Source organism: Anomaloglossus baeobatrachus, chromosome 4 (genome assembly GCF_048569485.1).
Source record: "Anomaloglossus baeobatrachus isolate aAnoBae1 chromosome 4, aAnoBae1.hap1, whole genome shotgun sequence".
Classification (NCBI taxonomy): Eukaryota; Metazoa; Chordata; class Amphibia; order Anura; family Aromobatidae; genus Anomaloglossus; species Anomaloglossus baeobatrachus.
Genome location: NC_134356.1, coordinates 575810982 through 575955160, shown reverse-complemented (window position 1 = coordinate 575955160; position 144179 = coordinate 575810982).

Sequence of the window (144179 nt, the reverse complement as noted above, 5' to 3'; positions counted from 1 at the left end):
GCTGCTCTTGCACGGGGAGTGGGTCAGCATGTATCTGGCCCCGGATTTGTTGGCTCACCAGCCGGTGTACAGTCTCCATCTTCTGTCGGTGAGCATTTAGCCAGGAGGGGTAGTTATGGCAGACATCATCTCCAGGGCGGAATAGGTTCAGGTCATGGACCCCTTTTCCGGGGCGGCCAAAGAGAAGGGTGTGTGGGGTGTAGCCAGTCACAGAGTGGACCTGGTTGTTGTAGGCCCATACTAGATCAGGAAGGAATTGGGGCCATTGGTCTTTCTTATCATCGGCCAAGGTGCGGATCAGCTGGAGTAGGGTCCGGTTGAAGCGTTCACATGCACCGTTCCCTTGTGGGTGGTAAGGAGTGGTCCTCGACTTCTGGATCCCATACATCCGATGCAGCTCTTCGATGACTCGGCCTTCGAAACAAGCCCCCTGGTCGGAGTGCAACCTCTCCGGGCACCCGTAGACGTGGATGAACTGTCGACAGATGGCCCGAGCAGCCGATTCAGCCGTCTGGTCTTTGGTAGCGACAGCGACAGCGAATTTTGTGAAGTGATCCACCATGACTAGACAGTACTGATAGCCACTGCTCGCCGTCCCAATCAGCAGATAGTCCACCATCAACAGCTCAAGGGGCCGGGATGTTTTAATTGTCTGAACAGGTGCACGCTGCTCAGGGGACTTGTGTAGTTCGCAGGTGCGACAGGTCTGGCAGACGTCTTCAACCAGCTTGCGGAGCCCCGGACAATAGATGGACTGTTGAATCCACCGAAAGGTCTTGTCTATTCCGAAGTGTCCATTCCTTTTGTGGGCTTGGGCCACCATCTCACGGGCCAATTGATCAGGCACCACAACTTGTGTGCATTCCTCCAGCATGTGCGACAAGAGAACCTTCCGGTATAGCACTCCTTCTCTCAGAATCAGCCGGTCCCACTGACTGAGCAGGGTCAAGGTCCCGGTAGACAGTCGTGCCCGTATATCGGCGGGAGGCTTCTGCTGCCGCTTCACCCATTGTTTGAGTAGAGCCCATTCAGGGTTCTGGTCCTGGATCCTGCACCACTCCTGGGGTGGCAAGGCGACTCCCACTGGAGTTCCAGCTTCGCCCACAACGAACTGGCGGTAATCCACCATCTGTTGGGCGAGCTTTGCAAAGTCAGGCGTCTCGTCCCCTTCTAATTCTTCATCCCGGTCTCGGTTGAGTAAGGGGTATGACACTCTAGACAGGCTGTCCGCATTTTGATTCTCAGCTCCAGCCCTATATTTGATCTTGTAATTGAACTTGGAGAGCCGAGCCATCCAACGCTGCTCCATGACTCCGAGCTTCGCATTTTCTAAGTGGGCCAACGGGTTGTTATCGGTCAGGACTAGTACTTCGGTCCCCGTGAGGTACCCTGCAAATTTCTCCGCCATAGCCCACGTTAGGGCCAACAGCTCCAGCCGAAACGAGCTATAATTGGTGGGGTTCTTCTCGCCCTCATGTAGGGACCGACTGGCATAGGCTATGACCCGTTCCTTGCCTTCTTGTACCTGTGAAAGTACTGCCCCTAGACCCTGTAGACTGGCATCGGTGTGTAGTTGAAAGGGCAGGTTGTAGTCCGCATATGCCAGGATGGGGGGAGACGTTAAGACACCCTTTAGGGCTTGGAAGGACTCTTCCTGGCTGGGTCCCCAGCTGATGGGTCGACCTCTGGGGCTGTTGGTGGTCCCTCGAAGCAGGTCATGCAAGGGTGCAGCAAGTCGGGCGAAGTTTTTGACGAACCGGCGGTAGTAGCCGGCCAACCCCAGGAAAGCCCTGACCTCCTTGACGTTTGTGGGCTGCGGCCAATCCCGTACGGCGGCTATCTTCTCTGAAGATGGCTGGACACCTTCGGCTGAGATCCGGTGGCCCAGGTAATTGATCTCGGGCTGCAGAAGACGGCACTTGCTGGGTTTCAACTTCAGGCCATGTTCTCTCAACCTACTGAACACACGGCCCAGCTGCTGCAGGTGTTCTTCAAATGTGGCCGAATAGACTACAATGTCGTCCAGGTAGATGAGGGTGAAGTCGAAGTTGAAGTCTCCCAAGCAGCGCTCCATCAGCCGCTGGAAAGTCCCCGGCGCGTTGTTCAGACCAAAGGGCATCCGGTCGAACTCGTACAGGCCCATGGGTAAGATGAAAGCAGTCTTCTCTCTATCTTTCTCATGCATAGGTACCTGCCAATATCCGCTGGCCAGATCCAACGAAGAGAAGTATTTGGCTTTCTTCAGGGCTGTCAGGGATTCTTCGATCCTTGGCAAAGGGTACGAGTCCCGGATGGTGCAAGCATTCAAACGGCGGTAGTCCACACAGAATCTCAGGGATCCGTCCTTCTTCTTGACTAACACTACCGGTGCCGCCCAGGGGCTCTGGCTTTCTCGTACCACTCCCGCGTGTAACATGGAATTCAGGAGATTTTTCACTTCTTGGTATTGCTGGGGAGGAATTTGGCGGTACCTTTCACGGATAGGAGCAGTGTCACCGGTGGGGATTTCGTGCTTGATACTGGTGGTGCACCCAAAGTCGGTGTCATGCCGGGCAAAGGACGCCTGATGCTCTTGAAGTAGCTCTTCCACCTGGGACACCTCCCGTTTGGAGTATTGGGATACGTCCAACTGACACTTCTCTCGTAGTTCTCGCCCCGCGTTGGTGTCACCCGCGACAGCGGCCATGGCAGAGACCGTCACTGTCCAATCTCCCTCTGTAGACGGTACAAACTGGAGGGGGCTCATAGGGTTCACCTCTTCGGTTAGAGCGTAGACTCGGGCGAGCTGTGTCCCGGCTTCTAGGTCAACGCTCACGTTAGCCGTGTTGCCCAGCCTGACAGGAATTCTTCCCTTTCTCACTACTGCTAGAGTTCGAGCGACTAGTGGATTCAGCTTCCCTTCCTTCGGGGAGCGCGGCTCAATCAGCACCTCCACGCCTTCAAGCTGTCTCATGGTGCTAAGGGGTAGTGAGATAACTGTCTCTTTCCCAGCTGGTAAGGTGATCCTAGTATGGCGGGGTACGGTGACCGTGGCCAGCGGCAGTTGTTCTTCTGTCATTCGCTGGAGGTTGCAGGTCCGGACCACTTGCTGAAAGGCACGGCGGGTGGCCCTATGTGCGGTCACTTCTTGCCAGTACTTGGGCCCCTTCTTGGTAAACAACACCAGACTCAGGTCTTTCAAGATGTTCATCCCAATAATCATGGGCGTTTCTGATCCAAAGCCTTCCCTGACCACGATTATCCCTCTCTTCCCGAGATCTTGGCCACAGATTTCGGTGTTCATCCAGGCAACTCCCGTCACCGGAATGGGTAGATTATTGGCTGCTTTGATCTTGATGGCGGTATCAGGGTCATAGGCAACCCGCGGCTTTAGACATTCTTCGTAGAACTGCTCGGAGATGGTGGATACCTGAGACCCAGTATCCATTAACCCTTGTACGGCGATCCCTTCCAGTAATACTTCCAGGGTGGGGCTATTTGATGCAAGTTTGTTCCGTGGCTGGCTCTGTTTTCCTATACCCCTCTCTTTGGCATCCCCTGCCGAGTGAGCCTCTTTGGCAGGGGCGTCTAGTTTAAAGGCGGCCACTGTTGTGGGACATGACTTGCTGGTTCTGGTAGATCGGACTGTGGAGGAGCTTGAAAGTTCTGGGGGCAACGGTTGGCTCTATGGCGGGGATCACCGCATGTCCAGCATCTTCCCATCGGCCGGCTGGGTTGTTGTCTCGCTTGCCGGCCCGCCTGTTGGTCTAAGGTGAGCTGTAACACCTGTTTCTGCAACTCTGCCACCATCTGTTTCAGTTCTTCCATGTTGCTGTTCGGAGTCCCGATACCAGATATGGACCTGCAAGCCGCGGTATATGTCTGTGTCTCCACGACAGGTCCCCTTGAACGTTCTATAGCTTCTTGTTTGGCCTCAGCGAACGTAAAGGCCGGATTTATCCGGAGTAGATCTTGCAACGAGCGGTTAAGGTACGGGTCTCTCAATCCGGTCACGAACTGATCTCTCAACACCAGGTCACGGGTACCCGTACTAGCTATCTGTTCTTCGTTTCTAGAGGCTTGTTCCAGTAGCACTTGAAGGGCATTGGCATATTGAGGAATGTCCTCCGACTCGAGTTGAGTACGCCGGAAGAACATATAGCGCAATGTTCCCGCATATGTGGTCGGCCCATAGGTGTTCTCCAGCACCCGCACCAAGTCATCCAACGTACGCTGGCCCCTAACCGTCTCCAGCCTGACTGTCGTCCACGCTTCCCCTTCTAATGTTAGCATGGCCATTTCTGCTAAGCTCTTAGGATCAGTGTTATACATTTCCCCCACTATCTTAAGTTGTTCAGTCCATTCAGTTACAGGATAGTTCCGTCCGTCAAACTTCCTCACCTGATTGACAATAGACGGCGGGGGAGCCGTCCGGTTATAAGTTACTACCGGGGGATGATTTTGTTGGTCACACATCCTGCCGACTACGCCACATGAAGCGACCGGTGGTAGGGCCGCGGGTGTGTGTGTATGCTCTATTCCAACAAAATCCCCATACTCAGATTTTACCGGTAGTAACATTTCTTTACTAGGAAACATATTTAAAATACAATCAACCGAACTATCTGCGCACATGAGTATAGTGGAGTCCCTGGATTTTCACTCCTTCCGGGTACGCAGCAAGAAGAAAGGAAAAACAACAACAAAGAAATGGCGGCAACTTTCCCTAACTTTCCCTACAATCACGTACCAGTCTATCCCGGAAGAAGATGCCGCTCCCACGTCGCAGGCCTGGAGTCTCACGATGAGGGGTCCCGGTGCAGCACTGAAGGGATGCAGCTCCTCGGTCTTTTCCTTTGATCTTCCCCCGCTGGTAACGGATTCTAATCAGTCTTTTAGTCCCGGGGCACGCCGAGCAGAAGAAGGGAGGTCACAGCCCCTGCACTTACACTCTGGTTGCGATGCTCTGCAGTCCGGTTAGATCCTTGGTGAAAACAAAGTCCTGCAGACCGGGAATGGCAGAAACCACTTCCACAGGGTGATTTCTCCAAGTCTCCTGTGGCAAAAGAGCCCTCTGTTCAGGGAGACCACACGCAGCTCTCCTCTGGCTGAGCTCTGGAGCTGAACAACCTTCCCGCACTTTTTTTTCTTCCTGGTTTTCACACACCAGCTGCAGTAGGGGATTTCCCAGCTCTGTGTTTGTGATTGTACAGTCTGACACTGCCCCCTTGTGGGCAATTGCTGAAACAGTATTCAAATCCATTTCTACATTAATGATGCAGTCTGAATTGTTGATCCCATTACACTATCATAGCACAAAGCAAGATGGCAATGGAGGCTGGAATAGAGGACTTTCCTTTCATTGATGACTAAAGGCCCCGTCACACATAGAGATAAATCTGTGGCAGATCTATGGTTGCAGTGAAATTGTGGACAATCAGTGCCAGGTTTGTGGCTGTATACAAATGGAACAATATGTCCATGATTTCACTGCAACCACAGATCTGCCAAAGATTTATCTGTGTGTGTGACGGGGCATTTAGTCCTTACTTCTTGAATGCAATGATAGCTGGATATTGGCCTAGAGGCCTTCACGAGAGTATATTCCACTGGTCAAATACCTAGGATTATGGTATCGGGTGGCATAATGTACTGTAGCTCGACCCATCTAGCTCAGCGTTACATTTGATTTGATTTTGTCATAGAACCCGTGATGCGGCCATTTCTTCAAAGTGTCCCTGGAGACATTATTAAACATGACAACGCCAGACTACATGTTCCTGGAGCTTCTGTGAGCAGCCTGTGTGACCTAAACATGCTCCCGTGATGGCAGCATACCAGTTCTTGTCTCCATTGCACACATCTAGGATGTCATTGGTTGATGATGTTGATGATTTGCCCACGTGCATTCAGTACAGCAGAAAATTCTTCAGATGACCAATGATTGCAGCTGAGGCTAGAAGTGCTGGCATTTTTGCATGAGGCTCAGACTCCGTACTTATTAAATCGAAATGTTTAAAAAAATTCTGTTTCCATATTTTCACCTTTGCCGTTCACTAACATCTCTATCATGTGATGTCCATAACGCCAGAGGCTTTTAATCTTGGTGTTGTAATTTCAATGGTGTAGAGTGTAGTAAAGTTTAGAGCTGTTTATATAGTGCCTACTATGGACTCCACACCATAAATTATATACATAGGCTCTGCTTCACATTGTATAATATATATATATATACAGCTCCACATTATATAGCATATCATGGTATATTATATGACGCTATGTATACATTATATAAAGTGTGGGTGTACCGCCCCGGGCTCAGCGGCAGCCGAGCCGCTCGGATCTGGACTCGCCGGGTGGTGGCTCGAGCGTCTCCGGACCCAGGGGCCCCGTGGTCCACTTCGATCTGAAAGGGTGGGGGCTGGCGCTTTAGGGGGACCTAGGTGTACGGCCGGAGCCGTGTTTGAGTTCGTGACGCCACCCGCGGGTTGTGCTGAAGGTGGACACCACCGCTGCGTTTACTGGGCACCCAGGGGAGATGTTGCGCAGCAAGATGTTAACCCCTCCGTGGGTAGGGATGATGGCCCCGGGACCCATTGGGTGTTGTGTGGTTGGGTGGTGCAGGGAGGTGCGCGGCCAGAGGGCACTGTTGTACTCACGATTAGTAACACACACAAGTCTCTGGTAAACCAAGTTGATGGTGGTCATGCCCGCAGCCGGCTGCGTCGGGTCCCCCCACCCAGTTGGCGGTCTCTGCCTTTTTCCTGCACCGTGTTGTGTATCTGTGGACTGCCTGCGCTTCAGCGACGGGAATCCACTCCCCGGCTTTGTGAATGTCGGGAGAGCCCTTTTGCCCGCAGACGCTGGCCCGTGGGATCTCTCTGCCTGTGTGGTGGCTTTCTATCCCCCTCGTTGGGCTGTTGTCTTCAGTCAGGACTTTGGGTGGGAAAGGACCTATAGTCCAGACCGCAATCAGTTAATTAATGCAGTCCAGTGGCTTCTGGACCTCGTTTCAGGAACTGAGTACCCCCTTTGTGCTCCGGTTTCCGAGTCGGTTCCCCGGGTCGGTACCGGCGGGCCAGTACCCTGTCCCGGTCCACCACGGTTCTACCAAGCCGTCTTCCCGGCTCCTGCAGGCTGAGGCCACTGCTTGCCTCCTAGCCAAAGGTGCCCAGGCTCCAACCCTGGCACCTGTCAGACTGCCGCAGACCTGGGCACAGGCCTGCTTCCACTCACTTCACCTCCACTAACTGACTCCTCCAAAGTTCATCTGATGTTTTCCCGCCTCAGGCTCTCTGAACTCCTCGGTGGGCGTTGCAAACCGCCTGGCTCCGCCCCCTGGTGTGAACATCAAGCCCTGAGAGGGGTGACTAGGGTTTTACTGGTTGGCTGGTGACACCTTATTAGGGGACAGGTGTTGTGCGGGGCGCTATCTGTGACTACATGGCTAGTCCAGGGCGTCACACTCCCCCTTGGTTAACTACAGACCGTCCGCGGGCTGTCCGACCACCACCGTTTATTTTTCTGAACTGCAAAAGATAAAAGAGGACATGTATACAAGTATACCAACATATTTACAATTACGAAAGCTTTTGTTTCATCCCTTGACGGGAGGCATTATACTTGAACGTTGCAAATAAAACATTTTTAATAACCAGAAACGGGATGGGACCGGGTCATTTGCCCACCCAAGCAAACCTAGCCCTGATGCTGCCTCTAAGAACTAGGTCAGCACCCCTTTTCCCCAGTCCAGGAAACGGGTTTAGGTCCGGGTATTGCCCATACGGACCAGGTAATAAGTTCCTTACCCGGCAGTCTCTCAGAGGCCCCATGTCCAGGGGACCCCTGGCCCGGAGGGTAGTCACCGGTTTCATTGGTGACGAGACTCCAGCCTTCTCTGCCCAGGCCTTTCCCCCAACCAGCCTCTCCGGAGACTATGGGACCTGGAAGGGTGGTCCAGGATTATTTACAACACTTAACTTTACTGCCGACACAGCCTCCTCCAGCTACTTTCCCTCAGTCCACCACAAGGCAGCACAGGTCCCCAATGCTAAATTCACTCACGGTGACACTGTCCAAAAAGACCCCGTCTTCCACTGCCTGCAGTGCGGGTATGGTAGAACGGGCCCTGTAAACGAAACTGCCATTGCTCCTCTTAACTTCCTTGCCATCCTCCACCAGGGGCTCTGACCCCTGATGGCACCCTCCGCAGCTCCGACCGCTGTGGCGTTCAACAAGTCGGACTTGGTCCTCCTCCTTCCACCCTTTATGCAGGATGGCGCCTCCCGGAACTTGGAGATGTTCAACAAAGGCAGGAGTCATTATATTGGGAGCGGGCTCTTTAAAACCTTTCAACTTGCAACTTTGAACTTCGGGAGTTAACTCATTTTTTTTAGCTACCACTCCAGAGGACCGTACAGTTATGGCCAAAAGTTTTGAGAATGACACCAAAATTATATTTTCACATGATCTGTTGCCCTCTGGTTTTTAATTGTGTTTGTCTGATGTTTACATCACATACAGAAATATAATTGCAATCATATTATGAGTACCAAAAGGTTATATTGACAGTTAGAATGAGTTAATGCAGCAAGTCAATATTTGCAGTGTTGACCCTTCTTCTTCAGGACCTCTGCAATTCTCCCTGGGATGCTCTCAATCAACTTCTGGATCAAATCCTGACTGATAGCTGTCCATTCTTGCATAAGCAATGCTTGCATTTTGCCAGAATTTGTTGGTTTTTGTTTGTCCACCCGTCTCTTGATGATTGCCCACAAGTTCTCAATGGGATGGTGCTCCATCATGCTGGAAAAGGCATTGTTGGACGCCAAACTGCTCTTGGACAGTTGGGAAAAGTTGCTCTTGGAGGACATTCTGGTACCATTCTTTATTCATGGCTGTGTTTTTAGGCAAGACTGTGAGTGAGCCGATTCCCTGGCTGAGAAGCAACCCCACGCATGAATCGTTTCAGGATGCTTAACAGTTGGCATGAGACAAGACTGGTGGTAGCGCTCACCTCTTCTTCTCCTAATAAGCCGTTTTCCAGATGTCCCAAACAATCGAAAAGGGGATTCATCTGAGAAAATGACTTTACCCCAGTCCTCAGCAGTCCACTCCATGTACCTTTTGCAGAATATCAGTCGGTCCCTGATGTTTTTTCTGGAGAGAAGTGGCTTCTTTGCTGCCCTCCTTGAAACCAGGCCTTGCTCAAAGCAGTTATCGCCTCACAGTGCGTGCAGAAGCACTGACACCAGCCTGCTGCCATTGCTGAGCTAGCTCGGCACTGCTGGTAGTCCGATCTCGCAGCTGAAACAGTTTTAAGATACGGTCCTGGCGTTTGCTGGTCCTTCTTGGGCGTCCTGGAGCCTTTTTGGCAACAATGGAAGCTCTCTGCTTGAAGTTCTTGATGATGCGATAGATTGTTGACTGAGCTGCAATCTTTGTAGCTGCGATACTCTTCCCTGTTAGACCATTTTTGTGCAGAGCAATGATGGCTGGACGTGTTTCTTTAGAGATAACCATGGTTAACTGAAGAGAAACAATGATTCCAAGCACCAGCCTCCTTTTAAAGTGTCCAGTGGTGTCATTCTTACTTAATCATGACTGATTGATCGCCAGCCCTGTCCTCATCAACACCCACACCTGTGTTAATGGAACAATCACTAAAACAATGTTAGCTGCTCCTTTTAAGGCAGGAATGCGATGATGTTGAAATGTGTTTTGGGGGTTAAAGTTCATTTTCTTAGCCAATATTGACTTTGCAAGTAATTGCTGTTAAGCTGATCACTCTTTATGACATTCTGGAGTATATGCAAATTGCCATTAGAAAAACTTAAGCAGTAGACTTTGTAAAAATTAATATTTGTAGCATTCTCAAAACTTTTGGCCATGACTGTACTGTGCTATCCTCGGCCGGGTTATCGGGCTCCCCTTCTAGGTGCAATAGGTCCCTGGGCTATGGACCTCCATTGGGAACGGCGGCAGGAGCAGCGTAGATGGCACCTCTTTTTCCATGAGCTGCGCTACAGCGGGCTCACTTGTTGCGGTGCTGGCGGGTTCCAGCTCCCAGCTGAAGAGGGATGACATGGGAGTCTGCGTGGCTTTGTCATGACGCGGCACGGATGATGCGACCCTCTGTGCCCAGGCCCACACCACAGCGACTATCCTCCGGACCTCCGCCTTCCAGTCGAGCACCTGCTGCAAGCTTTGCGCTCTTACCCAGACGCAGAATCGGCCCAGCTCCCGCTCCAACCAGGCAGCTGTTCCCGCGGGGAGCTCGTTCAGGTCGCGGTCCTCCGCGTCAAAAGCTACTCACCCTGGAAACCTGTGGTGGGTCCGTGACCAGGTTAAGGTCCCGGGTGTTTTCTTTAGATGACTCTGGACAGCATAGGAGGTGCAACTATGTACAATACACAAGTTTGTGTTAGTCATGCCAGTCCTGTGACCAAGGTCCATATTTACTTATATATAAAACTTTAACTAAGTCCATGTACTGGTTGTACACATTTTAACAATCTTCTTGCAATTCTGGTAACTTTCACTCTTTTCATTAAAACTGGTTGATTAGACACTTATTTACTAACAGTTTCTATATGAAAAATAACAAACTGTGGAAAACAATAAACGAAAGCACCGATACCTAACAATTCTATGGCATCACAAAAGTACTAGTATTATAACATTTTTCAACACTCTTCTCTGTAAAAACCCTGAGCAACCTGGTAGCTGTTGCATCTTACGCCGACACCCACCGAGGCCTCTTGGTGCCGTCTACCAGTACTGCACCGCACAAGGCCCTGATGGCCTTTTCCCTCGAACAAAAATTGGGAGAAAGGTTCAACAAGGAAGGCGCAACCTATTTAAAACTTTTAAATTTGCAGGTTTCGATCTCCTTCTAATGCTGGTTACCTCCTGTGCACACTCTTGCAAAGTGCCCTGGCAAACCACAGCGACGGCAGATAGGCACCACTTCCATTGCATCTACTGAGATCTCCTCATCCGAAGTACTCTGCTTCCATTTCAATGATCTCTAATGCCAGCTGTGCCCGTGACAACAGGATCATCCTGCGGCCGTTTCCTCCATAACGGGATACCCACGCAGCTTCTGGGGTACTGTAACTCGAATTGCCTTCTTCCATCACCTCCAGTTCCGAGTCCATGGTAACCGGGTCAATCTGGTCGGATGCTTCAGACTGGTCATCTCCTTCAAAAGTTGCTAGCTCCGCTGCCGATGGTGCAGGCAGCGCCTCAGGGTCAGTTGCAGCGGAGGGTGAAGGTGACAGTGACTCCGTGCTGGCCTGGAGCGGGAGCGGCTCGGATCCCACAGGTGCATCGGCCGGATTTGAGAAATCATCTGAGACTGGGTAACCGCTTACCCGCTCCTCCGGTGGAACTTCGGTTTTACTGGTTTGCACTGCCGCAGCCATCCTCCGCGTCTCAATCCGCAAAGTTGCTCTGGAAGCCTCTTTTGGACAGTCGCGCCTCTCCGCCATCTTGCCTCTACGTCTTCCAGGAACGTTGTTGCAGAGTCCTGGTGTCCCTGCTCCACTTCCGCTGGTATTACATTCTGGCACGCCCCCTTTGTCTTTTCTCAGCACTCTTTTGCGCGCTGTGGCCCTCTGAGAACTTTCGGTTCTGGCCTCACATGCAAGACGAAGGGCGGGGCTTAGGATTTACGCGCTTTCTTGGAAAATACAGCGTTTTAGTGCGAAAAGATGGCGGACAATGGCGGAATTGGCGGGAAAAGGACTCTTGACTCACGGTTTTCGGCTTTCAAGGCGCACGTCACCCAGGTAAGTGGGTCCTGCTCATATCCTGTTCATAACGCCAAGTTTTTCGAGGTGTACCGCTCCCGTGTCAGCGGCCGAGCCACTCGGATCCGGAACCACGGTGGCTCGAGGGGTCACTCGAGTTTGGAAAGGGGGGTATGTACAGGGGAGTTAGAAATTTGTGACGCCACCCACGGTGCGTGGTAAGATGGAGTACAACCACTGCTGTTGGTGGGGGAGCCCAGTTGTGGTGGTATGGCAGCAAGGTGTTTAACCCCTCCGAGGGTAGGGGGGTTGTGCCCCGGGGCCCAGTGGTTGTGCAGTGGGGTGCTGTTGGGAAAAAGAAGGGTCTCTGTGTACTCACTCAGTCCAATAATACACCGACAGCTTGTAAACTAGAGTTCTGAGCACCGCTGTAGCAAGGAGGGAGCATGCTTGGATCCATGCCCTTGGTGTTGCTTGTTAGCCTGTGGCCTTTTCTGTGGCACCTTCACTTGTTGGACCCTATAGTCTGGAACTAATCGGGTCCAGCTCACGGAGTGAGCTTGCTCTCAGGGTTCATGCTTGGGATTTGGTGGACTGTACTTTGGGAAAAGTCCTATCCCCTCGTTGCGCTAGTACCCCGATTTTGGAGCGGGTGAGGGAGGAATCTTGAAGACTTCACCCTCGTCAGGTAAATTACCAGGATGCTTGAAGCTACTTCCCGGCCTAGGGTCCATGTACCCCGTCGTGCTCTGGCCCCTGCCCGGAGATGGCTCAAGGCCGCTGGCTGCCCTCCTCGGCAAGTCCGTGCCCCTTGACATGGTACCCTGCGACCGGGGTTCCAGCTCCTCCTTTAAATTGTAAAGTAATGCCAGCTCCTACCAGGCCCAGACCAACGTCTGCCACCTAGGATCCAACTAGGAGCCCAGCTCCTCACCCTTCACTCTCCACTAGACAACTCCACTCCTCTCACTTTTTCACTTTCCCCTACCAACCCCCCAAGTAAGCGGCCCTATTCCCTTCAGGACCCCCAATGGTGTGACTGGTGGGTATGGTGTAAAGCGTTTGTAGGGTTTTGACTGGCTCTGATCTTAGAAACACCAAAGGACAAGGATCCTTAACCAAGGAGGATTAGATACAGTGCAGAGGGCATATTGCCCAATACCCTGTGACGACCTGATAGGCCAGGGCGTCACAAAGGCACACATACTTCACAGGCATTGTTACAGAGTTCAACATGGCTCTTTCCATCACGGCTGTGCACAGAGTCCCACCGGCTACCATGGAGCATGAGAATATCTTCACTTCACTGTTGTCTGAAAAACTCTCTTACTCTGTATTACTTGGACATCTCAGGGGTTGTGCTTTATGATTGGGTGTGGTTTATCAACCTGCATGGTAAATGTCAGTAAAAAAAATGGACTGTCCATGACTTTGGATCCAGATATCCAGGAAAAATTGAATAGTAGGTTGGCAACCCTGGGAGGGAGAAGCTAGAGGCAAAGCTCCTTCTTCACCATCTAATCTCGTTTTTGCATAGAATCTCGTAAACACCAAGTGCATCTCCTATTTCAGTAATATAAAAATTTGTATTCACTGTAGACAGATTTTACCTGTAAATTGAGAATTTTGAGAATAAAAGATCAGTCCAAGAGGAGAAAGAAGCAAGTTTGTCTGATAAGATATATTACAAAGATGCTTATTTTCATGTGTACTATTGATTTATGCACTGGTAGACACAAAGATAAGAGGACCCTGTAAAAGGACAATTTATAGGCCCTTTGCAGTCCAATACAGTAAAGGCTACTTTACACACTGCGATATCGGTCCCGATATCGCTAGTGTGGGTACCCGCCCCCATCTGTTGCGCGACACGGGCAAATCGCTGCCCGTGTCGCACAACAGCCGTCACACATACATACCTGTCCGGCGACGTCGCTGTGACGGGCGAACCGCCTCCTTTCTAAGGGGGCGGTCCGTGCGGCGTCACAGCGACGTCACTGAACCGCCGCCCAATAGCAGCGGAGGGGCGGAGCTGAGCGGGACGTAACATCCCGCCCACCTCCTTCCTTCCTCATAGCGGCCGGGAGGCAGGTAAGGGGAGCTTCCTCGTTCCTGCGGCGTCACACGCAGCGATGTGTGCTGCCGCAGGAACGAGGAACAACCTCGTTACTGCTGCAGTAACGAGATTTAAGAATGGACCCCCATGTCGCCAATGAGCGATTTTGCACGTTTTTGCAACGATGCAAAATCGCTTATCGGTGTCACACGCAACGGCATCGCTAATGCGGCCGGATGTGCGTCACGAATTCCGTGACCCCAACGACTCCGCATTAGCGATGTCGCAGCGTGTAAAGCCCGCTTAACTCATCATAATCTGCGCACTTGACTTGGAGGTAGAAAAGAGCTCTTTACATTCTGAGCCCCTGTGCAGCTGCACAGGTTGCACCAATGATGTGTCTGCCCCTGGAATTATGTAATAGAAATTAAAACAACAGTTACGTTTTATAGGGGGCTTCATTTTTAGGAGGTGGGTTCCAAACTGTGTGAAGTACTTAAAATAATAAATTCTGCAGGTTCTTACTCCTACTAGGTCCATTGCTGGCTCCTACAACGTCTCCAGTCCTGATGTTTTGACTAACAGCTGCAACATCATACCAACAGCGCCTGTCACCATTCTAGCCAGTCAGTAATCTCAGTGCTTCTGTACTGAGTTTTACGGCATGCAAGGCTGAGCTCATTGACTGGCTAGAGTGATGAAGCATGCTATTCCCAGGAGCCTTCATGATATTCCATGAGCGTTAGCAAGTATACATTTTATTGACACAATCTATGTGTGCATCACTATGTACTGTGGGTACGGAAAGTATTCAGACCCCTTTAAATTTTTCACTCTGTTTCATTGCAGCCATTTGATAGACTCAAAAAAGTTTATTTTTTTCTCATTATTGTACACTCTGCATCCCATCGTGACTGAAAAAAACCAGAAATGTAGAAATTTTTGCAAATTTATTAAACAAGAAAAACTGAAATATCACATGGTCTTAAGTATTCAGACCCTTTGCTCAGTATTGAGTAGAAGCGCCCTTTTGAGATAGCACAGCCATGAGTCTTCTTGGGAATGATGCAACAAGTTTTCCACACCTGGATTTGGAGTTCCTCTGCCATTCTTCCTTGCAGATCCTCTCCAGTTCCTTCAAATTGGATGGTGAATATTGGTTGACAGCCATTTTCAGGTCTCTCCAGAGATGCTCAATTGGGTTTAGGTCAGGGCTCTGGCTGGGCCAATCAAGAATGGTCTCAGAGTTGTTCTGCAGCCACTCCTTTGTTATTTTAGCTGTGTGCTTACGGTAATTGTCTTCTTGGAAGATGAACCTTCAGCCAAGTCTGAGGTCCAGAACACTCTAGAAGAGGTTTTCTTCCAGGATTTCTCTGTACTTGGCCGCATTCATCTTTCCTTCAATTACAACCAGTCGTCCTGTCTCTGCAGCTGAAAAACACCCCCATAGCATGATGTTGCCACCACCATGTTTCACTGTTGGGATTGTATTGGGCAGGTGATGAGCAGTGCCTGGTTTCTCCACACATACCGCTTAGAATTATCACCAAAAAGTTCTATCTTCCTCTCATCAGACCAGAGAATCTTATTTCTAATAGTCTGGGAGTCCTTCATGTATTTTTTTGCAAACTCTATGCGGGCTTTCATATGTCTTGCACTTCTGTCGGGCCACTCTGCCATAAAGGCCCAACTGGTGGAGGGCTCAGTTATGGTTGACTTTGTCAAACTTTTTCCCATCTCCCTACTGCATCTCTGGAGCTCAGCCACAGTGATCTTGGGGTTCTTCTTTACCTCTCTCACCAAGGCTCTTCTCCCACAATTGCTCAGTTGGGCTGGATGGCCAGGTCTAGGAAGAATTCTGGTGGTCCCAAACTTTTTTCATTTAAGGATCAGGGAGGAGACTGTGCTCTTAGGAACTTTGAGTACTGCAGAAATTCTTTTGTAACCTTGGCCAGATCTGTGCCTTGTTACAATTCTGTCTCTGAGCTCCTTGGGCAGTTTCTTTGACCTTATGATTCTCATTTGGTCTGACATAAACTGTGAGCTGTGAGGTCTTCTATAGACAGGTGTGTGCCTTTCCAAATGAAGTCCTATCAGTTTAATTAAACACAACTGGACTCCAATGAAGGAGTAGAACCATCTCAAGGAGGATGACAAGGAAATGGACAGCATGTGATTAAATATAAGTGTCTGAGCAAAGGGTCTGAATATGTTTGACCATGTGAGATTTCAGTTTTTCTTGTTTAAAAATGTGCAAAAATTTCCACATTTCTGGGGGGTTTTTTCTGTGAAGATGGGGTGCAGAGTGTACATTACTAAGAAAAAAATTGAACTTTTTTGAATTTACCAAATAGCTGCAATGAAACAAAGAGTAAAAAAAATTAAAGGGGTCTGGATACTTTCCATACCCACTGTATGTTTAATTATGTCGCGGGCGGGGAGGGCGCTGCGCTCACCATGCTCGGGTCCGGTGCTGCTGCTGCTGCTCGGTGGCTCGAGCGGTGGGCCGGATCCGGGGACTCGAGCGGCGCTCCTCGCCCGTGAGTGAAAGGGGGTGTTTTGTTGGTGTTTGGGATGTCAGTTTGTGACGCCAGTGTGTGTGTGGTGAGGTTGGGGCACCACCGCTGCTCTGTACGGGGATCCCGGGAGCGATGACGGGGAGCAGCTGGGATATTTCTCTCCCCTCCGTGGGTAGGGGGATTTTGGTAGTCCCGGGGCCCGGAGTTGTTGTCTGTTTGGTGGATTGCGGGGTCTGGCCAGGTGCAGGGTCGCGGGACAGCGCAGTGCCAGACGGCACGGTGGTACTTACTCAGCCAGTAACGCACACAGAGTCTCTGGTAAAACAAACGACTGGATGGACGAGTCCCACAGACGGCTGCGACGGTCACTCCCGGTAGGTTGGCGGTAACTGTCTATCCCTGCACTGGTGTTATGTTCTCGGCCCCGATGGTTTCCCACCGGTAACCCGCTCCCCAGCGGAATGTTGGCTAAGGGAGCCCCTTTTTGCCCGCAGGCTCTGGCCCTGGGAGCTCTAGCTCTGGCGGTAGCTTTATCTCCCTCACGGTTTGGACGGTTGCTTTCAGTCGGGTCTTTACTGCTGGGAAACCCCGGAGGTTCCCGTCGCTGACAGATTTGACCGGTTTAACGGCGACTCCTAGCCTGGTCGGGGTCCGTAGGCCCTGACGGATGGTGCTGGCTTCTCTTCGCTCCCCGATCCGGTACCGGCGGGCCACCGCCCGTCCCCGGTCCTTACGGTTGTGCGTCAATCGGCCTCTCCTGCAGACGGTCACCACCATATGCCAACCTTGCTGTTTCTGTGCCCGGGCCACGTACCCGGACATGGCCAGTCAGTTCCTCCACTACCACTTTCCTAACTCACACTTCAAGCTCCAAACTCAACTCAACTCTCTTCCTTTTCCCATCTCCAGGACTGTGAACTCCTCGGTGGGAGGAGCCAACCGCCTGGCTCCGCCCCACCTGGTGTGGACATCAGCCCCTGGACGGAGGCAACAAGGATTTGTGTCTGACTTAGATGTTACTAACCGGGGTGTGGGGTGTGTTGTTGCAGTACCTGTGACGTCCTGGCTTGTCCAGGGCGCCACAATTACACTCCTCAATATTGAAATTACAACACTAAGAAAGAGAAGTCATGGAGTTATAGAAATCACAAGATGAATAAAGACACATTTTTCAAAACATCTCAATTTATTCAGTATAAAGTATGAGCACCACGCACAAAAATCCCCACACTTACACACCTTGGCTTCTATCAATGAGGTTTTTAATGGTTGAGGAATGATCTGCCAAGCTGAATGCACTTGGGAAAATCGTCAAGATCCATTGCTGGCAGCTCCCTTAAAAATTGGCAACTAATAAAGTCCCAGTTGTGCTCGAATCCTGAAACGCTGCAGGCCATGGTAGCATGATTAGAATGTGGTTTTGTCTTGTTGAAAAACGACTCCTGTAACACTTTCACATTCCCTCATGAAGGCTTCTTTACATCGTTGCCCTCATGTTCTCCAGACCCAACTCAGGGTAATATTATTCATTACACTATATACTATATATATAATTATATGTTTGCACACTATGTATATTTGCTACAGTTGTGTGACTGATGTACATTTTGCCGCATGAAAGTTAGTATTTAGTGATGCCATCATGACTGGCGTTAACAAGAAATACATTTCTTGGTCAAGAACTGTGGCTATGGAATTTCTGTTGTGAAAAATTAATTTACATGTAAAAGTAAATAATATAACCACCTTTAATCCCTTTCTGGTATCCACCATACATGTACAATGCAGTCGGGATCAGGTGTACAGAATAGGCTCAGAGGCTCAGCCGCCCCTTTCCAGCAGATGGAGGCAGTGTTATATAGCCATACTCTGCCTCTGAGGGCTGATATACACAACTGCACTTTGGTCCGAGTGCTATCCGATAAACAAACATGTCGCACTCAGACCAATGTTATTTAATGGGGCAATGCAGATTTTTTTCAGTGGCCGATTTGGTGTTTGAAAAAAAAATGCAGTATGCACGAATTTCCTCGGAGAATCAGATAGCACTCTCCCACTCAAGTCTAAAGGCCACTTTACACGCAGTGACATCGCTAGAGATGTTGCTGCTGATCGCACCCGCCCCCGTTGTTTGTGCGTCACGGGCAAATCGCTGCCCGTGGCGCACAATATTGCTAGGCACACGGACTTACCTTCCCTGCAATGTCGCTTTGGCCAGTGAACAGCCTCTTTTCTAAGGGGGCAGTTCGTGCGGCGTCACAGCGACGTCACACGGCAGCGTCCAATAGAAGCGGAGGGGCGGAGAGCAGCCGCATGAAAGACACAACCACCTCGTTGCCGGAGGACGCAGGTACGGTGCTGTTCGTCATTCCTGGGATGTCACACGTATCGATGTGTGCTGCCTCAGAAACGACGAACAACCTGCGTCCAAAAGCAGCAACGATATTTGGGATGAGAATGACGTGTCAACGATCAACGATTAGGTGAGAATTTTTGATCATTAGCGGTCGCTCGTACATGTCACACAAAATGACGTTGCTAACGAGGCCGGATGTGCGTCACAAATTCTGTGGCCCCAACGTAATCTCATTAGCAATGTCGTTGCGTGTAAAGCGGCCTTAACTGAGCGCAAACTGATTTTCACAGACTGACAAAATGGAGAAGGTGGAAAACCTTTTTTTTTATTCACATCCAATCAAAATTGATGCCACTCTGATCAGACTCTGATTGGAATAATTGTACTGTTTTCCTCGGATGTGGAGAAAATGGTCCTGTGAACCTACACTCATAGCGGAGTATGGAGCTAAGCACCGACCATTGCTGTTAATCTCTTAAATACTGCTGTCAATTAGTAGAATTAAGAGCGTGCAAATTGGGGGAAAACCAGTCAATACGCCTATCAGTCGCTTGCAAATGGGTTGACATGACAGCCGAGAGTCTGCTGAGGAAACCAATGACTTCCATGACGGTGCTCCACTGACATCCCTGTGGCTGGATTCATAGGAGATAGTGATTTCTATCATATACTGCAAAACTCTTGAATAGCAGTATATAGTACTGACAGTCATGTGTTCAGGTCCTCTAAGGCAACTACAAGCTAAAATGAACATTAAAAAAGGTAAAAAAATTAAAAAAAATAAAAAACATACAAATTTGAATCAACCCCATCTTTCTGTTTAAATATACAGTGAGGAAAATACATATTTGACACACTGCCGATTATGCAAGTTTCCCCACCTACAAAGAATGAAGGGTCTGTAATCTTTATCGTAGGTACATTTCAACTGTGACAGACAGAATAATAAAAACAAAAAAAAAAAACAGAAAATCACATTGTATGAATTTTAAATAATAAATTTACATTTTATTGCATGAAATAAGTATTTGCTCAAATACCAACCAGCAAAAATTCTGACTCTCACAGACCTGTTATATTTTCTTTAACACCTTCACGACCTAGGATGTACCGGTACGTCCTAAATCAAGTCAGGGTAATCACCGCTGGCTGCTGTGGTGAGCCGGCGGTGATCACTGCACATGTCTGCTATTTTGAACAGCAGACATGTGCTGCTAACAGGCGCGGATGTATCTGCAATCCACCCGCACCTGTTAACCCCTTAGATCGCGGTGTCAAAATGTGACAGTGCAATTTAAACGACCACAACGGAGAACAGTACTTGCCCCGTCACCATTGCAGGCCCTCATGATGCGATCACAGGGAGTCGATGGTTGCCATGGTAGCGATGAGTCATGTGATCACTCCTGTCGTTATAATGACGTAGTTCCTTTTAGATCAAACAGAGCAGCGGCTCTAACAGGAATGCAGCATTTCTGATGATCAGAGCTGTGCAGCACTGATTAGGAGAAATGAATCAACGATCAGACTGCTGATCCTTAAAGCCTCCTAGGCAGACTAGTAAAATAAAAAAAAAAGTTTTAACATTTTTTTTAAAAAAAATAAAAAAAACTAAAAGTTCAAATCAACCCCCCAATTGCCCCATTGAAAATTAAACAATAAAAAATTAAAAATATACTCATATTTGGTGTCCATGTTCAGAAATGCCTGATCTACCATAATATAAAATCAATTAACCTGATCAGTAAACGGCGTAGCGTCAAAAAAAATTCCAAACGCCAAAATTAGGTTTTTGGTTATCACAAATTTGCGCAAAATGCAATAACAGGCGATGAAAACATAGCATCTCACAAAAGTGGTACCATTAAAAACATCAGCTCAATACACACAAAATAAGCCATCACTGAGCCCCATATCCTGAAAAATGAGAACACTATGGGTCGTGGAAAATGGCGCAAAAAGTAGGCCACTTTTTTGGATAAACTTGTGAATTTGTTTAAGCTCTGAGATAAAAGTGAACCTATACATGTTTGGCAAAAACCAGGAGAAAAAAACGAGTATGGTGCAAGTAAAATAGTATTTAATATTTGATCTGGCATAAGAACAAATTTGCAAAGCAGTCCATGGACATAGATGGAAAAAGATGTACAATAATGAAGTAACCAATTCAAGACAATGCAATAATGTATACAAGATTGGGTATAGACAGAAAAGGGGGCACTAGTTGTAATCAAAACATTATTATGAATGATGTAAAGGGTACCGCATTTTTTAAGAAATAAAGTGCAGCAAGCGATAATGATAAAAACTAAGCCCTAAAAAAATTATGAAATATTGCACTTCACCCTAGTAACATAATAAAGCAGCGTATGTAAATATCATAAGTCCATTTGATCTATAACAGTAATCATATGCACAGCATGTGACAGTAAAGTAATATTAGAATGAATATAGATAGATCATGTAGAAAACAGCTGCTGCAATGTATTTAATACAGATGGACGGCGCATACTGGTTATGTAACGTAACCGGCAGAGATAAAGATCACCGCAAGTACTATTGCACAGTTATATGGCACAGCACCCTAAATCATGCACATAGCAGAAATTCCCCAAAACAAATCCTCACACCCATGAGTACAAAGTCCAATGGACCCAGCAGAGAGGTCCCCCAATACCTGGACCCCGACGTACATTTCACGATCTTAGAGTGTCATCGTTTCATCAGGGGGGAGATATAGAACTGCATTGCGTTTAAACATGGCCCCATCCATCCGATGTCATAATAACAGTATATACCCTTGTCCAAATGACATGGTAATAAAAAAAATTAAAGAACAAGCATCAAAGAAACGCTAGCAGATCATACTCCCTATTGAGACCACGAGGAGTTAATGCTGTAAGTTCATGTATCCAAAAAGCTTCTCTCTTTTTCAATAAACGAATATGGTCGCCACCCCTACAGGGAATATGAATGGATTCAATGACTTGGAATTTAACTTGGGCCACTGAATGGCCCGCCTGATGGAAATGCTGTGGTATAGGTAATGGTAAATTTTTACCCAGGATGGAAGATTTGTGTTTGGATATGCAGTCTCTTATATGTTGGGTGGTCCGACCAACATACAATAGACCACTTGGGCACTTAATCAGATAGGCAACATTGGCCGTATCGCATGTGAAGAAACCATTGACAGGATATTTTTTTTACCAGACTGGGGATGATAGATAAATTCTCCCTTTTGAAGATTATTACATTGATGGCAGTGAAGACATGGGAAAGTGCCATTTTTCGGTGTATCTAAGAAAAGTTGTTTACTAGAAGGGGAGAATGAGCCTATATCGGCTCTAATGAGTTTGTTTTTTAAATTGGGAGGATGGCGAAAGCATGGCATGAATGATGTCTGAAATTCAGAGATAGAAGGATAGCCTGTCTGAAGAATGTGCCAATGTTTGCGGATAGTTCTATGGATTAGGTAAAAGAATGGCTGGAACGTATGTACAAAGAGGATATGTTTAGAGGAAAGAATGGGGGAAACTATTGTGCTGGTGGGCATCATCGTGAATGTGAGGGGGGTTACTTTCACACCATATTATTCCTTCTGGGTCCCTTATCTACTTTGTTTAATCACTTAGTTTCTGCATCACAGATTCTCCTTCTTATCCTATTGACTCCTCCATCTCTCTACACACAGCCAGGTAAGCACTTAGCTTTACTCTTATCCCCATCTCGAAAACCTTTGGTTATTCCTACCCCCTCATCCTCCTTCCCTCCTTTCCCATCTTTCGATTAATCATGTAAATTATTTTGATGTCTTGGATGGTTATTTGTTACATCCTATATATTTACTTATGTATTTGCTCTTTCTTCTATTGTTGTCCTCCTTTTTGGTATCTTTTATCAGTATATATTTGTTATTACTCTTATGCCGGACAGCTTTGGACTTAATTTTGATTTTTGTTTGCACGTGTTTTTATATTCTTCAGTTCTACTGATGAAGGTCATTGTTTGGACCGAAACATCTTGCTGCAATTGAATAAAAGGAGAAAAAAGAGTCGCTGTATATAGGGATCAACCAATAAGATTTATTCAATTAACAAAAGGTAATTTTATTGATACACAATTTGTGCATACATAATAACCGCACAAGACAGTGAAAAGGTCAATGGATTAAAAACATTTAAAATACAGAAAATCAACGAACACCCCAATACATAGCTCCATATCAGGAACCTTAGGGGCACTTTGCACACTACGACATCGCAGGTGCGATGTCGGTGGGGTCAAATCGAAAGTGACGCACATCCGGCGTCGCTCTCGACATCGTAGTGTGTAAAGCATTTTTGATACGATTAACGAGCGCAAAAGCATCGTAATCGTATCATTGGTGTAGCGTCGGTCATTTTCATGAATTGGGAATGACCGATGTTACGATGTTGTTCCTCGTTACTGCGGCAGCACACATCGCTGTGTGTGAAGCCGCAGGAGGGAGGAACATCTCCTTAACTGCGTCCCGGCCGGCTATGCGGAAGGAAGGAGGTGGGCGGGATGTTTATGTCCCGCTCATCTCCGCCCCTCTGCTTCTATTGGCCGCCTGCCGTGTGACGTCGCTATGACGCCGCACGACCCACCCCCTTAGGAAGGAGGCGGGTCGCTGGCCAGAGCGACGTCGCAGGGCAGGTGAGTGCATGTGAAGCTGCCGCAGCAATAATGTTCGCTACGGCAGCGATCACCATGATATCGCAGCTGCAATGGGGGCGGGGACTATCGCACTCGACATCGCAGCATCGGCTTGCGATGTCGTAGCGTGCAAAGTGCCCCTAACAGTCTTGCTGCAATTGGACTGTCAATAAAAGTCTTTTTCATTTACTCAGATCGGAGTGCCTGATGTGTGCACAGATCCATTGATTATAATGGGTCTGTGTATGTCCGTAATTCTGGTACGTATAAAAAGCTAGCACATACATACCAGAATCACTGATGTGTGAAGGAGGCCTTAGAGATACAGAGACTGATGCAGAGAGGGGCGGTGAGGCACCTTTAAAATTGTGGAGGCCTATTTGTATTAAAATGCAAGAAGGGTATCTATTAAATGACAGGCAACAGACCATTATGCAGCATGTGGATGCGCTTCGAAGTAGGTATGACTTTTAATGAATTGAGCTCTTAGGCTGTTAGTCACCACCCTTCAGCCCCAAAAGTCAGTGCGTCAGGGCTAAGGTAGCAAGGAAAAAGAATTATGTTGCCGCCTAAGGCCTAGGACTGTTTAGTAAGTACGCCTGGGTGCAGAGGGTAATAATCCATCACGCTGACACTCGCTGTTAGCAGCCTATGGGTTAGATGGGAAAAACAAGCAGTGAGCTATAATGCTGGTGAGGAGTGTGAATGGAGCAGAGGAGAATCTACTCCAATTAGCAGGTGTTTGATTATAGCCATTTGTCATTTTTATTTTAGAATTATTTCCATTTTATGTGGATATTTTAACCTTTATAAATATTTAAAAACTCTTTTAATGTCAATTCCATAGTGTTGATAGATCTGACCTTCATTATAGCCTCAGCTGCAGTATATTTATCCTATGGAGTAATACCGCAGCACCATTTAGCTAAAACCTTTGTTGTAGGGAATTCTAACATTTCCAGATTTTCTCCTCCAGTATACATAGATTTTTGTGTGGAAGGAGTTATCATGTTGGTGCCCACAACCCTTACCGATGCATATTTCCTACAGACAGATTTTTCCAGTTTGGATTTGAAAACCACGTAAAGCATCACTCCAGCTCTATTTTATTTTTTTTATTTCACTCCTGGAGTGAGCTTTAAATCTAAGTCCCCTGCCCCCTCTCTTATACTCACTTTCTGGAGTCTTCATCTTTTCTCAGTATCACTCCAGCCTGTCTCAGGCAGTTTATGACTTTCTGGCAGCTTCAGTTTTTCTTGAAGCATGCCAGAGGTCACAAATCAATACACGTCTATGAGAGCCTCATTCTGGCTTTGATCTGGCTCTCATAGACTGAGAGCTTGTGATGTAACTTCTGACTTCTGGTTAGTCGGTAGTTATGGGCACAAGATAGCGCCACAGGATCGGAGCAATGCTGAAAAATGATAAAAACACAAATGTTAAAAGTTCTATAGACACCTCACACCACCATACAGCAGGGATAAGCAGTCACTAGGAAAGGGTTAACAATGTTTCTAAACACAGTCAGGAAGTTCCTAGCAGACCCCGGTTGCCATAGCAACTTGCCAAAGTGGGGGCATGAGAAGTTAGGAGTAGAGACACTTTTAGCCAGGCAGAACAAGCTTGGACACGAGACAGAGCAGACGCACGGTGTGTAGCTCCCTGAAGGGAGGCTGTCAGGCCTTCAGGGAGGCAGAACAGAGCTGTCTGGATGTACGGGCCAGGATAGAGTTGTGCATGGAGGAGAAAGGACACAGATTACCAAACCGGATCCAGCCTCTGACCTGCCCAGGAAGCAACCGGAGTCTCTGATGGCGAGGACCAGCACCCGGAATGCGATACCACCTGAGCCATTAAATAAAGTGACTGGAACCCGCACCTGGTGTCTCTATGAGTAACTGCCGCTGCCCTGCGCTCCGGCGCTCCCGTGGACTGCCACCCCCATTCTCACCAACCTCCCGGCGTACCCCGCTCCGATGAAATGTTGGCACCTACTGAAAAGTCTGTACAGTAAATGCCTCAATACTTGTTCGGGCCTCCGTTTGAATGAATTACTGCATCAATGCGGTGTGATATGGAGATCAGCCTGTGGCACTGCTGAAGTGTTATGGAAGCCCAGGTTGCTTTGATAGCAGCCTTCCACTCGTCTGCATTGTTGGGTCTGGTGTCTCTCATAGATTCTCTATGGGGTTTAGGTCAGGCAAGTTTGCTGGCCAATCAAGCACAGTGATACTGTAGTTATTAAACCAGGTATTGGTACTTTTGACAGTGTGGACAGGTGCCAAGTCCTACTGGAAAATGAAATTTCCATCTCCAAAAAGCTTGTCGGCAGAGGGAAGCATGAAGTGCTCTAAAATTTCCTGGTAGACGGTTGCGCTTACTTTGGTCTTGATAAAACAAAGTGGACCTACACCAGCAGATGACATGGCTCCCCAAACCATCACTTATTGTGGAACCTTCACATTACACCTCAAGCAGCTTTGATTGTGGCCTCTCCACTCTTCCTCCAGACTCTGGGACATGGATTTCCAAATGAAATGAAAAATTTACTTTCATCTGAAAACAACACCTTGGACCACTGAGTAACAGTCCAGTTCTTTTTCTAATTGGCCCAGGTAAGACGCTTCTGTCGTTGTCTATTGGTCATGAATGGTCTGACACAAGAAATGCAACAGTTGTAGTCCACGTCCTGGATACATCTGTGTGTGGTGGCTCTTGAAGCACTGACTCCAGCAGCAGTCCACTCCTTGTGACCTTGTGAATCTCCCCCAAATTTTTGAATGGTCTTTTCTTAACAATTCTATCAACGCTGCGGTTATCCCGGTTGCTTGTGCACCTTTTTCTACCACATTTTTTCCTTCCACTCAACTTTCCATTAATATCCTTGCATTCAGCACTCTGTGAACAGCCAGCTTCTTTAGAAATGACCTTTTGTGGCTTACCCTCCTTGTGGAGTGTGTCAATGACTGCCTTCTGGACACCTGTCAAGTCACCAGTCTTCTCCATGACTATAGCCTACTGAGCCATACTAAGAGACCATATTAAATGATTAGGAAGCCTTTGCAGGTGTTTTCTGGTAATTATTTTAATTTTCTGAGATGACTTTTGGCTTTTCATTGGCTGTAAGTCATAATCATAAACATTAACAGAAATAAACACTTGAAATAGATCACTCTGTTTGTAATTACGCTATATAATACAGTATGTGTTTCCCTTTTTGTATTGAATCTCTGAAATAAATTAACTTTTGATGATATTCTAATTTATTGAGATGCACTTGTAAGATAGATGGCACACGTGTTCTGGTACATTTCATTAACACAGAGTATCTTTATACACAGTCTCTTTAATTCGTCCACTTCTCTCACTTATTTCACCACAACCTAGCTTAGTACTACAGTAAAGTCCATGAAAGTCTTATTTTCCTTTCACAGTTCTTCATCTTCTCCCTTTTAAAGGGATAATTTGCCAATATGGCTGATCCTAGCTTTCTGATGCTTTGGGAACACCCGCCTGGGGCACTCACATCGTCTCATATGCTGTTCCATCCTGGCTCGTTACCTTGTGCAAACTGTTGGCCATTCTGCTAGATGTCTTCTCTTTGGTCACGTTTCCACTAGTTACCTAGTCCTTACATCAATCCTCTGACCCGTCTCCACCAGATCACTTTGTCTCTCTGTTATCTCTCTCTCTAGGATCTCGCTATCTTCTGCCCTAGTCTCCTCTCACTTCAGGGATATCCACATCATGTGGCTTGCTGCTAGCCAGACCTTAGGTTTGTCTCTGTCACACACTGGCCCCTATCTGATCTTCCAAGAGGAAAAAGTAATTGTCCCTTTACACTAGCCCCTCCCACTCTGGGCTGGTTCCAAATATTAACTGTTTCTTGCCCTACTCTTGGCATATCACAATACACATCAAACTATACATAGTCTCACAATAATGCAAGATATAATACACATTAGACTAAGCAACAATGCTAATGTCTTCCAGGGGTAATGGGAGCAGTATGTCCATCTCCTTATAAATATAAAACTGGGTGCAGAGAGCTTAGATGTAAAGCACCACTCTAGTGAAGTAAAAAGAATGCTGGAGTGGTGCTCTAAATAAGTAAAATGCCACTTATGCCTGCTTTACACACTTCAATAAATCTTTCAATCAGTCGTCGGGGTCAAGTTGTAAGTGACGCACATCCGGCATCGTTCGTGACGTATTTGCGTGTGAAACCTACGTGCGATCAAGATTGAACGCAAATACGGTGATCGCATACACGTCGTTTATTCCTCATACATTGGACGTTTTGTTGCACGAACCTAGTCAATTGAAACGTGTGACATCCCTCATACGATTTTGATGTCTGAGGCTATTTGCGCAGGTGTGCGCTCTGCACCGCAGCTTAAAAAAGGTCCGCTTCAGAGCGCAGCTGAAAAGCTGCGTTCTGAAGCGCCTCACAATGTCTGTCATTCACTAATCTCTGTCAGTCGGTCACTATCTCTGTCCCTCTCTCTCTGTCCATGTCAGTCTATCCCTCTTACCCCCTCTCTCATACTCACCGATCCCCGATCTCCGGCGCGGCGCTGCACGGCATTCACACTGCTCCGGCGGCTTTTACTATTTTGAAAAAGCCGGCCGCCCATTAAACAATCTCGTATTCCCTGCTTTCCCCGCCCACCGGCGCCTATGATTGGTTACAGTGAGACACGCCCCCACGCTGAGTGACAGGTGTCTCACTGCACCCAATCACAGCAGCCGGTGGGCGTGTCTATACTGTGCAGTGAAATAAATAATTAAATAATTAAAAAAAGCGGCGTGCGGTCCCCCCCAATTTTAATACCAGCCAGATAAAGCCATATGGCTGAAGGCTGGCATTCTCAGGATGGGGAGCTCCACGTTATGGGGAGCCCCCCAGTCTAACAATATCAGCTAACAGCCGCTCAGAATTGCCGCATACATTAGATGCGACAGTTCTGGGACTGTACCCGGCTCTTCCCGATTTGCCCTGGTGCGTTGGCAAATCGGGGTAATAAGGAGTTATTGGCAGCCCATAGCTGCCAATAAGTCCTAGATTAATCATGTCAGGCGTCTCCCCGAGATACCCTCCATGATTAATCTGTAAATTACAGTAAATAAACACACACACCTGAAAAAATCATTTATTAGAAATAAAAAACACAAACATATACCCTGGTTAACCACTTTAATCAGCCCCAAAAAGCCCTCCATGTCCGGCGTAATCCAGGATGGTCCAGCGTCGCTTCCAGCGCTGCTGCATGGAGGTGACCAGAGCTGCAGCAGACACAGCCGCTCCGGTCACCTCCACACAGCAACTGAAGACAGCCGCGCGATCAGCTGAGCTGACACTGAGGTTACCCGCTGTCACTGGATCTAGCGGTGGATGCAGCGGTGGCCGTGGGTAACCTCAGTGACAGCTCAGCTGATTGCGCTACTCACCTCAGTTGCTGCGTGGAGGTGAGAGGAGCGGCGGTGAGAAGCGCGATCAGCTGAGCTGTCACTGAGGTTACCCGCGGCCACTGCTGCATCCACCGCTGGATCCAGTGACAGCGGATAACCTCAGTGACAGCTCAGCTGATCGCGCGGCTGTCTTCATTAGCTGCGTGGAGCTGACAGGAGCGGCTGTGTCTGCTGCAGCTCCGGTCACCTCCATGCAGCAGCGCTGGATGCGACGCTGGAGCATCCTGGATTACGCCGGACATGGAGGGATTTTTGGGGCTGATTAAAGTGGTGAACCAGGGTATATGTTTGTGTTTTTTATTTCTAATAAAGGATTTTTTCGGGTGTGTGTGTTTATTTACTGTAATTTACAGATTAATCATGGAAGGTGTCTCGGGGAGACGCCTGACATGATTAATCTAGGACTTATTGGCAGCTATGGGCTGCCAATAACTCCTTATTACCCCCGATTTGCCAAAGCACCAGGGAAAATCGGGAAGAGCCGGGTACAGTCCCAGAACTGTAGCATCTAATGTATGCGGCAATTCTGGGCAGCTGTTGGCTGATATTGTTAGGCTGGGGGCTACCCATAACGTGGAGCTCCCCATCCTGAGAATACCTGCCTTCAGCCGTATGGCTTTATCTGGCTGGTATTAAAATTGTGGGGACCGCACGCCGTTTTTTTTAATTATTTAATTATTTATTTTACTGCACAGTATAGACACGCCCACCGGCTGCTGTGATTGGGTGCAGTGTGACACCTGTCACTCAGCGTGGGGGCGTGTCTCACTGTAACCAATCATAGGTGCCGGTGGGCGGGGAAAGCAGGGAATACGAGATTGTTTAATGGGCGGCGGCTGGCTTTTTCAAAACAGTAAAAGCCACCGGAGCAGTGAGAAAGCTGTGCAGCGCCGGTGATCTGGGATCGGTGAGTATGAGAGACGGCTGCTCAATTCAGACACTCAGGAGTTTAGCGGTCACCGGGGAGTCCTTCACAGGTGACCGCTAATCAGGGCGCGACACAGACAGAGCCGCAGCATGACAATGAAGTCGGGTGAAGTTCACCCGAGTTCATTCTGACAGTGCGGCTCTGTCTGTGTCTGCTGTCATCTGCCATTCAGCTCTGCTACATGGCTGTCTGTGTCTGCTGTCAGCGGCCATGTAGCAGAGCTGAATGGCAGATGACATAGTAAAAACGCATCCCTACACATTACACACGCTTGGCAAGTCAATAAATAAAAAAAAAAAAAGGTGCCCAATGCATACGTCACAGAACACATGATCTAAAGGATCGCACACAAAATTGATCAATTTAACATAGACTACTAACGCACGTGTGACAGCAAATGAACGACCTACGTGCAATCTCATTCAATCGCATATGCAACCTGGGCGTGTCACAACGCATACGAGATCGCACACCTAATTGTAAGGTGTAAAGCAGGCTTTAAAGCTATCCCATAAACAACATTTATCATGTTTCAACAAAAGAGATGATAAATGTATAATTGCTGGAGTTCTAGCTGTTTAGACTCCTACCAAACGTGAGAACAAAGAAGGGCAATGAGCCCCATAGGGGTGAATGGACCCCATGACGATCGGGAGGGTGCAAGGTTAGGAAAGGGTTAATGGGGTTTGCATGGGATGGGGGATATGTGGGAGTACAGGATTGGTAGAAGGGAGCTGTAAGGGGATTGGGGGGGAGCAAGGATGGGGTGGGGTGTTGTGAGAGGTATAAGAGAGGGGGGTGTACTGATCACCTCCCCTTTTCGTCGCTTGATCTCTGTGTCCCAGGACGTACTGCTGCCTCCTGCCATGGCTGCCCTTGCTGAACTGCTGGAGATGGTGCGGGGGGCCTCCGAGGTATTAGGCGTGGATGCCCTGAGGCAGCAGCTGGCAGCGGTCTGTGGGGCTGGAGCGGCGCCGCCTGCTGTTCCAGCGCCCGGGCCGATGCTACGTGCTCGGCGGGCGCGACCGCCGGAGCGCTACTCCCCCAGCGGGAGGGGGAGAATACGATCAAGGAGCCCCTGCGGGGACCCTCCGGAGCAGCGGCGGAGCCCTTCCACTCACCTAGGGGAGCAGCCGGCCACCGGGAGGAATCCGCGTCGGAGATCCCGTGGGTCGGGGGTGGGCGGAGCCTCGGCGAGGCCCACTTCCGGTCCGCGGCCTGCGCAGCATCGGACCGAAGCAGGGATGACGGCAGCCCCCAGTGATGTGCCGGCTGGGGGTGGCGCTCGGCGTGCCGGATTGCCGGAGGAGACTTCCTGCAGGCCGCAGGGGAGAGCTACAGGACGGAGGACGGGAGCGGATGCGCGCGGCGAGGGCAGGAGATCGGAGGAGGGGTATGGTGGCCCGCAGGCACGGAGGAGATCGGTAGTCACGGTCCCCCCCGGCGAGGAGCGTGCTGGGGGAGGGTCCCGGCGAGGAGCAAGCTCGGCACGGCCTTCCTGCAGTCGGCAGGGAGAGAGCCCTCTGAGGACGGCAGGAGAAGTGGCGGCGCAGCAGGATGGCACGACTACAGCGAGGAAAGACGGCGGCAGGGCGCCACGGCGGGAGAAACGGAAGAGGTCAAGCAGGAGTCGCCCGGACGAGCAGGGTGCGGTGACCGTGGGGGTCGACGGCTGCCAGGTGCGGGCTGTCCCCTCGCTGGTCCCCCCTGAGGATTTCGGCAGCGCATCTGACTCCAGCGAGGAAGAAAGAGCAGCGGCGGGTCGGACGGAGCGGCAGCAGGAAGATCGTGGCACGGCTGTTCCGGGGTCGGCGCAACGGCAGCCTGGTGAGCAGACAACAGAAATGTTTCATGCTGTGGGTAGTGCGAGCGGGGGCGGGGGTTCCGTCGCGGGACGCGTTGCGCTGGGGGCGAGTGCGGTCGGGCAGTCTGGTTTACCGGGTCCGGAGTTTTGGGGGCAGCTTATGGGGGTGTTGCAGGGGTTGTCTGCGGAACGGGTTAGTCGGACTGGGCCTGGGGCTCCGGTGGGGGCGTGGGTGGGCCCCACGGAGGTGGTGCGGACAGATGCGCCGGTGCGCGAGGTTGCGGCGGGGGACCCGACCTCGGCGGCAGGTACGGGACAGGAGGCAGGTGGGGCGGCTTCCGGGGGCGCAAGTAAGGAGGCGGAAAAGGAGAAAGAAAAGGAGGATGAGGTTGTGCGCTTGGATGATAGGGCGAGGAGTGAAATTTATGTGTGTTTTGAAGGTCAGTTAGGGGTTCATTTGAAAAAGGAGGTGAGGGAAAAGATTTGGAAAGGGGAGTATGTGGAAATTTTTTCCCTGCTTCCCTTGGAAAAGTTTAATTTGGATAAGGTAAAGCCCAGTGATACAAAAAAGGAGAAGGAGGATGAGGAAAAACGGAGGTATAGGTTGATTCAGAGGACGTTTACTAACTGGCTACAGGCCTTTGCGATCTTAGCCAGCGTGATCGGGGAAAAGGAGCCGGAGCATTGTTCCGCCCTATTTGGATATATGGATGCGATAGGGGAAGCGTATAGAGTATACGGCGGTTTAGGGTGGTTGAGATATGATGAGCAGTTCCGGCAACGGAAGGCTCTGCGGCCGGGAGTCCAGTGGGGCCACAAGGATATTTGTTTGTGGATGCGGTTAATGACGGCGCCGGTTCAGCCCTTTCGAGGGGGTGCCGGGAGCCCGGGTGCGAGCGGCGGGTCCTCGGCTGGACAGAAAAAGGGAGCTTGTTGGCGGTATAACGAGGGACAGTGTAAGTTCGGGGCCTCTTGTCGGTTTAAACACGAGTGTTCCGGATGTGGAGGGTCCCACCCCTCTGGCCAGGTGCTTCAAGAAAGGGAAAGGAAAGGCGGGGGATGGATCTGGAAAAAGGGAGGACGCCAGTGAGGGTCGAGGCGATGCTTCCCTATTTAAGTAGATACCCGGATGTTCGGGCGGCGGAGTTGTTGGAACGGGGTTTTACGGAGGGCTTTCGGATTCCGTTTGAATCTGAGGTGCCGGTGTTTCGCCCGGGAAACCTGAGGTCCGCAAAAGAACATCCGGCGGTGGTGAAGGAAAAGCTGCAGAAGGAGGTAGAGTTGGGAAGGATGGCGGGCCCATTCCAGGACCCGCCATTCTCCAATTTACGGATTTCCCCCCTTGGGGTGGTTCCTAAGAAGGAGCCGAACAAATTTCGGCTCATTCATCATTTATCTTATCCGGCGGGATTGTCGGTGAATGATGGGATATCACCGGAATTGTCGGCGGTATGTTATGTATCGTTCGATAGGGCCTTGGAGCTGGTAAGGGTAGCGGGGCGGGGGGCCCTGATGGCAAAGGCGGATGTGGAAGCAGCTTTTCGTTTACTCCCGGTGCATCCAGAGAGCTTTCATCTCTTGGGGTGTATGTGGGATGGTGAATACTATGTGGATCGTTGTTTGCCGATGGGCTGTTCCATTTCGTGTGCTTATTTTGAGGCATTCAGTACGTTTGTGGAATGGGTAGTCAAGGAGGTGGCAGGAGTCCATTCGGTGATTCACTATTTGGATGACTTCTTTTGCGTGGGTCCGGCGGGCTCTTCGGTTTGCTCCTTGTTGTTGTTTACGTTAGAGCGGATCGCGCGGAGCCTGGGTATTCCGTTGGCAAAAGACAAAACAGAAGGGCCGGTGACGGTTTTATGTTTCTTAGGTATCGAAATTGATACACTGGCAATGGAATGCCGGTTGCCGGAGGGGAAGCTGTTGGATTTGAAGGCGTCGGTGCGGTTTTTGTCTCAGGCCAAGAAGGTGCGGTTGCGCGAGTTGCAGTCAGTGCTTGAAAAATTGAATTTCGCTTGTCGCATTATGCCGATGGGGCGGATATTTAATAGGAGACTGGCGGGCGCAACCGCGGGGGTAAAAGCTCCAAATCACTTTGTCCGAGTGACAAAAATGATGAAAGGGGATTTGTTGGTGTGGGAGGAGTTCTTGGACCGGTACAACGGTCGGACCCTTTGGATGAGCGAGGCAGTGTCCAATAGCCAGCTGGAATTGTACACTGATGCTGCTGGGGCGACGGGTTTTGGAGCAATTTTTCAAACACGCTGGTGCGTGGGAAAGTGGCCGCAGCGTTGGGTGGAAGCAGGTTTGGTGAGGAATTTGGCGCTGTTGGAATTGTTTCCCATTATTGTGGCGGTGGAGTTGTGGGGCCCTGTTTTTGCTGGAAGAAGGGTTTGCATGCATTGTGACAACATGGCGGTGGTGCATTCCATCAACGCACTGTCGGCAAAATCCCCGCCGGTTGTGGGGTATTTAAGGCATCTCGTGTTGCGTTGCTTGGAGTTAAACATTTGCGTGGTGGCTCGGCATGTGCCTGGGATTCACAACGAGGTGGCTGATGCGCTATCACGGTTTCAGTTTTGCAGGTTCAGGAAGCTGGTGCCGGAAGCGGACGCGGAGGGAGAACCTTGCCCGAACTGGCTGTGGGACCTGGCATCGGTATAGCATTTGAGGGAATTCGGAGATCGGTGTCTGAGGCTACTTGGTGCCGATATCAGGCGGTGTGGAAGGAATGGGCAGAGTTGGAAAGTAGGGAGTTCATGGAGTCGGGTTACAAGGGTCGAGTATTGGGGGTACTGATGTTAATAAGTGGGGATTTTTCGGAAGGCAGGTCGGTTTCGGTGATTGGTTGCAAGTTGGCGGCGTTGGCCTTTTTGTTCCAGATGCAAGGGGTTCGGGACGCAACTAAGGATTTTCTGGTGCGACAGGCAATGAAGGGTTTTCGGAAAGGGGCTCAGTCGCGTGACTCTAGGCGGCCGGTGTCATTGCCATTGTTGGTGCGTTTAGTGGGGTGTTTAGGGGAGTTATGTTCGTCTCCTTATGAGCGGGTGTTGTTTTCGGTAGCTTTTGTACTGGCGTTTTTTGGGGCCTTTCGTATTGGCGAATTGGTCAGCCCGACTAAGCAAGCGATGGGTGGTTTGCTGTTGGGTGATGTAATGCTGGGGGAGGATAGAGTGGAATGTCGGCTTCGCTTTTCTAAGACGGATCAGAGGGGCCGGGGGCGCTTAGTAGTGTTGTTCGCTTTATCGGGGCACCAGTTGTGCCCAGTGTTACATGTGTCAGAGTTTTTAAAAGTGCGCGGCGGTTACCCTGGTGTTTTTCTTAGACATGCGGACGGATTGGCTTTGTCGCGGTATCAATTCAATGCGGTTTCATAGTTCATAGTTTCATAGTTTTTAAGGTTGAAGGGAGACTCTAAGTCCATCTAGTTCAACCCGTAGCCTAACATGTTGATCCAGAGGAAGGCAAAAAAACCCCAATGTGTCAAATAAGCTCCAATGGGGAAAAAAATTCCTTCCTGACTCCACATACGGCAATCAGACTAGTTCCCTGGATCAACACCCTGTCATAAAATCCAATATATATAACTGGTAATATTATATTTTTCAATTAATGCGATCAGGCTCTGCTTAAATTTTACTTGTGAATCCCTCAATACAACATCATACGGCAGAGAGCTCCATAGTCTCACTGCTCGTACAGTAAAGAGTCCTCATCTGTGATTATGATTAAACATTCTTTCCTCAAGACGTAGCGGATGCCCCCGTGTTCCAGTCGCAGGCCTAGGTGTAAAGAGATCTTTGGAAAGGTCTCTGTACTGTCCCCTCATATATTTATACATTGTGATTAGATCCCCCTAAGCCTTTGTTTTTCCTAACTAACTAACCCCAAGTTTAATAACCTGTCTTGGTATTGCAGCCCACCCATTCCTCTAATAATCTTGGTCGCTCTTCTATCTACCTGTAAGATTATGCTATTTATAACCTTCTATACTTTTGCTAACAAGAAATGCATCCATTCCTCTCTTAAATTCATTCAGTGAGTTGGCCATCACCACTTCCTCAGGAAGAGAGTTCCAGAGCCTCACTGCTCTTACCGTGAAGAACCCTCTTCTATGCTGATGTAGGAATTTTCTTTCCTCCAATCGAAAAGAATGCCCCCTTGTTCTTGTTATAGTCCTTGGTACAAACAGATCATGGGAGAGATCTCTATATGGCCCTCTGATATATTTGTACATATTTATTAGGTCTCCCCTAAGTCTTCTCTTTTCTAGAGTAAATAGACCTAATTTTGATAACCTTTCCGTGTATTGTAATGCACCCATTCCATTTATTATTTTAGTAGCCCGCCTCTGAACCCTTTCAAGTTCAGTAATGTCTTTCTTCAGCACCGGCGCCCAAAATTGCACACAATACTCCAAGTGTGGTCTGACTAGTGATTTGTACAGAGGGAGAATGATGTTTTCATCTCGTGCCCCCAGACCTCTTCTAATGCATCCCATCACCCTATTTGCTTTGGTGGCTGCTGCCTGACACTGGGCACTCCAATTTAGATTCTTATTCACTAAGATGCCTAAGTCTTTTTCCATGTCTGATTTCCCCAGCAGTTTCCCATTTAGTAAGTAATCGTAGCATCTGTTTCTCCTTCCCATGTGCATAACCTTACACTTATCTGTGTTAAACCTCATTTGCCATTTTTCAGCCCAATTCTCCAATTTACTCAAGTCCATCTGTAGTTGCAAACTGTCCTCCTTTGTGTTAACTACCTTACATAGTTTTGTATCATCTGCAAATACTGATATTTTACTCTGTAAACCATCCACCAGATCATTAATAAATATATTAAATAGTAGGGGGCCCAATACAGACCCCTGTGGCACCCCACTAGTAACCCTGGCCCAATCTGAGTATGCACCATTAATAACCACTCTTTGTTTTCTACCACTAAGCCAGCTACCTACCCATCTACACACATTTTCCCCGAGCCCAAGCTTTCTCATTTTACTTAGCAGTCTTTTATGTGGGACAGTGTCAAATGCTTTACCGAAGTCGAGATAAATGACATCCAATGATTCTCCTCGGTCCATGTGAGAGCTTACATCCTCATAGAAGCTGATCAGGTTAGTTTGACAGGAGCGATCCTTCATAAATCCATGTTGATATGGAGTTAAACAGTTATTAACATTGAGACATTCCATAATAGTATCCCTTAAAAACCCTTCAAACATTTTACCCACAACAGATGTTAAGCTTACCGGCCTATAGTTTCCAGGTTCCCTTTTGCACCCTTTTTTGAATATTGGTACCACATTTGCTAGCCGCCAATCCAGTGGAACAGACCCAGTTTCTATAGAGTCTTTAAATAAAAGGAATAGAGGCCTGTCTATCACATTACTTAACTCCCTTAATACCCGAGGGTGAATGCCATCAGGGCCTGGCCCGGTGCTGAAGATGGCTCTAGCAAGGGTGGGGGAGGAGCCACGTGAGTACGGGTCTCACTCTTTCCGGATTGGGGCGGCAACGGAGGCCGCCAGGTGGGGTTTGAGTGAGGACTGTATCCGGCGGATTGGGAGGTGGGAGTCTTCCAGGTTCCGTTTGTACATTAGGCCTCACTTGGTCAGGTGATGGTCAGGGGTGGGGGACTCAAGGTTGGTGTTTGATGCCGGTTTTGTGGGGCAATTTCTTGTTCTGTTGCTGTTTTTTATTCGTGGTCTTTGTATTTTAGGTCCATGTCTTGTGTGGATCCTCGGGCACTCCTATGTGTATTGGGGAGCGTTACGGGCGGATGTGCGACGTGACGGTCGGCAGCTTGGAGTGTCGGTGTCGGAAGCTCGAGTAAAGTGGCTCGGTATTCGGGGCATGACCTGGGGTAGAGTGCGCCCTGAGGTGGCTTATTATAGCCGGATGGATCGGGTCCCTGATGTGTTAATTTTGCATGTGGGGGGGAACGATTTGGGAGTGAGGTCGGCGAGGGAATTGAAAAGGGATATTAAGCTGGACCTGTTGCATTTGTGGAGGGCGTTCCCGGGCATAGTTATCGTTTGGTCAGACATTATAGCTCGGGCGCAGTGGCGTTTTGGGAGGTCGGTAGACCGTATTAATAGGGCCCGGAGCAAGCTGAACCGGGCTATTGGCAGGTTTGTGGCGAGAAATGGGGGGTTGGTGGTGCGGCATAGAGAATTGGAGGAGTCCACGGAGCAGTATCTGAGGAGAGATGGGGTTCATCTGACTGATGTGGGTCTGGATTTATGGATGTTGGGTTTGAGGGATGGCCTAGAGCAAGCACTGGGGGTGTGGGGGGCTCGGGCCAAGTAAGGGTGTCACTTGGCCGGCCTGTGGCGGGGTGATAGGTCCGTCTGAGAGGTTGGGAGTACCGACAGTCGGTTGTTTGGTACGAAGTCGCTCAAGGGGAGTGGCTTCGGAGTGGATGGGAACTTGTGGGCGGAGGTCCCGCAGGTTCTGGGTAGGGGTAATTAACGATGGAACGTTGTTACCCCTCACCTTGGGCCGGGTGATCACGGCCGAGGTGGTCCTCTGGGCCGGTTTGGAGGTTACGGCCGGGGGGTTAGGAATGATGGTTTGCCTCTCGGACGGATCTATCGGTGTTTCTGGTTATACGGGTATATATGTATAAGGTTAAGTTGAACAATTGAGTGGCATGTTGGGCCACGAGTTTTGGTATACATATATACGGTAAAATAAAACTGTGGCCATTCCTGCAATAAAGTCGTGGTTCTTGTCTTTATTTAGGGAGATATAGTACGGGGAGGAGTTTCTGCAGGATAACCTGCTTATCCCTTATAGATGCGTCAAGAAGGGCAATGAGCCCCATAGGGGTGAATGGACCCCATGACGATCGGGAGGGTGCAAGGTTAGGAAAGGGTTAATGGGGTTTGCATGGGATGGGGGATATGTGGGAGTACAGGATTGGTAGAAGGGAGCTGTAAGGGGATTGGGGGGGAGCAAGGATGGGGTGGGGTGTTGTGAGAGGTATAAGAGAGGGGGGTGTACTGATCACCTCCCCTTTCGTCGCTTGATCTCTGTGTCCCACCCGCCCGCCCTGATATATAATTTTTATGTATATGTTTATAAAAAAAAAATAAAAAAAAAAAAAGTGAAACGGTGATGGTTTTTTCAAAAAAAAAAAAAAATTAAAAAAAAAAAAAAAAAAAAAAAAGGAATAAAGGTGAATACAAGGTTGAGTTGCTAATCTATTGTTGTCACAGCGGGGTGATAGGTCCGTCTGAGAGGTTGGGAGTACCGACAGTCGGTTGTTTGGTACGAAGTCGCTCAAGGGGAGTGGCTTCGGAGTGGATGGGAACTTGTGGGCGGAGGTCCCGCAGGTTCTGGGTAGGGGTAATTAACGATGGAACGTTGTTACCCCTCACCTTGGGCCGGGTGATCACGGCCGAGGTGGTCCTCTGGGCCGGTTTGGAGGTTACGGCCGGGGGGTTAGGAATGATGGTTTGCCTCTCGGACGGATCTATCGGTGTTTCTGGTTATACGGGTATATATGTATAAGGTTAAGTTGAACAATTGAGTGGCATGTTGGGCCACGAGTTTTGGTATACATATATACGGTAAAATAAAACTGTGGCCATTCCTGCAATAAAGTCGTGGTTCTCGTCTTTATTTAGGGAGATATAGTACGGGGAGGTGTTTCTGCAGGATAACCTGCTTATCCCTTATAGATGCGTCAAGACCCTTGTTTAAATAGAGAGGTAGTGAGCTTATGCAACCAGTACTCCTATGGAGAATGCAGCAGAGGTTGCACATTCTCACTAATACTCCACAGGGGACTTCTGTGTTCAAGAGTGTTGATGGTCACATCTCACAAAAGGATTTCTGGGCCGATTTTGCCCGGATACTACTGCAGGTAGGCAGAATCCAATAAAACGAAAATTTCAAATCTGCTACAGAAATGTGAAGGTTAGACCAAAAAAAGTGTATAGAGTGAGATGTGTATTATACAATTGTTGCGGACGGGGGCAGGGGCCGCACGGATCCGTGTTCGTTACTGCAGCTCGAGTGGTGACCGGACCCGGGCTCGCACGGCCGTCCGCCCTCACAACCGTAGGAAGGGAGTATTTACAGGGGATGGTTTTTTCGGTGTCGCCACCCGTGGGTTGCGGTGCGAGTTGGTAGCACCGCCGCTGCCTGGTGAGGGGGCGCCCAGGGCTGATGGAGCGGTGCAGCAGGATGGAATCTCCTCCACGGGTATGGGGAGGTGTAGTCTCGGGGCCCAGGTATACGGGAGCAATGGCTGCTGGAAGGGACATGCCGGGTTAGACCGGGGGTTAATGGTGTACTCACAGTTCAAAGAATCTCACACAAGTCCAGTGGTAAACCAAATTGCCAGTGACCGGTCGCCTCCAGCGGGTGTATTCGGGTCCCACACCCGGGTGTAGCAATTAACGGGGGGGCTTGCAACCTTCCTCATCCTAGGGTCCAGGTACCCAGACTGTGCACGGCCTCCAGACCGGATTCCCGCTGTCGGCGCCGGCGGGCTACAACCCTGCCCCGGTCCACTTTAGGTCTCCCGTAACCAGATCTCCATAGCCTGTGGTCCTGCTTGCCGTCTGCCACCTAGTCCGGCAGTCCAGGGGCCCCAACCCCTGACTCCACTGCACTTCCACACTCCTCCACTCTCAACTGTCAGCACACTTCTACTGTCTGGACTGCTCTGTTGTGTTCCCGCCCCTGACACCTCAGGACCCCTAGGTGGGCGCTCCCATCCGCCTGGTCCCGCCCACTGGTGTGTCCCTATTGCCATGAGGGGGTGGCTAGGCTTTACTGGCTGTGTGTTGTACCTGGGTGTGGGTTTTGTGTTGGTAAGCCAAGGAGGATGGAGTAAGGTACACTTCTGTGACTACCTGGTTTTACCAGGGAGTCACACAATCAATTAATTTATTTTTTTATTTCCCCCATGCTAACATGATGCTGTCAACATGTTACAAAAGCTACAGTTCCCAGCATGTCCTGACAGACTGTGACTCATATGGAGAGCTGTAGTTTCATAATAGCGAAGGCTACACTGCGACTTTGACAGCGACACCTAGTGCGTGACTGACGTTAGCTCGGTGCTGCTGCTACATCATAGTAGTGAATGGGGTCAGCTTGCAATAAGAAAGTTACAAAACATCACCCTCAGCTGAATTTTTGTGTCTTGCCTGTCGCCTTCACAGTACTGTAAGTGTCAAAACTCTATTCACGTCTATTGTGCAGTGATGTAGTAGCCCAACCGATCAAATTTTGGTCAAGCAAAGTAACTGTAAAGGCAAGATCTTGGTGACCACTACTCTAGCTGCCCTTGTACTCACTATCTGACATGAAATCAGAATAAACCTTTCCTGTTTTAGGTCAATTAGGAACCAAAATTATTTACATTTGCAAAATGTCAGAATAATGAGCGACAGAGAATGTTTTAAGAGATTATCATTACTATCTGCAAAGTCAAAATTTACATACATTTCATTAGTATGTGGCAGTGTCGCGGGCGGCGGGGCGCTGCGCTCGCTAATGCTCGGGTCCGGCGCTGCTGCTGCTGCTTGGTGGCTCAAGCAGTGGGCTGGTTCCGGGGACTCGAGCGGCGCTCCTCGCCCATGAGTGAAAAGGGGGTGGTTTGTTTGGGGATTTAGTCCGTGACGCCACCCACGGGTAGTGGTGAAGATGGGCACCACCGCTGCTGGTGACGGGGATCCCGGGAGCGATGGTAGGGAGCAGCTGGGATGTTGTTTTCCCCCTCCGTGGGTAGGGGTGGGTGGTCCCAGGGGCGGTGGGTGTGACGGGGAGGCAGGGTTGGTGAGGTGCAGGGTTGCAGGGACAGCGCGGCGTGGTGCCGGATGGCACGGGTGTACTCAGCAATAAATGCACAAAGTCTCCGGTAAAGCAAACGGCTGGATGGACGGGTCCTGCAGCCGGCTGCAGTGTCTCTCCCCGGACAAGTGATGGTGGCTGTCTTTCCCTGCACCTTTGTGTACTATGTTGACTCCAATGGCTTCCCAACGGTAGTCCGCTCCCCAGTGTATAGATACCAGAGGAGCCCGTTTTGTCCGCAGGCGCTGGCCCTTGGATTTCTAGCCGGTGGCGGTAGCTGTATATCCTCATGGTGTGAGCGGTTGCCTTCAATCGGGACTTGGTTGTTAGGGAACCCCGGGGGTTCCTGTCACATTCGGATTTGACTATTGACGGCGGCTCCAAGCCTGGTCGGGGTCCGATGGCCCTGCCTGTGTGCTTAGCTTCACTCCGTTCCCCGGTCCGGTACCAGTGGGCCACCCCCCAGTCCCGGTCCTTACGGCTCTGCGGAGTTCCACCAACTCCTGCAGACGGCCACCACTGTCTGCAAACCTTGCTGTCAGTGCCTGGGCTCCTACCGAGACACCTGCAGTTTGTGACCTCTCACTTTCACCTCCTGAACTGATCTACTGCCCTTCCCGCCTCCAGGCCTGTGAACTCCTCGGTGGGTGGGGCCAACTGCCTGGCTCCACCCCACCTGGTGTGGACATCAGACCCTGGAGGGAGGCAACAAGGGTTTTTGTCTGACTAATGTAACTGTCTGGGGGGTGGGGGTGTGTGTGTGTTTTGTCTGTGGCTACCTAGCTAGTCCAGGGTGCCACAGTAGCATTGCCCTTACACTGTATAACTTGGTTCAGATGCTTTGGATATCCTTCCGCAAGCTTCTCACAATAGTTGATAAGAATTTGGGCCCATTCCTCCTGACAGAACAGGTGTAACTGAGCCATTTTTGTAGGTCGCCTTGCTCGCACTGGCTTTTTCAGCTTTGCCCATAAATTTTCAATAGGATTGAGATCAGGGTTTTGTGATGGCCACTCCAAAACATGGACTTTGTTATCCTTAAGCCACTTTGCAAGCAGTTTGGCAGTATGCTTTGGGTCATTGTCCATTTGAAAGACCCATTTCCGCCCAAGCTTTAAGTTCTTGGCTGATGTCTTGAGATGTTGCCTCAGATTTTGCCACATAATCTTCTTTCCTCATGATGCTATCTATTTTGTGAAGTGCACCAGTCCTTCCTGCAGCAAAACAACCCTACAACATGATGATGCCACCCCAGTGTTTCACAGTTGGGATGGTGTTCTTAGTAGAGTTGAGCGCGGTTCGCGGTTCGTGGTTCTCCAGTTCTAAGCTCGAGTGATTTTGGGGGCTGTTCGAGATCGAACTAGAACTCGAGCTTTTTGCAAAAGCTCGATAGTTCTAGATCCGTTCGAGAACGGTTCTAGCAGCAATAAGCAGGGCTTTTTACAGCTACAGTATGCAGGGAGCAATCCTGGCAGCCTGCCAGAAGCTGGTAACCAAGATAAACATCGGGTATCCAACCAAAGCGCTTTGGTTAGTAACCCGATGTTTATCCTAGTTACGTGCAGGAAGCCCACACTTCCCCGCTCAGCTCGCTCCGCCCCCTCCTGCCCGCGGCATGTACACACACACACACACACACACACACTCACACACACACATACACACACACATACACATACACACACACACACACATGGTCCCGCTCGGCTTACCTGCGGTGATGAAGTCCCGCCATCCCGACTTCAGCGCTGTCACTGTCCTCCATGGCCGCCGCTTGTCACATCACCTCTCGCTTCCGACCCGAGACTGACTAGCGGTGACGTCACGGGCCTCTCGCGATACTTGGTGGGAAGGCGCCGGTCATTGAGCTCAGTGACAGGGGCTGTCGGCAGTGCTGGAGATCAGCGCAGGTAATGTACCTCGCTGACAGCAGCACTTGTCATCCCCTGCAGTGACCTGGGCTGACCCATTGATGTTAGCTCAGGTCACTGCACTGCTCTCCCAGCCAATGGGGAACATCCTGCTCTTCATTGACTGGGACAGTGTGGATCGTCATGGCAACCCCTTGGATTACACCAGACCTGGATTTGTTTTTCATTCTAATAAATTGGTTAAAGAGGGAATGTTTTGGGGAGTGTTTTTTCAAATAAAAATGTGTTTGTCGTCTATTTTTTTTTATTACTGACTGGGTTGGTGATGTCGGGTATCTGATAGACGCCTGACCTCACCAACCCCAGGGCTTGATGCCAGGTGACTTACACATCTGGTATTAACCCCATATATTACCCCGTTTGCCACCGCACCAGGGCGCGGGATGAGCTGGGGCGAAGCACCAGGATTGGCGCATCTAATGGATGCGCCACTTCTGGGGCGGCTGCGGCCTGCTATTTTTAGGCTGGGGAGAGTCCAATAACCATGGACCTCCCTAGTCTGAGAATATCAGGCCCCAGCTGTCTGCTTTACCTTAGCTGGTGATCCAATTTTGGGGGGACCCCTACGTGTTTTTTTTAAAAATTATTTATTTAATTTAAAATAACAGCGTGGGGTGCCCTCAGTTTTGGATTACCAGCCAAGGTGAGGTTGCCAGCTGTGGTCTGCAGGCTGCAGCCGTCTGCTTTACCCTAGCTGGCTACAAAACTAGGGGGAATCCTACGTCATTTTTTTTTTCATTTTTTTGGCTAAATACAAAGCTAAGCACCCCTTAGTGCCACATGAAAGGCACCAAAGGGTGCTCCACTTTTTCTCCACTTTTTCTACATTTTTTCTCCACTTTTTCTACATTTTTTCTCCACTTTTTCTACATTTTTTTCTCCATTTTTTCTCCACTTTTTCTTCACTTTTTCTCCACTGTTTATCCATTTTTTTATCCATTTTTTCTCCACTTATTCTCCACTTTTTCTCCATTTTTTCTCCACTTATTATCCACTTTTTCTCCACTTTTTCTCCACTTTTTCTCCATTTTTTTCTCCATTTTTTCTCCACTTATTCTCCACTTTTTCTCCACTTTTTCTCCACTTTTTCTCCATTTTTTCTCCACTTATTCTCCTCTTTTTCTCCACTTTTTCTCCATTTTTTTCTCCACTTATTCTCCACTTTTTCTCCACTTTTTCTACATTTTTTTCTCCATTTTTTTCTCCATTTTTTCTCCACTTTTTCTCCACTTTTTCTCCACTTTTTCTCCATTTTTTTCTCCATTTTTTCTCCACTTATTCTCCACTTTTTCTCCATTTTTTTCCACTTTTTCTCCACTTTTTCTCCATTTTTTTCTCCATTTTTTCTCCACTTATTCTCCACTTTTTCTCCACTTTTTCTCCATTTTTTCTCCACTTTTTCTCCACTTTTTCTCCATTTTTTTCTCCATTTTTTCTCCACTTATTCTCCACTTTTTCTCCACTTTTTCTCCACTTTTTCTACATTTTTTCTCCACTTTTTCTCCACTTTTTCTCCATTTTTTTCTCCATTTTTTCTCCACTTATTCTCCTCTTTTTCTCCACTTTTTCTCCATTTTTTTCTCCACTTATTCTCCACTTTTTCTCCACTTTTCTCCACTTTTTCTACATTTTTTTCTCCATTTTTTTCTCCATTTTTTCTCCACTTTTTCTCCACTTTTTCTTCACTTTTTCTCCACTTTTTCTACATTTTTTCTCCACTTTTTCTCCACTTTTTCTCCATTTTTTCTCCACTTTTTCTCCACTTTTTCTCCACTTTTTCTCCATTTTTTCTCCACTTTTTCTCCACTTTTTCTCCACTTTTTCTCCATTTTTTCTCCATTTTTTCTCCACTTATTCTCCACTTTTTCTCCACTTTTTCTCCACTTTTTCTACATTTTTTCTACACTTTTTCTACATTTTTTCTACACTTTTTCTACACTTTTTCTATGGTCGGTCTACCCATTAGCTCTGCCATGCATACTGTAGCTCTACACCTACTGCACATGTTACTTTATGATTGACATCTCTTTCGTACAAGAGCTGTCTAAGCCTACTCTGACCCCATATTTGTCATTACTATATTGTCCTTGTACTGTATTATGACATTTGTATCATGTGTTTCATTTCTTGCTGTGTTGCAATTTTTTTGCTGCATCCCAATTGTACCTCTACATTGTTCGAGTTTATGTTATTGTTCTCTCACTCTTATGTGATATTGATTATTGTCATTTTTCATGATTACATGCAGATAAGTCCAATCTGACGAAGGCTCAGGCCGAAACGTCATTTGTAACTTGTTTTGGACAAAAACATATATGCTTATGAAAAAAAATGTTTTTCTTAATACGGACCAATAAAGAGTGATTTTGCATTACTATCCGTTGTGACTTACTGACTTAGTCTGGGAGATTTAGAGTGCCGAGGTTACTCACTAATTTTATCTATTATTACCTCTGAGCACCTATATACCAGTGAGCAGAGCTTCCTCTACAGTAGTTCTCCTGATTAGGCATGCCCTTACCTCATGAGCAGGGCATTGCAGCTTTGGTAGCAACCATTACGACATGGACTCTGCTGCTGTGGACCCGAGAAGAGTGAGTGCAGATTCATTGCACCCACACTCCTCACATGAAGGGTCCGCACTCCTAGAAAATGGGGGATACGTTCCCTGAGTGTCTCCCCCCATATTCTAGATGGTCCAGAGTCGTCGTGGGACCCCTTTATTTTTTTTCATACAATAAATTGGTGAAAGAGGAAATGTTTTGGGGACTGTTTTTTCAAATAAATTTCTTTTGTCGATTTTTTTTTTTTGTTAGTACTGACAGTTTATGATGTTGGGTATCTAATAGACGCCATGACATCACAAACTGCGCTTGATCTCAGGTGACTTTACAGCTAGTATCAACCCGATTTATTACCCCGTTTGCCACTGCACCAGGGCACGGGATGAGCTGGGGTGAAGCGCCAGGATTGGCGCATCTAGTGGATGCACCACGTCTGGGGTGCATGCGGCCTGCTATTTTTAGGCTGTGAAGGCCCAATAACTATGGACCTTCCCACCCTGAGAATACCAGACCACAGCTGTCCGCTTTACCTTGGCTGGTGATCCAATTTGGGGGGTACCCTACTTTTATTGTGTAATTATTAATATTTATAAAATAATTATAAAAAAGAGCCTGAGGGGACCTCCACATTGGATCCCCAACCACAGTAAAGCTGCCAGCTGTGGTTTTCAGGCTACAGCCGTCTGCTTTACCCTAGCAGGCTATCAAAAATGGGGGGACCCAACGTCATTTTTTTTTTTAACTATTTTTTAAATAGAAAAAATGAATGGGCTTCCCTGTATTTTGATTGCCAACCAAGGTAACGGCAAGCAGATGGGGGTGGCAACCCATAGCTGTCTGCTTTATCTGCGCTGAGAATCAAAAATACCGCGGAGCGCTACGTCATTTTTTTAAAGATTTATTTTTACAGCACTGTGATGTCCAGCAATCAAAATACAGGGAAGCCCATTTTGTTTTTAGTTATTTAAATAAATAATTAAAAAAAATATATATGGGCTCCTGCTGCATTTTTTGCATTGCTAGCTAAGGGTAATCCAAGCAGCTACTGGCTGCTAACCCCCACTGCTTGATGTTACCTTCACTGGCAATGGAAAATCCAGGGAAGCATTTTTTATTTTTTTTGCCAAAAAACTACAAAAAAAGGACGTGAGCTTCGCCATATTTTTGTATGCTAGCCAGGTATAGCAGGCAGGTGCTGGAAGAGTTGGATACAGCGCCAGAAGATGGCGCTTCTATGAAAGTGCCATTTTCTGAGGCGGCTGCAGACTGCAATTCGCAGCAGTGGGGCCCAGAAAGCTCAGGCCAACCTGTGCTGCGGATTCCAATCCCCAGCTGCCTAGTTGTGAAATTCATGAAATAATAAAAAAAGGGCTTCCCTTTATTTTTGGTTCCCAGCCAGGTACAAATAGGCAACTGGGGGTTGGGGGCAGCCGTACCTGCCTGCTGTACCTGGCTAGCATACAAAAATATGGCGAAGCCCACATAATTTTTTCAGGGGGCTAAAAACTTCTGCATACAGTCCTGGATGGAGTATGCTGAGCCTTGTAGTTCTGCAGCTGCTGTCTGTCTGGAGAAGAGCAGACAGCAGCTGACGAACTACAAGGCTCAGCATACTCCATCCAGGACTGTATGCAGAATTTTTTTGCCCACGAAAAAAAATGACGTGGGCTTCGCCATATTTTTGTATGCTAGCCAGGTACAGCAGGCAGCCACGGGCTGCCTCCAACCCCCAGTTGCCTATTTGTACCCGGCTGGGAACCAAAAATATAGGGAAACCCGTTTTTTTTTTAATTATTTCACTTATTTCATGAAATAATTAAAAAACAAATGACGTGGGCTTCGCCCCATTTTTGTGTCCAGCCGGGTACAACTAGGCAGCTGGGGATTGGAATCCGCAGCACAGGCTAGCCCGAGGTTTCTGGGCGCCTCTGCTGCGGATTTCAGTCCGCAGTCGTCCCAGAAAATGGCGCTCTCATAGAAGCGCCATCATCTGGCGCTGTATCCAACTCTTCCAACAGCCCTGGAGCCGGGTGGCTTGTTGGGTAATCATGAGTTAATACTGGCTTTGTTTTACTAGCCAGTATTAAGCCAGAGATTCTTAATGTCAGGCACGTTTGACCCGGCCATTAAGAATCTCCAATAAAGGGTTAAAAAAAAACACCACACAGAGAAAAAATACTTTAATAGAAATAAATACACAGACACATTAGAGACTCCATCTTTATTACCCCCTGTCAGCCCTCCATGATCCTGCTCTTCTGTCTTCTTTCTAGTGTAGTAGTAGTGACGATTGTAGTGAGGAAGGATGAGGTTCACCAGCTCATCACTTGGGGCTGGGGAACCTCATCCTCACTACAATGCTCACTACAATCGTGCAGCCCTCACTCCGTGAGTGATCAGTGCTGCTAGCGGTAACAGCGGTAACGCTGACAGACGCGTTACCATAGCAATGGTGCTCTCGGAGCCGCGGTTAGCGGTGACGTCACCGCTAACTGCGTTGCTATGGCAACGGTGATCTCCGTTAATGACCGGCTGTGTCAGCCGGTCCCTAACGGAACGGGGAGTCGACCGTGTGCTAGAGCATGTCGCCGGTACACGGCGATACACATATGTGCACCGTGTACCGGAGAGATGCACTCGCAGGTCCTACATGACGCGTCATAGTCATGTGACCAGTCTGTAGCCAATGAGATAATAGCCACGTGACTGGTCACATGGCTATTTTGACGTCACGATAGGTCCTGCATCTCTGCTGGCAGTGCCGGTCGCCGGTAGGATTCAGTGATCATCGGATGGAATAGCGGCAGGAGACAGAGTGCAGAAGGGATCGCGGGGACCGGTAAGTGTTATGGCAATGTTTATTAACTGTTTGTGTACATTTATCATGCATTTTTATGTGTTTGTTATTGCCTCCCATTATAGCCTATTGGTTCGAGTTCGGTTCGTCGAACGTTCGACGAACCGAACTCGAACGGGAGCTCCGTTCGGCGAATCGACCTCGAGCCGAACCGGGACCAGTTCGCTCATCTCTAGTTCTTAGGCTTGAAAGCCTCTCCCTTTTTCCTCCAAATGTAACAATGGTCATTATGGCCAAACAGTTCAATTCTAGTTTCCTCAGACCACAGGACATGTCTCCACAAATTATGGTCTTGTTCCTGTGTGCATTTACAAACATTAATCTGGCTTTTTTCTGTTTATTTTGGAGTAATGGCTTCTTCCTAGCAGAGTGGCCTTTCAGCCCATGTTGAAACAGTACTTGTTTCACTGTGGATAATGACACAATCTTACCCGCTTCCACCAGCATTTGCACAAGGTCTTTTGCTTTTGTTCTTGGGTTGATATGCTCATGTCTGACCAAAGCACATTTAACTCTGGTACACAGAACCCATCTCCTTCCTGAGCGGTATGAGGGCTCGACATTCCCATCTTTTTGTACTTGTGTATGATTGCTTGTACAGATGAACGAGGCACTATCAGGTATCTGGATACTGCACCCAAGGAGGAACCAGACTTGTGCATGATCTCTTCCTGAGATTATGGCTGATTTCTTTTGACTTTCCCATGCTGCTACTGTGCCGCCCCCGTGCCAGCAGCCGAGATGCTCAGATCCGGATCTGCGTCGTGCGGCCACTCGAATTAAGGGGGGGGATATGTAAAGGGGGTTAGGAGTTTGTGACGCCACCCACGGTGCGTGGTAAAATGGAGTACCACCGCTGCTGTTGGGAGCACCCGGTGGCGGTGGTATGGCAGCAAGGTGTTTGATCCCTCCGTGGGTAGGGGGGTTTTGCCCTGGGGCCCGGTGATGGTAGCGGAGGGGTGCCGTTGGGAGAGGAAAGGGTTTATGCGTACTCACTCAGTCCAAGAATACTGACACCGACAGCTTGTAACCCAGAATTCTGAGCACCGCTGCAGTAAGGAGGGAGCACGCTTGGATCCGTGCCCTTGGTGTTGCTTGTTAGCTTGTGACCTTTTCAGTGGCACCTTCTTCACTTTTTGGACCCTGTAGTGTGGAACTAGTTGTGTCCCGCTCACCCATATGGCTAACGGAGTGAGCTTGCTCTCAGGGTTCACGCTTGGGATTTTCTGGGCTATTTATTGGGAAAGTCCTATCCCATCGTTGTGCTAGTACCCTGATTTTGGAGCGGGTGAGGGATGAATCTTGAAGACTTCACCCCCGTTTGGTAAATTACTAGGACGCTTGAAGCTACTTCCCATCCTAGGGTCCACGTACCCCATCATGCCCTGACCCCTGCCCGGAGATGGCTCAAGGCCGCTGGCTGCCCTCCTTGGCAGATCCATGCCCCTTGACACGATCCCCTGCCACCGGGGTTCCAGCTCCTACCAGGCCCAGACCAACGTCTGCCACCTAGTACTCTACAGGGAGCCCAGCTCCTGACCTCCTCTCTCCTCTCCTCACACTTCACTTCCTTCTTCTCAACTGACACTTCTCAATTTCCCTTTTCCAAACTCCCAAGTGGGTGGCCCTATTCCCTTCAGGCCCCCCAATGGTGTGTCTGGTGGGTGTGGTGCAAAGTGTTCCTAGGGTTTTGACTGGCTCTGGTCTTAGCAACACCAAAGGACAGGGATCCGTAACCAAGGAGGATGCGGATACTGTGCAGAAGGGCAGATTGCACAATATCCTGTGATGACCTGATAGGCCAGGGCGTCACACTACACAAAGAAGCTGTGTGTTTCAGGTGTGCATTACAATACAGCCAGAGGTGTGTCTCTAATTAACTCAGAAGTTGCCAATAAACCTATCAGAAGCTTCCAAAGACATGACATCATCATATGGGCTGTCCCATATTGTTTAAAGGCATAGTACTCTTAGTATATGTAGACTTTTGACTTTACAAAAAGTAATAAAATTCCTTAAAACATGTTCTCTCTCATTATTCTGGCATTTGGCAAATATAAATAATTTTGGTTCCTAATTGACCTAAAGCTGGAAATATTTATTCTGATTTCTTGTCATATAGTGAGAAAAACATACAGATGTGTCTTTTTAGATAGTGTATGTAAACTTCTGGTGTCAACTGTATGACCCATGGTTATCTAGTTGGCAAGTTTCCAATGGCAATAGTTAATCCAATCTGGTTGTTTTAGAAGAAACGGCCGCCCGTACTTTGCAGTACAAGAGCACCAGTTGAACTAGTTAATAGATTTGTTACTGTTGTTCTACTGAGATTAATGTTGTATTGAGGAAATTACCCATGACCTTTTAAACAGCCTCTCAGCAATTGTATTTTGGATGGTGCATTGAGATAAATTATTTTCTCCGCAAATGTTTATAAATTGTCAGCGCCGCTTTACATTGTGGTACAGAGCCTAACACAGTGTAATTTAGACAACGCAGCCAATTCGGAGAAGCACCAATTTAATTAAACATGTAATTTTTTAACCCCTTTAATGCCATAGCCAATTTTCACCTTCCCGATCAGGCCAGATTTTTCAAATAAGACATGTCACTTTATGTTGGTAATAATTTGACAATGCTTCTACATATCTGGGATTGTGATTCCGAAAATATTGGTTAATTTAAATTGATCTGATTTGCGTTTTTTTTTTTTTTTTAAATGAAACTGATTTTTGGCGAAAGTTTAGAAAAATTATCAATTTTTGTCATTTTAATTTTTCATGCCATTAAACAACTCATATCACACAAAAAAGTTAGGTAGCGTCATTTTTTAAAGTTTTTGTTGTGTCCCATGAATGGGAACAACCTGTTGTATGTAATTCTTGCTTTGCATATTTTTCCTCCTATCAGGAAATTCCTTTATTGTTGCTAGGTAGATTAGACTGTATGAAGTTTGTCCCTATGTACCTCCCTTAGTTGGCTTCTGTATAGAAAGCTCCTCCCTTCTCCTTCAGTTTAGTCTAGAGAAACCATTGCTGAAGAGACATGCCTAAAACCCTGTACAGATTATTCCTTTTCACCTGCCTATACTTTGTACTTAATACAAGATTCTAGAAGAAAACTACAGCGTTTCTCCTTGTCTTCCTACAAGTCATCGTTGTGCTGAGTTAACACTATCTGTGGAAGCCGGTAGAGTGAGTAAACCATACAGTTATCTAAGGAACTGATAATTACAGCGGTTGGATTCATTGCTACAAGGAAGAGACAGAATAGTGAAAAGGATTAGCTGTGACCGGGATTAGTATACATATATCAGTAAATAACCTGTTTCCAGGAGTGCTATACTGCATACAATCCAGAGAAAGGATTACCCCAAGGGGTTGATAACAAGCCACAGCATAAAACTTTATAGCAGCTTCAGACAAAGTGCAATGTAAAGTATTAACCTGTTATCAGAACTGTGTGCAGCTATAACCAAGAATCTCCCATAAGCTAATTGTAAATTGCAGCCAGAGACTCAGTAAATGCATCCTGCAAAACAGACTGCTGGCTGCAGAGATTGCAACATTGTATTGTTTCCCTGACAACCAGTGCAGGCAGCAGTCACCCTTCCTGATGGAGTCAAAGAGAACAATTTCCCTACCTGCTTTAAAGCAACAAGAGGAAGACATGGTCTCACACTCAAATTACAGTGAAAGATCTAAGCGGTTGACCAAACCAACATGGAAGGTTAAAGAGAACCTAGAAACAGCCAGATGTGAACTGTTTACCCAGACAGCATTATTGTGGCAAAGAGTGCAAAAACAAGTGACTGTTTTATCTGTGCCCGGTGCTCATGAGCTACCATCAGAGGGAGCCCTGGAACAACTGTACTCAACATACCAGTCCTACAAAGAGATTTGTAAAAAATATTCCTCTACCCTGCTGAGAGCAAATACGTCTGAGTCTGAAAAAGAACTACAGGACTTCCAACAGCTTAATGCTGAACGAGACCGCACCGTGCGCGACATTGTGAGCGAGACTGAAGCAAAAATTGCGCAAATGTCAGGAGCGGCATCTTACAAATCCAGGTCCACTAAGAGCTCAAGGCACTCACTCAAATCAGGCTCATCAAGGTACTCAACCCTCAGCGAGCAGCTCATAAAGGCGCGCGCTGAAGCAGAAACAACAAAAGTACACGCCATCTTCGCCCAGAGAGAAGCAGAGATTAAAACAGAATCTGCACGCAAGGAAGCAGAGATTAAAGCAGAATCTGCACGCAAGGAAGCAGAATCTGCACGCAGAGAAGCAGAGATGAAAGCAGAATCTGCACGCAAGGAAGCAGAAATTGAAGCCCTTCAGAAGGAATGTGAACATGTGGCAGCCATGGCAAGGCTAAAAATCTTTGAGCAAGCTCTGGGTGGGAGCCAAGAAGGCAGCGCCAGTTTGTGTGATCTCGACACAGAAGACTCACTTAAGCGTACAAGAGATTACGTGCTGAGCCAAGCCGACGAACCGCCAACTACCATCAACATTCCCATCAGTGCTAACACTCCAGAGCCTCAAGACACTGATCCACCTACAGCTTCCAGCCTTCCAGGTCAGTCCAATGCACCTCAGACTTTTAAGCCTGAACCAGCTTCATATTCCAATGCACAGCCACACTCTGCGCATCAGCAACCTCCGTATGCCCATGTCTACATGCAACCTAACATGCCGGCAAGGCGCTACACTCCCAACAACTATGTAGTTCCAGCCCCGTATACAACAGAGATTGTACACACCAAACCGATCACTGGTCTAAACGCCTACGCCACTCCATACTTTCCCATGTTCCCGAACCAAGAAGCTACGAATCACGCAACCAGCACCACGCAGTCAGCAAATGTGCCCCCAACGTCGGAAAGATCAGATATGTCCGACTTTGCGAGGTACATGATCCGCCGAGAACTCACCAACACTGGTCTCACAAAGTTTGACGACCAGCCCGAAAACTACAGAGGGTGGAAGTGTGCCTTCAAAACCGCAACGCGTGACCTCGGCATTACAGCTGCTGAAGAGCTGGACTTGCTAATCAGGTGGCTAGGGCCACGGTCTACTGAGAGAATCAAGAGACTCAGATCCGTCTACATCAGCGACCCAACAACTGGTCTCGCAACCGCATGGGACAGGCTAGAGAAAGGCTTCGGCAGTCCTGAAGCAATTGAAGATGCATTGCTGAAACAACTATACGACCTTCCCAAAATATCTAGCAAGGATGCTTCAAAGTACCAGGAACTCAGCGACCTGCTGTCCGAGCTCCAGCTGGCCAAAACAGACACACACCTACCTGGCCTTAGCTACCTGGACACCGCTCGTGGGGTGAAACCCATAGTCGCCAAGTTACCTTACAACTTGCAGGAAAAGTGGACTACAGTAGGAACATACTATAAAAAAGAGAACCAAGTCTCCTTCCCTCCATTCTCCTACTTCTGCGAGTTCATCAACGGCATCGCGGAACGTAAGGCAGACCCCAGCTTCACCTGTGGAGAACCAACCGGCTCCACTTCACCAGCTCCCGGATATGAGAGCCCTCATCAAAATGACAGAAAACGTAGGGGCCCAGTATCAGTCAAGAAGACCGACGTTCTACCACCTACACCATCAGCACCAGACAATGGCACTGAAGGCGGGAAGGCGGAAAATCCGAACCGCCAATGTCCTATTCACAAACTGCCACACCCCCTGAAGAAGTGCATTGGCTTCAGGAAGAAACCCCTTCAAGAACGAAAGGAACTCTTGAAAAGGTTTGGGGTATGTTTCAGGTGTTGTGCCTCTACAGAACACCTTGCCAAGGACTGTAAGGTTACAATTAAGTGCATGGAGTGCGACAGCACGGATCACGTACAAGCGCTGCACCCATCTCAGCCTGATCCTGCACCTACACCTTCTCCTACCACAAGTCATGGCGGGGAGAGTACAGGCCAAGCTGCAAACCACCTCACAGTATCCTCCTCATGCACCGCAGTCTGCGGAGAAGATCTCTGCGACAAGTCTTGTGCAAAAATATGCCTAGTAAGGGTATATCCCAAAGGTCACCCAGAAAGGGCCGTGAAGGTGTACAGCATCCTGGATGACCAGAGCAACAGGTCACTCGCCAGGTCTGAACTCTTCGACTTGTTCGGCTTAAAAGGAAATGCCTACCCTTATACACTAGGTACTTGCAGCGGCATCTCAGAAGCTTGCGGAAGAAGAGCCAGTGGTCTCATGGTAACATCTCTCGAAAATACCGTAGAGATACTTCTACCAACACTCGTCGAGTGCAACCAGATACCGGCTAACCGGGAAGAGATTCCAACACGAGAGGCAGCTCTTCACCACCCTCACCTGAGAACTATTGCCAGCAAGATCCCACCTCTTGATCATAGTGCAAAAATCTTGATTCTGATTGGAAGGGACATCCTCCGGCTACACAAAGTACGCCAACACATCAACGGGCCACACGATGCGCCATTCGCTCAGCGCTACGACTTAGGCTGGGTGATCATAGGAAACGTCTGCGTAGGCAAAGTGAAGAGTCCCGACGCGATCTCCTCCTACAAGACGCACATCCTCCCAAACGGTCGCGGCACTCACTTTCAAACATGTCCGCATCACTACGGGGTGAAAGAGAGGCTGAGCGACACCAGGTGGTGACAGCAGCCTCCCGACTGCGCGGACGCATACTATCTCTGGGATGACGACTTCGGGTCAACAGTGTTTGAGTCTACAAATGAAGACAACAAGTTGGCACCGACGAGAGAAGACAAGGAATTCATAAAGATTATGGATAAAGAGTTCTCTCAAAATGACTCTAACAGTTGGGTAGCCCCATTACCCTTTCGGTCTCCAAGGCCAAGGTTGCCAAACAACTCCCAGCAAGCAACCGCAAGGTCCTCCTCTCTAAAACGCACTATGGAAAGACAACCAGAGATGGAGAAATGCTTTGTCGAGATTACGCAAAATATCCTCAACAGAGATCATGCTGAACAGTGGCACCACATTCCCACCGAACGAAACCCAGCCGACCGAGGAACGAGACTCACTGCTACATCCAAACTCGGCGACAACATGTGGCTGACACCTCCAAGTATCTTATACGAGGAGACCTGCGATAACTACGCCGGCAACATGTACGAGCTGGTGGAACCAGAATCCGACAATGAAATTAGACCGGTCGTCTCCGCTCACTACACTTCAGTGACATGAGAACAGAAATTAAGACCTCATCGCTTCGAGTGCTTCTCAAGTTGGTCATCTGAGGTACGAGCCGTAGCTCGTCTTATTCTCATCGCTCACTGTTTCACCAACTACAAGTCTTCAACGTGCCACGGCTGGCACATGTGTGTGATTCGTCCAGTCACCGAACTCGTGCTACTTTTACCAAAGGAGGACGTTACATGAACTAACTTTGTCGTTGGGCACTGCCACGGCGGGGAGCGTACCTTTCTTACCCCTGCTGTACGGAGACACAACTGTCCGTGTCCAATTGAACCTTGAACTTTTCCTTTGGATTAAAACTTTACCGTTGGATTATTGGGTTGGAGGAAGAGTTGGCATGTTTGCGGCTTCCCCAATCTGAAGATGGGTTTGTTGAACTTGAATTCATGTTTAACATTTTTCTACTTTTTCATTTTTTACGCAAGGACAATGCGTCATCAACAAAGCATGGACTTGAATTCAGTGCATTACGTTGCATTTTTTGTGTTGTCTCTTATCTCGTTACAGGTTTCGTGACATCGAGAGACAGGATCTTCTCCTTACATTGTAGAAGGACTTGTGAAATCATATGATTTCAGACGGGGAGTGTTGTGTCCCATGAATGGGAACAACCTGTTGTATGTAATTCTTGCTTTGCATATTTTTCCTCCTATCAGGAAATTCCTTTATTGTTGCTAGGTAGATTAGACTGTATGAAGTTTGTCCCTATGTACCTCCCTTAGTTGGCTTCTGTATAGAATGCTCCTCCCTTCTCCTTCAGTTTAGTCTAGAGAAACCATTGCTGAAGAGACATGCCTAAAACCCTGTACAGATTATTCCTTTTCACCTGCCTATACTTTGTACTTAATACAAGATTCTAGAAGAAAACTACAGCGTTTCTCCTTGTCTTCCTACAAGTCATCGTTGTGCTGAGTTAACACTATCTGTGGAAGCCGGTAGAGTGAGTAAACCATACAGTTATCTAAGGAACTGATAATTACAGCGGTTGGATTCATTGCTACAAGGAAGAGACAGAATAGTTTTATTTTTTTTTACACTGCTAAAGGAAAATTTACAAAGCCCATTTTTTAGGACCGTTTCAGTAGAAATTGACTTTGAAGAGCCTATATGTCCGTGAATCTCCAAACAATAACCCATTTTAAAAAGTGCACCCCATCAAAGAATTCAAAACCATTTTCTAGCAGTCTGTTAACCCATCAGATGATTGAGTGGAATGGAAAATGGCAATTTTTGTCATTTTTGCTAGGAAAAATAGGAGAGCAAGGACCCTATAATGACTGAAGACTTTGAATGCCATTTTTGGAGATGGAAACTGTGACTTTTCACTACTACTGATAAGTGTTCTTATAAGAAGACCTTGATACTGGATTTCCACTTTACTTCAAAATGTACACCGCAATTTGTTATGCAATTTCTCCTGAATGTGACAATACACGATTTGTGGTCATAAACTACTGTTTGGGCATGTGACAGGGCCCTGTCTTTTGGAGAGTAAATTTGGCTGGAATAGGTTGTGGATTTCATGTTGCATTTTCAGGGTCTCTGAGGTGCCAAAAAAGCAGATCATCCACCAGTGTCCAAATTTTGGAAAATACACTTCTAAAAGAATGGGGTGTAGTAAGCATCTTGAACCAAAAAGTGCTTCACAGAATTGTCTAACATTAGGTTGTGAAAATGTAAAAAAATAATAATAATTTCACTAACATATAGCTTTCTCCCTACATTTTTCATCTTGACAAGGGGCAATAGGAGAAAATGGACCCTACAATTTGTTACACAATTTCTCTTGTGGTAATTTGTTGCCAGAAACTACTGTTTAGGAACATGGAGAAAGGGGAAAAGCACTATTGACTTCTGGAGCATATTTTTGACTGGTATAGATTGCAGACCTTCATGTCACATTATCAAAGCCCCTGAGGTACTTCCCAAGACCTCCTTCTCTCCTTCACACTTATTTGTTTCTCTCCCAAACGTCTCCAAGATTTCGCCCGAGCATCTTCCATCCTCTTGAAATCTGTGTCCCAGCACATCTGATTATCTGCCACATTCGGAACCTTCATACGGAACTTGAAAACCCATGTCTCCAAGAAGGCTTACAGCGAGCAATCACCGCTGCCACCTCATCACTACCGGAGCTGCTGCAACTCCCTCAATCTACTGTTTCCCCCCTTACCCTGTAGAATGTAAGCCAGCGAAGGCAGGGCCCGCTCCCCTCTGTACCAGTCTGTCTACTGTATTTTGTATATAACCCCTTCTCATGTACAGCATCATGGAATCAATGGTGTTCTAAATAAATAAATAATAACAATAAAAAGATACTAAACAGCAGAGAACCCCCAAAATGACCCCATTCTTTAAACAAGACCCCTTAAGAAATTCATCTGGGAGGGGGCTGAGAATTTTAATACCACAGGTGCTTTACAAATATTTGTTACACTGCGACATGGAAACAAGGAAAGTTTTTCCACTAAAATGTTGCTTGAGCCCTAAATTTTTCATAATGACTAGTAGGAGAAAACAGATGAAAAATTTTGTTACACAAGTTCTCTTGAGGGCGACTCTTCTGCCACCGATGTTCATAGGTGAGATGTGTCTAAGGAATATGAGCACTGTGCAAGCAATTGTAGATCGGTTGCTCGCTATCTAGAAAGGAAGATGCAGTAGATAATAACATTTATTCACTTATACGAGCGCCATTAATTACATAGCGCTTTACATACATCGTTATTAGGGATGATCGAATACCTCAAATATTCAGCTTCGTGAATATCTGACGAATAGGTTGCCGCTATGCGAATATTCGATGCGCAATGTAAGTCTATGGAAAGCCCGAATAGTTCCGAATAGTTGTTATTCGGGTTTCCCATAGACTTACATTGCACATCGAATATTCACGAATAGTCGAATAGCGGCGACCTATTCTGCAAATATTCGCGATTCCAAATATTTGAGGTATTCGATCACCCCTAATCGTCATCACTATCCCCATCCAGGCTCACAATCTAAATTAACTATCGGTATGTGTTTGGAGTGTGGGAGGAAATCCATGGGTACCCGGGGAGAACATATAAACTCTTTCCAGATGGTGTCCTTCGTGGGGTTTGAACACAGGACCAAAGCACTGCAATGCTAATCACTGAGCCACCATGCCATCCTAAGATGAAACTTTAAGTAGATTCTTGACTGTTCAGTGACAATTGATGAGGTAGAGGTATTTAGAGAAGATGAAGGGACACAGATAAAGGATAGAGGATGGAGGATAGAGGTAGCAGGAAAATCCTCTCTCCAGGTCTGATGCACGTTTCTGCCAAGATAGCACTGACCAGAAAGAAACAGAATGAGAGGAACAAGATACGAGTTACAAAGACAGAGAGACATAGCGGGAAATTACAGATGCAAATACATGAAAACATATCAAACAATGGCCAGTAGATCGCAGCAAAGGGATAGAAACACTGTGCAACCAACAGAAGAAATAGACTCAAGACATATTATACTGAGCGAATGTCACTGCAATTCCTGTAAGTTCTGCAGCGGATAGCTGAACAGTTCAGCAGGAATATCCAATATAAGATCGGAAACTTGGCACATTGCAGGACTCAGAAAAGGAAGAGCTCTATTTTCTTTTGAAGTTAAGCTTTGGCTGAAACAGCTGGTGGATACCACATCTCATTTGCAGAGTCCCTGAGGTAACAACAGCACAAACCCCCACAAGTGACCTCATTTTGGGTACTTAATCCCTCAATGAGTTCATCAACGAGTATAGTAAACACTTTGAAAGCACAGATGATTCATAGAATTTTATAATATTGGACTGTGAACCTGAAAATGAACTTTTTTTTTTCAATACAATGTTGCTGTAGCCCCAAATTTTTAATTTTACATAAGGGATAACAGAAGAAAAAGAATCGCACAATTAATAACATAATTTTTATATGGACAGAAACTACTGATTGAGCACAATCCACATCTCAGTGTGGGACGGCACGGTGGCTCAGTGGTTCTCACTGCAGTCTTGCAGCGCTGGGGTCCTGGGTTCAATTCCCACCAAGGACAACATCTGCAAGGAATTTGTATGTTCTCTCTGTGTTTGCGTGGGTTTCCTCCGGATACTCCGGTTTCCTCCCACACTCTAAAAAAACATACAGATAGGGAATAAACTTTGTACTTTGCATTATATGTTGCGAGCCGCTCTGAGTTTTTGGAGAGGGGCAGCATTGACAAATAAATAAAATCTCAGAAGGGAAGGATTATCATTTTAGAGTGCAAATTTTGCTAGGAGGATATTTGCGTGTCATGTCACATGTCACAGACCCACTGAGGTGCCAGAACAACAGAACCTCCAACGCCTACTTCACCAGTGCCTATTTCAACTGGATGTGTGTCCAAGGATACCCTTTTAGGTGACATGTATTGCAGTGCAGAGACCCGCCTGGCCACAAACAAGCCACCGGCCAATCAAAAGCTAGCAGCTGACATCGGTGAGCCCACCACAGGCACCATATGGCTCCCATCATGCGCTGCTAGTGTCTTGAACAGCAAAGTCAGCTGCTGGCCTCTCAGCCAATTATGCAGGACGCCGACAGTCGTGGGAGCAGGGAAAGGTGAAAATCCTTTTTTTTTAATGTTTTGTAAAAGAGCAGCAGAGTAAGGGACATTATAATAGGAAGGGGCCAAGGATGGGAGACATTTATTTCAAGATGCAACCCAGGATGGGAGACATTTTTATAGGATGCAGCCCAGGATAAAAACATTATTATAGGCAGGGGTCCAGGATGGGGGACATTTCTTACAGAATACAGCCCAGGATGAGAGACATTTCTTATAGGATGCGGCCCAGGAATTTGGACATTACTGGATGTGGCCCAGGATGGGAGACATTATTACATGAAGGCCCCTAGGGTGGGGGACATTTCTTTCAGGATGTGGCCTGTGGCCCCGGATGGGGGACAGTATCATAGAAAGATGCCCATGACAAAGGACATTATTACAGGAATGGGCCCAGAAAATGGGGACATTATTCCAGAATAGGGCCCAGGATGAGGGAAATGATTACAGGACAGAAGACATTATTACATGAGAGGGGAGCACATGTATTTATAGGATTTTAACCTCTGCAGGGTCACATACAACTGACCAACATGTGGTCTGAGTGTGGCGCGCCTGACCTGGTCATGCACCACTGAGTACTGCACCCATGCTGGGTCAGTGCAAACAGGTAATCCCAAAGGCTGACTAGGGTGTGTACGCACAGACACGAAGTACCCAGGACACACACACAGCTCAAAGGGAAACCCTGGGCAGACCCAGGAGGGGGGCGTAGCCCTCGTGTCTCAGCTAGTGGTGGAGTAGTGGGACTGGAGACGGGAGAGTGTGCAGTGGCAGTCAAAGGAGTAGGAGTGGAGCAGCCGAGTCTGAGGTGCAGACCCAAGTGAGCGGACACTAGTCAGACCCTGCACCTGTAGTGGCTGCTGGTGGGGGAGTTCAGTCACCAGAAGTTGGACAGAAAGATGCTGGGGAAATCAGCTAGTCTGGAGGACACTGAGGGAACCAGCTGGTCGTGTACGGAGACTTCTGGAGGGCTAGGTACGCAGGGGAAACAGGTTCCCGAAGTAGGCTCAAGTTTAACTACCTACTAAACCTGCCGGTGGGGTGGACAATAAGTCCCACACCAACCATCACAGAGCCCAAGCATCAGCAGCAACAAGGGGGCCCATAAGGAGGATTGAGCCTGGAGCCATCTGAACCTTGGTCCACGCTGCCAGCAAACAGGTCAGAAAGGGGAAGAAGGCCACCGCGACTTCCCTGGATGAATCCCATGGTACTCTAAGTCAGGGGTTGTCCGAAAACAAGAAGTGCTAGGAAGGCGAGTCAGCAGTCACCTCTACGTCGGCCTAAAGGATACCTGGTTCCACCTGGCTCATCATAGTATTGCCCGGATTGCCTCACTCTACCAGCAAAAAGTGAGTAAAATCATGAAAGACATTTCTGGACTGTGTGTGAGTTCTTCTGCGACCTGTGGTACTACGCACTTACACTTGAGCCCCTGGGGCCAGCCTCACTCTCGGGAGGCCACATCATCTAACTGCACCTACCATCAGCCCCAGACGCTCGTTAAACTGCAGTGGCGGTCACCCCCCTGACCGCAACACCGAGAGTGGCGTCACAATTCCTATTAAAGTTAACCTAACATACCTGTTGCCAGAAGATTTCCAGCACGTGAAGACCCTGAGGCGACCTGCAGCTGAGGGGCTTCACATGAGCCCATGTCCAAATTTTGCCACAAGGCCCATTGAACTCTAGTTACATCACTGGTTTGCAGGCTTCGTTTGCAGAGCTCAAAGTGTGCTAAAACAGGAGAAACTACCCACGAGTGACCACATTTTGAAAATTACTCCCCTTCTGTAAATGAATCTATGTGTGTAGTCACTATATTTAGCCCCACAGGTATTATCCAGAAAAACGAATGCAGTTAGTCTTAGGGGTACTTTACACGAGGACATCGCTACCACTATATCGTCGGGGTCACGTCGTTAGTGACGCACATCCAGCGCCGGGTAGCGACATCGCAACATGTAAATCCTGGATGGAACAATGACCGAGCACAGAAGTGTACAATCTCGCTGATCTGTGTAACGTCGTTCATTTCCATAATGTCGGATTGACCGCAGGTACGATGTTGTTTGTCGTTCCTGCAGCTCCACACATTGCCTTACCTGCGTCCCGACGGCAATGCGGAAGGAAGAAGGTGGGCGGGATGTTATGTCCCGCTCATCTCCGCCCCTCCGCTGCTATTGGCCAGCCGATTAGTGACGTCGCGGGGACGTCGAACCCCCCCTCCTTGAAGGAGGGATTGTTCGGCAGTCACAGCAACGTCGCCGAGCAGGTATGTGCGTGTGACGCTGCCGTAGCGATAATGTTCGCTACGGCAGCAATCAACATATATCGCATGTGCGATGGCGGCAGGTACTATCGCGCTGGACATCGCTAGCCAATGCTAGCGATGTCGCAGCGTGTAAAGTACCCCTTAGAGTGTGTGTACACGCTGAGGGGTTTTTTATGCAAATTTGGTGTAGTTTATCATGCAGATAGTTGTTCAAATCTGCAGGTCTATCCTTATACCAGCAAACTCGATGAGAATTCTGAAGTGCTATGCGCACATTGCTTTTTTTTTCCTTGCAGTTTTGGGTGCAGAAAATAAAAGCAGCATGTCAATTATGGGTGCTTTTCTCCTGTGTTTTTTTTTTAGCCCTTCCAGTAGAGATGAGCGAACCGGCCGTGGTTCGGCTCGAGTTCGGTTCGCCGAACGGAGGTCTCGTTCGGCGAACCACTCGAACCGCATAGGAAACAATGGGAGGCAATCAAAAACACATAAAAACACCTAGAAAACACCCTCAAAGGTGTCCAAAAGGTGACAAACAACTCACAACAAAACACAAACACATGGGAAAGTGACAAGGATATATACTCATGCGAAAACAAAAGAGCTGGACAAGGAAAAAGAGGAGGAGACACAGATATAGGCATGGCATGCCCTTCTAAAATCATGTAAAACACCGCAAGGTTACTCCAAGCGGAGTCTCCCTTTTTTCCAAAAATTGGGCCCCACACACACCCACCCCCTCAGTGGCAACACTTGTGCCCCAGTTGTACACTTCACAGCTAGATTTGCATCAAGCACATTCAAAAATACGCCATACTTAACCGTCCCCAGGATGACTCCGGGGTAGGTAACAAAGTCTTTTCTGATCCCAGCTCTGTTCATCTTGGATCATTTTTAAAAACAATGTAAGCAAGGGTTACTCCAAGCGGAGTCTCCCTTTTTTCCAAAAATTGGGCCACACACACACCCACCCCTTCAGTGGCAGCACTTGTGCCCCAGTTGTACACTTCACAGGTAGATTTGCATCAAGAACATTCCAAATCCACAAGCATTTACTCTCCCCAGGATGACACAGGGGTAGTAAATTCCTTGTGGATCCATGACTTGTTCATTTTGATGAACGTTGGTCTGTCCACATTGTCACTGGACAGACGCGTGCGCTTATCTGTCAGCACACACCCAGCAGCACTGAAGACACGTTCAGAGACAACGCTGGCAGCTGGACACGACAAAATCTCCAAGGCGTAAGTGGAGAGCTCTGGCCATTTTTCAAGATTTGAAGCCCAAAATGAGCAAGGCTCCATTTGCAAAGTCATGGCATCGATGTTCATTTGGAGATACTCCTGTATCATCCTCTCCAGCCGTTGACTATGTGTCAGACTTGTTGTCTCAGGTGGCCTTGCAAAGGATGGTCTAAAAAAATTATGAAAAGATTCAATAAAATTGCTGTTTCCAGCACCAGATACGGCGCTGCTGGTACGGTTAGACTGTTGATGACGAGATCGTCCCATGTTTGTCAAGTTACAACTGGGAGATTCACTCCCTGCACCAGGGTTGTTTGGTGGAAAAGCCGAGCTAAGATCGAATAACAGCTTTTGCTGATACTCCTGCATACGTGCGTCCCTTTCTATGGCTGGAATTATGTCACAAAATTTGGACTTGTACCGGGGATCTAATAGTGTGGCAAGCCAGTAGTCATCATCACTACTAATTTTGACAATACGAGGGTCATGTTGGAGGTAGTGCAGCAAGAAGGCGCTCATGTGTCTTGCGCAGCCATGCGGACCAAGTCCACGCTGTGTTTGTGGCATAGAGGTGCTAACCGTTCTTTCTTCCTGTGATATCTCCCCCCAACCTCTTTCAACTGAAATTTGACCAAGGTCTCCCTCATCCGCTGAGTCTTCCATGTCCATGAACAGTTCGTCCTCCATTTCTTCATGTTCTCCTGCACCTTCCTCAACATTTCGCCTGCTACCATGCGCCCTTGTTGATCTCTGTCCCCCATGGTCCCATGCCTGCCGCGTTGGTGATGATAAACGTCTGGACCTTGGTGATGTTCTTGTCTCTTGCGCATATGAATCCTCCTGTAGTTCCTCCCCTTCCTGTTGTCCAACCCCCTGACTCCGAATAGTATTTAGCGTGTGCTCCAGCATGTAAATGACTGGAATTGTCATGCTGATAATGGCATTGTCAGCGCTAAACATATTCGTCGCCATGTGGAAACTGTGCAGAAGGGTGCATAGGTCCTTGATCTGAGACCACTCCATCAGGGTGATCTGCCCCACCTCTGCATCTCGTTGGCCCAGGCTATACGTCATGACGTATTGCACCAGGGCTTGACGGTGCTGCCACAGTCGCTGTAACATGTGGAGAGTGGAATTCCAGCGTGTCGGCACATCGCATTTCAGGCGATGAACCGGCAGGCCGAAAGACTTCTGGAGCGATGCAAGTCGCTCAGCAGCGGTGGTTGAACGGCGGAAGTGAGTAGACAGTTTTCATGCCCTGTTCAGAAGGCCATCCAGGCCGGGATAGTGTGTTAAAAATTGCCGGACAACAAGGTTCGACACGTGAGCCATACAAGGCATGTGTATCACCTTGCCCAGGTGAAGGGCCGCACCCAGGTTTTAAGCATTGTCGCACACGGCCTTACCAGGTTGCAGGTTGAGTGGAGACAACCATTTACCAAACTCAGTCTCCAGAGCTGCCCACAATTCAGCCGCTGTGTGACTCTTATTTCCAAGACATTTCAAGCTAAAGACCGCCTGATGCCGTTGCGCTCTGATGCCAGCATAGTAATGAGGGCTGCGTGATTCCTTCTGCGCAGTTAGAACGCTGGTGGCCTGACCAGGCAGGCTTGGGGCGGAGGTGGAGGACCCAGACGACGTGGAGGAGGCAGAAGCAGTGGCGGAACTTGGACAGACAGAGGATTGACACACAAGTCATGGGGACGGCAAAACTTGTGCAGCAGACCCTTCACCATCTATCACCATAGTTACCTAGTGCCCAGTCAGCGACATGTAACGTCCCTGTCCATGCTTACTGGTCCAAGTATCGGTGGTGAAATGCACCCGTTCACACACAGAGTTTCTCAAGGAAGCGGTGATGTTGTGTGCGACATGCTGGTGTAGCGCAGGCACACCTTTCTTAGAGAAGTAGTGGCGACTGGGCATCTAGTACTGGGGCACAGCGACAGACATAAGGTCTCTAAAATCCTGTGTGTCCACCAGGTGGAAGGGCAGCATTTCGGTAGCCAAGAGCTTACAGAGGGATAAAGTCAACCTCTTAGCTTTGTCATGGGTCGCAGGAAATGGCCTTTTATTTGTCCACATCTGAGGGACAGAGATCTGGCTGCTGTGTGTAGACGGTGGTGAGTAGGGCGTCCCTGAAAAAATGCAGGTTTGTGAGGAAAGTGCAGGCGTAGACATGATGTTGCCTTCATCCAACGTTGATGCTATCGATGTCTGAGAGAGCTGTACACACGCACTTGTTTCCCCTTCCAAACCAAATGACGACCTACCAAGCAAACTGCCTGTTGCGGTTACAGTGGTGGAAGTTGTGCGTGGAAAACCAGGTGTGACAGCTGTCCCCACAGTCCTAGAAGATGAAGAGCGCGCGGATGCACTTGAAGGGGCAGGTGGTGGATGGTTCGCTCCGCTAGACCGCATTGCAGCACGGTGAGCTTCCCACTGGGACATATGATATTTATTTATGTGACGATTCATGGAAGAAGTTGTCAAACACCTGAGGTTTTGCCCTCTACTAACAGAATCACGACAAATTTTACATATCACATGATTTGGGCGATCTTTTTCTATGTCAAAAAAGGTCCATGCTAGGCAAGGCTTAGAGGGCATGCGACCTGCTGAGCCCCCCCGACTAGTGCTCAGAGGCAGAGTGGTGGCTGAGGATGCAGTTGTAAACGTGCTACCAGTTCTACGCCTCTGTCCAGGAAGGCGCAAGGTAACTTCGTCGTCAGTAGCATCCTCCTCCACCGCCTCTGTTGACCTCCTCGAGTGCCTGACTGTGGGTTGACAGTAGGTGGGATCTAGAACTTCCTCATCAAGCGTTGTGTTTGCACTCCCCTCACCCTCAGACCGAGCCTCTTCCTGACGTGAACCAATATTTAAGTTGTCATCCCAATCTGGTATCTGCGTCTCATCATCATCAGTATGTTCCTCATTGTCTATAACAACAGGTGTTACAGTTTGTGAATAAGGGTCAACATTATGCTCAGAAACTTGGTTCTCATGGCCTGAATCAGAGTCACAAAGGTTCTGGGCATCACTGCAGACCATTTCCTGGTCTGTACTCACTGTAGCTTGGGAGCAGACCTCTGATTCCCAGGCTATAGTGGGACTGAACAGCTCTGCAGACTCAGCCATCTCAGTTCCACCATACTGTGCAGGGCGGATGGAGACTTCAGAGCTTGGAGAACGCAAGTGTGATTGGGATGACAACTCAGAGGACTGGTGTTTGTTGGATGCGGTAGTTGAGGTGGCGGAGAGGGCACTTGTTGGACCACTTGAGATCCATTCAAGCATTTTCTTTATTTGGCCATCATCTACCTTTGTTCCAGTTGTTCGTGTCCGTAAAAAAGGGAGCACATCGGATTGTCTACGGTAAGTAGTAGACATCTTACTTTTGCTGGAAGATGGTCTATCTTTAGCAGATGTTAATGGAGCTTTGCCACCTTCCCCACGGACAAACCCTTTTTTTCCTTTTCCAACACGCCTCTTCCCCTTTCCACCAGCATCTGTCATTTTGCCACTCATTTTGATTGAGACAAGATTGTGCACTTAAAATGTGGTAGTAAAAATTGAGAGGTGGTGTAGATTGCAGCGGTGGTCTAGCTTTATTAAAAGCAGAATAAACAACAATAACTATCCCTGACAATGCAACTACGGCCCTTAAACTGGCAGCATAGTTTGCCATTAGAATGGCTTAGTAACAATGAGTTTCAGTGTGCAAAGCAGAGGTGCCGCAAATAGCTTTGCACCAGTGGGACAATAATGAAGTCCAACAGCCACTTTTAGGATGCCACTAAGTTTCCTCAGTGTTTGCTAGTATAATGGCTTAGTAACAATGAGTTTGAGTCTGCAATGCAGTGGTGCTGCAAATAGATTTGCACTAGTGGGACACTAATGGAAGTCCAACAGCCACTTTTAAGATGCCACTAAGTTTACTCAGTGTTTGCTAGTATAATGGCTTAGTAACAATGAGTTTGAGTGTGCAATGCAGTGTTGCCGCAAATAGCTTGGCACCAGTGGGGCACAAATGGAGTACAACAGCCACTTTTAGGATGCTACTAAGTTTCCTCAGTGTTTGCTAGTATAATGGCTTAGTAACAATGAGTTTGAGTCTGCAATGCAGTGGTGCTGCAAATAGCTTGGCACCAGTGGGGCACAAATGGAGTACAACAGCCACTTTTAGGATGCCACTAAGTTACCTCAGTGTTTGCTAGTATAATGGCTTAGTAACAATGAGCTTGAGTGTGCAAAGGGCTGGAGGGTACAATGGCCGGGTTGTGGGTCTGTGTAGAGGAAAGGAAGCCTCACTTTATATCCCTCCTAATGGTGAAATGCAGCGAGGAAGTCCCTGACCTTAGCTACACAGACGCTCTTACCTGTAGCTGTTAAAATCTGTTTCCACGGACCTGTCACCTACGGCTCTGAGCCTGCTATTATTAGCCCTTACAAGGGCTAAAAGAAACTTCTATCCCTATTCTGTATAGCGCTGTGTGTAGAGCGTACACAGCAGTATCGGAGACAGGAGCTGCACCTGCGGTGACTGACACCCAGACGCAGAAGGCAGATAATGGCGTCCTGATGGGCAGATACCCATTTTTATAATGCAGGGACATGTGACATGGACATCCTATCATACATGCCGTTGCTTCTCTGGCTAAAAGTCCACTTAGCTGTGTGTGTGTCTGGGATTGGCTGACATGCTGGCCCGCCCCACTACACGCGCGCGCTTAGGGAAGGAAGACAAGGAAAAAAAAAATGGTGATCGCCATTATCCCAGCAGCAGTGAACTGAATGCGCTGTTCCCGCACACTATACGCTGAAATTTCATAATAGTGTGAGTCACAGAGTGACTTACACTATTGCAGCGGAAAGCCAGCTAGTAATTAGCTTGGCTTTTTGCTGCTAGAACCGTTCTCGAACGTAACTAGAACTATCGAGCTTTAGCAAAAAGCTCGAGTTCTAGTTCGATCTAGAACAGCCCCCAAAATCACTTGAACCGCGAACTGGAGAACCACGAACCACGAACCGCGCTCACCTCTACCTTCCAGGCACTGAATTCACTAAAAAACTGCATCGCACAAAAATGCACCAAAAAACACATGCGTTATTGGTGCGTTTTTGCCACAAGGAGAGTTTTTTGGTGTAAAAAATGTGTGCACATACCCTTATAGTGTGAATTTTGCTGATACATTAGCTTAGTGCCCAATATATTGTGCCTAGCTTGTGCTTCTGCAGACATGCACACCTTAAATTAAGTGGGTATTTCTCATTACAGTAATAGCAAATATGTGAAATAGAGTTTGTGCAAATTGATTTGCTCGTCCTATTTCATCAACCACAACAGTGGTTTGTCCTTGCTGCACAGGAGTAGTATTACCTCTCACCTGCTGACATCCATGGCTCTTCTTTGACTACTTGGCCTGGCGTGAAGTCATAAGTCCAGCTAATCAAAAGAAGAGCTTCAGATCTCAGCAGGTGAGAGGCAGAATTCACTCTCCTATGCAGCGGCCACAGAGCATAATCGTGGCCCATGGAATGGAATGTGTGAATTAATTCTCACTCTATCACCGCCATTCCTGCACTGTCTCACGTACTCACCACTGCGGTAGACCTGCTTGCTCCCCTGCTGCTTCTGCAGTCCCCACTCTTCAGGGCCTGAGTATGTCATGCAGGCCTCCTGGCATCATTCTTAGGGCATGAGCGTACACACTCCCCACCTCTTAGAGGGGCTGTGTGCACACTCAGAAAGTGTTCCGACCCTATGACACTGGGTATTTAAGGCACCTTCCCCTGTAGTGAGGTGTCTGAGCAAGTAGGTTCCTGGTTATTCTGCTATATGCCTGTTAGAAATCATAGAATGTTAGAGTTGGATGGGACCTCCGGGGGCATGATGTCCAAACCCCTGCTCAATGGATTCACCAAACCATCTCAGACAAAGATATCTTCGGAGATCTTGTTTATTCATGTGTGGTGGTGTACCTGGACTAAATTCTTGAGTTCTTTCCTGATCTGTCAACCTACAAAAGGAAGGTTCGTCAGCTACTACAGAGGTTGAAGTAGAATACACTACATTGGAAGATGGACTTCCATGCCCTTCTTGGGCTACAGAATCTCTGACACCGGTCTGAAGATGGAGCCCGGAAAGTGTCTAGAGTTCAGAAGTTGCCTTGTCCTGATGGAGTGAAGGCGATTCAGCGGATCCTGGGATTCACCAATTATTATGCCAATTGATTCCACAATTCTCTTCTTGGATTCTTCCTATCTCAGTGCTGACCCGCAAGGGAGCGAATTCCAAGATGTGGACTCCTGAAGTTGAGAGTACGTTTGTCTCTCTTCAGCAGGTCTTCTCATAAGCTGTGGTGCTGCATAGACCATAGATAAACAGACAATTCTTCTTGGAGGTGTAAGTGTAGCGCCCCACGGGGTAGAAGTTTTACCCACTCGTCGCTTTATCCCCGGTACCTATCGCCGACTCCCATGACTTGCGCGCATCGCACAAGGCTCGTGGGTGCACACTTAGCATGCATGCATGTACCTATTCTTAAGGGTCTAGAGTGCCTTATCCTGAAAGTGCTTCTGAGGCTATGGCTAAAAGGCACTTGTAGTTAAGGCATCCACCCCTAATGGAAAGTGCCTGGGCAATATGGTCTAATCTTAGAGAGGCATACTTAGTTGTTCAGGTCCCTCTTACCTATGTGCTCCTGCTATGTTACTTACACCTGTCTGTTTCATAGTACCAGCCACTCCTGATGCATTGCTCCACACCGGCAAAATCTGGTGTACCAGCCACTCCTGCTGCACCTATCTGTACCAGCTGTATCTGCCATACCCACTACTGCATCTGAGCGCGGGCAGAGGGGACGTGCTCGCCACGCTCGGGTCTGGGGCTTCTGCTGCTGCTGCTCGGTGGCTCGAGCGGTGGGCCAGACCCGGGGACTCGAGCGGCTCTCCTCGCCCGTGAGTGAAAAGGGGTGGTATGTTTAGGGAGATTGTTCGCGACGCCACCCACGGGACGTGGTGATGATGGCACCACCGCTGCTGGTAACGGGGTTCCCGGGAGAGATGGTAGGGTGCAGCTGGGATGTTGTCCCCTCCGTGGGTAGGGGGGTTGGTGCTCCCGGGGCCCGGTGATGTAACGGGGAGGCTGGATAGCTGGGGTGCAGGGACTGCGCGGCGCGGTGCCAGACGGCATTGGTGTACTCACTCAGACAATCACTGACAGAGTGTCTGGTAAACCAAAACGGCCGGATGGACGGGTCCCGCAGCCGGCTGCAGTGTTGTTGTGCTCTCCCCGGACGGCTGATGGTGGCTGTCTTTCCCTGCACATTTTAGAAATGTTCTGACTCCTGTGGTTGCCCACTAGTAGTCCGCTCCCCGGCATATAGGTGCCGTAGGAGCCCGTTTTACCCGCAGGCGCTGGCCCTTGGATCTCTAGCCTGTGGCGGTGGCTGTATATCCTCACGGTGTGAGCGGTTGCCTTCTGTCGGGACTTGGTTGTTGGGAAACCCCTGGGGTTCCTGTCACCCTCGGATTTGACTATTGACGGCGGCTCAAAGCCTGGTCGGGGTCCGATGGCCCTGCCTGTGTGCTTAGCTTCACTCCGCTCCCCGGTTCGGTACCGGCGGGCCAACGCCCGACCCTGGTACTTACGGCTCTGCAGAGTTCCACCAACTCCTGCAGACGGCCACCACCGTCTGCCAACCTTGCTGTCAGTGCCTGGGCTCCTACCCAGACACCTGAAGTGTTTACTCCTCTCACTTCCACCTCCAAAACTGAACTGACACTTTTCCCACCTCCAGGCCTGTGAACTCCTCAGTGGGTGGGGCCAACCGCCTGGCTCCGCCCCACCTGGTGTGGACATCAGGCCCTGGAGGGAGGCAACAAGGGTTTTTGATTGACTGATGTTACTGTCTAGGGTGGGGGGGGTGTATGTTGGTATGTATGTGACTACCTGGCTAGTCCAGGGTGTCACACATCCATTAATACTGGCTGTGCCTGCCGCATCAGCTATCCTGGCTGCATCTGCCTATCAGAGACTGTTAGCATCCATAGCCCTGGGGCAAGCTGTTGCAGCACCGAGTCTCCCCGAGTGGCACCTGGTGACTACCGGCAGCTCAGTGCAACCTCACCCTCAGAGGCTGTGGTGAATACCTGGTGAGCACTTAAGTCACGCCCCTCTGGTATACCATGTGCTGTGGCCCAGTGGGTCCACTCTAACTTGCACCAGCGAGCATTGGAAGCAGGAACACCGTAATGTCAAAAGGTTGTGCTTATAATACAGTGGGGCTGAACATTTCATCAGTTCTTCTCTCATGAAGTCGAGAAACTCACATGCCTAGGGTCTGTAAGAAAGGATGCCCTAGGTAAGGTTAACTCATTCCCTCCACTAGCTCTACGAGTGTCCATCTTATGTGGAGATATCTGGTTCTCTGTATCAGCCCTCTTGGACTCTGGATCAGCAGGAAACTTTGTGTAGCAAGCTGTGGTGAATAAGTATACCAGATTCCGGTTCAGCGTCTCCAAAGTCCTTTGACAGTATCGCCTGTCAATGGAAAGGCCTTATTAGAATCTGTACATCTTGCCACGGAACAAATAGAACTCCAGCTCAGAATATTGCATACAGTGAAGATCTCCTTTCTGGTTCTTCCAAACCTATCACACCCTCTCCTCCTGGGTCTGCAATGGCTCAGTACTGATGAACCCTTTCTGGACTAGAAACCCGGAGAGGTGTTCCACTGGGGTTAATCTTGTCATGATGGTTATGTCAACTATGTTCGACCAGTTTGGCTGCCTGTGACACCATCTAGCCTTCCAGGCTTGCCTCCTATCTACTGGTCATACGTTGATGTCTTCGACAAGAAGAAGGCAGAGACACTGCCTCCACATAGGCCTTATGACTGCCCCATTGACTTGCTTCCAAGGACCTCTCCTCCTCAAGGACAAATCTATCTTCTGTCACTTGTAATGACCCAAGCCATGCCTGAGTACCTCAATATGGTTAAAAGAAAAAAATGAGCGGTGTCTGGCGCTACAAACCACTGTACCACAGTAAAGTTGAAATTCCTTTATTGCACACTACGCGATACTGGGACAGTCCGTCTCCTTCATCAGGTGCTGATACTATCAATGGGGTGCACCCCCTTATATCCACAAAAGAACATTAATTAATGAAATTGGTAACTTGATACTACAATGAATTACAGGTACACACATAGCACTCCCTTTCTCCAAATTTTATTATGCCTTAGGGGTATTTTGCACGCTGCAACATCGCTACTGCAATATCGTCGGGGTCAAATCGAAAGTGACGCACATCCGGCGCCGGTAACGACGTCGCAGCATGTAAAGCCTAGATGCGCCGATAAACGATCGCAAAAGCGTCGAAAATCGGTGATCTGTGTAATGTCGGTCATTTCCATAATGTCGCACCAATAGGAGATACGATGTTGTTCCTCGTTCATGCGGCAGCACACACCGCTGTGTGTGAAGCCGCAGGAGCGAGGAACATCTCCTTACCTGCTTCCACCGGCTATGCGGAAGGGAGAAGATGGGCAGGATGTTTACGTCCCGCTCATCTCCGCCCCTCCACTTCTATTGGCCGCCTGCCATGTGACGTCGCTGTGACGCCTCACGACCTGCCCCCTTAGGAAGGAGGCGAGTCGCCGGCCAGAGTGACGTCGCAAGGCAGGTAAGTGTGTGTGAAGCTGCCATAGCGATAATGTTCGCTACGGCAACTGTCACAAGATATCGCATGTGCGACGGGGGCGGGTACCATCGCGTTCGGCATCGCTATCATCGACTAGCGATGTCGCAGCGTGCAAAGTACCCCTGAGTACTTGCAAGAGAGACTGTATACAGAATTCATCCAGAAGTCATCCTCTCCAGCAGGGGCAGGTTTATTCTTTGTGAAGAAGAAGGATGGAACTCTCCACCCTTGTATCAATTATAGGAGTCTCAATTGCATCACAATTAAAAACAAGTGTCCATTGCCTCTAATTCTGGAATTGTTTGATCGTCTAAGGCGGGCTTTGCACGTTGCGACATCGCAAGCCGATGCTGCGATGTCGCACGCGATAGTCCCCGCCCCCGTCGCAGGTACAATATCTTGTGAAAGCTGGCGTAGCAAAAATTATCGCTACGCCGGCTTCACATGCACTCACCTGCCCTACGACCCGCCTCCTTATTAAGGAGGCGGGTCGTGCGGCGTCACTGCGACGTCACACGGCAGGCGGCCAATAGGAGCGGAGGGGGCGGAGATGAGCAGGATGTAAACATCCCGCCCACCTCCTTCCTTCCGCATGACCTACGGAAGCCGCGGTGACGCCGGTAGGAGATGTTCCTCGCTCCTGCGGCTTCACACACAGCGATGTGTGCTGCCGCAGGAGCGAGGAACAACATCGGACCGTCGCGTCAGCATAATTATGGATTACGCCGACGCTGCACCGATGATACAATTACGACGCTTTTGCGCTCGTTAATCGTATCATCGAACCTTTACACACTACGACGTCGCATGCGATGCCGGAAGTACGTCATTTTCAATTTGACTCCACCAACATCGCACCTGCGATGTCGTAGTGTGCAAAGCCCGCCTAAGAGGAGCCAAGATCTTCACCAAGCTTGAACTTAGAGGAACTTACAGCTTAATCCATATTCATAAGGGAGACAAAGCGAAGACCGCTTTCAACACCTGGGACGGTTTTTACAAATACTGTGTTATGCCGTTTGGACTCAGTAATGCTACAACTGTTTTTCAAGAGTTCATAAATCATATGACAATCTCTACTCTTGTGTTGTGGTGTACCTCAATAATATCCTGGTTTTCTCTGCAGACCTGGCTCCCCACAGGAGGAATGTTCCCCGAATCCTGCAAATACTCTGGGAGAATCGTCTACGGTCATGGCTGAAAGTATTGGCACCTTTACTAATGTTTCAGAAAATTAAGTTTTTCTCACAGAATATTTTTGCAATTACACCTAATTTGATATAGAAATGTTTATTTTCATTGTGTATATTGGAAGAACACAAAAAACAACAAGAGCATAAAAGGCAAATTGGAGAAAATTTCAAACAAATCTCTATGGTCTGGACAAAAATATTGGCACTCTCAACTTAATATTTGGTTACACACGCCTTGGAATAAATAACTGTAATCAATCGTTTCCTGTAACTATCAACAAGCTTTTTACACTTCTCAACTGGAATTTTGAACCAATATACTTTTGCAAACTGCTCCAGGTCTCTCATATTTCAAGGTGCCTTCTCCCAACAGCAATTTTAAGATCTCTCCATAGGTGTGCAATGGTATTTAGCTCTAGACTCATTCCTCACCACTTCAGAACTCGCCAGTGCTTTGTTTCTATCCTTCTCTGAGTGCTTTTTGAAGTATATTTGGAGTCATTGTCCTGCTGGAAGAGCCATAACCTAGGATGCAAACTAAGCTTTTTGACATTGCGCACTACATTACGACCCAAAATGCTTTGGTAATCTTCAGATTTCATGATGCTTTGCATACAGTCAAGGCAACAAGTGCCAGAGGCAAAAAAACAATCCCAAAACATCTTTTAACCTCCACCATATTTGACTGTAGGTATTGTGTTGTTTTCTTTGTAGGCCTCATTCCCTTTTTGGTAAAAAGAAGAATGAAGTGCTTTACCAAAAAAGCTTTATCTTGGTCTCATCTGCCCACAACTCAGAAGGATTTTGGCTTACTCATGTTCATTTTGACAAACTGCAGTCTAGCTTTTTATATCTCTGAAGAAAAAACAAAAAGCCAGCACTAAATGTGCACTTCAGCACTAAACATTCCAAACTGTACTTATTATAAAAATTTTGAGATTTTTGGCAAAAAATTGCAATTTCTTGAGCTGCCTCGCCACGTCACGGCAAATCTCATTTGAGGCAGTCCTACACTAAAATATTTTTATAAAATGTGCCATACGGCCTCACATATGAATAGTAGAACTGCTCTTAGCAGCACTCACCTGGTCTATTTCAATCCCGTACCCATGACTGAGTCATGGCTGTGGGCGGGACAGGTCCAAGCAAATGCTGCATGAAGTAAAAAGCCTGTGGACAAGGCCTGATGACTTAATGTGAACAGTCACCAACCGCCAAAATCTAGACAGATAGAATACATCCCAAATTGGGGTGCATAGCAAGGTGGAGGTCAACCACCGACCAATTCAATGAAGAAAAAACAAAAAGCCAGCACTAAATGTGCACTTCAGCACTAAACATTCCAAACTGTACTTATTATAAAAATTTTGAGATTTTTGGCAAAAAATTGCAATTTCTTGAGCTGCCTCGCCACGTCACGGCAAATCTCATTTGAGGCAGTCCTACACTAAAATATTTTTATAAAATGTGCCATACGGCCTCACATATGAATAGTAGAACTGCTCTTAGCAGCACTCACCTGGTCTATTTCAATCCCGTACCCATGACTGAGTCATGGCTGTGGGCGGGACAGGTCCAAGCAAATGCTGCATGAAGTAAAAAGCCTGTGGACAAGGCCTGATGACTTAATGTGAACAGTCACCAACCGCCAAAATCTAGACAGATGGAATACATCCCAAATTGGGGTGCATAGCAAGGTGGAGGTCAACCACCGACCAATTCAATGAAGAAAAAACAAAAAGCCAGCACTAAATGTGCACTTCAGCACTAAACATTCCAAACTGTACTTATAAAAATTTTGAGATTTTTGGCAAAAAATTGCAATTTCTTGAGCTGCCTCGCCACGTCACGGCAAATCTCATTTGAGGCAGTCCTACAATAAAATATATACACTCAGTCATGGGTACGGGATTGAAATAGACCAGGTGAGTGCTGCTAAGAGCAGTTCTACTATTCATATGTGAGGCCGTATGGCACATTTTATAAAAATATTTTAGTGTAGGACTGCCTCAAATGAGATTTGCCGTGACGTGGCGAGGCAGCTCAAGAAATTGCAATTTTTTGCCAAAAATCTCAAAATTTTTATAATAAGTACAGTTTGGAATTTTAGTGCTGAAGTGCACATTTAGTGCTGGCTTTTTATTTTTCTTCATTGAATTGGTCGGTGGTTGACCTCCACCTTGCTATGCACCCCAATTTGGGATGTATTCCATCTGTCTAGATTTTGGCGGTTGGTGACTGTTCACATTAAGTCATCAGGCCTCGTCCACAGGCTATTTACTTCATGCAGCATTTGCTTGGACCTGTCCCGCCCACAGCCATGACTCAGTCATGGGTACGGGATTGAAATAGACCAGGTGAGTGCTGCTAAGAGCAGTTCTACTATTCATATGTGAGGCCGTATGGCACATTTTATAAAAATATTTTAGTGTAGGACTGCCTCAAATGAGATTTGCCGTGACGTGGCGAGGCAGCTCAAGAAATTGCAATTTTTTGCCAAAAATCTCAAAATTTTTATAATAAGTACAGTTTGGAATTTTAGTGCTGAAGTGCACATTTAGTGCTGGCTTTTTGTTTTTCTTTTTATATCTCTGTAGCTGTTGTGGGATCCCCCTGGGTCTCCTACCATGGCATTTTATTTCATTCAAATGTCGATGAATAGTTTGCAGCTGATACTGATACACTCCCAGCATGGAAGACAACATGAATTTCTTTGGAACTTGATTAGGGCTACTTATCCAGCATCCGTACCCTTCTGCATTGCAACCTTTCATCAATTTTTCTCTGCCGTCAACATCAACGAAGATTAGCTACAGTGCCATGGGTTGTAAACTTGTTGCCCAACGTAGACAAAAAATCAAGATCTCTGGAGATGGACTTGTGTGCTGCCCCCACGCCAGCAGCCGGTGCTGCTCGGATCCGGATCTGCGGTACGGCTCGAGGGACTCTACCGGACCCGGGGGTCGCGTGATCACTTCGAATAAATGGGGACATATTTGTACGGGTGTTGTTGAAAACTGTCTGTGACGCCACCCACGGTGTGTGGTGAGGTATAGCACCGCCGCTGCTGCTGTGGGACTCCCGAGGGCGATGGGCTGGCAGCTGGATGTTAACCCCTCCGTGGGCAGGGATGGATGCCTCGGGGCCCAATGTCTCTGTGCAGGGGATGGTAACGGCAGGGGCCGGCGCACCCGGTCAGACCGGGGATGTTACTCACGGTTGAATAAGTCTTTTGGTAAACCAAGGTGATGGTGGCCGGAACCACGGCCAAGGGTGTATTTCTGGTCCCACACCCGGGCCAGTGGTCAATGCCCCTTTCCTCTGCACTCAGTGTTCTCTGTGGTGGACTTCCCGGTGTCTAATGCAGGATTCCGCTCCCGGACCTTTGGTTGGGAGCCGTGCATGTCAGACGCTGACCCGTGGGATCTACCGGGCTCTGGCGGATGACCTATCCCTCTCGGTGGGTGGTTGTCTACTTTTCGGGTCTTAGGTTGGGACAGGACCTAAAATCCTGCCATCAATTGGTTAATTAGCTAGGCCGTTGGTGCCGGTCCTGGCTTCAGGTTCCAAGTACCCGCTTTTGTGCACGGTTTCCGGGTTGGTTCTACGGTGTCGGTACCGGCGGGCTACAACCCTGCCCCGGTCCACCTCGGATCTCTGGCAGCCGTCTTCCCGTCTCCTGCTGGCACTAACCACTATCTGCCACCTAGCCAGTACGCCGGGGCTCCAACCCCGACGCCTGTCAACTTGAACTTCACTTCAGCTGACTGAGCTTAACTTTCTCACTTCTCCTCCACTACTCCTCCAAACTTCACTCCACTCCACTTAGACTTAGGCGGGCTTTGCACGTTGCGACATCGCAAGCCGATGCTGCGATGTCGCACGCGATAGTCCCCGCCCCCGTCGCAGGTACGATATCGTGTGATACCTGGCGTAGCGAAAATTATCTTTACGCCAGCTTCACATGCACTTACCTGCCCTGCGACCGTCGCTCTGGCCGGTGACCCGCCTCCTTCCTAAGGGGTCAGGTCGTGCAGCGTCATAGTGACGTCACACGGCAAGCAGCAAATAGCGGCGGAGGGGCGGAGATGAGCAGGATGTAAACATCCCGCCCACCTCCTTCCTTCCGTAGAGCCGCCGGCGGCAGGTAAGGTGAAGTTCCTCGCTCCTGCGGCGTAACACACAGCGATGTGTGCTGCCGCAGGAACGAGGAACAGCATCGTACCATCGCTGCAGCACAATTATGGAAAAGTCGGAGCTTGCAACGATGATACGATAACGACGCTTTTGCGCTCGTTTATCGTATCATCTAGGATTTACACACTACGACATTGCAAGTGACGCCGGATGTGCGTCACTTTTGATTTGACCCCACCGACATCGCACCTGCGATGTCGTAGTGTGCAAAGCCGCCCTTAGACTTCTACTCTTTTCCCGCCCCGGGTTCTCCAGACCCTTAGGTGGGCGTTTTCCTTCTGACTGGTCCCGCCCACTGGTGTGTCTGTCCTTCCCTGAGGGGGTGACTAACATTTTGTCGGCTGGTTTAACCCTGTGTGGGAGAGGTGTTATGCGGGGGACTAATCTGTGTGACTCCCTGGTTTTGCCAGGGCGTCACATTTGTAACCTTGAGATTGTTGATATTTTTCAACAATTTTGGTTCCCAAGTTCTCAGACAGTTCTCTTTTCCTCTTTCTGTTCTCCATTATTCGTGTGACACACACAGACACACAATGCAAACTTTGAAGTTCTCCCCTTTTTATGTAATTTTAAGTGTGATTTACATATTGCCCACACACAGGTGAGTTTGAACGAGCTTCACATTCTTGAAACACAGTTGTTTACCCATAATTTTGGGAAGGTACCAAAAATTTTGTCCAACCCATTTTTGGGGGTTTGTTTGAAATTATGTCCAATTTGCTCTTTTTTTCTCAGCTTTTTTGTGTTGTTCCAATACATACAAAGGAAATAAACAAACTTGAGTATGCCAAACCACCTGTACCGTATTTTTCGGACTCAAAAAGGTCCATGGAGCCTCTGTTAGGAGTCTCAACACAGAAACCAGCCAGATATCCCTCCGGGAAGGGCCCAGCCAAGGGGTGACTCTTTTTAGGAGACCACCATAACCACCATATTAAGTGGCCCTTTTAGTCAATATCCAACTTTTTGACAAGTTTAAAGATATGACAAGGGAAATTCCAAGGCCAGGTATCCATCCACAGACAGCTGTTTCGGGGTATTGCCCCTCATCAGTGTGGAGTAGGATTCTGGCTGGGTGGGAGCAATGCCTAGTAGACCAACAAAACAAAACAATCACTGATCTTGGGGAGACCAGCCAGAGAAAATACTGCCAGCAGCCAGCGAGGGCGCTCAAGTACCTAGGATTTCACTGTCTTGAGCGCCCTCGCTGGCTGCTGGCAGTGTTTTCTCTGGCTGGTCTCCCCGAGATCAGTGATCGTTTTGTTTTGTTGGTCTACTAGGCATTGCTCCCACCCAGCCAGAATCCTACTCCACACTGATGAGGGGCAATACCCCGAAACAGCTGCCTGTGGATGGATACCTGGCCTTGGTATTTCCCTTGTCATATCTTTAAACTTGTCAAAAAGTTGGATATTGACTAAAAGGGCCACTTAATATGGTGGTTATGGTGGTCTCCTAAAAAGAGTCACCCCTTGGCTGGGCCCTTCCCGGAGGGATATCTGGCTGGTTTCTGTGTTGAGACTCCTAACAGAGGCTCCACGGACCTTTTTGATTTCCATATTTCCCAGGGGGCAATGTACCTAGGATTTCACTGTCTTGAGCGCCCTCGCTGGCTGCTGGCAGTGTTTTCTCTGGCTGGTCTCCCCGAGATCAGTGATTGTTTTGTATTTTTCGGACTATAAGACGCACCGGACCATACGACACACCCTGGTTTTAGAGGAAGAAAATAGGAAAATAAAATTTTAAGCAAAAAATGTGGTCATGACACACTGTTATGGGGCGAGGATCTGCTGCTGACACTGTTATGGGTGTAATGTCCTCAAATTCTCTACTAAGGTACCCAAGCCTGGTAATGATCCTCCTGCCTTGTATATGATCCCCATCCTTGTATATATGTACCACATCCTGGTATATATTCCCATCCTGCTATTTACCGCCATCATGGTATATACCCCCATCCTGCTATATACCCCCATCCTGCTATATACCCTCATCCTACTATATACTGCCATCCTGGAATATGCCCTCATCCTGCTATATACCCAATCCTTCTATATACCCCCATCCATCCTGCTATATACCCCATCCTTCTATATACCCCCATCCATCCTGCTATATACCCCCATCCATCCTGATATATACCCCCATCCATCCTGATATATACCCCCATCCATCCTGCTATATACCCCCATCCATCCTGCTATATGGCCCCATCCTGCTATATACCCCCATCCTGCTATATGGCATGTATCCTGTGTCACACAAAAAAAAAACAACAAACGTTTATACTCACCTTTCCTCGCTCCATGCAGCATTGCTTCTCCCCCTGTCTGTGGCGGCAGCAGCGCCGCTGGAGTGTGGAGCCGTCACCTTTGTCTGCAGCATCGCTCCTCTTCCTGCCTGCTTGCCAGCTGACCTGCGTGGAGACTAGCGGCATGCACAGCGATGACGTCATCGCTGTGCTCATTGCTCTCTGCACACAGATCAGCTGGCCGGCACAGACAGGAGGAGATCGCGATGCTGCAGGGAAGTGACCCGTGAGTATACCGTAATATTCACTGCCCCCCGCTGATGATGATGCTCGGGGGGCAGTGAATACAGCCGCACATGATCACTCCAGGCTGAAGTTGCCAGGGGTGATCATGCGGGCCGGCTGTTAATTATGCGCGCACCCCCCTGCCTGGCTTCAGTGCTGAGGGATGATGGGCGGGAGGAAGGGCATGCATATATATTGAGCGAGCCCACGTGGTCACGGCAGGCGCTGCTACAGCCTGTTCGTGCCCCCGTTGACCCGCTCTACCGCAGCACCCTCATTCCCCGCAGCCACATTCAGACTATAAGACGCACCCCCCACTTCCCCCCTACATTTGGGGGAAAAAAGTGCGTCTTATAATCCAAAAAATACGGTAATTGCAAGACTTTTTTAGGAGAGATACTGCATTTTCTGGAACAATTTCAAGGGTGCTAACACTTTTGGCCATGACTGTATATGCCAAGTTCATGAGTATGAGAGAGAAAAAGACACTGCATTCAGAGTAAGGACAACCGACTATCTTAAATATAAAATTAGGCTTTTATTGATAAAAAAATATTAAAACACCATTAAAACCATATATACCACAACCCAGGGTATATTCAACCCCCACAAAAACTGTGCAATATATCTTTACTACAATAAGTAGTCACCGCAACAGGAATATTGTACCTTGTATATGGCAAAGATAAACAAGAGATCATAAACACAATATAGACATATCAATTAGATGTCATCCATAACCATAATAACACAGTCAGAATTGAACCAGGCTGCCCAATAATTATGTTGTGACATCATAAAATACATATCTCTCTGGCTTACAATATAAGCTCTGGTCATCTATCACACTCATAATAGAGGTGTTGTGGCCCTAAATCAGGGGTGGGGAACCTTTTTTCTGCCGAGAGCCATTTGGAAATTTCTACCAACCTTTGGGGTCCGCAAAAAATTATCAACTTGAAAATTACCCTAAAATATTTGTTGAAATAATTCATTAACTCAACCTACTGTGGTGACAGGAGCGGCTTCTCTTTGGTGCGGCTGTGATGTTCGGTGATATTGATCATGTTGCTGCTCACAACTGCTTTTCCAGGTTTGTCTCAGTCTGGAGTGCAGTGAATTTTGTGAAATTAAGATTGGTAAACCATATACATTACATAGGACACACTGTACATACACACACAGCCCTCACACACTGGCTGTATACCACACACAGCCCCGACACACTGGCCATATACCGCACATAGCCCTGACACTGGCTGTATACCGCACACAGCCCCGACACACTGGCCATATACCACACACAGCTTTGACATACTGGCCGTATACCGCACACAGCCCTGTCACACTGGCCATATACCGCACACAGCCCTGACACACTGGCCTTATACCGCACACAACTCTGACACACTGGCCATATACAGCACACAGCTCTGACACACTGGCCGTATACCACACACAACTCTGACACACTGGCCGTATACCACACACAACTCTGACACACTGACCATATACCGCATACAGCTCTGACACACTGGCCATATACAGCACATAGCTCTGACACACTGGCCGTATACCACACACAACTCTGACACACTGGCTGTATACCGCACACAAATCTGACACACTGGCCGTATACCACACACAACTCTGACACACTGGCTGTATACCGCACACAAATCTGACACACTGGCCGTATACCGCACACAGCTCTGACACACTGGCTATATACCGCACACAGTCCGACACACTGGCCGTATACAGCACACAGCCCCAACACACTGGCAGTATAGTGCACACAAAATTGACACACTGTCCATATACTGCACACAAAATTGACACACTGGCCGTATACTGCACAGAAATTGACACACTGGTCATATTGTATACTGCACATGACACACATTGGCCATATACAGTACGCATGTGTACAGTGTACACAGCACTCACACACGCCATACACAGCACTCATACCCCATATACAGCACTCACAGACACTGTATACAGCACTCATAGACGCTGTATACAGCAATCACAGATGCCATACACAGCACTCACACCCTGTATACAGAACTCACACACTGGACATATACAGCATACATACACTGAACATTGAAGTCACTAATACATTAGATATATGGTTGTATATATTAAATATAAACACACTTAGCTCAGATATAAGTACCTGCTTAGTTGCCCTGTAGGATCAGGTGCAGCACAAGTTCCTGACTGACGCTCCCTCCTCATGTAAGATGGATGCAGCAGCTCAGATCAAGGGTTACAGCAGAAAGCAGCCGGGCACGGAGTGGTTAATGTCTGGCCAATCAGCGCTGGCTTCATTCTGTCTTCCGTGTCCTCTGCGATGCAAGACCTGAGCAGCCGAGCACAGAGGCCTGAGTGTACAGGATGGGAGGGTGAAAGGCTGAGCACATGGCACTATGCAGCCCCCTCAGTGTTGTGCAGGCCCCTCCCCCATCACTGTGCTTCTTACTGTAATCTGACCTGAGATCGTGCAGGAGCCAGAGGCCACCAGGTGGTCACAGAAGAACAATTCACCCGACATAACACCGTCCCACATCAGGTACCATCTGCCACAAAATCCTAGCAACCCCTCTCAGGGTAGGAAGGACACACCAGTGGGCAGGACCAGGTGGATTGGGAGCGCCAACCTAGGGGTCTTGAGGATCCGGGGGCGGGAACACAGTAGTTCAAGTTCAGATTTTGAGCAGTAAGGAGGTCAAGGCTGTGCCTAGTGGAGGGTAGCCAGGGTAGTGGCCCTGGTCTACTGGCTAGGTGGCAAGCAGTGGACCGTGTCCAAAGGCGACGGGAGTACGGTTGCGGGAAATCCAAACTGGACTGGGACAGGGTTGGAGCCCGCCGGTACCGACAGCGGAGATCCGGTCCGGAAACTGTGCACAAGCGGGGTACCTGGACCCTAGTTAGAAGATGGTTGCAAGCCCCTTCTCTAATTAACCAGGCCGGGAGCAAGGTTCCAGACGCCGTTCCAAAAGTGTTAGCCCAGATAGAGCAAAACGGCAGCCCACTGCAGGGGATAGGGTATCCGCAAACACCCACTGAGATCCCAAGGGTCAGTTTTCATGGGCACGACTCCCAACCACAACAGCACCAGGAGTGGACTTCCCCGTTTCATATGGAGTCGTCCAGAATTGAGAAAATTACAGAGTGCTGGAGGAAGGGACAGCGGTACACCAGCCGGGTGTGGGACCCGAGTACACCCGGACGCGGCAGCCGGCCACTGAGACTTTGGTTTACCAACAGACTTGTGTGCAATTATTCACAGTGAGTACACCAACATTCCCCCAGTCCGGCCCGGCGCACCACCTCTGGCCTACATCACTCCCCGTGTCCTGGACACTGAGCCTCGGGGCATCCACAGCTACCCACGGAGGGGTTAAACAACCAGCTGCCACTCCATCGCCCCGGGTGCTTTCTAACAGTAGCGGTGGTACTCCATATTACCACACACTCTGGGTGGCTGTCATGAAGTATCCACAGGAATACTCGTACATATACGCCCCCCTTTTATTTGAGTGTCCGCGCGACCCCCTGGGTCCGGAAACCCCTTGAGCCACTGCAGATCCGGATCCGAGCAGCCCGTCTGCTGACGTCGGGGCGGCACACTGACTACCAGTACTGCACCTCTCAAGGCTCTGATGGCCTTTTCCCTAGAACAAAGATTGGGAGAAAGGTTCAACAAGGAGAGCTCAATCTATTTAAACTTTAAAACTTGCAGGTTCCGGTTCCCCTTTTAATGTTGGTTACCCCCTGGGCACACTCTGGCAAAGTGCCCTGACAACCCACAGCGACGGCATATGGGCACTACTTCCATAGCATCCACGGAGATCTCCTCATCCGACGGGGACTCTGCTTCCATTTCTATGATCTCTAGTGCCAACTGTGCCCGTGATGATAGGATCATCCTGCGGCCGTTTCCTCCATAGGGCAGCACCCACGCAGCTTCAGGGGTACTGGAACCCGAATCTCCTTCTTCCATCGCCTCCGGTTCCGAATCCACGGCAACCGGGTCAATTTAGTTGGATGCTTCAGACTGGTCATCATTCTCAGAAGTTGCGAGATCCGCTGCCGGTGGTGCAGGCAGTGCCTTGGGGCCAGTCACAGCAGAGGGTGGAGGCGACGACGGCTGAGTGCTGGTTTGGAGCAGGAGCGGCCTGGATCCCACAGCCGCATCGGCCAGATTAGGGAAATCATCTGGGACTGGGTGACCGCCTACCCGCTCCTCTCGTGGAACTTCGGTTTCACTTGCTTGCACTGCCGCAGCCATCCTCCGTGTCTCCATCCGCGGAACTGCTCCGGGCATCTCCACTGAACAGCTGCACTTCTCCGCCATCTTGCCACTGCTTCTTCCAGGAACGTTGTCGCAGAGTCCTGGCATCCCAGCTCCACTTCCGCCAGTAACACATTATGGCTCGCCTCCCTCGGTCTTTTCGCAGCACTCTCTCGCTGACCGTGGCCCTCTGGGAACTTCCAGTTCTGGCCTCACTAGGAAGACGAGGGGCGGGGCTTAGGCTTTGAGTGCTTTCTCAGAGAAGACGGTATTTTGCTGCAAAAAAATGGCGGAAAATGGCAGACTTGGCGGGCAACTGAATTTTGACTCTCGGTCTTCGGCTTTCAAGGCGCACGTGACCCAGGTAAGTGGTCCTGCTCCTATAGTGTTCGTGACGCCAGGTTTTTTGAGGTGTACCGCCTCCGTAGCAGCAGCCCAGCTGCTCGGATCCGGAGGCGCGGTGGCTCAAGGGGTCTCCGGACCCGGGGCGTCCACGTGGACACTTGAATTAAAAAGGAGTGGGGGGAGTATATACATGGGATTAGGAGAGTTCCTGACGCCACCCACGGTGCGTGGTAAGTTAGGGTACCACCGCTGCTGTTGGCGGGGGAGCCCGGTGGCGGTGGTATAGCGCAAGGTGTTTAACCCCTCCGTGGGTAGGGGGTTGTGTCCCGGGAGCCCGGTGATGGTGATGTAGGGGTGCCGTTGGGGTAGGAAAAGGGTTTTTTCAGTGTACTCACTCAGTCCAGAAATAATCACACCGACAGCTTGTAAACCAGAGTTCTGAGCACAACTGTAGCTGGGAGGGAGCATGCTTGGGTCCGGGTCTTTGGTGTTGCGGTTAGTCTGTGACCCTTTCCTTGGCACCTGTGTTTTCTTCCTTGGACCCTCAAGTCTGAAACTTTTCAGGTCCCGCTCACCCGTATGGCTAATGGAGTGAGCTTGCTCTCTGGGTTCACGCGTAGGATTTCTTTGGACTGTATTGGGAAAGTCCTATCTCATCGGTGCGCTAGTACCCCGATTTTGGAGCGGGTTGGGATGACACTTGAAGTCTTCACCCCCGTTGGTTAAATTACCAGGACGAATGAAGCTACTTCCCGGCCTAGGGTCCACGTACCCCGTCGTGTCCTGGCCCCTGCCCGGTAATAGCTCAAGGCCGCCGGACGCCCCCCTCGGCAGTCCGTGCCCCCTTACATTATCCCCTGCGACCGGGATTCCAGCTCCTACCAGGCCCAGACCAACGTCTGCCACCTATTAGTCGGGAGCCCTGCTCCGTGACCTCTCCTCACGAGAGTCACTTCACCTCCTTCTCCTTCCACTGCCACTTCACTTCTCCTCTCACTTTCTCACTCTCCCCTACCAACCCCCCATGTGGGCGGCCCTATTCCCTTCAGGCCCCTCAATGGTGTGTCTGGTGGGTACAGTGCAAAGTGTTCCTAGGGTTTTGATTGGCTCAGCTGTTAGCAACACCAAAGGACCAGGACCCGTAACCAAGGAGAGTGGATACTGTGCTGAAGGGAAGATTGCACAATACCCTGTGACGACCTGATAGGCCAGGGCATCACACTCGCCACCTCCGCGTTGCCTGCAGCAGTGTAATGAAGTCGCAGAGTGATGACCTCATCGCACTGGGCCATGGTATGACACGCTACCTCCCTACTCTGCTCAACTTGTCTTGCTTCTGGCCACAAGGCTAATTTGCATGCAATGCCCTAAAAAGGCTTCACATGCAATTTTACCGTGTGTGCAGTGGCTGCACAGCTCTACTGCGGCTGTGACTGGGGGTCGGTTACAGAGGCCCTGGCCAGGACTTAATAAAGCAAAGTAATTACACCGGGCCCTTCTGGGCCTTCCGCTTCACCAGGCCCCGTACACCAGTCATGGTTGTAACGCCCTAATGGCGGCCCTTATGGAGACAATCGCTTACTCTGGCTCCGGTTGACTTGTCTCAAATTTCCCCAGGGAAGGCTATTGTATCGGAGTCTGATCAAAAACAACTTTTGTTGTGGGGTCACTTGTCCAAGATGGCTGGTCATGCCAGGCAGAAAAATACCTGTTAAAAACTACCTAACAGCTAATAGCCTCCCCGACATGTTTCGCCATGACTGGCTTCATCAGGGGGTTGAGGCTATAGCTATTAGCTGTTAGGTAGTTTTTAACAGGCAGTGTAGGTGATAGCCAGCCATATTACGTTAGGAATTATCCAGAGTAGTGTTGGTCCGCGGCCGCACTCATCTAATACGGAATTGGCCTCCCACCTGCCAATTTTAATCCTTGTCCAATTATATAATTTAATAAAGTTTATTTGATTAGGTCTTTAGTTAGGGTACCTCTTGTTCGGGCAAATAGTGTTTATATAATTACCCCTACGCTGACCGGGTGTGACAATCAGAGGTTAGTGTTTGTGACCTGATAGGCCAGGGCGTCACAGACGGCATGCAGCATACCTGCTGGAAGCGCCCGCCGAGGATCACAGGAGGACCTGGGAGCCACACATACATCTCAGTCTGTTAAGTATGAGTCTACTAGGAAGGAGGGCAATCTATATTTTTTGAGGGGTAAACTTTCCTTCAACCGTTTTTCCCTCAAAATAAGCCCTACCCAAAAATAAGCCCTAGCGCATTTTCAAGGGGAAAAAAATTATAAGACAGTGTCTTATTTTCCGGGTCCTCTGGGTGCTCTGTCATCTGAGTGGTATTGGATCGCTTCTCGAAGATGTCTCATTTTGTCCTGCTGCCTAGTCTTCCTTCGGCTCCTGTGCTAGCTACAGAATTCATTCAGGATATCTTCCATCTCCACGGTTTCCCACTTCAAATTGTGTCTGATAGAGGTGTTCAGTTCACATCCAGATTCTGGATAGCTATGTGTAAACTTCTGGATATATCGTATTTCTCATCTTGTCTGCATACCATCCTCAGTCCATCTGCCAGGTAGAGCCGATCAACTAAATTCTGCCAACTTTCCTGCGTCATTTTACGAATGTGGACCACAACGACTGGGCTAAGCTGTTGCCTTGGGCAGAATTCTCATACAACAATAATGAGACTGAGGCTTCTGCGAAGCTTCATTGTCTATGGTCAACAGCTTAACATCCCTGTTCCTGGGATGACCACCTCTGGTATCCCTGTAGCTGATGTTCTCACTAAAAAACTTTCCTGAATCTGGGAACGCACTAAAAACATTCTTAAAAGATTGTCCAAGCAGATAAAGGAACTTGCTAACAAGAGGCAGGGAGATTTGCCACATTTCCGTTATGGAGATAAGGTATGGCTCTCCTCTACATACAGTGCCTACAAGTAGTATTCAACCCCCTGCAGATTTAGCAGGTTTACACATTCGGAATTAACTTGGCATTGTGACATTTGGACTGTAGATCAGCCTGGAAGTGTGAAATGCACTGTAGCAAAAAAGAATGTTATTTCTTTTTTTTTTTTTTTTTTAAATTGTGAAAAGTTTATTCAGAGGGTCATTTATTATTCAACCCCTCAAACCACCAGAATTCTGTTTGGTTCCCCTAAAGTATTAAGAAGTATTTCAGGCACAAAGAACAATGAGCTTCACATGTTTGGATTAATTATCTCTTTTTCCAGCCTTTTCTGACTAATTAAGACCCTCCCCAAACTTGTGAACAGCACTCATACTTGGTCAACATGGGAAAGACAAAGGAGCATTCCAAGGCCATCAGAGACAAGATCGTGGAGGGTTCCACAAGGCTGGCAAGGGGTACAAAACCCTTTCCAAGGAGTTGGGCCTACCTGTCTCCACTGTTGGGAGCATCATCCGGAAGTGGAAGGCTTATGGAACTACTGTTAGCCTTCCACGGCCTAGACAGCCTTTGAAAGTTTCCACCCGTGCCGAGGCCAGGCTTGTCCAAAGAGTCAAGGCTAACCCAAGGACAACAAGGAAGGAGCTCCGGGAAGATCTCATGGCAGTGGGGACATTGGTTTCAGTCAATACCATAAGTAACGTACTCCACCGCAATGGTCTCCGTTCCAGACGAGCCCGTAAGGTACCTTTACTTTCAAAGCGTCATGTCAAGGCTCGTCTACAGTTTGCTCATGATCACTTGGAGGACTCTGAGACAGACTGGTTCAAGGTTCTCTGGTCTGATGAGACCAAGATCGAGATCTTTGGTGCCAACCACACACGTGACGTTTGGAGACTGGATGGCACTGCATACGACCCCAAGAATACCATCCCTACAGTCAAGCATGGTGGTGGCAGCATCATGCTGTGGGGCTGTTTCTCAGCCAAGGGGCCTGGCCATCTGGTCCGCATCCATGGGAAGATGGATAGCACGGCCTACCTGGAGATTTTGGCCAAGAACCTCCGATCCTCCATCAAGGATCTTAAAATGGGTCGTCATTTCATCTTCCAACAAGACAACGACCCAAAGCACACAGCCAAGAAAACCAAGGCCTGGTTCAAGAGGGAAAAAATCAAGGTGTTGCAGTGACCTAGTCAGTCTCCTGACCTTAACCCAATTGAAAACTTGTGGAAGGAGCTCAAGATTAAAGTCCACATGAGACACCCAAAGAACCTAGATAACTTGGAGAAGATCTGCATGTAGGAGTGGGCCAAGATAACTTCAGAGACCTGTGCCGGCCTGATCAGGTCTTATAAAAGACGATTATTAGCTGTAATTGCAAACAAGGGTTATTCCACAAAATATTAAACCTAGGGGTTTAATAATAATTGACCCACACTTTTATGTTGAAAATTTATTAAAATTTAACTGAGGAACATAACTTGTTGGTTTGTAAGATTTATGCATCTGTTAATAAATCCTGCTCTTGTTTGAAGTTTGCAGGCTCTAACTTATTTGCATCTTATCAAACCTGCTAAATCTGCAGGGGGTTGAATACTACTTGTAGGCACTGTATATTCATCTCAAAGCTTCATTGGTCCCTTTGAAGTCATCAGAAGGATCAACACCGTGTCATACAAATTGAAGCTTCCTGCCTAGTTACACCTGCCTAACTCCTTCCTTTCATTCCATGTATCCCTTCTAAAGCCAGTCATCATGAGCCACTTATCCATGGATCCTTGCTCCACTACTATTATTATTATTATTATTATTTATAGAGCACCATTGATTCCATGGTGCTGTACATGAGAAGGGGGTTACATACAGAACACATATACAGGTTACAGTAAACAGACTAGTACAGAGGGAAGAGGACCCTGCCCTTGCAGGCTTACATTCTAAAGGATTTTGGGGAGGAGACAGTAGGTGGGGTGTAGGTCGGGCAGCAGCTCCGCACGGTGGTCGGGCAGCAGCTCCGCACGGTGGTCAGGAGGCAGCTCCGCACGGTGGTCGGGCGGCAGCTCCGCACGGTGGTCGGGCGGCATCTCCGCACGGTGGTCGGGCGGCAGCTCCGCACGGTGGTCAGACGGCAGCTCCACACGGTGGTCGGGCGACAGCTCCACACGGTCGGGCGGCAGCTCCGCACGGTGGTGAAGCAGTGAGGTCATTCAAGGTTATAGGCATTTCTGAACAGATGAGTCTTTAGGTTCCGTTTGAAGTTTGCAATTGTAGTAGATAATCTGTATGTGTGTCTGCTCAGAAGACGTCTTTGAAGTAAAGAACATTTTGGCTATGAAGAAAGTCAAAGGAAAGACCCTTTTGACTGGAAGGCATATGGTCCTGAAGAGAAGTCGTGGGACATCATGTAGAATATTCACGTTCCTTTTCTGAAGAACTTCCTTTCAGGCCTGGTGAGGAGGGTGTGTAAGGAAGGTCATACTGTAACACTGCACTGTCCCTCTTCTTCTTGGCAGGGACATTAACATACTCACCACCAGCCTGCTTGCTCCCCTGCTCCTTCTGCGGTCCCCACACTACATTGCACAGGTCTCCTGGCAACATCCTTAGGGTGTGCTTGCACTCCCTGCCTCTTAAGGGGGCAGCATGCACGCTCAGAATGTATTCCACATCCTATGATTTGAAGGCACTGAATAGTTAAGGCACCTTTCCCTGTTGCAAGGTGCCTGATCGATTAGGTTCCCAGTTAGTCAGATTCTTTCAGTACTCTAGTCTACTATTTGTCTATTGAAAACCGTCCTGCCTGTCCATGTACCCAAACCTGTCCTACCAGTCTCCTGAACCAGAACCTGTCCTGCCAGTCTGTCGCCAGTACCTACAACCATCCTGTCTCCTGAACCAGAATCTGTCCTGCCAGTCTGTCTCCAGTACCTGTACCTGTCCTGCCGGTCTCCAGTTCCTGAACCATGCTGCCTGTCTATGTACCCAAACCTGATCTGCCTATCTCCAGTAATTGTCCATTCAGCTTGTCTCCTGAACATACTCTGCCTTGTCAGCCTCCACTACCCGCCTTGTCATGCCTGCCCTCCCTACCTGTATCCCTGACTTTTGGGTTAGCTGATACAGTACTGAAGACTACCCTGTTGTAGTACCTGTTGTTTACCAGCAGCCCAGTTCATTCTCACTATTAGAGGCTCTTTTGAAAACCCAGTAGGCACTTTGTCATACCCCTCCAGGGTAAGCCTAGTCTGTTGCACAGTGGGTCCACACCTGCTAGCGTAAAACATATCAAGTCTAATGTGGATGTGTGGTGGCAGGCACAGGCAGGCAGTGGTAGTAGTCGTGGTAGCAGTGGTAAGCAGACTGCAGCGCAGCCGTCCATTAACCATTTGCCTCCCCGTCGCTGCACCTCACACAGGAGAACTCCACAACCGTTCAGGTGACACCACTTTCTCTCTCTCAGTAAATAAAGTACCAACAAGGTTTCTTCTCTCAAACATGCAAACTTTATTTTCCTTCAATTTCTGGGTTACTTCGGTCCGCGTTTCGCTGGCATTGGTACTCATCCCATAGGGGTTCTTTCTACTCCTTCTTCTCAAACACAATTTAGCAGCTGTCCATATTCCAGGCACCTGGGTTCTGTCTGACACCTCTAGGCCTCTCATTCCTCCACTACACTTTACACTGGCACCGACCTGTTCATTAAGTCCGTTAAGCCACTTCACCCCACCCACAGGGGATGCTAACATATACAAAGGACCGCAACCGACAGGGCTCTCCCATCCATGCCCAGGCCATCCAGCTATACCCTACTCCTTGAGGGTGCACTGACCTTCAATTAGTGAGGAAGTCATTGAGTATTACGAGCCAGGTAACACGGATGCCAGACTTCTGACCAGCAGGACTAAACCCCTCTTCTTGGGGATGCAGTTAAACAATCCAGAAAGGATCCGCATGTCAAGGCCACAGGGGTGACCCTTAGGGTCACAATCTTAAAATGGGGTATTCTCAGTGTTGCTCCACTGGGACTCTCCTGCTGTCTATTTCCTATCTCACCCTTTTATACATGCTGCTCTCCTCCTCTTCCTTAACTCTTTCTCTGTTCACCCAGGTGCCAGGACAGCCGTGTTACCACACTGCCACCTGGTGGCCATTGACATAACATACCATACAACATATACATTACACAGCATTATACATAACCTTGGATGTGTCGGCTACTTCTGCAGGGGTGGGAATAACCCTGACCCCCCCCCCCCTACAGATGCTAACTGCGAGTTTGACAGATTGCAACTTTCCAAGACTCATGACAGATGGGGGGATTCAGATTCAGGAGCGTGGAGATCACTGGATTTTTGGGGAAGATTAGGATCCATGTCACTTTTCAGAGATTTTGAGCTGCCAGCAGCTTATAAACTATTTATATATTTCATTGATAGATAACATACCTAATTGGGTGCTTGTTTTTTTTGTAGAATGGGTTGAAGTTTTTATTCAACTCACTCCATAGTCACTTCAGATTCCATATGGCCTATGTTGATTCTATCTGCCTCTGTTCTAGTGGTGCAATTGTACTGGGTCCACCCTGGTAGGTGTAACATAATTTTATGGTGGATTGGCAATTCGGGGAAATTGTGGAGTAAGGAAATTACTGTCTTGATAATTGCTTGAACACTTCTCTCTCTTTGGTCACTACAGAGACCTTGCTAGCATTTTTGTTGGGTTTTGAGGATGTATTTTCAGAGAGGCGGTGTCAGGATTTCCCTTCCCATTGTGCATGCGACTTCCCCATTATTCTGTTTTCTGGAGCAAAAGTCCAGACTGTATAATCTTTCTAGTCCAGAGAGACAAGTCATGGATGATTACATTGCTGATAATCTGTAGAAGGGACATATCAAACCCTCCTGTTCGCCCATGGCGGCATGGTTCTTCTTCATTAAGAAAGACGGGGGTCTCCACCAGTGGCGTAACTAGAGTGCGATGGGCCCCGGTGCGAAAGTTGGACCTGGGCCCCCCTCCGGACGTTGGTCAGATGAATGGGCACCTGTAGCGTTCTAAATCCTATAAAGGCATATTAATTGCCCCTTCCCCCCCTTCATTATGCAGTAATGTTCCCAATCCTGGTACATATGTCCCCCATACTGGTATATATGTCCCCATCCTGGTATACATGTTCCCCATCCTGGTATACATGGTATATAATGTCCCCATGCTGGTATATATTTATCCAATCCTGGGCCGATCCTAGTAAAAATGTTGCACATCCTGGGCCCATCCTAATATGTCTCCCATCCTGATATATAGTATATGTTCCTCATCCTGGTATATATGTCCCCCATCCTGGTAGATATGGTCTGGGACTGTCTCTAATGAATAATTAAAAAAATATAAATAATTTAAAAAATATTCTACTCATCTTGCCTCTGCTCCCACATCACCAAGTGTCCTCTGTAGCGAGTGCGGAGTGGCCTGCAGCTGACATCAGAGTGCATGCTATAGAGCATGACCATACTACCATGCGCTGCCCCCAGTTATGGTATGAACGTCAGCTGCCAGCCACTGTGTGCCCTGTACCTTTGGGCCTGGTAACAATCTCTACGTTTGTGATTGTTACTCCCCTACCTGCTTTCCTCACTCCATCCACCAACTATTGATTGCTGAAGTCAGCTCACGTATTGTAAAGATAAAGCACCCTCCCAGGACATACTGCATCAAATCTACTTCAGGCTATGTGCCCACTTTGCGTTTTTATGTGCAGAAAATCTGCACATAAAAACGCATGTTTGGAACGAAAAAAAGCAACTGAAAAAAACCGAGCATTTTTTATTGTGTGTTTTTTCACCTACCTCTTTTTGAGCGTTTTTTAGTCATGGCGATCATAGGGGTTCAAGCGCTGTACCCCCGCGGTCGCCAGGTCCTGGCTCTCGCTGCCAGGAGGAGTACCCGCGCCGCTCTCGGCAGTTGAACCCTCTAAATGCTGCAATCAATGCAATTGCTGCATTCAGAAGGCAGGGAGAGGCATCGCTTACCCTCCCTGGCGATCAGGTCCCTGTAGTGCAATCACAGGGACCCGATCACTGCCATGGCAACCCTGGGTCATCACCCTGATGACCCCGGTTTACTGAGGCATGGATCGCCCCCCCAAACCAGGGCACCTACGTCACCAGAGTTCCCTGCAACAAGGTCCCGTGGTAAAGACCACAAGGCCTAGGTGCAGGAAACCCTGGTGACATCACAAGGTGAACTGAGTTCATGGCGGTGGATCTGCAGGACACCCCGGTGATCCGTAGGCATGAACTCGATTCACCTTGTGATATCACCGGACTTCCCAGAAGCAATGTCCTGCAGTAAAGACTGTGAGATGAGGAAATGGCTGCAGGGAGCCCCAGTGACGTCAACACACGCAAATTCAATGTGGGAAATACACATGCGTTTTTTCCTGCATTTTTCACTGACTCCATTGAAGTCAATTGGTGAAAAAGCAGGAAAAATACAGAAACAACTGACATGCTGCTTCTTTTTTTCAGCAACAAAAACTGCAAGAAACAGCGTGGGCACAGCAAGTCAGGATTCTCAGACTTTGCTGAGATCATTTTTCCTTGCTTTTATCAATTAAAAAAAGCAAGGAAAAACGCATGAAAAAAGCGACGTGTGCACAAGGTCTTCTGTGTATGTAGCTGAGCAGTGCACAGTAATTTAGCTGGATTTAGATACAGGACCTGGCTGTCCTGCTTTCATCAAACTGCTGCAAACACTTCCCCACTGCTCACGGTGTGACTGATTCTGTGGGCTGGCCCCAATCACCTGATCAGCCTCATCCCACCTCCCTCCCGCCACCACCAAATCTCAAAGTGTCCAAAGCAGCACCTGAACGGTTTACAGTAAGATAACAGAATGTAAAGAAGGTCAGATAAACTTTCCTGCCATATATACAGCTCACCCCTCTCCACATGGTCGCACATCAGTAAATAAACGATCGGACGCTGTCAGTGACTGCTCAGAGCGATGGAAGGGAGGCAGAGTATATATTATACTGCCATGCCTGAGCTGCTGGGACTGAGAAGTACGGAGTGCTGCCTCACAAACATGCCGGTCAGACCGCACTGCTGCCCTCACCTGATATGTCTCCTGCAGAGGCCGGCACCACAGTGTAATCACATGCAGAGACTGGAGGGGGCAGAGCTCACGCTGCCCGGCCGCTTCTACTGAAAATGCAGGAACAGCCCAGCTCCTCTCACTGACAGGAGCTGCTGCTGATCTGCAGCGCGGGCCCCTAACCTGCGGGCCCGGTCGCAATCGCGACCCCTGCGACCGCGGTAGTTACGCCCCTGGTCTCCACCCTTGTTTGGATTTTCGGGAATCTAATCTGATAACCATCAGAGACCCATATCCTCTTCCTCTGATTCTGGATTTTTTCAACCAGATTGTGGGAGCTAAATGGTTCTCCAAGGATATGAATTGTTTAGGAGGGATCGTAAAAAAGGAGAGGGGGTGGAGTCTGTCTATATATAAAGTCCAGTTTAAAGCCCAGACTAAGAGAAGATATACAAGAGGGAAATGAAGAGGTGGAGTCTCTATGGGTGGAGATACAAGGAGGGAAAACTAATAATAAAATCCTCATAGGGGTTTGTTATAAGTCACCAAATATAAGCGGGCTTTACACGCTGCGACATCGCTAGCAATTGCTAGCGATGTCAAGCGTGATAGCACCCGCCCCCGTCGTACATGCAACATCTGGTGCTCGCTGCCGTAGCGAACATTATCGCTACGGCAGCTTCACACGCACATACCTGGTCGGCGATGTCGCTGTGACCGACGAACAATCCCTCCTTCAAGGGGGAGGTGCGTTCGGCGTCACAGCGACGTCACCGCGACGTCACTAAGCGGCCGGCCAATAGAAGCACAATTGGGCCCAACTAGAGGGACAGCCCTTCTGGACTTAATTTTAAGCAACAGGCCAGATAGAATAACAGACGTACGAGTGGATGGGCACCTAGGGAATAGTGACCACAATATAATACAATTCCACTTGTCCTTCAGTAAGGTGCCTTGGAGGAGGGTTACAAAAACGCTGAATTTTAGGAAAGCAAAGTTTGATCAACTTTGAGAAGACCTTTGCCGAATTGATTGGGACAATGTACTCAAAAATAGGAGCACAGAAAATAAGTGGGAAATTTTTAAATCAGTATTAAACACCTACTGCGAGCGAGCCATACCATACGGGAATAAAAGGGCTAGGAACAGGAGAAAACCAATGTGGCTAAATAAGGATGTAAAAGGGGCAATAAATAAATAATAAGAACAAGGCATTTAAGCAGCTAAAACAAGAAGGCAGCAAAGAAGCATTAAAAAGATATAGAGAAAAAAATAAAATGTGTAAAAAACAAATACATTTAGCAAAAGTAGAAACTGAGAGACTCATTGCTAAGGAAAGCAAAACAAATCCCAAACTTTTCTTTAATTATATAAAGAGTAAAATGATTAAATTGATGGTGTCGGCCCTTTAAAGAACAATGAGGGTAAAATCATAGAGAGCGATGTGGGAAAAGGAAATGTTTTAAATACTTTTTTCTCAACTGTGTTCACACAGGAAAAGGATATGCCACGGGAAATGCAGAGTGAGAATGTAAACGCCCCATTAAGTATTACCTGCCTAACCCAGAAACAAGTGCAGAACCGACTTAGTAACATTAAAATTGACAAATCACCAGGCCCTGATGGCATTCACCCTCGGGTATTAAGGGAGTTAAGTAATGTGATAGACAGGCCTCTATTCCTTATATTTAAAGACTCTATAGAAACCGGGTCTGTTCCACTGAATTGGCGGCTAGCAAATGTGGTACGAATATTCAAAAAGGGGTCTAAAGGGGAACCTGGAAACTATAGGCCGGTAAGCTTGACATCTGTTGTGGGTAAAATGTTTGAAGGGTTTTTAAGGGATACTATTATGCAATATCTCAATGTTAACAAATGTTTAACTCCATATCAGCATGGATTTATGAAAGATCGCTCCTGTCAAACTAACCTGATCAGCTTCTATGAGGATGTAAGCTCTCACATGGACCGAGGAGAATCATTGGATGTCATTTATCTCGACTTCGGTAAAGCATTAGACACTGTCCCACATAAAAGATTGATAAATAAAATGAGAAAGCTTGGGCTCGGGGAAAATGTGTGTAGGTAGCTGGCTTAGTGATAGAAATCAGAGTGGTTATTAATGGTGCATTCTCAGATTGGGCCAGGGTTACTAGTGGTGTACCACAGGGTTCTGTATTGGGCCCCCTACTATTTAATATATTTATTAATGATCTGGTGGATGGCTTACAGAGTAAAATATCAGTATTTGCAGATGATACAAAACTATGTAAGGTAGTTAACAGAAAGGAGGACAGCTTGCAACTACAGATGGATTTGAGTAAATTGGAGAATTGGGCTGAAAAATGGCAAATGAGGTTTAACACAGATAAGTGTAAGGTACTGCACATGGGAAGGAGAAACAGATGCTATGATTACCTACTAAATGGGAAACTGCTGGGGAAATCAGACATAGAAATAGACTTAGGCATCTTAGTCATTAAGAAGCTAAATTGGAGTGCCCAGTGTCAGGCAGCTGCCACCAAAGCAAATAGGCTGAAGGGCTGCATTAGAAGAGGTCTGGGGGTACGAGATGAAAACATCATTCTCCTTCTGTACAAATCACTCGTCAGACCACACTTGGAGTATTGTGTGCAATTTTGGGTGCTCAAAGACATTACTGAACTTGAAAGGGCTCAGAGGCGGGCTACTAAAATAATAAATGGAGCGGGTGCATTACAATACCCAGAAAGGTTATCAAAATTAGGTCTATTTACTCTAGAAAAGAGAAGACTAAAGGGTATTTTACACGCTGCGACATCGCTAGCGATCTCATTAGCGATGTGAAATTCTAGAGCGCAAGAGCAATCTTTCGAGATCGCAGATAGGTCATTTTACGCATGTGCGATCTCGAAAGATCGCACTTGCGATCTAGAATTTCACATCGCTAGCGATGTCGCAGCATGTAAAGTACCCTTTAGGCTACTTTCACACATCCGGTTTGAGCAGTGCGGCTCAATCCGGCTGTGAAACCTATGCAACGGATGCGGCGAAAACACCGCATCCTTTGCATAAGTTTTTACATGCGGCCCGTCCATTTTTTTCCGGTTGCGGCATGCTACTGAGCATGTGCAGTGGAAGAAACCGCATGCGGCAGCCGGATGCGTTTTTTCCGCATCGCGCCGCATCAGGCGTCCATAGGAATGCATTGAAAAATGTGCCGCAGCGGCCGGATGCGACGTGATGCGTTTTTTTTGCCGGAGCAAAAAACGTGCCAGGGAACGTTCCATCCGGCCGCGGCATCGGCTAAATCTGCCGCATGCGGCAAAAAACGGACCGAACCCAAACCCATGCAGCACAATACGGCACTAATGTAAGTCTATGCAAAAAAACCCGCAACCGGCGGAAAAAAAACGGTTGCGGTTTTTCTGCAGAGCGCCGTATTGTGCCGCAGAGCAAAAAACGGATGTGTGAAAGTAGCCTTAGGGGAGACCTAATAAATATGTGTCGCGGACGGGGAGGACACCGCCGCTGCGCTCGCTAACGCTCGGGTCCGGCGCTGCTGCTGCTCGGAGGCTCGAGCGGTGGGCCGGATCCGGGGACTCGAGCGGCGCTCCTCGCCCGTGAGTGAAAAGGGTGGTTGGTTTTGGGGGATTTAGTCCGTGACGCCATCCACGGGTTGTGGTGAAGATGGGCACCACCGCTGCTGGTGACGGGGATCCCGGGAGCGATGCTAGGGAGCAGCTGGGATGTTGTTTTCCCCCTCTGTGGGTAGGGGTTGGTGGTCCCGGGGCCCGGTGGTGTGACGGGGAGGCAGGGTTATTGAGGTGCAGGATTGCAGGGACAGCGCGGCGCGGTGCCGAATGGTACAGGTGTACTCACTCAGTAAGAGATGCACAAAGTCCTCGGTAAACCAAACGGCTGGATGGCCCTTGGGAATCTAGCCTTAGGCGGTAGCTGTATACCCTCACGGTGCGGACAGTTGCCTTCTAACGGGTCTTTGGTTGTTAGGAAACCCCTGGGGTTCCTGTCACACTCGGATTTGACTGTTGACGGTGACTCCAAGCCTAGTCGGGGTCCGATCGCCCTGCCTGTGTGTGCTGGCTTCACTTCGCTCCCCGGTCGGTACCAGCGGGCCACCGCCCGCTCCTGGTCCTACGGTTCCGCGTCGATCCACCACTCCTGCAGACGGCCACCACCGTCTGCCAACCTTGTTGTCAGTGCCTGGGCCACAAACCCAGACACTCTCCATTTCACTCCTCTCACTTCAACCTCTAAGACTGTCTGTTTTTCCCGCCTCCAGGCCTGTGAACTCCTCGGTGGGCGGGGCCAACCGCTTGGCTCCGCCCCACTTGGTGTGGTCATCAGACCCTGGAGGGAGGCAACAAGGGTTTTGTGTTTGGCTAATGTTACTGTCTAGTGGGGGTGGGGATGTGTTACCTGTGACGACCTGGCTAGTCCAGGGTGCCACATTCCCCCTTGGTGAAATGCAGACCGTCCGCGGGCTGCCCGCCCATCACCGGTTTTATTTTTCAACTGTAAAATATAAATAACATGCAAACATTTAAAACATAAGCATTTTTGTCAGGTCACTTGAACGTTACACATAAAAACAATTTTAATAATGACGGACGGACGGATGTCTTCCGCTCTCCCACCCAAGCAACCTAGCTCTGATGCTGCCCCTAAGAAGTGGGCAGTACCCCTTGACCCCAGTCCAGGTTCAGGCTGCCCGAGCGGGAACGGGTACGGTAACTCGCACTCGACTGTCACTTCAGGGGACCCCACGTCCAAGGGAGTCCCCTGACCCCCGGAGGATGGCCACCGGTCCTGGTGGTGGCCGGGCCCAAGTCTGCTCTGCTGCTGGCCCTTCCTCCAATCTGCCTCTCCGGAGGCGGCAATGGTTTCCATCCCACAATACTATTTACAAGCCCACAAGTTCGTGGGTGGCCTGCAAGTTCTCGGCCGTGTTCATGAGCAGTTTCTCATGTGGGTATGGGGGTGAACTTAACAAGGACAACTCCAGTCCCAACGGGGATGGTTCTCTTCTCTCGGATGGCAATCAGGTGATTTTCCGGTTTGATTTATTGTCATTCACTCACATATTTAACGGTGCTGGGGGTCCCAACGGGGGACAACGGTATGCAACGGTGGACCGCTGCCTTCACTTCAGGACGACCTCCTCGTAGACTTCCTCCACCTCGACATCCTGCTGGCAAGATGGGGGAGGGAACTGGGACTCCACCTGAAAACTATGGCCTTCCCTCACCTTTCCTTCTAGGGCAAACCAGCCCCTCTCCCCGCAGTGTCGAGTGTAGGACACGAGGTCACCTGGCAGCAGGTCTCGGCCTGGGTGGCCCGTTGGCAGATGGTTATGCACGTCTCGGCGAGCCACGAACACCTCGGCCTCCAGGCCCGGCTCATAAATAAAACCATACTCCTGGTGGGGGTCAAACCTTCGGACCTGTCCTTCAAACACCGGGCCCCGTACCCGGAATGTAGCATGACGAAGGTTATCCTTCTCGCGGATGGTGCGGGCCACCACTTCAGCTCTGTGTCCCTCTCTTTCCGCAATTTCCCGGCCCAGCGGGGTTGGCTCCCTGTGCCAGTAAGAGGCGTCTGCTTGCCCCCGCGCACGGGTCGGGCCCCGCGGGACTTCCTTTACGCTGCCCACAACTGGCGCCCTTTTTGGAAGGTCCCGCGGTGACTTGGCCTGGGGTGCTGCCTCACAGCGGCGGACCGGCGCAGCCTCCGCCTCCTTCGGAACCGGACGGACTACTGGAGCCGGGACGGACTTAGGTGCGGCCACTTCCGGTGCCGATGGCTCTTCCTCGCGGACGGGCACCTCCCGCTGGATCTTCCATGGTAGCGGTGCGGGTCGTCTGCGGACATCGCTGGCAGGCTGGTCCTCCAGGACGGATAGCCGGAACTCCGCTACCGGTGGTGGAGGTAGCGGGCCTAATGGCGGGGTAGCAGCAACCGAAGCGGGTAGCGGGGGAGGCAGCAGGGTGAGCGGGCGTAGACCGGCCCCTCGGGGACACAGGGGCGTGGGTCACCTACCCGCTCCTCCAAATCCATCTCCACCTGGCGTCTCCGCACGACCGCCGCCACTTCTGCCATGTCGGCCATCCATTCCTCCACAAGGGACTTCACTTGGGCCTGCAGGCGGCTGCACATCCGCGCGGTCCGGACCTCCACCCATGCCGCTGTTCCTGGTGTGGGCTCTGGGGTTTCAACGGTGCCGGACGGACGGGACATTGTGCGCAGTAGTGTTCCAGGAACCAAATGTTTGCAGAGTCCTGGCGTTCCCGCTTTTATAGCCTCGGCTACATTAGGCAGACACACATCCGCCCCCCTTTGGTTCTCTTCAGTACTTCCGCTTTGGGAGCGGGGCTTCGCTTTTCACGCCTTCCCTGCTCGGGGAAGACGCTTGAGCGGTAGATTTTTGCGCCCAAGATGGCGGCGCTTCAAAATTTTCGGCCGGACGCCGCCGGCGGAGATCACGAGGCGCACTTCTACTGGTAAGTAGATGGGTTCAATCCTGTTTGTGACGCCAATTTGTCGCGGGCAGGGAGGACGCCGCCGCTGTGCTCGCTAATGCTCGGGTCCGGTGCTGCTGCGGCTGCTGCTCGGTGGCTCGAGCGGTGGGCCGGATCCGGGGACTCAAGCGGCGCTCCTCGCCCGTGAGTGAAAAGGGTGGTTGATTTTGGGGGATTTAGTCCGTGACGCCACCCACGGGTTGTGGTGAAGATGGGCACCACAGCTGCTGGTGACGGGGATCCCGGAAGCGATGGTAGGGAGCAGCTGGGATGTTGTTTTCCCCCTCCGTGGGTAGGGGTCGGTGGTCCCGGGGCCCAGTGGTGGGACGGGGAGGCAGGGTTGGTGAGGTGCAGGGTTGCAGGGACAGCGCGGCACGGTGCCGGATGGCACGGGTGTACTCACTCAGTAAGAGATGCACAAAGTCCTCGGTAAACCAAACGGCTGGATGGATGGGTCCCGCAGCCGGCTGCAGTGCCTCTCCCCGGACAGGTGATGGCGGCTGTCTTTCCCTGCACCTTTGTGTACTGTTTGACTACGATGGGTCCCCAACGGTAGTCCGCTCTCCGGTGGATGGATGCCGGAGGAGCCCGTTTGCCCGCAGGCGCTGGTCTCTAGCCTTAGGCGGTAGCTGTATTCCCTCACGGTGCGGACGGTTGCCTACTAACGGGTCTTTGGTTGTTAGTAAACCCCTGGGGTTACTGTCACACTTGGATTTGACTGTTGACGGCGACTCCAAGCCTAGTCGGGGTCCGATGGCCCTGCCTGTGTTTGCTGGCTTCACTTCACTCCCCGGTCGGTACCGGCGGGTCACCGCCCGACCCCAGTCCTACGGTTCCGCGTCGATCCACCACTCTTGCAGACGGCCACCACCGTCTGCCAACCTTGTTGTCAGTGCCTGGGCCACAAACCCAGACACTCTCCACTTCACTCCTCTCACTCCTCTCACTTCAACCTCTAAGACTGTCTGTTTTTCCTGCCTCCAGGCCTGTGAACTCCTCGGTGGGCGGGGCCAACCGCTTGGCTCCGCTCCACCTGGTATGGACATCAGACCCTGGAGGGGTGTTTGGCTCATGTTACTGTCTAGTGGGGGTGGGGGGGTGTGTGTGTGTTACCTGTGACGACCTGGCTAGTCCAGGGCGCCACATATGTACAAGTATATCAGAGGGCAATACCGAGATCTCTCCCATGATCTGTTTGTACCAAGGACTGTGACAAGAACAAGGGGGCATTCTCTTCGTTTGGAGGAAAGAAAATTGCTGAACCAGCATAGAAGAGGGTTCTTCACGGTAAGAGCAGTGAGGCTCTGGAACTCTCTTCCTGAGGAAGTGGTGATGGCCAACTCACTGAATGAATTTAAGAGAGGAATGGATGCTTTTCTTGATAGTAACAGTATAGAAGGTTACAAAAACCATAATATTACAGGTAGATAGTTGACCCAGCTTAGGAGTCGGGAAATATTTTTTTTCCCTATGAAGAAAACTGGCTTCTACTCTGTGGGTTTTTGCCTTCCACAGGTTCCACACTGGAGAACAGCGGCACTAAAAATAGGCTGAACTAGATGGACATAAGGTCTTCCTTCAGCCTTAGAAACTACTGTATGTTACTATGTTACTACCGTATGTAAGTTGGACTTAAGGGGGGCTAACAAGCTGGCTAGAATCAGAGAAAGGGATGAATGAAAAACAGATTTCAATACACCTGAGGGGCATTTTTAAAGTCTGGCTATGCCATTTAGTCTCACATAGCACAATGCTACAGATGTCCCAACTTTTGAGGGCGGGTGCAATTTGCATGCTGACTGCAGGAATGTCCACTAGAGCTCTTGTCCATGAATTGAATGTACCTTTCTCTACCATAAGCTGTCTCCAAAGGCATTTCAGAGAAATTGGCAGTAAATCCAACCAACCTCGCAACCGTATACCACGTGAAAACACACCAGCCCAAAACTGCAACATCCAGCATCTTACCTCTCAGATCGTCTGAAACTAGCCATCCGTACAGCTGCTGCATCAATTGTTTTGCATAACCAAAGAATTACTGCACAAACTGATTTTCTCAGCTGCAGCTCGTCGTCCTTTTCAGGGTCTCCATATGACTGCAGTTCATCATCAGAACCGACTTGAGTGGGCAAATGTTCACATTCGATGGTGTTTGGTACTTTGTAGATATATTCTCTTCAAAGATGAATCCGTTTTCACGGATTAGGGCAAAAGGTAGACTGGCAAATGGTGGTCACACCAGATACTGACTGGCTTTCTGACGTCCATGCACCCCTTCAATACTGTAAAGCTGCATATTTTACAGTGGTCTTTTATTGTGGCCAGCCTAAGGCACACCTGTGCAATAATCATGCTGTCTAATCAGTATTTTGATATGCCACACCTATGAGATGGATGGATTATCTCAGCAAAGGAGAAGTGCTCACTAACACAGATTTTTGCCGGTTTCAGACGTAAGTGTTTCAGGCACATGTGACATCTGTTTTAAACTCGGATACCACACATACCTATGTAATGGATGCGCCATATGTGGTGCGGCTGCTGGCTGCTATTGTTAGGCTGGAAAGGGCCAAATAACCATGGCCATTCCCACCCTAATATCAGCCCCCAGTTGTCTGATGTACCTTGGCTGGTTTTAGTAAAATGGAGAAGACCCCACGTCATATTTTAAACAAAAAAAAAATCTAAAAATTTAAAAAATAAGCGTGGGATCCTGTTACAGGCAAAGGTGCTGCCATGCCTCGGTCGTCTTCTTTTGCATCTGGCCCTTCATTGCGATGTTCTAGTCGTCTGGTAGATTCACAGTCTGTGGGGAGAACTTTCTATGGTTCAGGGACTAAGTTCCAAAAAGCAGCTACTGCACATGTGCAGGAAAACAATGCTGTTTCCAAGCGAAGTCTGGAATAGGCCTCAATGAGCATGCTCGCCACGTGGCAGCAGCTGATTGGCTGAGGTGACATCACTGCTGACATGCTATCTCCTTATTGGTAGTGGGTGACATCACCAATGACGCTCTGTAGCGCTATTGGCCGAGGTTCGGGCTGGCTATGGGCGCCGCCATCTTGTGGGCGGTGACTAAGTTATAAAAAGTCTTGGAGCACACACGTGAGTGCTCAGTCGTTTCTGTCCATACATGTGGTAGACGCCCATGCATGTGCTCTCCTAAGTACTATAGCGATAGGCATTATAGACGCAGTTCGGTCTATAGCCTGTGTGTGCCCTCTGGTTAAGCGAGTTCGACCCGCACTCCTAATACACCGTAGTTGCTGGTTAAGCACATCTTTCTTGAGTGTAGGGATTAGGTGTGGTTAGTGTGACGCCCTGGCCTATCAGGTCGTCACAAGGGTGCCGTGCAATCTCTTCTCCATGGTACCCACTCCTCCTTGGTTACGGGTCCTGTCCATTAGGTGTTGCTAAGAACAGGTATACACAAATCCTGAGGAACACTATGCACCATACCCACCAAACACCCATTGGGCAGCCTGAGGGGAATAGGGCCGCCCAGATAGAGGGATGGTAGAAGGAGGGCCGGAAGTGTCAGTTGTAGTCAGAGAGTGTCAGTGAGCAATGACAGGAAAGGTCACGCTGTGGAGCTGGGCTCCTGTTCCCGTCCCAGGTGCCAGACGTTGGTCTGGCCTGGAAGGAGCTGGATCCCCGGTCGCAGGGGGTAGTGGCAAGGGGCAAGGTACTGGTAACAAGGCTTCAGACCAACCAGCAACGTCAAAAGGGCACAGACCCAGCGTGCTTGAACTAAAGCTGCAGGGCATTCAAGACTTTGATTTACCCGGTGTCAGTGTCAGCATCTCTGGACTGTGTGAGTACGTTGTGCCCCTTTGCTTACAACGGGTCCCCAGCCTGCCATCACCGAGCCCCGGGACACCTTCCCCTGCCCACGAAGGGGTTAACATCCTCAGCTGCCATCCCATCGCTCCCGGGCGCTCTCCCTCTCTCCTAAACGCAGCAGCGGTGGTATCCCATTTTACCACGACCCGTGGGAGGCGTCACGAACACTATTCAATTCACACTTTCTCCCCCCTTTTTTATTTTTATTTTCGAGCAGCCGTGCGACCCCGCCTCGGGTCCCGAGACCCCTCGAGCCACTGCGGATCCGGATCCGAGCAGCCCGTCGGCTGTCACGGGGGCGGCACATTAGCACACATTCTATCAGGCTAGACCAATTGTATGGCGTCTTTTCTATCCTCTTCACTTCCTCGGCTGTTGTTTTAGGGGGCAGACGATCTTTCTCCATATCGCTATATAGTGCGGTTAGCACAGTGTACTTAGGTCAGTGTAGTTAACACTGAGCCAGTGTACAGGGCAGTACGGTTAGTACTGTGTCCTGCTGTCTGCTAGGCAGCAAGCAGTGCCGCAACTCTTGCTGTAGTTTCTGCAGTACTATTCTCAGCACAGGTAGTGCTGGGAATATAGCTACTGTATAGGTCGCGGGCGGAGGAGGGGACGCTGCGCTCACCCACTGCTCGGGTCCGGCTGCTGCTGCTGCTCGGTGGTGGCTCGAGCGGTGGGCCGGATCCCGGCGACTCGAGCGGCGTTCCTCGCCCGTGAGTGAAAGGGGGGATTGGTGTGTGGTTTGGGGACATTGTCCGTGACGCCACCCACGGTTGTGGTGAAGTTGTGACACCACCGCTGCTCTGGACGGGGATCCCGGGAGCGATGACAGGGAGCAGCTTGGATGTTGGTTCTCCCTTCCGTGGGTAGGGGGGTTGGTTGTCCCGGGGCCCCGGTGAGGGTTTTAGGGATGGCAGGCGGGTTACGGGGCCTGGTGAGGTGCAGGGTCGCGGGGGCGGCAGCGCTGTGCAGCACGGCACGGTGGTACTCACTCAGCCAGTAATCCACACAGAGTCTCTGGTCAAACAAACGGATGGATGGACGGGTCCCACAGGCGGCTGCGGTTGTTCTCCTCCCGGTAGGTTGATGGGGACTGCCTTTCCCTGCACCTGTGTTGTGTTTACGGTTCCAATGGCTTCCCACCGGTAACCCGCTCCCCAGCTTGGATGGATGCTGAGGGAGCCCCTTTTGCCCGCAGGCTCTGGCCCTGGGAACTGTAGCCTTGGCGGTGACTGTGTTTCCCTCTACGGTATGAGCTGTTGCCTTCAATCGGGTCTTGACTGCTGGGAAACCCCGGAGGTTCCCTTCGCTAACGGATTTGACCGGTTTTACGGCAACTGCTAGCCTGGTCGGGGTCCGTAGGCCCTGCCGAATGGTGCTGGCTTCTCTTCACTCCCCAATCCGGTACCGGCGGGCCACCGCCCGTCCCCGGTCCTTACGGTTCACTCCAATCAGCCTCTCCTGCAGACGGTCACCACCGTCTGCCAACCTTGCTGGGTGCCCGGGCCACACACCCGGACACGGTCAGTCTCCTCTCCTACCACTTCCCTCTCCAAAAGTCAACTGAAACTCTTCCAGCCTCCAGGACTGTGAACTCCTCGGTGGGCGGGACCAACCGCCTGGCCCACCCCCTGGTGTGGACATCAGCCCCTGGAGGAAGGCAACAAGGATTTGTGTTTGACTTAGGTGTGCCTAGCCGGGGTGTAGGGTGTGTTGGTGTAGTACCTGTGACGACCTGGCTTGTCTAGGGCGCCACATACATACACATTGTGTGTTCAGCACACACTCTATATACTGTGTATATACTTATATTATCCTCTGTGAGGAAACAGAGGCTTCTGTCTCCTGCTTCATCACTCTGAAGTAATTGTGGTGAGCTTATTAGTGGTGTGATATTCAACATCACATTACTACCCACTTTGTGTTACTGCTGGTGTTCCCTGTTATCTGCCATTAGTCAGCAGCAATATATCTTTGCACAGTGGACCCTGATTATCTATTTGATTTATACCATCTCTTTCTCAAATAGATAGCCTCACCGTAACAGGAGCCCCTCTATTTTTATTAACCAGCCAAGGTACAACAGAGAGCTGAGGATTGCAGCCTGCAGATGCTGCCGTTCCTGTTCTGGATATGAAAATTGAAGGGGACACAATGTCTTTTTTTTTTTTTAAATTAAAAAATCTAAATGTTGGAAAACAGCTGGCCAAACTAGCTATCTCTATATCTATTGAACTATTCTATCTGTTCTTTCTGTCTAATTTAAATGTTCTTTCTTATTTTCTTTCCTTATATCTCTCTATCTATGTTATCTATCTGTTTTATCTATTTTATCTGTGCTATCTATCTATTTTATCTGTTCTATATATCTTTCTATAGGTATCTATAATTTTTCAGACTTTACCCATCTTTTACACATTAAAAATACATTCATTTCAGTATCATGCATTTTTTCCGGTACCAGTCACACGGATGTCACACGTATGCAAACAAGGATGTCAAACGGGCGTCACACGTTTGTCACACGGATAACCATACCGGTACGTGTGACTTGCAAAAACACGGACATCTGAAAGGGGCCTTATACAAATTTGTGAACAATATTTGAAAGAAAAAGGTCTTTTGTGTTGTGTTTGTGTTCATTTAGATCTTTAAGTTCAGCTCATTAAAATTGAGAGCAAAAACAAAAGTGTTGTGTTTATATTTTTGTTCACTATATACAGTGTCCACCCATATCCTGTCCACCACCATTAACTTGAGAACGGCGGCAGCTATAGGCATAGAAGTGGTGTCTAGGTATAGTAAAGTAGCCATGCGCTACGCAATGAAACCACCTATAGCGCCACCTGGTGGAAAACAACGGAGTTAGCATTTTTATCTCGAAAACGGGACGAAATAGAGAAAAAAAGTGAATTACAAAGTTGCAGAGCATCATCAATTCAATACGAATCGACACCTTGCATACAGAAATGCTATGATATGAAACCCATGACTTCCCCAAAATATTGAATGCTGGTCACACATATGTAACGCCCCGCTCTCAGCAGCCGAGCTGCTCGGATCCGGACCTTCTGTGGGTGGCTCGAGGGTCTCCGGACTCGGGGGTCTCGCGGTCACTCCGATCAAAAAGGGGGTTATAGTGGTGGATGTAGGACATATATGTACAGGCTGAGCCGTTTTAAGTTTGTGACGCCACCCACGGTATGTGGTGAGGTTGGACACCTCCGCTGCATATACGGGGCACCAGGGGGAGATGTTATGCAGCAAGTTGTTAACCCCTCCGTGGGCAGGGATGGTGGCCCCGGGACCCGTTGGTTTTGGTGCAGGGAGATGGGCGACCACAGGGTGCTGGTGCACTCACTATTGAAGGAAACACACGAGTCTCTAGTAAACCAAGGTGATGGTGGTCGGTGCCTGCAGCCGGCTGTGTTCTGGTCCCCCACCCGGCTGGTGGTCTCTGTCTTTCTCCTGCACCTTTGTAAGATGGTGGACTGCCTGTGCTTGCAACTTCAGGAGTCCACTCCCGGCTGGATGTGGCCTAAGGAGCCCTTGCCCGCAGATGCTGGCCCTTGGGATCTCTGAGCCCTGGCGGTGTCCTTCTATCCCCCCAGTGGGCTGTTGTCTTCTAATAGGGACTTTGGGTGGGACAGGACCTCTAGTCCTGGCCTCAATCGGTAAATTAACCGGTTCCAGCCGCTCCTGCTTCCGGCTTCAGGGTCCGAGTACCCCCCATGTGCTCTGGTTTCCGAGTCAGTTCCCCGGGTCCGGACCGGCGGGCGACTCCCCTGTCCCAGTCCACTTCGGTTCCACCGAGCCGTCTTCCTGGCTCCTGTAGACGGAGACCGCCGTCTGCCTCCTAGCCACTAGCACCAGGGTCCTACCCTGGCGCCGTTCAATTTGGGGTATTCGCCTCTGCTGGAGCTGCACCCAGCTCCAGCCCACACTCCTCTCCAACTTGAACTCTAACACTCATCTCCTTCAACTGTTTACTTTCCCGCCCCGGGCTGTCTAGACACCTCGGTGGGCGTCTTCCAGCCACCTGGTTCCGCCCCCTGGTGTGTCCATCCAGCCCTGAGGGGGGTGACTAGGGTTTTAAAGGTTGGCTGATGTCACCTGTGAGGGAAAGGTGTAGTGCAGGGTCCTATCTGTGACTACCTGGCCGGGCCAGGGCCTTACACTCCCCCTTGGTTAAACACAGACCGTCCGCAGGCTGTCCGACCACCACCGGTTTATTTTGTAACTGCAAAAGGGGATAAAAGGGGATAAAACATTTACAAGCATAACAACATATTTACATTCATGGATACTTTGGTTTCTTCCCTTAACGGGAGGCATTTTACTTTAACGTTGCATAAAACATTTTTATTAACCGGGACGGGACGGGACCATGTCCTTTTCACTTTAGCCCACCCAAACAAACCTCACCCTGATGCTGCCTCTAAAAACCAGGTCAGCACCCCTTTTCCCCAGTCCAGGAAACGGGTTCGGGTCTAGGTGGTGCCCTCACGGGCCGGGTAATAAGTTATTTACCCGGTAGTCTCTCTCAGAGGCCCCACGTCCTGAGGACCCCTGGCCCGGAGGGTAGTCACCGGTTTCCATGGTGACGGGACCTCGGCCTACTCTGTCGCAGGCCCTTCCTCCAACCAGCCTCTCCGGAGACTGCGGCACGATGAAAAGGGTGGTCTGGGGCTATTTACAAGACCCAATAATTTATGGGTTGGCCTGCAAGTCCTTAGCTGTTTTGTTTTTTTTTTTTATAAATGAATTGAAACAAGAAACATCAAAGGGTCCCAACGGGGAACTGAACTTGTTGGTAGCCGGGAACCGCTACCTAATATTCTTCTTCATCGGGACTGGAGAGTGGCGGAGAGGGGTGGCCGTACTGCTGGGCACTTCTGGCTACCCTTCTCCGGACATCTAGGGCAAACCACCCCCTCTTGCCACAGTTCCGGGTGTAGGTCACCAACTCCCCGGGCTCCAGGTCTCGGTCGGGATGGCCAATGGGTAGGTGAGGGGCCACATCTCTCTGGGACATGAAGATCTCCGCATCCAGGCCCGGCTCGAAGATGAAGCCCCATCCCCTTTGGGGGTTAAAGTGCCGGACCTGGCCCTTGTACATCGGGCCCCTCACCTGGAAGGTGGCGTTGCGGAGGTTATCTTTCTCCGAAATGGTCCGGGACAGCACCTCAGTCTTCCTCTTTTCGCGGGCGGCAATCTCTCGGCCCAGCTGGCGCTGCTGTCGCTCCCAATATGGAGCATCTGCGGCCTGCTCCAGTTCGCTCTATGCGGGGGTCGAGCCCAGCCAGAGTTCCCCCGTGCTGGCCACGACTGACACTTTCTGCACTGGGGGACCCCGCTATGACGTGGCGTGCTCAGCTGCTTGACAGCTGCAACTCAGCCGAGGCTTGGAATCTGGGAGCGGCTAGTTTTGCCTGCTGGGCTGGCTTCCGGTTAGGAATCACCTCCACCTGGGCCGGGCGAACTGCCGGAGACATTGTCGTCTGGGGAGCGGCCTCTTCCGGGATCGGTGGCGGGTCCAAGGCGGGACAGGGCACCTTCCGGATGCTGGTCTTTCGCAGAGCTGGTGTTGGTGCCGGGGCGGTGACGGGCTGACCGCTGGCGGCCTCTTCGGGCTGGTCCTCACAGGCCGACGGTACGGGCACCGCTGCCGGTGTTGATGGCAGCGGACCGAGCGGGGAGGCAGTCACATGTGCGGACGGCGAGGGAGGCAGCGCGGCGGGCAGGGGCAGACCGGGCCTTTCAGTCTGAACGGCCGGTCCCTGAGGGACACAAGGGTGCCGTTCGCTTACCCGCTCCTCCGCTGTCTCCACTTCATGTATCCTCACAGCTGCGGCTATCTCTGCCATCTCGGCTGCCCACCGCCTTAGCAGACAGGTCGCCTGGGCCTGGATACGGCGGCACATCTGCTCCGTCCGGGCTTCCACCCAGGCCGCTGTTCTGGGCGCGGGCTCCTCCACCTTGGGCTTGCCAGATGGTGCGGCCATACTGCTCGGCTGGTGTCCAGGAACGGGGAATGTGGCAGGGTCCTGGAGTCCCCGCCCTTTATCCACTCGGTCACATGGCGCGAGATCTTCACCCGCCCCCCCTTGGTCTTTTTCTGCCACTCCTTTTTTAGGCCGGTAATTTTCGTTTTGCGACTTCCGGCCTTGCTTTCCGGCCGTGTTCCCAGGGGGCGGGGCTTCGGCATTCGCGCCCTTTTCTCGGGGAAGAAGACTCTGGGCGGGAATCTTCGCGCCCAAAAATGGCGGCAAGATGGCGGTTTCTGAAATTTCTGAAACGGATCACCGCTGACTTCAACACAAGGTGCACTTCCACAAGGTAAGTGGATGGGTATCTATCCTGTTCGCAGCGCCAGTTATCGAGGTGTATCACCCCACACTCAGCAGCCGAGCTGCTCGGATCCGGACCTTCTGTGGGTGGCTCGAGGGTCTCCCTACCCAGGGGTCTCGCAGTCACTCCGATCAAATAGGGGGTTATAGTGGTGGATGTAGGACGTATATGTACGGGCTGAGCTGTATTAAGTTCGTGACGCCACCCACGGTATGTGATGAGGTTGGACACCACCGCTGCAGTTATGGGGCACCCAGGGGAGATGTTATGCAGCAAGTTGTTAACCCCTCCGTGGGCAGGGATGGTGGCCCCGGGACCTGTTGAGGTTTTGGTGCAGATAGATGGGTGACTGCAAGGTGCTGGTGTACTCACTATTGAAGGAAACACACGAGTCTCTGGTAAACCAAGGTGATGGTGGTCGGTGCCCGCAGCCGGCTGTGTTCTGGTCCCCCACCCGGCTGGTGGTCTCTGTCTTTCTCCTGCACCTTTGTAAGATGGTGGACTGCCTGTGCTTGCAAGTTCAGGAGTCTGCTCCCATCTGGATGTGGCCTAAGGAGCCCTTGCCCGCAGACGCTGGCCCGTGGGATCTCTGAGCCCTGGCGGTGGCCTTCTATCCCCCTCGGTGGGCTGTTGTCTTCTAATAGGGACTTTGGGTGAGACAGGACTTCTAGTCCTGGCCTCTATCGGTATATTAACCGGTTCCAGTTGCTCTTGGTCCCGACTTCAGGGTCCGAGTACCCCCCTGTGTGCTCCGGTTTCCGAGTCGGTTCCCCGGGTCAGTACCGGCAGGCCACTACCCTGTCCCGGTCCACTTCGGTTACACCGAGCCGTCTTCCCGGCTCCTGCAGACGGAGACCGCCGTCTGCCTCCTAGCCACTGGCACCAGGGCTCCTACCCTGGCGCTGTTCAATTTGGGGTATTCGCCTCTGCTGGAGCTGCACCCAGCACCAGCCCACACTCCTCTCCAACTTGAACTCTAAGGGTGGTGTCACACACAGCGACGACGACAACGACGTCGCTGCTACGTCACCATTTTCTGTAACGTTGCAGCGACGTCCCATCACTGTCCCTGTGTGTTACATCTGTGGCGCCCTGGACAAGCCAGGACGTCACAGGTACTGCAACAACACACCCAACACCCCGGCTAGGCACACCAAAGTCAAACAGAAATCCTTGTTGCCTCCCTCCAGGGGCTGATGTCCACACCAGGGGGTGGGCCAGGCGGTTGGCCCCGCCCACCGAGGAGTTCACAGTCCTGGAGGTGGGAAAAGGAGTGAGAGATCAGTTAGGGAGTTGAAGAGTGAAGTGGTAGAGGAGACTGACTGTGTCCGGGTGTGTGGCCTGGGCACATACAGCAAGGTTGGCAGACGGTGGTGACCGTCTGCAGGAGAGGCTGATTGGAGCGAACCGTAAGGACCGGGGACGGGCGGTGGCCCGACGGTACCGGATCGGGGAGCGAAGAGAAGCTAGCACCATTTGGCAGGGCTTACGGACCCCGACCAGGCTAGGAGTCGCCGTAAAACCGGTCAAATCCGTTAGCAAAGTGAACCTCCGGGGTTTCCCAGCAGTCAAGACCCGATTGAAGGCAACAGCTCACACCGTGAAGGGAAACACAGTCACCGCCAAGGCTACAGTTCCCAGGGCCAGAGCCTGCGGGCAAAAGGGGCTCCCTCAGCATCCATCCAAGCTGGGGAGCGGGTTACCGGTGGGAAGCCATTGGAACCGTAAACACAACACAGGTGCAGGGAAAGGCAGTCACCATCAACCTACCGGGAGGAGAACAACCGCAGCCGTCTGTGGGACCTGTCCATCCAGCTGTTTGTTTTACCGGAGACTTTGCATTATTCATTGGCTGAGTGAGTACCACCGTGCCGTGCGGCACAGCGCTGCCCCCGCGACCCTGCACCTCACCAGGCCCCGTAACTCGCCTGTCATCCCTAACCCTCACCGGGACCCCGGGACAACCAACCCCCCCTACCCACGGAGGGGAGAACCAACATCCAAGCTGCTCCCTGTCATTGCTCCCGGGATCCCCGTCCAGAGCAGCGGTGGTGTCACAACCTCACCACAACCGTGGGTGGCGTCACGGACAATATCCCCAAACCACACCACCCCTTTCACTCACGGGCGAGGAGCGCCGCTTGAGTCCCCGGGATCCGGCCCACCGCTCGAGCCACCACCGAGCAGCAGCAGCCGGACCCGAGCAGTGGGTGAGCGCAGCATCCCCTCCTCCGCCCGCGACACATCCAGCAACGACCTGGCCCCTGCTGTGAGGTCGCCGGTCATTGCTGAATTGCTTGTCCAGCTTCATTTTTTGGTCGGCGCTCTCCCGCTGTGACGCACACATCGCTGTGTGTGACAGCGAGAGAGCGACAAAATGAAGCGAGCAGGGAGCAGGAGCCGGCATCTGGCAGCTGCGGTAAGCTATAACTAGGATAAACATCGGGTAACCAAGGGAAGACCTTTCCCTGGTTACCCAATATTTACCTTCGTTACCAGCGTCCGCCGCTCTCACACTGCCAGTGCCGGCTCCCTGCTCTCTGCACATGTAGCTGCAGTACACATCGGGTAATTAACCCGATCTGTACTGTAGCTAGGAGTGCAGGGAGCCAGCGCTAAGCGGTGTGCGCGGCTCCCTGCTCTCTGCACATGTAGCTGCAGTACACATCGGGTAATTAACCCGATCTGTACTGTAGCTAGGAGTGCAGGGAGCCAGCGCTAAACAGTGTGCGCGGCTCCCTGCTCTCTGCACATGTAGCACAGCAACGCGTCGTTATGATCGCTGCTGCTTCTGTTGTGTTTGACAGCTAAGCAGCGATCATAACAGCGACTTACAAGGTCGCTGTTGCGTCACAGAAAATGGTGACGTAACAGCGACGTCGTTGTCGCTGTTGCCATGTGTGAACCCAGCTTTACACTCATCTCCTTCAACTGTTTACTTTCTCGCCCCGGGCTGTCTAGACTTCTCGGTGGGCGTCTTCCAACCGCCTGGTTCCTCCCCCTGGTGTGTCAATCCAGCCCCGAGGGGGATGACTAGGGTTTTAAAGGTTGGCTGATGTCACCTGTGAGGGAAAAGTGTAGTGCAGGGTCCTTTATGTGACTACCTGACCTGGCCAGGGCGTCATACATATGGCGCTCATTTAACTTCGATGCTCAAAGTGGCCACAGTCAGCTGCAATGCACATCTGGGCTCTGCACAGCATACTGTATCTTGCTGCACGTTGTGCAATATGGTAGGGGACACGTTTGCACAAGCATCTGTGACCCTATCCCTTGTAGACTGTGAGCCCTCGCAGGCAGGGACCTCTTTCCTCCTGTACCTGTTTGTGTCTTGTATTGTTTATGATTATTGTACTTGTCCCTATTATGTAAACCCCTTTCACATGTAAAGCGCCATGGAATGATAATAATACGTCATCGTAGGTCCTGCAATGTTGGTGGAGTGGTCACATACACCTGCTGTTTGATGTGACCTAACAGAAAGAAGTCCAATGGGGTCAGGTCAGGTGAGCGTGGAGGCCACTCCACACAGCCACCATACCCAATGACTTGTAGGAAGGTCTCTATGAGGTATCGCTTCAAGTCCACAGCCTTGTGAGTTTTACCAGTTCTAATCATAGCATTTCTGTATGCAAGATGTCGATTCGTATTGAATCTATGATGCCTACAACTTTGTAATTCACTTTTTTCTCTATCTCGTTCCATTTTCTAAATAAAAATGCTAACTCCATTATTTTCCACCAGGTGGCGCTATAGGTGGTTTTGTTGCGTAGCGCATGGCTACTTTACTATACCTAGACACCACTTCTTTGCCTATAGCTGCTGCCATTCTCAAGTTAATGGCAGTGGACAGGATATGGGTGGACACACTGTATACCAGTCGACGTCCATTGCATATGTCTGTAGCACAAGTTATCCTGGATCATTCTGAACAATCCCTAAATTTGGCATGAGCCCAACCTAATTTTTACAGTGAAAAACGGTAGTAAATTTTAGGCTTCTTTTTTTCATTCTGGAGTTTTTCTTTGAGTGCTTCGGGGTCTTTTTGGAGTTCAGTATAATAGACTGTGTTTCAGGAAAGTTTGAGATGTGACAAATACAAGTGAGTCACTTTTCCCTGCAGATTACTAACATAATGTGAATCCAGTACCATCATACCACATTATTCACTATTTTACACTTTTGCTAAAACTTCAGAATTTGAGGTAGCAGTTGTCATAGCAATCTATTGTACTGAAACCTTGACAGCACTTGACCTGATTTTATTCCAAGATGGAATGGCACAGCTACCAATGACATTATTTTCTACCATTCTTATAAGGCACAGTGCTGCCATCATTTAAGAATATTCCGTTCTGTTGAACCACTTAAGAAAGAGATTTCTCTGCTAATATAATAGGCTGCAGCAGACCTGCAAATCCATCCAAACGGTGCGTCTTTCAGTATTTCTCACTAGGTTTATAGAAGTCTGTAATAGGATTAAGAACAGAATCCATGCCAGCGAGAGCTGAACTCATTTCTTCCCTTTAATTAAATAGACACCTAAGATTTAGAAGAAAATAGGGAACAATAGCACAATACATGTACCTTCTTCTTGAGATATATGGTCATTGGAAGAGAGCGCCAGAATAAATTCAAGAAATTATGGTTATTTTTTACATTATTCATTCACAAACCCAAAAGGAACAACGTAATCTATATAGAATTAAATGTATAATTGTACAACATTATTAGAGCAAATAAATCTACATGACATTAACTAAATAGACCTTTTATGCGGCTCCCCAGTCAAGTGACATGAAACAAAGTAACATTGAAAAAAGAAAAGTCTTTTATCCATGGAGTCAGTTTCTTAATTTGTTAACGATCACATTTTGGGGCAGAACCAACCATAGCCTCCCAGACACTGATCAGAGGTGGCTGTTTTCCTTCACCTTAAACATCGTTTAAGAAGGGCTCACAAGTTCTCAGTAGGATTTACGTTAGGTGAGTAAGGGGCCAAGTCATTATTCATTCATCTTTAAAGGGGGCTTTACAAGCAATGACATCGCAAATGAGATGTCGTTGGGGTCACGGAATTCGTGACGCACATCCGCCCTCGTTAGCGACGTTGTTGCGTGTGAAACTCAGGAACGACCGTTAACGATCAAAATTACTCACCTAATCGTTGATCGGTGACACGTCGTTCTAAGCCGAAATATCATTGCTGTTGAAGGACGCATGTTGTTCGTCGTTCCTGCGTCAGCATATATCGCTATGTGTGACACCGCAGGATCGAGGAACAACACCTTACCTGCGTCCGCCGGCAATGAGGAAGGAAAGAGGTGGTTGAGAAATTCCGGCCGCTCATCTCCGCCCCTCCGCTTCTATTGGGGGGCCGCTTAGTGACGCCGCTGTGACGCCGAACGAACCGCTAGGCAGGTAAGTATGTGTGACGGGTCCTAGCGATGTTGTGCGCCACGGACAGCGATTTGCCCGTGACGCACAACCGATAGGGGTGGGTGCTTTCACCAGCGACATCGCTAGCAATGTCGCTGCGTGTAAAGCAGCCTTAAGGGGTACTTTGCACACTACGATATCGCAGGTGCGATGTCAGTGGGGTCAAATCGAAAGTGACGTACATCCGGCGTCGCTGTCGATATCTAGTGTGTAAATCCTTTATGATACGATTAACGAGCGCAAAAGCGTCGTAATCGTATCATTGGTGTAGTCTTCGACATTTCTATAATGTAGCTGCAGCGACGGTATGATGTTGTTCCTCGTTCCTGCAGCAGCACACATCGCTGTGTGAGAAGCCGCAGGAGCGAGGAACATCTCCTACCTGCGTCCCGCGGCTCACGCCGGCTATGCAGAAGGACGGAGGTGGGCGGGATGTTAACGTCCCGCTCATCTCCGCCCCTCCGCTTCTATTGGCCGCCTGCCGTGTGACGTTGCTGTGACGCCGCACGACCAGCCCCCTTAGTAAGCAGGCGGTTCACCGGCCAGAGCGACGTCGCAGGGCAGGTGAGTGCATGTGAAACTGCCGTAGCGATAATGTTCGCTACGGCAGCAATCACAAGATATCGCTGCTGCGACGGGGGCGGGGACTATCGCGCTCGGCATCGCAGCATCAGCTTGTGATGTCGTAGTGTGCAAAGTGCCCCTAGGCTTGTTCTGGCAGCCAATCTGTGGAAACTTTGATGTGAGGGATGGAGCATTGTCCTGCAAAACATTTGAGTTTTCTGGGAAGATAAAGACTTTTTCCTCGACCACTGCTAATAGAAATGATCACTTTAAGGCCCTGTGCACACATTGCGGATTTTGCCGCAATTTTTTTTTTTTTTTTTAATCTGCATGCCTCTCCTAAAGACAGCAGAGTCTATGGGATTTTGGATTTACTGTGCACACGTTACAGTTTTTTTCAGTGCAGTTTTGGTGCAGAGTTTGATGCAGAAAACATCTGCAGCATGTCAAATATTGGTCTGGTTTAGCAGCGTTTTTTTCACATTTTCACCCATTGACTTCAATGACATAAAAAACTGCATCTAAACTGCACCAAAACCGCATCCGGTTTTTGACGTGTTTTTTTGCCACAACGTGCAGATTTGGAGCAAACAATGTCTGCCCCAAATCTGCAGCGCGTGTGGCGCCCTTGAGACTCAGTCACCACAGGTTATTGTATCTGACTTAAGATGCAATGCTTTATCCTGGGTGATGAAGGAGTTAACCACTGGTGTTTGTTTCACTTACACAAAATCCACTCAGTGAGTCAACTAGTTACAATATTCAGGAAGCCAGCCAGCCTGGGAAGTTTCCGGCTACCAGGGCAACAGCCCCTGAGTCATCCAAATTGTGGGGGCTGACTGAGGAAGTAGGAACACACAAACAGTTTCAGTTTAGAATAGTCTGAGACTCTGAACAACACGGTCGCTAAGAGAGAGTGTTTGAGAGCTTCTCTTAGCTAGAACCGGGCAGACTGGAAGAGGTCGAGAGGCAACCGGTGGAGATGGTGAGATAGAGGAGAAAATGGTAGCTGGAGGTCGAGCCTAACCGTTCCCACAGTGCCAGCGCTGACAGGGTGCAGAAGCCCTAGAACAGATTATACTCTATTAAAATACAATAGAGATCCATCAGGGCAAAAACATAATCTCAAATAGAGAGAAAGAGGAACCACGGAAAAAAACATCCAAGATGAACCGTGGAAATGGATGCAAACCACATAAAACAGTTCAAAAACAGGAGGACAAAGTGGATAATATGCAAAATATTACGTGTATTTATTAAATAGTTAACTAGTTTAAATACGAAAAAGTACCGTGGAGAAGGTAAAAAAGCATGAAAATTTGCTGGCACAGTAAAATTTACAAAGATTACTGTTTGTACATGGTAACATACATAGAAGGCTGCACAAGTAGATAAAGTGACAAAGAGCAATACGAACATCAGTAAATAGTCAGCACAAAAACATACCCAGTACAGCCTAATTACCAGAGAGTGACAACATAAAGTGCCAGCAGTGCAGAGGACAGAGGTCTGGAGACCCCCCTAGGAAGGGTAACGCGCGATTCGCGTATGCAAGGTAACACGCTTCATCAGACCGTGATTATACTCTATGTTGTCTGCCAGAATCTGCAGGGGATGGGAATTTCAAGTCCCATAGCCCACCACCTATTTTCCAGGAGCACAGTTATACATAGGATCCAGGGTCTGGATTGCAGCCAGGCCCCACGGCGAGAATCTGCGCCACCTGCATATGGGACGGGACACTTAACAGAGACACTGGGGTCCCCAAGCCACTTCAAGCCACAGGGATCCACAACCAAGCACAAGGAAGGGAGGTCTTACACTCCACAGACACCTGTGATTGCCTCTAATTTACCCAAGAGCGGTTAAGGCCCATCGCGGTGGAGAGCGGCACCTCCGGGGAATCTTAAGAACTGTGATTAAGAGAACTTTGAACTGCAGTTCCCCTGTGTCATCCCTGTCTTTGTCTTTGTCGTCCCTGTCTCCTGTGATGTGTATACCTCCAGCGTCTCCTGTAACTTATACATCACATTGGAGATGGTGGCGGCATATACATCACATTAGAGATGCTGGGGGTATATACATCACAGGAGAGTCTGGGACATATACATCATAAGAGGGGCTGGGGCCATATTATACATGTCCCAAGCCCCTTATGGGATGTATGTGCCCCCAGTGTCTCCTGTGATGTATATACAGCAGTCCCAGCATTTCATATGTGATGTATATACAACAGTCTCAGTGTCTCCTATGTCATGTCTCCTATGTCATGCCCCCAGCCCCTCCAGTGATGTAAGTGCCCCCAGTGTCTCCTGTGAAGTATATACAGCAGTCCCAGTGTCTCCTATGTTATATGTGCCTCCAGCATCTCCTGTGATGTATATACAGTGTCTGTTATATGATGTACTGTATATAAGATACCAATCTTATTATCACAAAGAGTTGACTGTGCTCCAGACCGAGACAAACCTGAAAAAGCAGCTGTGAGAAGAAACATGATTAGTATCATCAAACATCACAGCCACACCAAAGAGAAACAGCTGTGGCCTCCACAGTAGGGGTGAGTTAATTGTTTGACCAAATATAGAGGAGTCATTTTCACATTGATGATTTTGTGTGGCCCCCGAAGGTTGCTAGAAACTTCCAAAAAAAAGGAAGGCAGAAAAAAGGTTCCCCACCCCTGGTCTAACATCTTGCCTGCCCTGAAATGCCACCTCTCTGTTATGTCTATATGCAGTTCTGAGAGACAGACAGGAGAGCAGGAGCAGAGAGAGAGACCAGCCCCCACTTTATGTAATCCATCCCCGTGCTTCTGCTTTTAAAAACAGATTTCTCTCGATGCCATCCAGTAGTCTTAGAAAGAAAGAAGGTATGAACTGGCCAGCGTGACTTTTCAGGGGTAAAGGATTTATAAAATCATTTATAGATTTTCTGTTTAGCATATTATCTACACTGTGTGCAGAATTATTAGGCAAATGAGTATTTTGATCACATGATGATTTTTATACATGTTGTCCTACTCCAAGCTGTAAAGGCTGCGAGCCAACTACCAATTAAGTAAATCAGGTGATGTGCATCTCTGTAATGAGGAGGGGTGTGGTGTAATGACATCAACACTCTATATAAGGTGTGCTTAATTATTACGCAACTTCCTTTCCTTTGGCAAAATGGGTCAGAAGAGAGATTTGACAGGCTCTGAAAAGTCCAAAATTGTGAGATGTCTTGCAGAGGGATGCAACAGTCTTGAAATTGCCAAAGTTTTGAAGCGTGATCACCGAACAATCAAACATTTCATGGCAATTAGCCAACAGGGTCGCAAGAAGCGTGTTGCGCAAAAAAAAGGCGCAAAATAACTGCCCATGAATTGAGGAAAATCAAGCGTGAAGCTGCCAAGATGCCATTTGCCACCAGTTTGGCCATATTTCAGAGCTGCAACGTTACTGGAGTATCAAAAAGCACAAGGTGTGCCATACTCAGGGACATGGCCAAGGTAAGGAAGGCTGAAAAACAACCACCTTTGAAAAAAAACATAAGATAAAATGTCAAGGCTGGGCCAAGAAATATCTTAAGACTGATTTTTCAAAGTTTTTATGGACTGATGAAATGAGAGTGACTCTTGATGGGCCAGATGGATGGGCCAGAGGCTGGATCAGTAAAGGGCAGAGATCTCCACTCTGACTCAGACGCTAGCAAGGTGGAGGTGGGGTACTGGAATGGGCTGGTATCATCAAATATGAACTTGTGGGACCTTTTCGAGTTGAGGATGGAGTGAAGCTCAACTCCCAGACCTACTGCCAGTTTCTGGAAGACAACTTCTTCAAGCAGTGGTACTGGAAGAAGTCGGTATCGTTCAAGAAAAACATGATTTTCATGCAGGACAATGCTCCTACCCATGCATCCAACTACTCCACAGCGTGGCTGGCAAGTAAAGGTCTAATAGATGAAAAAATAATGACATGGCCCCCTTGTTCACCTGATCTGAACCCCATAGAGAAACTGTGGTCCCTCATAAAATGTGAGATTTACAGGGAGGGAAAACAATACACTACTTGGAACAGTATCTGGGAGGCTGTGGTGGCCACTCCAAGCAATGTTGATCGTAAACAAATCAAGCAACTGACAGAATCTATGGATGGTAGGCTGTTGAGTGTCATCATAAAGAAAGGTGGCTATAATGGTCACTAATTTTTTGGGGTTTTGTTTTTGCATGTCAGAAATGTTTATTTGTAAATTTTGTGCAGTTATATTGGTTTACCTGGTGAAAATAAACAAGTGAGATGGGAATATATTTGGTTTTTATTAAGTTGCCTAATAATTCTGCACAGTAATAGTTACCTGCACAAACAGATATCCTCCTAAGATAGCCAAATCTAAAAAAAAAACACTCCAGCTTCCAAAAATATTAAGCTTTGATATTTCTGAGTCTTTTGGGTTGATTGAGAACATAGTTGTTGATCAATAATAAAAAAAATCCTCTAAAATACAACTTGCCTAATAATTCTGCACACGGTGTATATTGTCTAAAAGGGGGCTTTACACGCAACAACATCGCTAACGAGATGTCGTTGGGGTCACGGAATTCGTGACGCTCATCCTGCCTCGTTAGCGACGTCGTTGACACGTCCAGGGGCTGGCTGGCACAATTTAGCCTGGGGGGCAATCACAAAGCAGTGGCCCTCAAGTTGCGGCAGCCCGCCATTGGACTGTTCATCTCTGGCCGCTGCTTTAAAGCAGCAGTTGTAACAGGCTTTATGAACAGGCTGGTGCATATATATATATATGGGAACAGAACCGCGCTTACATAGATACTGCAAAAAAAAACAAGATTACTACATACAGTAGATACAGGAACTGAAGCGAGCTTATTGGAGCAGAGCCGAGATATGGGAGCAGAACCGAGCTTACTACAGAGATATGGGAGCAGAACCAAGCTTACTACAGAGATATGGGAGCATAACCAAGCTTACTACAGAGATAGGGGAACATGACCGAGCTTACTACAGAGATATGGGAGCAGAACCGAGCTTACTACAGAGATAAGGGAGCAGAACCGAGCTTACTACAGACCTATGGGAGCAGAACCGAGCTTACTACAGAGATAAGGGAGCATAACCGAGCCTACTACAGACCTATGGAAGCAGAACTGAGCTTACTACAGAGATATGGGAGCAGAACCGAGCTTAGTGTACTAATACAGGAACACAATCATACTTACTCAGTCTTCTACATAGAAACAGCAACAGAACCAAGCCTCCTACATACATACGGGAACAGAACAAGCTTACTGCATACACATAGTACCAGAACAAAGCTTACTTCTTAAATATGGTACCATAACTGAGCTTACTATATAGATATGGGCGCAAAACCATGCTTACTACATAGTTACAGTACCATAACCCAGCTAACTACTTGTTGCTTCTCCTATATTTTGAATGTTAAACACGCACAGCAAACTGATGGCACACAGACTATACACTGATGCCATCCATATGCTGTGCGTATTTTTCACGACCCATAGACTTCTATTGACCATAGTCATCTGTGCTGCAGGAAAAAAACAGACATCACTATGTGGATCACATGGACACACGGTCTGTGTAAATACACAGACATGTGAGTAGCACCATAGGATATAATGAGTATATGCTGTAAAAAAACGGATATAACACGTACCAGAAACATGGACATGTGAAGGAGACATTAAGGTGATCGTTACGTCATAGTGCAGGAAGGGGTTAATTTACTTGTCTTTTCATAAACACAGAAAGACAAATTAAATTTTCTAACACATATGTGAGCCCTTAGGGCCCGTGCCCACGATCAGTGTCAGCAAAGTGTTTTCACTGAGTCCAAAATGCTGCATTGTACAGCACAGGCACAGTGAATGGATTTATAGCAATCTCCGTCCCGCTGTACTTCTTTAGACTCTCCATAAACTGACCTGTGGCGCGAGTTTCTCATCTGCAGCTTGTGAATTTATTCTAACAGATGCTAGTGCTCTGAGCGGGAGAATATAGCATAAATCCACTGTCAGTGACCCTGATCGTGTACACAGACAGCGCGTCTCCGCTAGAGAAAACACCCTGCGTCCAGACCGTAAGGACGCCTGACGGTGGGCACTCACCCTTAAAGATAAGATATAAGATACAAATGTTTTACACATACACCACAACACTATAAGGGTATGTGCCCACGGTCCAGACATGCTGCATCCTGGAGGCAGCGTGTCCTCTCCTGTAGGGCAGTGAGTGCTCTCCGAAGGGACTGCAGCTGCTTGTGCCCACAGTCAGGGTTCAGGCCACTGCGGTCATTTTCTCTGTTCTCCCTGCAGAGAACACTCGCATCTCTGCAGCAATAAAGTGACATGCTGCGGCTTGGGGATCCACGCCACAGGTCAGCTTTTGCTGTGGGACGGGCAGTACATGCGCAATGGGCATGGGATTTTTAGAAATCCATCCACTGTGCTTGTATTGTACAACACAGCGTTTTGGATGCAGCAAAACCACTCTACATCCAAAACACTGAACCCTGATCATGGTCACGTACCCTTACATACACACATCATACACACATACATAGAACCCCACAAACACGGACATGCAAATATACAGTACAGACACGTACACCCACACGGCGTACAGACACGTACACCCACACGGCGTATAGAAACGTACACCCACACGGCGTACAGACACGTACACCCACACGGCGTACAGACACGTACACCCACACGGCGTACAGACACGTACACCCCCACGGCGTACAGACACATACACCCACACGGCGTACAGACACGTACACCCACACAGCGTACAGACACGTACCCAGATTTATTCACATTAAGCATATACATATTTGAAGACAATCACAAACATATAAACATACACACACATAAATAGACAATCCTATACACACATACTGGGGGGCTTTTACTTTTGATGATTGAGGACAACACTTCTCTTGCCTTCTGTGTGGCCCACAGACTTGTTTGATGCTCCTCTTCGGTGGGGAGGCAGCGCGCGCAGCATGACACAGGACCAGGATTTTCAGGGCCCCATACTGGCAAAATTTTCAGGCCCCTTGAGACTCTGCCCAGGCTCCACCCTAGCTCCACCTCCACCACTCAAACCTTCCATAGTACCACCGTCATTCTTGGCAAAACTCCACTTCTGCAAACCATCCTCACAAACCAAACATTAACCGCTGTTCGGCTCAGCTATGAAGCACAGTCGTTATTTTGACAGCCTGAAAAAAGCTGCATGCACCATGTTTTTGGGTTATCAAAATGACAAGCCCCACACGGAATCATCAGCCATATGTGTGTATATCACTAGTACACAATTTTTCTCACAAAAGTATTAGGCTAAAAAGTTATATATTTTATTGAAAACAAATTTTTGACATACAAGGAAAAAACATTTATATTAAAAACAAACACAGAGCTGCTAATATCCATGTGTGGTGGTTAGATTAATTATGCATATAAATGTGGCCAGTTATAATGAGAATGATAATATCAATTAGTATAGCTCACAGTCGGTCACATTTAAATGATATGTAGTTGCTAACCAAGGGGTATCATATATCAAAGGCAAGCTGTATTATTTAAACAATGGTGGTAAGCAGTCATATACAATTGCTAGTTAGTATTAGAATATATTAGGTATTATATGCCACAAAGGGGAACTCCCAATAAATCAGTGATTAGGTTTAGGGCATAAACAGCATAGATATACAACCAGCACAAATGTAAAAGTGCCTACAGAAACAGCATGCATAAACGTAGCAATTGCATATGTTTATCTGCCAAAGAGATTACAGCCTGTCTATATAAAAATTGTGCAACTTACAAATAAGCGTATTCCCACCACGTCTGGTCACCTCAACATATGTTTCAATGCTGATATCTTCGTCAGGAGGTGTGGTTCTAGTTTACACGTTAGGTAAGAGCATTTAAGCCAATCACAATTTCGATTAGATAACACATGTCCATCTAATCAGCTGTGTGTAATTTAAACAGCAAGGAGGTTGTATGATGTGAGCCTGACATTCGTATCAGTGGGCGTTTACATTGTTTCAGCCTATTAGCACTGTTAGTGAATCTTGCGTTCCACTGAGTTATTTGGTGGAACGCACACATGACATTCATGGAGGCTGTACCAAAGTGGTCACATGAGCGGGTTATGCGGCGCATGCGCATTGCGGCGTGTTCCGTATATGGAAGCACTAGGCCCCAGATCATCGAAGAGGAGCGTCCGCCGTCGCTAAACGACCAGCAGACGCACTCACCCCTGTGCGCCGGAGCTCTGCACTTCACGGAAGACAGACACAAGGTAATGCGCTGCTTGCCCATGCTACCAGCACGGTGTTATAGTTCAGCCATCATTTATTTTTAAAGATTAAATAGTATGTTGACAATTATTGAATACAGTGTATTACAGTGTTATATATCACAGATAATGTATTGACAGAAAATCTACTATGCATTCTATAAAATGTATGACAAAAGTTACATAGGATGTATATTATAAGGAAGTCCTGATTGAAGCTGAATAGTATCAAAATATGTAGATTAGTCCACTGAAGAGAAAGCTTCACTGCTCACATCAATTGCGCACAGCCTAAAAGTTTGAAACAAGGCCAAAAAGATCTAAAAATGAAAGGATACAGAGAAAAATAATTAAAATTTGAGTATAAAAACCTAACATTTAAAAGCCTAAGTCACCATGGAATTACTACACATAGCGGCTATCTAAATTATAGGTCTATTGGTCTATATCTAGCACTGGGTGGAAAATTATTAGTTCATGGAGCAGACCCTATTGGTGCAAATGAGTATATATAGAACAGCAAGCTAAACCTATACGCTTTAGACTAAAGACTACAGTGTCATTTATTATAAAAAGGATGTAAACCCAAAGTTTTCATTGAGTCCCTTTGGGGACACTGTATCAAATCTATTGATCCAGCGACTCTCTGTCTGGGATAAAATCCGAAAGAGGTCACCTCCTCTACTGCCCAAGGAAACTTGATCAATAGCCATAATACTTAATTTGGAGGCATCTGAGTCATGAAAGTTTTTAAAGTGTTTAGGTAGTGTTTTTAACTGCTCAAAAGTCTGTACAGATTTTGCATTCTCTATTTCGCGTATATGCTCCCGGACTCTGATCTTCAGCTCTCTAGTTGTCATGCCAATATATATTTTTTTACAAGGACATGTGGCATGATAAATGACCCCTTTGGAGGCACATGTCATGTGATGGAGGATTTTGAAAGTGCGGGTACCATCAGAATTCAAGAAGGTCTTACTCTTTGTTAAATTTAGGCATGCTTTGCACATTCTGCATGGAAAGAAGCCTTGATTTTCAGGGGGTGGCCTGTGTTGTGGACATGCCACATAGTGGCTCTTGACCAATAAGTCTCCCAAATTTTTGGACCGCCTTGCCGTGATCATTGGTTTAGGCGTCAAGATTTTTTTCAAAATGGGATCTGTAAGAAGTATGTTCCAATGTTTGTTAACAATGGAACAGAATTCACCCCACTGACTGTGGTAGGTCGTGATGAGTCTTACACAGTCATTGGTCTTTTTTGGTGTGTTGTCCCGATATAACAGATCATCTCTTAAAACTATTTTCGCCTTATTATACCCGTATCGAATTGTTCTATGGCTGTAGCCACGGGCTCTGAACCTTTTGTATAGCTCTCTAGACTGTCGCTTGAATTCATCTTCACTGGAGCACACCCGCCTCACTCTAAGGAATTGACTGTAGGGAATTCCTCTGATAGTACTGGATGGATGCGCCGAGTCAGCCCTCAATGTACTATTGGTTGCAGTGGGCTTCCTGTAAATGTATGTCTCTAAATATCCTTTATCAGTTCTTTTTATGTCTACATCCAGGAAGCTCAACCTGCAACCAAATTGATATGTTAATCTGACATTAATAGAGTTCTGATTCAGCAATTCCATAAATGACTGGAGTTCGGATGATGTTCCTTCCCACAAAAACCATACATCATCGATGTAGCGTATCCAATTATGGACACGCTCCATCTGATCTGACGGGTTGGTAGCAAATAGCTCCCTCTCCCAAGCTCCAAGAAACAAATTTGCATATGAGGGGGCACAAGCCGCCCCCATTGCTGTTCCCTGGGGCTGGAGGTAGGTCTGATCCTTAAACGTGAAGCAGTTATGCGTGAGTATGAATTCAAGCAAGGTCAAGATGAGCTCTACAAGTGGTCGATCCAGATTGCTGTTATTCAAAAACCAAGACACTGCTTTTAAACCATCTGCATGGCGTATTGACGTATACAGACTCTCTATATCTGCAGTGACCATAATCATATCGTCCTGCAGATATATATTGTCAAAATTTGTGAGAGCTGCTGTGGTATCTTTTACATATGAAGGGAGACTAGATACAATGGGCTTAAGATAATACTCAATGAGTTGGCATACACTTTCACAGAGTCCACCATTTCCAGAAAGTATTGGTCTTCCTGGAGGATCCAGCATGTTTTTATGTAATTTTGGTGTTAGATAAAAGGTTGGAAGTTTGGGTTTGATAGAAGTAATCGCATCACCTATTTTTTTAGAAATGATGCCCTTATTACAAGCCTCTATTATGATGGCATTTAGATCCCGCTGGAATTTAGGTAATGGATCACTATGTAATTTCCTGTAGCACACCTGGTCTGAAAGAAGTCTGAAAGCCTGCTTCTCATAGAGGCACCTTGGCCAAATGACCAAGTTGCCTCCCTTGTCTGCAGGCTTAAAGACAACATCAGACCAGGTGGCTAATTCTGTCAAGGCTTTTCTTTCCAACTCAGATATATTGGACTTTTTTTGTGAAAGTGTTGCATATTTTCAATTTCTGTGGTAACAGTCTTAACAAATATGTCCACAGCTGGACATATACTTAAGCTGGGAAATTTTTTGGATTTTAAGTCCAATACTGTCGATAGGTCACTTACCTTTTGGTCTTGTTCTTCATTGGCCAAACTTTCCAATATGAGAAGTGTCTCTCTCTCTTCAGTGGTTTCAGAAGCCGTCTCATGTGTATCCGTCTCTTTCCCAAAATGGCGTTTGAATACCAGTTTTCTGGCAAATAAATGAAGGTCCTTTACGGCCGTAAACCGGTCTAAGTGGGAGGATGGAGAGAAAGTCAAACCCCTCTGTAACACACCATCCTGTACATCTGAAAGTAGATGGTTGGATAAATTAATTACCTTAGGCTGGTTCACAGCACCAACATCTGCATTCTTCCCCTGTTGTTGTTGTCGTCGTCCGCCATTTCTAGTACGTATGGATCTATAGTTAGAAGATTCCGCTTCAGACATACTAGCACTAGACATGGAGGATATGGATGCAGATGATGGGGATCTAATTGGATTTTTTCTGGAGGTGCCCCTCTTAAATTGCCATCTGTATATCCTGCCCGATTCGTAGTCTTTTATATCTCTTTGATATTTTTTCTGTTTTTGTGTGCAGATCTCTTTCTCATACTTCTGAGCTTCATCATCCAATTCACATGAAAATTGGGATAGTTGTTCAGTGGTGAGACCCTTTTGTAGATCACTAAGAGAGTCTGTAATCATTTGATCTACTTCTAAAATAGATTTTTCCTGTTTCTCATTAATAATGCTCATAAAGGTTAGTGAGCATTGGGCAGCTGCATCTTCCCATTTTTTAATTAGCTGAGCGTCATCTAGGTCAAAAGACGGATACACTTGAATTCGCAAACCACGGGGTACGATTTTCTGATGTCTATAATTTTCCAAGGTGGTTTTCGTCCACCATAAGAGTGTTTTCTTTTGCAACAGCGACCTGTATTTCTTTTTTAATTCCATGAGATCATTAGGTAAAACGTTAAAACCACTAGCAGCACTGTGTTTGAAAATATCAATTGCCTTATTGCGCCAGGTCTCTTCCCTGGCCTTCAAATCCATAGTGAGATAAGGCACAAATGAGAATCTGTTATAAAAAAACAGAAAATATGCAATTGAGTTCAACAGCCTCTTTATGCAATTACAATAGCCTGGAAACTTACTTGATATCACTAGTACACAATTTTTCTCACACAAGTATTAGGCTAAAAAGTTATATATTTTATTGAAAATTTTTTTTTGACATACAAGGAAAAAACATTTATATTAAAAACAAACACAGAGCTGCTAATATCCATGTGTGGTGGTTAGATTAATTATGCATATAAATGTGGCCAGTTATAATGAGAATGATAATATCAATTAGTATAGCTCACAGTCGGTCACATTTAAATGATATGTAGTTGCTAACCAAGGGGTATCATATATCAAAGGCAAGCTGCATTATTTAAACAATGATAGTAAGCAGTCATATACAATTGCTAGTTAGTATTAGAATATATTAGGTCTTATATGCCACAAAGGGGAACTCCCAATAAATCAGTGATTAGGTTTAGGGCATAAACAGCCATATGTGTGTATATCTAATATATAAAACTCAGTGTATGTATGTATGTACAGTATGTCCACTAAAGGAATTTGCACCGTCGCACTTACAATCACAACATTTTGCACAGAAGCCTCATGTGACTCAGGGAATGTCATAGACTATGTTTTGACGAGAAAATGTAACCCCACGCTTTACAGTTACTCTCCAAAATCCTGCCTCCATTAAACTGAATGGAGGTGGGAGCGACAGGCTATTAATAGCAACTGTCAGTGATTGCTATAGGAACAAAATAAACTGTTAGTATAAGAAGCTTATGTGTGAGATAATAAGATGTCGGTGAGGAGACTGATAGAGAGAGACAGGCCTGGAAAGAGACAGGCCTGGAAAGAGACAGGCCTGAAAAGAGACAGGCCTGGAAAGAGACAGGCCTGGAAAGAGACAGGCCTGGAAAGAGACAGGCCTGGAAAGAGACAGGCCGATAGAAATACAGACAGAGAGATAGAAACAGACAAAGAAAGACACAGACAGAGAGACAGACAGACAGCGACACACAGACAGACTGGGGGAGAGACAGTTACTATACAATATACACATTGAGGATGCAGGCTGCTGGCTGTGTGTATATATAATATAGAGTCTGCATATATATATAAAAATCTAGAGTCTGCTGGCTGCATATACAGTGGGTACGGACGGAAAGTATTCTTGTGTAATAAATTTGCAAAGCTTTCTAAATTTCTGTTTTCTTCTGTCAAGATGGGGGATGGGGTGCAGTGTACAACAAGGAGAAAAAAAAGAACTTTTTTGAATTTACCAAATGGCTGCAATGAAACAAAGAGTGAAAAATTTAAAGGGGTCTGAATATTTTCCGTACCCACTGTGGATAATATAGAGGCTAGGGGCTGCATATAGTGTACACACAGAACTATACTGTACACACACACACCCCCACACTATATACATATAGTATATACAGACATAATGCAGACTGTAGTGTGCTCCTGTATATACAGTATGGTGCTGTGTATGAGCCGAGAGACAGACAGGCCCACAGGCGCACACCGCTCCGCTCCATGCCCACAGGCGTACACCGCTCCGCTCCATGCCCACAGGCACACACCGCCCCGCTCCATGCCCACAGGCACACACCGCTCCGCTCCATGCCCACACCGCTCCGCTCCATGCCCACACCGCTCCGCTCCATGCCCACAGGCGCACACCGCTCCTCTCCATGCCCACAGGCGTACACCGCTCCGCTCCATGCCCACAGGCACACACCGCCCCGCTCCATGCCCACAGGCACACACCGCCCCGCTCCATGCCCACAGGCACACACCGCTCCGCTCCATGCCCACACCGCTCCGCTCCATGCCCACACCGCTCCGCTCCATGCCCACAGGCGCACACCGCTTCGCTCCATGCCCACAGACGCACATGGCTCCATTCCATGCCCACAGACGCACATGGCTCCGCTCCATGCCCACACCGCTCCGCTCCATGCCCACACCGCTCCGCTCCATGCCCACAGGCGCACACCGCTCCATGCTCACAGACGCACATGGCTCCGCCCCATGCCCACAGACGCACAAGGCTCTGCTTCATTCAAATATAGACATACACAGCTCATATGCACATATACAAACACATTGCCCTACTGCATGCACCTACATACACAGCTCTAATACATGCACCTATTAAACACAACTGTTAAATACTGCACATATAAACACAGCATTACAAGCACATTTACTTACAAACACACATTACCTCATGCATACCTCCCAACCGTCCCGGATACAGCGGGACTTTCACGCTTTACATTGTTTGTCCCGTTGCCACGGGCGGGATGGCCGTCTCCCGGGCTCCACCCACCCACTCTCTCCCCACCTCACTGCTTTTCCCTCCTACCATCCTAGTAGACGTGGCATAACAGAGAGGAGCGCTGTGCTGCTGCTGGTATGTAAACTTAATCTCCCCAGCGCTGATTTCCCTCCCTCCCCCCCACCCCCGGCCGGAGCCTCTCTGTGCGGTCGGCCGGCCGCCTGTCTGTGCGTGCGGCCGGCCGCCTGTCTGTGCGTGCGGCCGGCAGCTTCTCTGTGCGTGTGGCCGGCCACCTGCCTGTGCGTGCGGCCGGCTGCCTGTCTGTGAGGGCGGCACGCCGCCTCATTGTGCGGGCGGCCGGCCGCTTCTCTGTGCGTGCGGCCGGCCGCCTCTCTGTTCGGGCGGACGGCCGCCTGTCTGTGTGTGCGGCCGGCCGCCTATCTGTGCGTGCGGCCGGCCGCTTCTCTGTGCGTGCGGCCGGCCGCCTGTCTGTGCGTGCGGCCGGCCCGCGCCCCCCGCCGCCTGTCTGTGCGGGCGCCCCCCGCCGCCTGTCTGTGCGGGCGTCCCCCGCCGCCTGTCTGTGCGGGCGCCCCCCCGCCGCCTGTCTGTGCGGGCGCCCCCCGCCGCCTGTCTGTGCGGGCGCCCACCGCCGCCTGTCTGTGCGGGCGCCCCCCGCCGCCTGTCTGTGCGAGCGCCCCCGGTGCCTGTCTGTGCGGGCGCCCCCCGCCGCCTGTCTGTGCGGGCGGCCGGCCGCCTGTCTGTGAAGGCGGGCGGCCGGCCGCCTGTCTGTGAAGGCGGGCGGCCGGCCGCCTGTCTGTGAAGGCGACCGGCCGCCTCACTGTGCGGGCGACCGGCCGCCTCACTGTGGCTGCCTGCGTCTCCGTGCTGGAGGCCCGCCGGCTGCCTGCGTGTCCATGCTGGAGGCCCGCCGGCTGCCTGCGTGTCCATGCTGGAGGCCCGCCGGCTGCCTGCGTGTCCATGCTGGAGGCCCGCCGGCTGCCTGCGTGTCCATGCTGGAGGCCCGCCGGCTGCCTGCGTGTCCATGCTGGAGGCCCGCCGGCTGCCTGTGTGTCCATGCTGGAGGCCCGCCGGCTGCCTGCGTGTCCATGCTGGAGGCCCGCCGGCTGCCTGCGTGTCCATGCTGGAGGCCCGCCGGCTGCCTGCGTGTCCATGCTGGAGGCCCGCCGGCTGCCTGCGTGTCCATGCTGGAGGCCCGCCGGCTGCCTGCGTGTCCATGCTGAATGGGTGTGGATGGGGAGTGGATATGGGCGTGACTGTGAAATGGGTGTGGTTAGGGGGTGTGGCCTAAAATTTGCCGCTGCGCGCTATGCGCGCCGCAAACTTTGTCCCTCTTTTCCTTCTTTAAAAGTTGGGAGGTATGCCTCATGTTGCCGTTCCTGATCAGTGCAGACCAGGAGATGAGACGCTGGGAGCTGATGGAAGCTTCATCAGCTACAGGACCTGCCGGGTCACCGGTCATGTGATCAGGCACATGACCTGATGTAAGTAATTTCAGGACCTTTCACCTGCTGCCGCTCCAACAGCCTCTGTTCATCTCCCGGCAGCTTCCTCCCCTGCACCGGTCACATAGTTTAATGCAGAACAGCAGGGGGAGGGCAGCTTTTGGTGAGCGGCCGGTTCTCCTTCTTGCTTCTGGGCCCCATACACCAGCAAGGGCAGTAATGCCCTGATGGCGGCCCTGACATGACGTCATTACAACTGTGCGCGCCCGTGTCTCCTGTACTATAATGCCGCCGGCTGACACTGTCTGCGCCTGTAATGTGTCAGTGTCGGCCCGCAGCATCACAGTACAGGAGACACGGCCATGTGTGTGTTATAAGGACATTATGCAGCAGGCGGCCGGCCCTGTATAGCGGTTGGGAGGGCGGCCCGGGGGGGGCAATTGCCCGCCTGCCCCCTGGGCCAGCCCGCCCCTGGACACGTCGTTCTAATCCCAAATATCGTTGCTGTTACAGGACGCAGGTTGTTCATCGTTCCTGAGGCCGCACACATCGCTACGTGTGACACCCCAGAAATGATGAACAACACCGTACCTGCGTCCTCTGGTAACGAGGTGGGCGTCACTTTCTTTCGGCTGCTCTCCGCCCCTCCGCTTCTATTGGACGGCTGCCGTGTGATGTCGCTGTGACGCCGCACGAACCGCCCCCTTAGAAAGGAGGCGGTTCGCCGGCCACAGCGACATCACTAGGCAGGTAAGTACGTGTGACGGGTCCTAGCGATGTTGTGCGCTACGGGTAGCAATTTGCCAGTGACGCACAACCGACGGGTCCTAGCAATGTCGCTGCATGTAAAGGAGCCTTTACTCTTACCATTTACAGGCAATCTGCTATATATGCTGAGGTCAGTATGAGGTTGGTTCTGAGACACTGATTTCAGTGATGTGTCACTTTTTAGGCTTTGTGCTGTTATTTCAATAAAATTAGTGTTTTATTAGCAGGATATTATACCTGCAGAACTAACTACATCGTGCCTCCTGGTCCAACCACATCCTCAGCACTCATTTACTATCAACATAAAATGTGCCCAGAAAACTGCTAATCAGGGGTGGTGTGGGCAGAAACCACTGTGACCTCTGGAAGAATATGGGGACCACTGCTGCCCCTGACTTCTGAACAGAGAGGAATTACAGCTGGAAAAACAGTGGCAAACATGCACACTGCTAAAAACAGGCATGTGGAACATCCCGTGCATGTGTGGCGCCCCTGACTTGGTCAGGCACCACAGAGTATTGCACCCATGCGGGGACAATGCTTCCAGGTAATCTCCAAAGGCCAGGATGAGGTGCACACACAAACACATAGTGACCAGGTCTCCCACACCACTAGAAGGGACCCTTGGGTAACCAGTAGGGGTTAACTTTCAATTCCCAGCAAGGGGTGTGTTCAGAGGCTGGTTGCTAGGAAGCCGGACAGAGAGGAAGTGGAAGGAGTCGGGAGCTGGAGGTTGAAGTGTGTGGAAGGGAGCAGAGGGTCTCTCGTGTCAGCCAGGTCCTGAGGAGTGCAGTAGCTGAAAGCGGGGGAGAAAGGGTACCGTGGGTCGGCCTGAAAGACATCCAGAGAGAGGGGTGGCTGAGTACGGAGATCCTGGTATCCGAGCACGCAAGGGGAAACAGATCCCCAGTACAGGCAGCAAATCATCCAGAGCTGCTTAACCTACAGGTGGGGGGTACTTTATGCCCTCACCACTACTACACAGAGCTCGAGCCAAGCAGCAATCACCGGGCCCATAAGGGGACAGGGCCAGAAGCCATCCCACCAAGGCCACGCTGCCGGCAGACGGGCCAGAGAGAGGGGAGCAGGGTAGTAACAGCTTCCCTGGAGGAGTCCTACCACGCTTCAAGCAAGGGATCCTCCCAAACAAAAAGAGTGCAAGGAGGGCGAGTGGACAGCTACCCTCAGAACGGCCTCCTGGAATTCCTGGTTCCACCTGGTTATCACAGTGTCGCCCGGGCATCTCACCGTGACCTCTAAACAGTGAGTAAACACGTTAAAAGACTACTTGGACTGTGTGTGAGTCATTCTGCGACCTGTGGTCCCACACACATACACAGGGGCCTGGGGCTTGCCTCACTCTCAGGAGGCTATTATACTGACTGCACCCACCATCAGCCCCAGGCATCCCTTAACCTGCAGTGGTGGTCCTCACTGACCGCAATTCTGAGAGTGGCGTCACGGCAAATCCCAAAACGAAGGTTCCCTACCTGTGACCCGACCGTTCCATCCCGTGGAGTCCCTAAGGGTAGTACCCTGCTGCACCGCACCTGAAGGGCTCCACAGATCTGGCGTCACGAACAGGATTTGGACTAGACCTGTTCAGACAGGTGACCGTGTGCCTCAGAGGTCCGACCGCAAAAATTGAACCGCCGCCATATTGCCATCTTCAAAAGCGCACGCTGCAGCCCGCGCGAAGGAGAAGAGCACCGCCCACGAAGAGGTGTGGCCGCCCCAGAATCCCCACAATTCAGAGAGCGTACTGACCCCGGAAGTGGAAAGGGAGCGCGCAGATTTTTTTTGAAGAAAAATGGACGCTGCAGGAGGTAATGCCCCTGGTCAGGGCGACGCAGCCCAAGCGATGCCAGCCCCCGTCGCGCTGGACGCAGCAGCGCCTGGTGCCGGTGCCGCGGTCGCAGCTGCGCCGGCCGAAATCTCCCCCATAATGCCAGTTTCCTTACTGTATGTCCCAGGAGCGCAATGGCTGCCCCAATACGCCGGTAAAATAGACACGCTGACCGGGTTTAAGAAGAAGATCAACACCCTGCTAGACATGCACGCGATGACTGGTAAGCAGAGGGCCGCTGTGGTGCTGGGACAATTGACTGGAGCCGCAGAATTGGAAGCTGAGTCCTGGACCAATGATGACCGGGGCTCTGTTGAGACCATCTTTGCCAAACTAGCAGCTGCTTTTGAACACCGCACAGAGGGAGAGCTGAGGACGGACTTCTATAACTGCCGTCAGAAGCCCCAAGATAGTATAAGAGACTATGCCCTCAGGCTGCAGGCTGCACTACGGGCTCTCAAGCTGGTGGACCCTGTCAGTGATCAGGAAGGAAACCGGATGATGAAGGAACAATTCTTGCGGGGCCTGCGCTCTCCTGAGGATGGGAAGCAGATGAAGCTGTGGTCCCTGGAACACCCTGACGTGGACTTTGCCATTCTGAAAGACAGGGCAGTGAAAGCACTCCAACCTCCTGTGGACACAGACCCCGTCGCACCAGCATGGCCTGCCAGTTCCACGGCTGCAGGAGCGGAATCCTCCTCGCAGGCCCTGATAACTGCAAAAGGACTCAACACGCCAGCAGAGACCATAAATACACTATCCTCCCAGGTGCAACAGCTCACTAAGGACGTCGCACAAATCCTGAAAGCAATGCAGTTGCCCTCAGACACCAAAGCCCCTCATCGGATCCTGCTAGCTGACAGCCCAGAGGACGTCCCGTGGATGCGGAGGAGAAGAGGTCCTACAACCCGAGGCAGGAGCAGTGATCGCTATGACTCATCTGGACAACCCATCTGTCGTCGTTGCCAGGAGGCAGGTCACTATGCAAGGGCTTGCCCTTTAAACGAGCCAAACCTGGGGCCGAGGGCCAGTCCTCAGGATTAAGAAGATCAGGCCCAGGTCGCTGCCGTGATCAGTACGTGGGTGGACGTCCTGTCCTGTCCATCGTCCTGGATGGGATCCCTACCCCGGCATTATTGGACACCGGCTCTCAGGTAACCACGATCCCGTATGTCCTTTATCGTAGGTTTTGGTCGGACGACGAACTCCGACCCCCGGACCCCTCCCTCACCATCTATGCTGCCAACGGACAACCTATAGGCCAGATTGGAGTCAAAGAGGTAACCATAAAGGTGGGAAGGCAGGAAATGAAGGGACAAGGACTGATTGTTGTGGACACTGATATTAGAGAAAGGAACCCGCAAATGATTTTAGGCACTAATGTCATAGAAAATTGCCTAGGGGAAGTGTTGTTGTTGCTTCACCAGATTGTTGAAGGTGCTGAGGGCAGGTCGCAAAGAGCCTTGCAAAAGGAGATCCGAATCATTCTGAGGAAGCAACAGGTAAAACAGACTGGCGGTGAGATTGGTAGTGTACGGGTGATGGATGCTAACCCCATTGTGATACCCCCACGGAGTGAAATGATGATGTGGTGTAGAGCAGCGGTAGGTCTCAGAGGACAAGATTACCAGGCTGTACTAGAGCCCACTCATTCAGACCACTGGCCCACGATTCTGACAGCCAGGGGGGTAGTTGATGTACACAAGGGACGAGTGCCTGTACGAGTGTTGAACTGTGGGGAGGAGGAAGCCAGACTACCAAGGTACGCTACCATAGCCAAACTGTTTACATGCTCAGATGACGCCATAACACCTGTAGGTCCCCTGATACAAGCTGACTCAACAGAGGACGAGACCTCCCAAAAGCAGTTAGAGGACTGGTGCCAGAAACTACACGTGGGGACTGACTCTACACCCGTCTACCAGAAACATGGGGTTTACAGGGTCGTGCAGGAATACGAGCAGGTCTTTAGTAAGAACCCACTAGACTTTGGTAGGATCAAAGGGGTGCAACATCACATACCCACAGGCAGTCATCCTCCCATTAAGGAAAGACATAGGCCTATTCCACCAGCCCATTACCAGCGCACAAAGGACATGCTGAAGGACATGAAGGAGGCAGGAGTCATAAGGGACAGTTGCAGCCCCTGGGCGGCTCCCCTGGTCCTGGTGAGAAAGAAGGATGGCACGATGAGGATGTGTGTGGATTACAGACGGATAAATCAGATAACACACAAGGATGCCTACCCTTTGCCAAGGATAGAGGAATCCCTCGCTGCCTTAAAAACCTCCAACTACTTTTCTACCCTAGATCTTACTAGTGGCTACTGGCAAGTATCTGTAGCAGAGGAAGATCGGGAGAAGACGGCCTTCACCACCCCAATGGGCCTCTGTGAGTTCAACAGCATGCCATTTGGACTCTGCAATGCCCCCGGGACCTTCCAGAGGCTTATGGAATGCTGCCTAGGGCACCTCAACTTTGAGACCGTCCTGCTCTACCTGGATGATGTCATCGTGTACTCCAAGACCTACGAGGACCACCTGAAACACCTGGCTGAAGTCTTTGAAGCGCTATCCCGATATGGAATGAAGCTGAAACCATCCAAGTGCCATTTACTGAAGCCAAAGGTCCAGTACCTAGGTCACGTGGTCAGTGCAGAAGGAGTAGCACCGGACCCAGAGAAGGTCACAGTCATCCAGGAATGGCCCACACCTATTACCGTTCGGGAGGTACGTCAGTTCCTTGGCTTGGTAGGCTACTACAGAAGGTTCATCAAGGGCTACACGAAAATGGCAGCGCCTTTGCAAGAGCTCCTGGTAGGCCACCCAAAGAAGAAAGGAAAGATCTCCGGCCCGCCATTTCACTGGGGAGAAGCAGAAGATCACTCCTTCAGACAAATGAAAGGGGCCTTGACGGGTGAAGAGATCCTAGCCTACCCTGACTACGGTCTGCCATTCGTACTGTACACAGATGCCAGTAATGTGGGACTGGGAGCAGTGCTTTCACAGGTGCAGGGAGGCAAAGAGCGTGTGATTGCTTACGCCAGCAGGAAGCTCAGGCCTACTGAAAGAAACCCAGAAAATTATAGCTCATTTAAGCTAGAGTTCCTGGCCATGGTATGGGCTATCACAGAGCGGTTCAAACACTACCTGGCAGCCACCAAATTCACTGTCTTCACGGACAACAACCCCCTGACCCACTTGGATACTGCTAAATTGGGTGCCATGGAGCAGCGTTGGGTAGCCCGACTGGCGAATTATGACTTTACTGTCAAGTATCGAGCTGGCCGCAAGAACGGCAACGCAGATGCTCTGTCCAGGATGCCTCACCTAGCAGACGAGGGTGAAGATGTAGATGATCTTGAAGAGATTGAGCTGCCAGCGTTCCATCGCCATGGAGCAAAACAGTGTCGGCAGTTGCGTGCCAACCGCCAAGAGGTGACCCTGAACCCACTACCTCACTACAACTGGAAGGAGACCCAGGAAAATGATCCAGCGGTAGGCTTGGTAAAGAAACTGATCAACCAGCCTGGCGCCAGCCTTGACAAAGGAGCCCCACCTGAGGCACAGTACCTATGGAAGGAGAGGGGTCGATTATTCATCTATCAAGACAAACTTTACAGGAGCATCATTGACCCGAGGACGCATGAGAAGGTGTGGCAAGTGATTGTACCACAGAAGGATACGAGGATGGTGCTAGAAGCCTATCACAATGGTGCAGGCCACTTTGGTTGGAAGAAACTGGAGGCCCTACTTAAAGTAAGATTCTACTGGGTGGGCATGAGATCTGCCCTAGAGAAGTGGTGTCGAAACTGCGGACCCTGCAATCTTAGAAGAAAAGACCAACACAGCCAGAGAGCACCACTCCAGCCAATCCAAACTAAACGCCCCCTGGAGATCGTGGCCCTGGACCATGTAAAGTTGGCACCCAGCAGACAAGGCTACAACTACGCTCTCACTATGGTTGACCACTACTCCAGATTCCTGGTGGTAGTACCAGTCAAGGACTTGACCGGTCAGACTGCAGCCAAAGCTTTCCAGACACATTTCTGTCGACCACATGGCTATCCAGATCAAGTGCTCACTGACCAAGGACCAGCCTTTGAAGCTGAAGTGTTTAAGGAGTTTTGTAACCTTTACGGCTGCAAGAAGATCCGTACCACGCCTTACCATCCTCAGACCAATGGCATGTGTGAGAAGATGAACCACATCATTCTCGACCTTCTGAAGACTCTCCCACTAGAAGAACGAAGTCGGTGGCTGGAAAAACTGCCCGATCTAGTGGACATGTATAACAACATCCCTGTGAGTTCCACGAACTGCACACCGGCATACCTGATGAGGGCCAGACCAGGGAGATTGCCAGTAGATCTGGAAATGGGAGTTGAGACCCCTGAAGACCATCTACAAGGTGCTGATTGGGATTCCAACCGCCAAGCCCAATACAAGAAAGTACAAGAGTGTGTGGAGCGAAGCCTGACTCAGCAGCGTGAGAAACAAGAAAAGGCCTACAATCGAAAAGCACCTGCTGTTACGTTGATGCCAGGAGATATAGTTCTCAAGAGAAAGAGAAGACATCATAAACTTGACAATCACTGGGAAGAAGAACCCTATACTGTGTTACCATCGACGCTTAGCAGTGAAAAGACATGCCTTATCAGCAAAGATGGAGGAAAAACAACAGCTGTCGTTTCTAGAGATCGCCTAAAGAAATGTCCTGAACAACTAAGAATCCCTGAAGAAATTCCCAACCCTTTGCCAGTTCAAGAACCAAAAGAAAAGATGATCCATACTGTACTTGGAGATTTTCCAGCAAGTTGGCCTCAATACAATGGAGCAGTAGTTATTCCGGTTATTACATTCCCTCAATCTGGAGAAGTAAGAGACCCAGAAGAACCTGTTCAGAACCTGGAAGAGCCAAATGTAGCTGAAGCAGAAGACCATGCACTGGTATCAATACCTAGTACACCTATTATTCACATTGAGACACATACATCGGGTGGGAGGATACAACCTCAGACAGGTGACAGTATAGTACTGCGTAGGTCAACCCGCAGCAACTTTGGTCAGCTCCCATTACGCTATAGAGAAAGTACAGTTTAGTTCAAAGTGACGGTATGAAATGTAATGTTTAACCTGTTTACAGTTAAGTAACGTTTAAGTGAAATGTGCCCACAAGGACTATTGTGAGACCTCTTTAAATTGTTTTCTTTGCACTAGTTCACGTGCACTTTAAAAAAAAAAAAAGAAATGGACCACCGGTTATGAACTGGCTTTAACCACAAACTTTTGCATTGTAAAAAGTTGCCTCCTTGGTATCAACCACAGAGTCTGCCTGTTAGGGGGCATGGCTCTGCACCAACAAGGGGGCACGCCTGTTTATGGGGCCTGCCCTCCAACACTCGGAAGCGGGTACGCCTGTTTATGGGGCCTACCTTACACCACTCTCCTCAGGAGAGGAAGATTGGAGGAAAGGTCTGGGGAATGTGATGGCCCAGCCCTGGTCACCAAAAGGACCGGCGACCTACCTCCTGGAGGTTTTTGGGGTGGGGTTCGGACATGTGGGTGGTTGGTGGTGGAATGGTACCTGGTATGTTTAAAAGTAAATAATTGCCCCTGTGTGGGAAAAGTTTGTATTTACCTTTTTCTCTTGTCTTTGCAGCCCGAGGACGTGCTGATGATAACTAAGGGGGAATGTGGCGCCCCTGACTTGGTCAGGCACCACAGAGTATTGCACCCATGCGGGGACAATGCTTCCAGGTAATCTCCAAAGGCCAGGATGAGGTGCACACACAAACACATAGTGACCAGGTCTCCCACACCACTAGAAGGGACCCTTGGGTAACCAGTAGGGGTTAACTTTCAATTCCCAGCAAGGGGTGTGTTCAGAGGCTGGTTGCTAGGAAGCTGGACAGAGAGGAAGTGGAAGGAGTCGGGAGCTGGAGGTTGAAGTGTGTGGAAGGGAGCAGAGGGTCTCTCGTGTCAGCCAGGTCCTGAGGAGTGCAGTAGCTGAAAGCGGGGGAGAAAGGGTACCGTGGGTCGGCCTGAAAGACATCCAGAGAGAGGGGTGGCTGAGTACGGAGATCCTGGTATCCGAGCACGCAAGGGGAAACAGATCCCCAGTACAGGCAGCAAATCATCCAGAGCTGCTTAACCTACAGGTGGGGGGTACTTTATGCCCTCACCACTACTACACAGAGCTCGAGCCAAGCAGCAATCACCGGGCCCATAAGGGGACAGGGCCAGAAGCCATCCCACCAAGGCCACGCTGCCGGCAGACGGGCCAGAGAGAGGGGAGCAGGGTAGTAACAGCTTCCCTGGAGGAGTCCTACCACGCTTCAAGCAAGGGATCCTCCCAAACAAAAAGAGTGCAAGGAGGGCGAGTGGACAGCTACCCTCAGAACGGCCTCCTGGAATTCCTGGTTCCACCTGGTTATCACAGTGTCGCCCGGGCATCTCACCGTGACCTCTAAACAGTGAGTAAACACGTTAAAAGACTACTTGGACTGTGTGTGAGTCATTCTGCGACCTGTGGTCCCACACACATACACAGGGGCCTGGGGCTTGCCTCACTCTCAGGAGGCTATTATACTGACTGCACCCACCATCAGCCCCAGGCATCCCTTAACCTGCAGTGGTGGTCCTCACTGACCGCAATTCTGAGAGTGGCGTCACGGCAAATCCCAAAACGAAGGTTCCCTACCTGTGACCCGACCGTTCCATCCCGTGGAGTCCCTAAGGGTAGTACCCTGCTGCACCGCACCTGAA